The sequence below is a fragment of the Adiantum capillus-veneris genome, chromosome 18, assembly GCF_014529385.1.
Source record: "Adiantum capillus-veneris isolate H3 chromosome 18, ASM1452938v2, whole genome shotgun sequence".
NCBI classification, from domain to species: domain Eukaryota; kingdom Viridiplantae; phylum Streptophyta; class Polypodiopsida; order Polypodiales; family Pteridaceae; genus Adiantum; species Adiantum capillus-veneris.
Genome location: NC_140948.1, coordinates 6,071,131 through 6,215,309, shown reverse-complemented (window position 1 = coordinate 6,215,309; position 144,179 = coordinate 6,071,131). Strand labels below are relative to the sequence as shown.

The window sequence follows — 144,179 nt, the reverse complement described above, 5'->3', positions numbered from 1 at the left end:
CCCAAGGTTCCACTTAGTAAGAGATCCATACTTCTTTTGGCATGTTCCATGGCTCCTTTTGGATCCAAAGGCCCAAAGGGAACTAAGAAACATGTATACAGTACATGTATTGAGCGTGACTATAGAAACTTTGAAGATAGGTCCGCAGAATGGCAAAAATGCAACTTTTTTGCCCCAAAAAAATATAGTGAGGCAAAAGTAGCCATATGTTTTGACGACCAACCCATTGAAGTTAACGGGAAATTTTATCTCATGTCCTACAAAAATCCCCACTCTTGTTTATATGCAATCAACCGTAAGAAATGACTGTTTTGGGCAAAATGTACTGGTCCATCAACTTTGGAGGCTTGTTGTGACCAAGACATGATAAATTTTAAAAATTTCTCATTTTTTCCATATGTAGTAGTCTTTGAACTATAAGCTCATGAAAGGATTTTTCAAAATGAGTGGATCTACTATGGTTTTGGAAAATTTTTCCAAAACCCTGAAAGGACACTTTTATGTCCTGTTCGGTTACTAGACTAGTGCTAAAGGGAGAATTTTAAATAGCATCCTAGCTATGATGGATGAATGCTCCATCTCAATAAACCCTTATTTCATTTCTTAAAAAATCATATGTAAAGACAAACGGTCAGTATATCATGTAGTTAATATCTTTTCCCATATGGTATTGTATGTTTGAGATAGCCTCCTAAGGTGAAGGGAGAAGAGTAGTGTGACCTCTAATGCCAATCCATCATGCTCAAACTGGATGTAATGAGCTGCTCAATCGAGTTTCCAATATAAAATTTTTCTTCTGGGATGGTATGTATATATATACATGTATATATATATATATGTATATGTATGTATATATGTACATATATATAAAACGGCTACGTATATAGGTATAAATGATTGGTATGCAAAATAATGAGAAATTAAGGGAATAAATGAAGTAATTTGTACTTAGCTCGATGGTTGATGATGAAATCCAATCGAAAAGTGCAGTACCCATGCATGGTTGAGGTTTGGTGACCAATTGAGCAATCGATCTGCGAGAAAATTGAATTTTTGCCAGGTGTTTAAACTTTCTTATCCCCGTAATAGTCAGCAATCAACAACAAAAGAGCTATTCATAGGTTTACTTCAATGCAATTGGTGGTCGTTAATAAAGTAATCCGTTGCTATTGGATAAGGCGCCAATTTCAGGTATTGGTCCAAAAGGGTGTGGGTTCAAATCCCGCTCTTGACATTGGGTAGCCCGACCTTAGCTCAGTTGGTAGAGGGGAGGACTGTGTGTATACAGTTGAATCCTTAGGTCGCTAGTCTGAATTCAACAGGTCAGACACTACTTTTGATGGAGAAATTAATTTTTTTTGACCGCTCTTCTTATGGTAATGGTTTGTGGATGAGATCGTCTTTTTGGTGACCATTTTTCCAAGCGATGGGAATTTTTTGTTGGAATTAGGGTTGCAAGAAAACACACACACCTTGGAGAAGATGAAGGAAGCTCAAGGCACACGACAAAGAGTGTATTACTTAGTGTGCTATGAAAAGATAAGGTAGCCCTAGAGTGATGGGCATAAATACAATGCATGAGTTAAAAAACCTCCTAGTGAGGGAAAAAATCCCCCTACGGTCATAAGTGTATTCACACACATCACTACCACATATATACGATAACAAATCCCCCCTAAGAGTGATGCGATGAACGAGAGCTGTCACATAGAGTATAGGGAAGTGCCATGCCCTGAGGACATGATCAATCCACAAAGGGGAGCAAGCCCACAGCTTTGCGAAAAGCTTCAAACTTCACGAGACAATGCCTTAAATTCAGCAATATGTCTCTTATTTGGTCTAGTGATCAGCAAATTTTTCACATAGAGAGTAGTGAGAAGTAGATCACCGTCATGCTTTACATACAATGTGCTTTCTGTTGGACTGTTACAAAAGCCTCGTTTGACCAAATGAGTGTCAGCCTTCTCATACCAAGCACGAGGATATTGCTTCAACCCATACAAAGATTTCTTACATTTGCACACTTTATCTTACTGCCCTTTAATGACAAAACCACGAGGCTGCGTTACATAAAATTCCTCAAATATGTCACCATTCAAGAAAGCAGTAACAATGTCTGACTGATGTACATCCCAACCCAAATGAGCTGCCAATGCACAAAGAAAACGCACAGTAGTTATATGACATCCTGTGAGACCAAGATACACATTGTTTGCGGATGATACAACCTGTAACCTTCGTTTTCAGTACTATAACCAACAAAAATGCCATCCAACTTTCAAGTGCTGTGTTTGTGGCACCAAAGCATAAGCCAAATAACCAAAAACGCAAATGTGCTCAATAGAAGGCTTTCTATCATGCCATGCTTTGTAAGGAGTCATAGAATTCAAAGCTTTCATAGGACACCTGTTTAGTACATAAGTGGCATACATGATAGCCTCAAGCCAAAACAAATGCGGCAAAGCTTGACTTTTGACCATACATCAAGCCATTTCCATGAGAGACCTATTTTCTCTCTCAGCAACACCATTTTGCTAAGGTGTATACAAAACTGTACATTGGTGTTTTATCCCACAAATAGCCAGAAATGCATCAAATTCATAAGATATATACTCCCCTCGATCGGAATGGAGGGTGCCCATAGTACATTTCGAGACATTTTCAGCCATAACCACAAATTGCTTGAACCACATAAACACTTTTGACTTAGCTTTAAGCGGATATACCCATGCATGCCTGGAGTAATCATCAATGAAAGTCACGAAGTACAAGTAATTGCCCAAGGATGGAGTTTGCATGGGCCCACAAACATCACTATGCACAAGCTGCAACTTGCATGTAGGCCTAATTGAACCATCCTTTGAAAACTTTGAACGCTGCCTCTTACCCAAAATACAGCCTTCACAAACATGTTTGGCATGTGCTTCAAGAGGCGGAAAAGAAGCAACCATATCATATTTCTGCAAACACAACAAACTGGTAAAATTCAGATGCGCAAAACGTGTGTGTCAAAGTTTTTCATATGAAATAGCCTTAGAAATCAAAACTGCATTTGCAAAATTCTACCCACACTTCTCATACAAAGTGATCTTATACAACCCATGACATAAAATGCCAGATGCAACAATTTCACCACCAAAACTGAGATCATGTACTGCACATCTGTCATCCACAAATTTAACTATAAGTCCAAGTCTAGCAAGTGCATATATAGACAAAAGATTCTTCTTGATCCAGGTACATACAATGCATCAAGAAGTGTGAAAGAAATTCCATTTGCAGCAATAAGCACAATCTTTCCAACTCCTTGAATCAGATAAGAGGCATTATTGGCACAAGTGACAGTTTGGGCCCATGAGGTACACAAAATTCCTAGACATAGTGCTTCCAGTAGAAGCATTAGGAACAGAAGATTTTCCACTCGCAGAAGAACCATGAGAAGTGGCTACATTGTTGTTACCACCTGATCTTTGAGCAATAATAAACGCCTGTTCAATCGCATGTTGCTTAGCCCTATTTTTTTTGGAAAGTGACTCTTGCAATAGCAATGTGCACAATGCATCAAACTTGATAACTTGTACATATCCCAATCATGGATGCTTGTAGATTATCTACCTTCGATCCTTTCAATCTGTCCCGTGTCAAATATAGGCGAGACTCGGAGGTAACTCTTAAAGAGAAGAACATTCGAGGAACGACCTTTGACACTTCTCGTTTAAGGCTTGTTGCACACTGTTGGAGGCACTTGCTATAACAACGATTTGATAATTTACTACAAAAGTGTGGCCTTGTATGTCGAATAGGCTGAAAGTGGAAATCAACCCATGATGTGAGTGCTCTATTAGAATGAAAATGTAAAGCTTCTTTTTTCAAGGATGGGTCGAAATTTTGATTGCTCACTCCATGTCTCTCTTTATTGGCATTGCATTGTCGGTAAGGCAGGGTTTATGGAGATAAATTTTGCTAGCATGGCCATAGGAATGGAGATTTGCAAAAGAAAAGTGAATGTTATAAACTCTAATATCTAACCAACCCAAATGATTTTCTCATATTAAACTGATCATTTATTGTGGGAGAATAAACGGGAACAAGGGTTAGAATATAGACATGTGCTTACAAATCTATCTCAACACAGGGCCAATGGTATAGGTGTCCAAATGAGAGATCGTCTGTCAAAGAGCAAGGCTAACCAATGGAGCTTAAAATAAGTTAGGGTTAGCTTCATTAAAGACCTCCAAAGGTTAGTGTTAAAAGTTCTTTGACCTTAGGTAAGCTAGGGCTGAGCTTGAGGTGGGAACCCGGTCCAAGCTTGAGGTGCTTGTTGTGCTTGATGACAAGGGTGCTTGAGGTGATTTTCGTGCTTGCTGGCTAAGATGCTTGAGGTGCTTTTCGTGCTTGCCAACTAGGGAGCTTGAGGCTGCTTGTGGGAACACTACCCAAACATGAGGTGCTAGGTCATGCTTGTTGACTAAGGTGCTTGAGGGTAAGGTGTTCTAAAAGTCAAATCCAATACCTACTCAAGAGGGGGCGAGCCCTAAATCTAGGGGGATGAGAGAGAACACACACACACACAAAGCCCAAGCCTCAATAGGCAGCAAGGACACATGTCAAGCCCCTACCCATGTTGCCCTCATGGTGTGCCCCCAAAACCTATTGGTTGGCCTCCCAAGGGGTCCAATGATAAATTATTCAATTTAATTAATTATTTTAGCATTTATCAAGTCCACTTTCTCAAAAGGGGGAAAGGGAGACACTTGTCCCAAGCCTAACCTTGTTGCTTGATATGCTTCTTGTATGTGATTGCCTAGGCCTAGGGAAGGTCCAATGAGCTTAAAGCATGAGCTACAAAGGAGGGTCGACCAAAGCAAGAAGGGGGGCTGCTTGGGGGGTATACTCTCCCACACACACTCTCATTGTGTGAAGTGCAAAGTGCAAGAGCTCCATCTCCTTCTCCAAGCTAGTATAGAAGTTGAGAGCCTACACCAACACTCTTGGCTATGGAATGAAAATCCAACCAAGAGCCATGCTTCAATGCTTAAGCTTTCCATCGTCTCCATCTTCAGTACTATGCTATTATGTATGCTAGCAAGAAGAGTGATGATAAGTAAGGGACTACTTATTTCTCCTATGGAATGTTTCTTCTTCCTCTTCCCTACCCTGATTCTCCGCTAGCTCTCTCCACCTTCGAAGGTGTTTGAGGCCTTGGGACTGAGACTTGGGATAGTTAATGCTTTTTGTAAAGTTTATGTTATGCTCCTGATGCATGAAGCTTTCCATCTTCATTGCACCACCTAGGTCACAAGGAACACAAATATTGTATTGAACCAAGATTCTCTTGATGGGAGAATCTATAATACAAATTCCTATTGGAGGGGGGACTGGCTCTACATAAATCCGGTCCTCAACTGTTGTCATGTTCTCTAAACTCCCTCTCTTGCAAAATTATTTTTCGTGCCAAAGTTAACTAAGTACTATGTTTATGTTGCTACCATCAATTAAGTTCACCCTCGATGCTCTCAAAGTAATCTCACAAAAGTGCTTTCTCTAATTTTCCTAATTCCACTACCCTCAAAGTTCATAGGCCATTTCTATTACATTGGTATCAGAGCATTTGGTTTCTCTTTTCTTGCTTAAGAAGAGAGGTCCTTAAGTAGCCTATTAATGGTTGATTTTGTTAATGATATTAGGGTAAGTGGGACCGGGATCTATAATTGGTTTTGTTGAGCCCACTATATGGGATTGGTGCACACCTCTTGGGAGATTTGGTCTTAAGAATGGGGTCTTTTTAGACTTGCCTAACGGCTTTATCATTATTGAGCCATAAGAATTCCAAAAGGAGCTAGACCCAAGTTCAGTGAAGATGGCCAAGGCAACATACTTGTCAAGAGAACATCTTGAAGAGAATAACACCACGGTTTTCACAGGCAGGTTCAACAGCGAGGAAGGACACCAAGTGGAACTGCAAATGCTACCGAAGGAAATATATGATGTAGCTACCAAGCCAAACACAAAATAAGCCAATAGAAGGTTGAGCCTCAGAGACTTCTACGACCAGGAACCATGCGGCGTAGATTTTCCAAAAGCCTATGAGTTATTGTCTACTATCAAAGAGGATGGATCAGCCCAAATCACCGACCAACAAGGGTAGAATGTCAAAGTAGTGATCACAAAAGAGATTGTGGTAGAGGCACTGAAGTTGCCGACTGAAGGGATGACAATGCGGGCTCGAGATAGAAAGACAGCATGCACATTCACCAGGGAGACAGCATGCACATTCACCAAGGAGACTACTGCTTCAACTTTTGCCAACCTCATCCAAAGGCAAGTGGAAGAACCAACTCGTCTATACCATCAACACTTCCACTTTTTAGCAAAGAGACCGCCATGGTACACCACCCCAAACCATGTAGTTGCGACCACCTTCACTCAAGTGTTGAAGTCGTCAACCAGGTAGTCAATTCATCATGCACAGTATGTGATGACAGCGTTGAAAGGCACCAAGAAAGAAGGTAAAATTACATATCTAGGCGCGCGTGAAGTACTGACGAGAATACCATATCATGCTATTAGCATGCCTGACAATTTGCCTTGAGCCCCAGATCAGAACACATGGATTGTGTCTGCACAACCTTCTCCCAGAACCACATGTTCATCGAAAAGAGTGTATAAGTCAGATGAAGAATCTGCAGAAAGCTCCCATGAAGCTCATAGCAGTGAGAGCTTGGACAATGAGGAGAGGAGGTCCAGAAGTGAAGAGATGAGGAAGAAAGAAGTAGTTTCACATCAAGAAGAACCTCAAGAAAAGAAGGCAAGGTTTGAAAGGGAAAAACGAACGTAAGAATCCACCAAGCTGTAGGTGAGCACCCGAAAAGATGGGTTCCAAGAGAGATAAGGGGACCCAAAACCAAAAACCCTGCAAGGAAAGAAGCAGAGAACCCCATAGACTTTCTTGAATGCATGTATGCAGAGGCAGAAGCCCTAAAGTTAAAAGAAGCTCAAGAAGTTGAAAAAAAGCAAAGGAAAATGCAGCTGAGCAGCAGAGACAAGCGAAGGCTACGGAACAAAGCGAGACACCGCACTACTAGGAGGAGATTTCTTCAAAGCCCACCTCACCCGCTACGGAGCAGGCAGACGATCCAATGCCAAAAGCCCTAGCCCATCAACCACGGCTAAACCCGATGAGGGCGAGGAAGCCAAAGAAAAGGAGCCTGAACAACATGCATCAGCAAGTTTTGAACAACCAAAGACAACAAAACAAACAGAGGACACACCTTCTACGACCACCCAACACGAAATAGCCAAGGCATCCATGAAGCCTCAAGAAGCAAAAGCAGCTGAGGCAACCGCAACGCCTCAAGGAGAAGTAGAACCCCCACCACAACCACAAGCAGCCACCATAGAACCACCCAAGGAGCCACAAACCGAAACGGCTGAAACATCTAGACAACCTACAGAGTCTGAAGAATGGGAGACAAACGATGAAGTCATCATGTAGGTAAATGAATATGCCAAGCAGATGCAGCAGATGACAGAAAAAATGCGAACAACAGCACTTAGCCCCCACAATGCTAAGACTAGGGAGCTGGAATTAGTTATTGATGCTCTACAAGGAGAGTTAGATGACAGGATGAATATCATTTGAGATCTACAGAGACAAATCAAAGAGTTGAAAGATGAAGCAGAACAGCACCAGCTGGCCAAAGAGAAGCAGCAGAAAGAAATGGAGGAGCTGATAGAGCTTCTAACCAAGTTATCCGATGCCTACAAGAATAAAGATCAAAGCTGATAGAGGTAACAAATGAACTCCTAACCACGACTCTGTCTCAGTACAGATGATCCAAGTTCAGCTCAATGTAGCAAATGCATCTTTGCAATACTTGGAGCAAAGGATTAATGATCAGGCAATATTTTTGAGACACATAAGGGAAAATCCCGATGTCGCTTCAATAAAAGATACAGATAAAGTCTATAATACTTTGGAAAAGAAAAACAAGAAACTCGAGCTAGAGCTGAAGCTAGAGCAATCACAGAAGAGAGATCTTGCACTGATGCGGGTACATTGACGAGAAGAACAAATGCTCAAAGAGATAGCTGAACTAAAGAGATTCAATCAGCTGATGCGAGAGGGACAACCAAAGACACAGGAAGAAGCAGGGTTCTCGGAGCAACCAACTATTGACATTCCATCAGTCTCTTTTGCTGAGATGGAAACACAACCGACAACAAAGCTAGGAGGAGAAGAAGATTTTCAGGTACCACCGACTGATGTTGAGCAAGTGCCCATGGTCCAGCTTTCTAAAGTTGAGGAAGATGCACTCAAGGAGCAGGTTGCCTAAGAGACAGATGCCAAATGGAAAGCAGTGATGGATTGGGAGTTGAGAGTTCTCCACTCAGTCAATGTCACTCAAATCACTCCCAACCAAAGCAATGAATAGTGGCATCAACAATCATTGCCATACCCTTTGATCAAAGTAGAGGTATTACAGGTAAAAGAAAGACTATAAAAGGATATGCAGGCAGAAGGAACAGGGGATGCCCACCCCAAGTGGAGAAAGAGCTGTTAAACAAGAATCCGAGATATCTAATTCTGTTCACAAGAGCACCTTCCACACTTCAGAAAGACCCAACTTTCTGTCTTGTACCACGGGTAAGGACATGGCAAGCATTTGAAGCACTGAAAAAGAAGAGACCTACATGGTTGAACTATCCACGATTGCCAGCTCCAGAGCAGGAAACACCAACAGAAGACTACATGGTGAAAACCCTAACGGGCGCCATGAATTTATTCAAAAGCCTTCACGACCTCTCATGTGCCATGCTATACAAGATTTGCAAAATGCTACTCACATGTATTCAAGATTTTCATGAGCCAGAGCAAGCAGGAGCGCCATGGATGTCTTTCCTCGAAGGCAATAAGGGCCTCTATTATAACTTAAGTGGCCAGCCTTCAGAAGAAGTCCTTTACGGCTTCTACTCCCGATGCATGTTTTTTCCCTCTATCAATATGTTGGTGTTTGAGGAAGCATTCTATATAGGTTTCTTCACTTGGCGAATGAAGATATTTGGGCCAATGATTAGCAACCTTACATCCAGATTTGTTGGCTATTCAGTCATTGAGCTTAAAAACAAAGTCACCATGCAGTTCTTGTAGGTTCCTGACAAAGAGAGAAGACTCAGATATAAGAAAGCATTACACGCGCTTAAAGACCACCTCACCAGCCGTCAACTCGAAGACTACTTTAGTCCATGAAGCTGTGTCAAGGGACGACACAGTCAAGGAGGGGGGAATGTTAGCAGCAAGCTAACTCGGATATCATTGTTTGGAGCTTTTATTGTAAAAACACTTATTATTTTGATGAATCGAGAATATTGTAACTCTTAGTTTCCAGATAAACAATGTAATTGATGAGCCAGGGCTACAAGCTTCTAGATTGTATCAACCTGTCTTTAGTCAGAGCTCCCAAATTATTAGTTTTGACCAAAAAAACCTTGGCTAAGGTATAAAAGCCAATTTTTGTAAGTTTATTAGAAGTTTTTGGATAATAGAAACACAATGTGAGCTAACGGCGCTCACTTCTCTCCTTCTTGCGCTTCCTAATCCCTTCTCGGTTGTCACATTGCAGTGCAGTCTGTTGCATTGCAACCGCAGGTAAGAGCTCTATTCATTGAGAAAGAGAAAGGGAGACCGTGCAAGAGGGAGATGATCGCTTATGAACGATCACTTTTGACATTCTTTTGAATAAAGAGATATGCTTATTATCAAGTAGTCTGATCTTGTAATCAAGTGGATTTTTAAAATTATTGTAACCCTTTCCATGAACTGTGAGAGAGAGATATATGACTTACCTGTTCTTGTAATTAAGTAGATTTTTTCTATTCATGTAACCCTTTTCCGTGAATTGTAAGAGAAATATTGGGAAGGCCTACGCACCTGAGCGCCATATTTAGAGGGCCATAGTGGTAATGTTTACTTGGAGCTCACTATGGTGCCCTTTATTGGTAGTTGAGCTTGCCACTTGCAAGTTCCCAGCTCTCACATCGTCATTTACCTTGGCACAACAATATCATCCTTGCTTTATACGCTACGCTCCTCCATTAGATTGTCGCTCTGGATTGTGCCCTAGAGGCAGCATCTCTCTGTTGAGAGAGAGAGAGAGAGAGAGAGAGAGAGAGAGAGAGAGAGAGAGAGAGAGAGAGAGAGAAGTTAAATTGGCAAATAGAAGTTATATGGAGTGTGTGATGAGTGGCTATCACTCATTTGGCGGAGGGAGCTTTTTGCATAAGTTTAGGGAATCCAATACAAACTTGTTAGAGAGCTCTTTTTCAATAATTTTGCCAAACAACCCATTCTCCAAAAAAATATCCCTCTAAAGCTTGCTCTAAAAGCTCCGTCCAAAAGCTCCCTATGTTCCCCTACTCATTGTGCCCTATGACTGTTTTCTATCCCAATTATTGTCTAAAAAGTCCAAACAGCTCTCAGACTTGCAAATAAACATTGTTGTGGTAGTTCTTATTTGCTCATCGAAGAAGAAATCTACAAACACTTCAACATGCATAAATAGAGTTTAGGTCAAGTGCAAAAATCACGATTATTAACAGCAGTGAGTTTTTGACCTAGTTGTTTTCGACCCAGAATGCATCTAAATGCTTAGCAATGATGCCCCAATACCCTGCTTGTACTTAGTTTTTGATTTTAAAGCTTAAATTGCTACTTATGATAAAATTAGGCTGCGGGTCGGCGATGCCAAAAGCTACGGATTACCATGAAATGCTTCTCATGAAATCATCGCCTGGCTGATTACTTTTTCTTTGACCCCCCAAGGTCTTTTCACAGTGATTCAATTATGATGTGTGTGCTTATTTTGTATGCCTTGGGTTTTTTGCTTTTCAAGGAAAAGCGCCCACACTGGGAACCTCTAGGGCTCTAGTACCATAGGCGATACATGTGAGTGAAGTACCAAATCAAGCTGAGATTTCTCTTCCAGCTTAAAATTTTACATTGTGGCACTTTGATTTTTTGCTTGTTCATTTTCAGCATTTAAATTTTGTAACTTTGGGGGGTCATATAACATTGTTACACTCCCCAGGCTCATCACATTAGTAAACTCCCTTTATAATACTTAAGCTAAAGGTCACTAGGGTTAAGCCCACTAGAAAGCCCTAGTACATTTCACACAATGCTGCCTAAATCGGATTAAGAACCTAAGTAACCATTGCTTATTAGGAAGGCATTCCCCATGGTATTAAGAGAAGATTTCTAATACCTAGCTTGGTCAAACTAGCTTAGTCGGACTGCTTGATTTTTAAACCTAGACAAGTGATTATGACAAAACATTACATTGAATTAAATGTTGGATACCAAGCCAATGCGCTGAATAGTACGCTACCAATCACAATCAAAGCAGACAAACATGGATGCAAAAAAGATAAGGGCAATGCTAATGGACAAGAAACACCTGTTTGTGTTGATGGTCGCGCTTGATTTGAAGTGTGAACGAGAGAAAGGTTCCATGAAGGTCCAAATCCTATCAATAGCAACACGTTCCTGTACACACTATGAAACACAAACAATACCTCTAGGAGGCACATCAGTGGGAAAAGAGAACTTTGCTAATCTCTCAACTCTAAAACAGAAACACTCCTATCGTACTAATCTTACCTACCCTCCATCACTCAAGTGATGAGGATCAAAGGTGTTTTATGGCATAGGTTTCTGTTTCACTGTACCAGATGTGACATGTGTAGGTCTGAGTCAATGTTTTGACTTTAATGTGCATACTCGTTTGCTAATTGCTCTTGCTCTTTATTTTGTTTTGTGAGTATAAAGCTTTATATGTACATTCCCTAAGATCGGAGATTAAGAGGTCAGGGAAAAAGGTTGAGAGGGAAACAAGTGAATAATGACTGTCAGCAAACACTCCCCCCCTTCCTTGGGTAGATCATACCGTTTGAAATGAGCTTGTCACCCTTTGAAACCAATTGTTCCAATTGGTAATAGGTGAGGATTTTTGCCAGTAGTTTTCTATTACCCTAGGTGCCTTGTCAAGTTGCAACGGTGGTAAGGTACTCTCCCAGGATCGAACTTGAAGTGGTTCATTAGGTGATTCTTGAACACTGGGAGGTGTGGATTCTTTTGTAGCTTCATGGAGGTCCGCTACTATAGATGGAGGTTGTGTAGAAGCTTTTACCTCTATGGATGTATTACATGAGGAGCTAGACTCTTCATGGGACTCCCCCCTTCCTGAGCTAGGTGGAACAAATCGTTCTTTCTTTGGTACCCAAACTAGCTCGGGAGCGGGTGTGTAGCATTCTGTGATTTTTTTCTTTCCACGATCATTGATTCGTTTTGGAGCTACGGGATTGGGCTCACTTGGGTCAGGTGATAGGTAAGAGCACAATCTACGTTTTGGCACCCAGATTTGATCATTTCCTTGATAGTAGCCTTGGGCTTCCAATAGTCGTTTAGGGATCCATCGCAACATTTTCTTACTTTTCTTGGAGCGAGTGGTACGTTTCTTACAAGGCTTCTGTTTTTTAGCACTAGCTATGGTCACTAAAGAAGCTTTAGGGACCCACTTGTATGTTTTCTCTGTTATATTAGGATGGTTCTTGTGTGTCTCAAGCTTTCTTTCAACTACATCAGTTGAAACTCTAGAGAGTCGGGCTATGGGGACGTATGGTTCAACCTCCTGGACATGCAATGTCTTGGGTTTTATTTCCTTGGGCAATATCTCAGGGACTATGGCTTGAGTGGTAGGGCTAAGAGTTGGTTTTTGCGTTGTAACACCCCCAGTCCCCCAATCAATAGTGCATTTGGTGGCTATCATCCACGTGCGGCCTAGGTTTATATTACCCTCCATAGTTCCAGTAGGCATGACCAAAAAGTCTTGAGCTACCACCCCATTGTCATAACTGACATAAGTGTGCCAGATTCCAAAAACCGTAGTTTTTTTCTTGTTGACACCCTTGACTTGGATAATACTCTCAGATAGAGGTGGCTTCCCTAACTGACACCACACCCCATAGGATAACAGATTGTATTTAGCACCCGTGTCCAATAAGGCGTTATATAGTACTTTTCCATAGGCACTATTTAACTCAATGGGGTATCGTAGAGGTGTGTCAGAGTCCAACCCATCCTCTTCGTGTGCTTCATTTGCATCAGGTTCCGAGCGAGTAGCTCTACCTAATGTTTCCATGAAACGGCTAAACATACTACTACTAGGCTGTGGAGCTTCGGGAGGTGCATGGCCTTCTCTCTCAGTGTTTTGGTTAGGGTATGCTTCCATGATTTCTGAGTCGGAGGAGGAATCACTAGCGGCTATTTTAGGGTCTTGGGTGGTGCTACCTTGTGTCCCCGCTGAGGGTCTAGAGCTTATCGTGGATGGGTAATGGGTGTCCGTATGAACAGAGGCACTCTCAATATGCTCGTGTTCTAGCACCCGCCCAGAGCGTAAGTGCATGTGCTTTTGATACCCTAAGGTGTCAAAAAAGCTGCTCTAGGAGGCCTTGTGACTAGTTTTTAGCGTGTTTTTTGTTTGTTTTTTTGCTAGATTTTTTAGAGCGTGTCGTGGAATGGGCTGTGTGATAGCTCGAAACGAGCGTATCGGTCAGAGGGTCGTGCCGTGCTTTATAGCCCTCCGTTTGGTCACTCTATGCCCTCGGAATCCCTAAAACTGTCAATTTCCAGTAGGGAACTAGGCCCAAACTAGAAAGTCTAAGGGTGCAAGTGGGAAGAGAAAGGAGGAGAGTGGAGGACTTGTCCCACATGCTCTCATTCTCTCTTGAGGGAGTAGGGTATATATATAAGAGTGAGTCTAGTATATATCATAAGACTGAGGACTGAGGCCTGGGCCTGGGCCTGGGCTTGGGAAAACGATCCCGATCTATCTTTTATACAAACCAAACCGTCCGTTTTAAGAGTCACGTTTTTTATTTTCGAAAAATATCGCCACCCACTCGCTCGCGTTTTTAATTTCCAAAACGCAGACAATAGCAGAAATTGAAACTTGACAGCAATTGCAGAAAACGCAAAAAACAGAAATCTCCACACACTCCTTCCTTGCCTTTCCTATGATAGAAATTGCACCACAAGGAAGCGTAAAGTGCTAACCGAGCTTAGTGTAGGGCATATCCCCGGCAACGGCGCCAAAAATGTGCGCTCCTTGCCGCACTGTCGAAGCAAGGGACTTGCCAATACACCGTATGCGAGCCACAAACGGCTCCAAGCACACAACAAGCCTAAACTAGCAAGCTCAAGAAAACAAAGGGTGTGTCACTCACCGCTCTACGCTCGCCTTCGTGGTGGATTCCTCGCCGCGATGAAGAAGAAGCTGCAGTCGTGCCGCGCTCAACCGCTTCGCCGCCGTCGTGCCTTCGTAATGCTCGATCGCACACACACTCTCCCTCTCTCTCTCTCTCTCTCTCACACACACACACAAGGAGGTGAAGAAGAAGAAGAAGATGGAGATGGAGCAAGAGCACTCTTCAATTGCACAAATGAGAGAATGAGTAAAAATTAGGTTTAGTTGGCTTTTATAGGAGCTCACCCCATTCACACTTGGGCGCCCATGCTTAGCCAACTAATCCCTTGAATGTCCAAGTTAAAGTGCGCCTCTCATCGACGATCACTCTACCTTTCCCTATTGGTCCGACAAGCCCGGTATCTGACTCTAAATAATACAACGTTTATAGATCATAGGGTGTCCGTGTGCCGTGAGGGTTAACAGATATTCTCTCAACCTATGCCCACTGACTCTCGATGAGCTAGTGCATCCGGCTCTACTGATAGACAAACATCCCGCTGCGGAAGCCACACAGAGCTAGCTCCAAGCTCTGCAAATAGTCTACAAGAGCTCATGCACTCCTGCAAGTATCGGTCCAATACCTGCGAATCTCCCCTATGCTCTATGCCGAGATCAATCATCGAACAACTAATCAACCCTGCTGCAAATGCTCCCACTGCAGCTGCTATGTCGGGCCTCGAGATCAGCATCTCGTACATGAGGAAACCAAACGTTGATGCAACCCTGGCAACCTCTGCCACCTCCAACTCAGAACTCAACTCATGGAAATCCTGTCCCCTATCATAGAGACCATGGCACTCTGACTCCGAGCTCTGGAGTGACTCCTCGTGCCCACCACATATCACATGTGTACCAAGAGTATCCATCTGTCCTGAATCTGCATCAAGCTCTGGCATAAGCATATCAAGAAATGACTCCACAATAGCCGACATCTCAGCATCCATGTGAGTCATCTTTGTCATCACCTCTGATGACTCATCCTGCTGTGACTCACTAGAGCTATCCCGCTCTACCTGTGCATCCGTAGACGCAACCTGCACAACAAGGTCACTGCTCTGCACTCCATGCAAAGCATCCTGCAATCCACAAGCAAAAGAGACTCGCCTGCTCTCTCGCTCTTTACCTGGCTGCATGATCACAGAGACAGCACCGTCTCTCGCGTGATCCACATGCAATGGGTAACCTGTACCACTCCTGGCACATCTCGCAATCACTAGCGAACCCAAATGCATCACAAAATCTCTCTCTCGTAGCGAAATCTGACATCCACAATCTCTAAGCTGACCAATCGAGATCAAACTCACTGTCAAATCTGGTACATAGCGCACATGTCGTAACAAGTAAGATGCACCACTCGGTAATGACAGTCTCACATCTCCTGCACCTGCTATCGCATGGACCGATCCGTCGGTCAAACGTACACTTCCAAGCATCCCGCTAGAATAGCTACAAAACCATGCACGATGCGGCGTGACATGAAACATAGCATCTGCGTCTCGCAACCACTGCGAAGGGAGTGCACTATCCACATGTATAGCATCTCGTGCATAGCTCGAGGTAAAAGTGACATCCTCGTCACTAGTATACTCCGACACTACATGTGCCTCAACTGTCAAAGCAACTGAGTCCATGGCATCACTACATACATCTCTCAGACTGCCATGTCTCCTACGATGTCGCATACGACGAAAACAACGCCGTCTAACGTGTCCAGAATGACCACAATACCAACATGTCACCTGTCGGCGTGCTCGTGAATGTACATGTCTCACACGAGTCCGTGATGACTCAGATCTATCATACATATCATGTAATCTGCGCCAAAGTTCTCTCGAAGTAGTCTCATACATAACAAGAGCATATACAGATTCCACAAGGTGCAAAGAGAGCGTAGATAGTGCCATCTCCTCTAGCTCCTGCCACTGATCGTCAGACATGTTTGAAGGTCTACCTGCATCACCACTCAATGGTCGATGCAACCCTCGCTGTGTCAATGCATCAAGCATACACTCTCTCCATGCCGCAAAGTCTGACCCATCAAACACGCGCATCTGTGAGAGGTCACAATCTGATCGATCACCTGTCTCTGCCATGAGCACAATGTAGCAAACTAGAAAGCAAAGTCACCTCACCAACAACACCTGGAAACTGTCTACCAATATGGCCAGAAACACAATGTAAAACCTGTGAGACACACTCCAAAATAGAGCTCCCGCAATGTCAATACAAGCCTCGCATGCTCTAGTATCACACTGCAATCTGTGAGCTAATCACCAAGCCCACACTGTGCACTATCGATGCATACACACGCACAAATCTCCCACCTGCAGAGAACACCGCACGCAAATGCTGAGTGCAACCTGCAATCTCTACCTAGATCACATAAATGATACGCATAAAACTCCTGGGAAAATTTCGCCAGAGTTTCGACGCACAATGGCTATCAACACAAAATAACCATTGTCATGCAAGCTCAATACAATGAGCAATCAATGCGCATCAAACTACACTCAACATACATGCATAAGCTCTGCAAAACTATGGCAAACAATGCTCGAGATCACAAGACTCTCCCACCCGAGAGCAAACCACTGTCTCAAGCAAAGAAAGATACACAACTCCTCACTCTTGTGAGAGTGGATACAAAAAACACAAAACTATGTCCAAACTGACAAACTTGTCAAAGTGAGAGTAAACACTCGATCACAAACTATGGCGAGAATCTGGGAAAAATCCGACAGAATTTCCCCTGAAAACTGAGCAAAAAACTCAAGTACAATCTCTACCATAAACCATAACACTACTCAATGCCAATGAGTAGAAATGCCAAAATGGCTCCACATTTTCACATACAATGGCAATCCGCACTCAACGTACATCAACGAAGTGACCGCGCATAAGCAAGCGCCAAAAGATTTGCGATCCGAAAACTTATTCAATGCGAAAACAATGCTCTCAAGAGAGCTCACCGGCACTTGAAAGTGCTCGCCAAAATGCATGTATGATGGGCATCAACCATGCGCCATAACCATATGCAAACCATTCGCAAAGACCATGAATCCAAGCACAAAATCACTGCCAAAGTATCCTGTGAAAACCAGTGAAAGAAGCTCCACCTCCGTGCTCCAAAAACCTGCGTCTCTCAAGAGACCGCTTCGGTGGTGTGTAAACGCCTCCGTACTTCGTTGCCCAAGTCTACCACAAAACCCTCAAACCACAAGCTTAACACAAGCTGCAATTGCATCTTCAGCTCAGAATTTATGCACTCAACTTCAAGCATCTCCCGTGCTTCCAAAAGTGCATCAAACTCACACACAATGCGACAACAGAAAATCTGGAATTTCTGTATACAGTCAGTCTAAGCTGAATATCAGCAAAACGGTGAGGAACTTGCAAAAAGTTTCTTCTGCAAAGTTGTAGACCACGTCGAAACGGATGGGATGGAAGACAGAATTCTCAGATCTGCATTCTACAAGGAGAAAAACGAATCTGAAAACTGTGCTGCTGCGCACACAGTTTTAGGGCAGCACCTTCACTTACACACAATCTTCCACACTCCTTTCTGAGCTTCCACAAGAGCATACATCACTCTCAACTGAGCTCACAAGCTCCCATTGCATTCTCACAGCAAGTCTTCTGCTTTCTTAATCTCTCTACCGTCGAGAGAGAGCGAGCTATCGCCTCGAAGCTCTCAAAGCCGTCGTGCTCTCCGCGGTCACCATAGCTCTGATACCAATTGAAGGGGATCGGGGAGCACCACAGACGGAGAGTGAGCGAGAGAGAGGGAGACACACACACGATGTGGGTGGGGAGACTGTGAAGTGGCAGCTCTCCCTATACAGTATACTCACTATAAGGATAGGGTAACAGTGGGCGGGCGCCCATGACCTGGGCGACCGGTCAAGGCACATAGGCCTTAACCCCAACAAGTGGTACACCATCACTTAAAAATTTTGCAGTACCACTGAGAATGGTACAGAAATCATTTCAACCACTTCTTATTGTTGATAAAACAAGTTTAATTATGGCTCATTACATACTAACATGCATTCTTATATGTTTTTACGGGGAGGTGGATAGTACCACGAGTGGTCTTACCCACTCAAACAAAATTCTGCTTCACCAAGGAAGATTTTCATACCGAATATGGGCTATGCTTGGTTGGCCAGGATCCGAAGCTCCTATGTGATTATGATTTTTCAGATGAGGAGTGGCTTAGTGTATGGCTTTACAAGCGCCACCAAAAGGAGAAGATGCATTTAAAGGGGCTGAGGCCTAAAATGTATGAAGAATGTCTCCTGCTATACTACAAAGTATATCAGGGAGCTCCCCCAAACAACGAGGTAGGCGTGCATTTTGCACATGGATTTAATTAGCAGAAGTGCAAGGCCGCTGCAGATTCTAAAGGTTTAGTTGCATGGGCTGTGTATGTTGAAGGTGTTATCAAAATGTTACACCAACAGAAAACTTTAAATAGGAAATTGGAGAAATGGAGGTCCACAAACGGTCCATGTCTTGGAAGCGAGTGGAAATTTAATGCAGAAAATATGCCTAATTACACTGACAGTACTGGCACAGGCTTTGACTGGCAGACATACTCAGGTGGACATCAATTTTCAGGGCAGGCTTAGGAGGAATTTCTAAAGAAGCGGGCCTTTGGCTCGATGGGAACATTTGGAATGTCAAATGTTTCCTCAACTACATTTTCTGCGTCAACGGCTGATGTAGCAGCTATTTCTAACATGAAGGCTAATGCTGCTGAAAAGTTAAAAGAGAAGCAGCAATGTCTCGAAGCAATAAAAATTGCTTTAGATCAATCAAAGACAAAGAGAGATGACAGGTTGGTTTGATGCGAGGCGCCGCCAAGATCGTAGAGAGACTGAACGAGGATATGGAGGAACTCAAGTTGCATAAGGCTGGGCTTGTACCAAACGAGGAAGCAATGGCAAAGCTGGAGACCTTGATTCAAATCAGAAAGGAGGCTCTCAAAGACATGGGACTTGATATTGAAGTGCACAATCTCGATAACCTAGGTGAAGAGGCAGCACAATTACAGGTATGTAAGCTTGATTGATTCACCTAGTAGTAGTTGATATTACTTAAAAGTGGTTAAACTCTAATTAGGAAAAAATGGTTGGAGACCATTTTATATGGTAAAAGACCACTTAAATGTGTTTATATAACACTCTTAAGTGGTACCACATAAAGTGATGAAGACTCTTGAAAGTAATGCACAAACACTTCTACTGTTTTATAAAGTATGTAGTGCTATTTTTTTACAGGGTCAACATGACACTTTGTTATGGGAAGTAGAGGTGGCGACAGGGCATCTTCGATTTGTGGAAATGATTATTAATTTGTTCAAGTCAAGAATGCCTATCCTTCCTGTCAGGCGGCCTGTTTATTTGGGATCGGACAATAGTTGTGTGCAGTTAGGTGATTGTGTTGCTTGTGGGATGTCTATCATGCAGACTGTTGTTACCGGTGTCTACATGCTCCGGTGTCAACATCCGTATCACCCACTTTGTTTTGTAACTCCCTGTAAGTCTGCCGGCCAGTGTCTATTTCATGGATGTGAGGAACCTTTAAAAGATGCTTTGAAGTTGCTGGCACCTAGAGAGGCAAACATGGATGAGCATGTTGGTACAGGTAATCGATGTTTTTATACCTTATGATATGAATCTGATTGTAGATTCATTTCTTGACACTTTTGTTTCTTTTCTCCATGTAATTGCAGAGAAAGATCCAATGGAAGGCATCTTTGGATCTCCTGTTGATGGAATTGGTAATATTCTGTGGAACATTCTTCTCTTTGAATGTTCGCATAACTTAATATTGAGTATTATTACATTGTCTTTTATGTAGCACACTCCCAAGCTGGGTCATCACGCAAGCCCAATATTGATAGCATGTGTGGTGGGTACGGGGATAAGAATGCATCCCAGAAACAAGCAGGTGAAGACACTCCGGACCAACAAAAGGCAAAAAAAAGTGCTGAAAAAAGAGCAGATGTAGTGGGAGCTCAAGGTGACGCATCCAAGGAGTCAGCCGAGGTGCCTCTGAAGCCAGAACCTGCAATGAACAAGGATGTAGAGGACGCTGAAAAATCATCTAAGAAGCCAATTGAAAAGGATACAACAGTGAACTTGTCTGATGAGGACTCGGATCTTCTTATTTCAGATGTTTGTGCACAGATTTTGGGGCGTAGGAAAAAGAGGAGCAACACTGAAGAGCACGCCACACCAAAGAAAAAAGCTAAGGTTGCATCCAAGCCTCCAGAGCCTACTCCAGGAGGTAAAAAATCCAAGGAGCCTTCATCTGCTCGGAAAAAGACTAACCTCCAAGCACCCAACCTTAAACCTCCCAAACCAAAGTCCCGCAAGAAACTTATGTAGCCCCTATTAACCTTTTGTGCTTTGTAGCCTCTTTGTAATTTTGTCTTTGTACCCTCATTTTGATGATAATGAAACGACGGCTGTATTTTTCGTTCACTAGTTGTTTATTGCTCATTGATTGTCTATTTATTGTACTCATAATGTTCATTGACTGTCTATTTATTGTACTCGTATTGTTCTTTCCGACATCATCATGAGCATCTTCAAGTAGAGCTTATTTTTTCTCCAGTATCTCCTACCAAGTGGATTATTGCCATAGAAGTTCAGGAAATTAATGAAATGGAAATCAATAGCCTGGAAGGTATACTTTTCAAGTGTATTTTGAAAAGATTAATATGTCAATCTGATTGAGGTTTTTAAGGCATGGTACTTGTCTATGGCAGAACTTAGCTGGATTGGAGATGTTCAAGAACCAGATGAGAAGGCTGAAGACATAGCAGCTAAGTAGGATGTAGAGTAGGATGCAGATGTAACACCAGATAAAGTAGAGGAATACCAGGAACCAGCAGTTTGCCCGCAAACTGCCCTGGATGGGGATATCTTGTTTCGAATTTCTGCAAGATCAAAAAGCTCATCATCCTTGATCTCGATGGACTATTCGTGAAACGAGATGTAACCAAACGTGATCCAAAGACTGGAAAACTTAAACACCCTCCACGTCCAGCTTCCAATAGAGTTAAACTAAAAAGAGTGGACGAGAAGTTGTGGATCTACTACCGTAGAGATGTTGAGAAATTTGTTTGGGATTTGAGGCAAATAGCAGATGCAATGATTTGGAGCACTTGTACTGCTGCTAACATTGAGCAAACAAATGTAAACATAGGAGTTATTACTTTAGGGATCTCTTCTCAAACTGGCAATGTGAAAAGTGGTCGTATTTTGAAGAGATTGCTGGAGCTCCAAGAGACCTTGCAGGTGAACTTGTGTCTTTCAAGCCCCTTTACCATGTTTGGAACAAGTTTCCAAAATACGACTCCTCTCGAACATTGCTGGTAGATGACTCCAGATATAAAAATCTACGCAATGTCTGGGACAACTGTATATGTCCACCCACCTTTGATCCTCTTGATGAAGAACAAGACCCTGATTACCTCACGCGCACATTGTTGCCATGGCTGTGCAGATGGGCACTAACCCCCAATACCCTGGAGTATACAAAGGAAAACCCCATCATCAATCCCAAAGATAAACTTTCGAGTCTAGTCTTTGAGCACTTTGTTATAAATGGAGATGAATGAGATTGTACATCCGGAAGTGCCAGAAACGTTATATATTGTACATTCTTGGTGGATATGTAGACGTTTCTGAGTAATTGTTGTAATATACTTTTTGTAATATATAGAAGTTCTGGCACTTTACTGTCTCTGCACTATACATGTCTCTGCACTTCTGAATGTCTCAGAACCACTTTTTAGTGGTGCTAAACCCCTAAAACGTGGTTAAATTTTTATTATGTTATTGCAACAGTTTTTCTGGAACTGCAACACCATTTAATGGTGATGTTTGGGGGGAGTGGTGAAGCATTCTTAACCACTTTTTACTGGTGCTAAACCACTTTAGTACCACTAAAAAGTGGTAAATTTTTATTGAGTTTTTCTGAAACTGCAACACTTTTTAGTGGTGATGTTTGGGGGGGGAGGGGGGAGTGGTGAAGCATTCTCAAAAACCAACATGTCAATTCCATCGTACATTTACACCAATTCCATCTTGTTCAATCTTTCACTAGATGATATAAAATCAGATTTGATTTACAATTCAAAGGGCATGCTATTGTATATTGCCTCATGGTTTTCATTGGAAAGTTCGAACACTTCTCCTATGCCATCGAGCACTACAGGCTCCATAGGGAACTTTATTTCCCTTATCAAGTGGGAATATATGAAAACTATTGTCTTGTTATCCCACAGCTCATACAAGTTTTCTTGTAGGGATTTATACCAATGGCCCGTGACCATATAAGTATGCTTCTCTATCTTGTTGCCCCATGCATCAATTTGCTCGTTAGTTGTTAGGCCCTTAGCTACTACACACTTCAAAATGTAGAAGTCAACAGCCTCCTCATTATTCTCTTCAGAAGTGACAACAAAATTGTCTCCAGGTGTGAGAGCATCGCTTAAGGAGTCATAATGACCTGCATAAGTGGCACCATGGAACTCCTCATCGTCTGAGTCTCCGTATGACTGGGAATCATTAGCAAGTGGCTCCAAAGTGTGATATTGCCACGTCTCCACATGTGATCTGTTCATACACTTTCTCCAATGGCCAAGCCTGCAAGGAAAACAAAAGCATGAAAACCGTTTTGATCGCAATGCACAAGTGTTGTTCTCAAAATACCCATTCACATAGTGCATTGCTCTTGAGCCCTTCAATAGTTTGCAGTCCCATTGATGGGATCGCTGAACATCGCCTAGCTTGACCTCCCAGAACACCCTATTGACCTCCCTCTTTTGCTTGTCATACATAGTAGTTGCTCCAGTACTGAGATGCATTCTCAAAAAAGAGACAACTTCAACTGCACAAGTCAACCGCACGCTATTTTGCTTCAATTGCTCATGAGTTAGAGCCCTTTTAATGACAGCCCCAGCCCCATCATGTTCCCCCTTTCCATGTCCTGAGCAAAAAAACTTCCAATTCATTTCCATGCCAGTAAGGCTTTGCTTTAAATTGTGAATCTGCGCCATCTGACCAAACCCAATGTTTTTTAAATCTTAGCCCTTGATCTCTCAACCATTGAGCATGTAAGAGAAAAGCATGCTGCACAAATAATGTGTCATGTTGTTTATCATCTGAGACCTGCTTAGTGTACCAATGCATTGACTGGATCTCATTTTGCTCCTTGAAGGAGTAGTTCTCTGCAAAGTCAATGACGGAGACAACCACATCATCTGGAAACAAAGAAATGCAGTCCTTGAACTGTTGTGCTTGCCACCTAAATATAAAATTGTGAGTGACATACTTCTTCAAGTGGTCTTGGTACACTCGCAAAAGTTCTCCAGGCAGCATTTTCTTGTGGACAATGTCTTTCACAGTGCTCTTTCTAGCTTCATTGTTTAATCCAGTAGCACCCACTATATTTTCAAAAAAATTCACAAATACTTGCTTACTCTGCTCAACTTCTTCTCTTGGACAGATCTGAATATTACCTACACCGCATGCATTGCATGTTCCCATTAAGCATTGGTAGCTATGGAAACTATGTTCTGCAAGTATAGGGTAGAGTATAGACTCCAACAGTGAAGTGGTACTCATACTTGCATTTTTGTATGCAAGACATCCATGGTTGACAACTTCATCATGATGAAAGCATATAGGGCAGTTGCACATGCAGCAAGAACCATGAAGATCAAAACTTCGAGTCCGCATGTGATTTACTGCCTCTTTAAGGAAAATCATTTGTACATGCACAATACAACAGCAGGTGTAGCGATCCCTCAATTTTCGGACAAAGAACGGTTTCATAGACTCGAAGCAACGTTGTGAAATCTGAATATCTGCAAACTTTGTCTTGAATCTTAAATAAAGCTCCACCTGCAATATACATGTATACAAATGTTAAAAATAAACTTAGCATTCAAAACTGGTTAAATTGTTTCAAAACATTAAAAAGTGATTCTATATCACTAAAAATTGGTGTGCACCACTAAAAACTAGTAATGATACATTCAGTAGTATTGTTTTACCTGTGAAAATAATGCACCACAAATACAAATTAGTGTAGAAACTAGTAACCATACAAAAAGGTAGAATATTAAGAGGTTGTGTGAGGACAACTTAATAGTGGTGAGAAACCGCATTCAGCGTAACTAAAAAGTGGTTTGGCACGACTTAAAAGTGAATTCAAACCACTTGACGGTGATGAACCGCCAATAAAAAATGGTGTGCACTGCTTGAATATGGTGGGCAACGATTAAAAAGTGGTGAGGACATGAAAGTTCTGGGGAAGTTCAGAACTAGCACTTAAAAAGTAGCTGGGGGGGACAAAATACTAGGCGACAGACCAGCATTAGCACTAGATAGTAGTCCAACACAACTTGAAAGTGGAGGAGCTCTTGTGAAAAGTGTTTGATGACCACTTTAGAGTGGTGAGCGACTAGTTCAAAGTGGCCAGTCACCAATTAAAATCTAGCACTTAAAAAGTAGCTGGGAGGGACAAAATAATAGGCGACAGACCAGCATCAAAACTAGATAGTGGTCCAACACAACTTGGAAGTGGAGGAGCTCTTGTGAAAAGTGCTTCATGACCACTTGAGAGTGGTGAGCAACTACTTCAAAGTGGGCAGTCACCACTTGAACGCGGATTCTGGTCACTTGAATGCGGTTTCTGGCCACTTGAAAGCGGGAACTTGCCGCTTGATTGCAGTGACAAGGTTTTAGCTACCACTTGAAAGTGGTGTCTTGCCACTTGGGAGTGGTGCCTCATCACTTGCATGGAGTGATGACTGACGTAGTGACTTAGCACATGAAAGTGGTGTCTCAACACTTGATGACCACTTGAAAATAGTGAGCAACTACTTCAAAGTGGGCAGTCACCACTTGAACGCTAATTCTGGTCACTTGAATAAGGTGTCTGGCCACTTGAAAGCGGGAGCTTGCTGCTTGCTTGCAGTGACCAGGTTTAAGCTATCACTTGAAAGTGGTATCTCACCACTTGATGACCACTTGAGAATGGTGAGAAACTAGTTCAAAGTGGGCAGTCACCACTTGAACGCGGATTCAAGTCATTGGAATGCGGTGTTCAGCCACTTGAAAGTGGTGTCTCACCACTTGGGAGTGGTGTCTCACCACTTGCATGGAGTGATGACTAACGTAGTACTTTGCACATGAAAGTGGTGTCTCACCACTTGATGACCACTTGAGAGTGGCGAGAAACTAGTTCAAAGTGGGCAGTCACCACTTTAACGCATTTTCTTGTCACTTGAATGTGGTGTATGGCCACTTGAAAGCGGGAACTTTCCGCTTGATTGCGGTGATAAGGTTTTAGTTACTACTTGAAAGTGGTGTCACACCACTTGGGAGTGGTGCCTCACCACTTGCATGGAGTGATGGACTGACGTAGTGACTTAGCACATGAAAGTGGCTTCTCACCACTTGAATGCGTTCAGACACCACGTGAAAGTGGTTTTTATACTTGTAAGTGTTGTGTGCACCGCTTCATTGTGGTGTGACAGCACTTGTAAGTGTTTACTAACAAAATGTGCTCAAACTCCACTAATATGGTTTTGGTTACCATCATAAGGTGGTGGGCACCATTCATGCAGCAACAGTAAAAAGTCTATGGCACTACTATAACTGTTGCACCATGACTAAAAGTTGCTACATCACTTGGAAAAAGTGAGCTGCACCACCAAAAACGTTTGCACCTATAACACCCCTACGAGTTTGTAAAACACGTCTATTAGCATTGGGTAAACAAGACTTTTTAGTGGGTGAACACCACTTTGTAGGGTTTACGGTGAAGCGTTGGTGTATTTCTAGTAAAAATTGTTTCTTAAACATTAAAACCTGCTACAAAACATTAAAAACTGGTTCAAACACACTAAAAAGTGGTGTGGAAACACAAGTAAAAGTGCTTCAAAAACATTTAGAACTATTGATCAAATTTTAGAAGTGGTTCAGATACAATTAGAGACCAGTATAGTAATGTTTCACCACTTTTTAATGTTGTAGCAGCACTAGAAAGTAGTGCAAAACACCAAAACAAGTTGTAGCACTAATAAAAAGAAGTATAGAAACATAATGTTGTGGCAGTAATGAGTTGTAGCACCAATAAAAAGTGGTATAGAAACATAATGTTGTGCAAGAATATGAGTTGTAGCACCAATAAAAAGTGCTAAAAAAATATATCAATTACCTGAGGCTCCTCAAGAAGGTGGATTGGATGCTTTAAATATGAACATCTAGCTAGTCTCTTACTGCAAACATCTTTCTTGTTGGGGGACACCCTCGTCTCATCCATCCAAAATTGAAAGACTATGCCTTTAACAGTTTGAGTGATGCGAGTTCTCCGTGCATCATCTCTATGACACACAGATGCAGGGAACGAACCATCGGATTCACTTGACACTATTAAGTGATGTTTGGTTGAATATAAGTTTCTTTTGTGGATCCCCATAAGCTTGGCAGCTTGCGGTATGCTCATGTCAGTGTTTTGCTCCTTGCTTCCACCATTCACCAACATCATCATTGCTGATTTCTTCACAAAAAACTCGTCTAAAGATCTTGGGATCTTCACATGATTCAAAGTGTTGCGGATGTTTCTCAGCATAATTGCTTCCAACTCGTTGGATTTACTCTGCATAGTAAGGAAGCAAGGATGTTGAAGAAGTTCATCAAAGATTTCCTTCCTACCACTTGCATCCATTCCCACGGTTAATGTATCAAAGTGTTGTACCATAGATTGACATATCCTTCGTTTCTTTCTTTCATCCATCTCCCCTGTATTGCTTTCCTATCATAGCAAAAACACAACCTCCAAAGTGTGTCAAAATCATTGTGACATGATGGGAATGGACAGCCATGATATATCCATCGCTGAATAATTCAACAAGGTAGTCTTCTACAATTTCTTGCAGGCAGCGAAGATCACTGTTGGCCCATCACATGCCCACTCTCCAATGCGCGCAAATCTCTCGCACTACTCTCTGAAATGGAAGCCATGGGATGGCCGATTGCATGTGTCTTTCGATCCTTCACAGGTCCTATAGGACGCATATGTGCCCCTTGTATCGGCATCTTCTTGCTTGAGCATGCAAGGACTCACCTGCCGCTCTTCTAGGCCTGTCCTTTTCACGACCGCACCACATTCTATGAGTGAGTGTCCCTTTCACAGAAGGGGCTCCAAGCGACGATAGTCAGTACCAAGCAAAGAGGAGCACCAAACACAGCTCTCACGCCCCTATTCGCTTGGTATTGACCTCAAAATAGAACTGCACAAAAGTATAATAGCATACCTTTGTACTATGTATAGTGATTTGCATCAACAATATAGTGATTTGCATCAACAAAGCGAGGCAGAACATGACTAAAAAAGAGGAATGTGAGCACTAGAGAGCCAAAAGAGAATACCAAAGCACAAGCGTGCAGGCGGGACTTTGTTACTCGTTCTTTTCCTATTTTCTCACTGCGTAGCACCGGTGGGTAGAGTTAAAATGCTAGGCGGGATGCGAGCACTAGAGAGGCATAAGAGGATGCAAAAAGAGGCAGAAGACCACTTGTCCTTTTACGATTTTCTCACTGCGTGAATGCTTAGCTGGGGCGGGGGTAGAGTTAAAATGTTCGGCAAGGGTAACTACCTCCTAAACTAAGGATCATGCGCCTCTTTCATGAGCATCATTACTAATTTGATGGTGGTTGGTTGATATTACTGCATGATAATCTAAGCCCGTTTATTGCTCCCAAATTGGTTGTCCTTGTGAGCACAACCCATGTGTTTTTTTCAAGTTACCATTTGGTGTCATAAACCAATCACCATTGCAGTCTCCATCTCCATCTCCAAATAGGAGAAACAGATCGCCTTTGCCTTTGCCTTTCCTGTGATCTTCCTCCTCTCGCGATCTTGCACTCAGCGACCTCCAAATCTTTGAGTCTGTTACTACCGCCTCGCTATTGCCCTTGCCTTTACCTTTTTGCAATCTTGCTCTCAGCCATCTCTCACAATCTTGCTCTCAACGACCTCCAAAGCTTTGAGGCTATTACCTGCCGCATCACCATCCACATTGGTGCCATTGAATATTGAAAAGACAAATTCTCTCTCTCTCTCTCTCTCTCTCTCTCTCTCTCTCTCTCTCTCTCTCTCTCTCTCTCTCTCTCTCTCTCTCTCTCTCTCCACCCCCCCTCCCCTCTCCCCCAGGTCGCTCTCATTTGCCTGTGTGTTTCACCTCTGTGCACACCAAGGCTACTGCGTCACGGGGTTAGGTCACAAGGGGAACAACACTTCAAGGGCCGAGAGTAGTTGTTACAATTATACTAGAAGGCTCGCAATGCCAAAATTAGCATAGTTACAAATTGTACCATTTAGTTGAGATTCTCCATGCATAGTTGTGAGGTTCAAGGCATAGTTGGAATAATAACTCCTTGTGTGACCATGCAAGGCTATGGTTGTACATTTAATGCTCTGTTTGGGCATAGTGAGTGAGTGGGCTTAGATATCTATTAATGATAACATTTAATGCTATCTTTGACCCATTTGTGCCGAATGGACATAGGTACAACATGAATTCTAATGACATTATCACTTGGGTCAAAATCACACAAATAGGGGTCTTGGGGGATTCCTTGGGCCCTTATTTGCCTAATTCTGACTCTCATAACATGATGTGTGTTGAAAGGACATGGATACCATGTGAATTGTACTGACATAATCACATGGGTCAAAAGCAAGCGAATAGGGGCCATGGGGGATTCTTCGGGCCCCTATTCGTCTGGTTCCAACTCTCATCACGTGACCTATCATGACCTCAACACACGGGTTAGAACCAAGCGAATAGAGACCTTGAGAGATTCTCTAGGCTCACTATCTGCTTAGTTCACACACCAAAGACCGTTCAATATATAATAGTAGTTTTGGCTTGCTTTTTCTTTTAGACATGGAGAACATAGTCCTAGAGACAGATGATGTAGAGGAGGATACATGTGAAGAAAAATTGTACACGTTCTTATACAGCGTTCGTGCTCATCACCGCGCACCAAAGCTATCAAGAATGTTTAATGCAGAGTTTTCTATCCACTAGATCATTGATTTCTCAATTGAATACCTACAAACGCACTTACAACAATATGAAGCATTCGTTTGTGAAAATTCCTTGACAATTGATGGCATGAGATATGTGCATCCAACCGATCTTGACCCTGAGAAGCGTGCGGCAGGGAGACTGAAACGTTGTCTAGAAAAGTGTCCTTTCGATGCACTGCTTGTTCAAGACAAATGTCTTAGGCACTCTAAAAAAAGTGTCTCTTAGTGGAATTCAACCACGGGTTTGTATGTTACTTGTACTTGTTGATGGATGGTGAGTCAAAGAATTCCCAATCATCAAATTTTGGTAATTGCCCATTGGCGCCAAAGGAAGAGGTAGAGGATATGGAGGTACATTTTGACCCAAAAGAAGAGCGGGTAGAGGCATTAAAGGAAACATTTGATGCAGGCTTAACTCTTGCTTCTCTTGCGAATGCAGCATTAGGAAGCAAGCAAGAACGCCCAAATGAGGAAGGGTCATTGCCTCTGAATTGCGCTCCCAGCTTTTCTATGGCGGGAAACGTTTAGTACATTTTGCTCACGGATATCATGTATGAGCTGCATATAAGGGAGGATTACTGCCTAGCTGCAATTGCAATTTTTTGTGAGACAGACATGGGATTTGTGAATGATGATGGAGTGGACCAACATCTCCTTGATGACACAAATGTCCATGACACACAATTCACTTCAAGGGGGCAATTGATCAAGGATCATTCAGCAAAGCAAAGTTTGGAGAAGTCAAATTGCCAACATTTAAGCAATTTTGATTGACCACAAGCCAACTTGGCTTGGAAAACATGGGTATCCCTGTGGCACCTAGAGCCCAGGTTGTGGGGAAGGTCCATGTTGAAAATGAACAAGAATCAAATGGTAATTTTAAGGCATTCATATGGTTTTGAAGATGGCCCAGTGATGCAATATTGAGATCGATCTGCTTGTTGACAGGTGCTTGTGTATGACGATAGTTTCCTTAGAAGAGGAGGAGGCTCACAGCAAGGGCTTGTCACTGGAGTACAAGGCAAGGATGCGGCGTTGGGCGTTTCAACCACAAAAAGGTTTGTAAAAACAACTCAAGCACTTGACTCTATTTTACGCATCTCACTTATGACCCGTGAATGCTTTAATATTTTTTTGTAGATCATAATATACCACAAGGAATACTCCAAGGACAATACAAAGTTCCCACTGTTTGCAATGAAAGTTATTACAAGATTGTGCCGTGGATATCCCTTGCCACTAAGCTCAAAAAGGCTAATTTTGATAGAGAAACAATTTGCTCTATGCGTCTTTGGCATCGGGTATGGGTGACAAGCACTCACAGCCCACCATTTCATGTCCTACATAACTTAGGCTCTAGCTGCAAAGGGTTGAAGACTCGGAGAGCTTGGATCCATACAACAAAAGGCTATTTTTGAGGGAAAGAAGGATGCTTGATGCCCGCGAGGATGCTGGCATCAATAGAGGAAAGAGTTTGTCTAAGGGGCTTGCACGTTGAAGAGGTACACAGTGAGAAAGAAGGAGGTGCGACAAAGAGGATAAAAACGACGGGCGAGTCAGGCCCATCTTCTCCCACTTTGGACTCGTGATTGTCGTCATCTCGCATGGAGTTTCCTCGCATTTCAATTTCCCCAAGCCTTTGATTTTTTTATTTGCGAATGTGTTGTAAAGAACGTGTAATTTTGAGCTCTTAATAAGACTCTCCTTCTACATTGTTCTACGAATAAGTCATCTATAAGTCCATTGGTGTAACTCTAAGAGGTTATTGGATTTATCCTTTCTTCCCTCATGTCTGGTGTGCTTCAAGTAACCTGTTCTTTCCATGTAGTGGATCTTTTCCATGCCTTGTGTGGACTATATTGACAATGAGCCGTATGTCTCAGCAATATATGGACCATGGTTGAGCAGTATGCGGTGCATCAAAATAAAACAAAATGGTGAGTACAGTAGAGTTTTAAATGTTGTTTGCATATGGAGCATACTAACTCACCATGTAATGAGTGATATGTTTTCCACCCCACCGTGCTAGGTATGCCTTCTTCCAATCCAGCAAGGGTGCTTGAAATGATGTGAGCTTACTTTTGTTCCAAGAATGCTGCTCAACATAGTGGAAAATTTTATCAAGTGATTTCCACACGTTTGCCTTGTGATTTTGGACTGCCCCACCACCATCATTGTCTTTAACCACTCTGTGGTGTAACTGTTTCCATTTGTTGAACATGTTTCTCTTCTCCTCTCTATCAGAGTCTTTGAAGCTAAACCCAGGAAACCTTATGGCCTTCATGTCGCCTATCGATGCTTTCCTAGGTACCTTGTAACAACTTTGAGACATCTTCAATTTTGGCATTGCCTCCATACAAATCAATGTCTGAGAGCACTCCCTCTAATTCTTTGATGACTCTTTTCGACTCACTGTCTAGCTTTAAGGTCCATGCAAAATCTATGTACGAATGAACCACCTTTTCAATTATTTTGCAAAGTGCATGAAATGTACAGACATGAACTCTACTCAGAGGAATATCACGCACTGGCCTAAAAGATTTATCTTGAAGATGTCTGTTGGGAGCTCCACTTCATTGCACACTCTCAAGAGATTGTACATCATCCATGCAGTATAAGCATGGATTTTCCATAGGTGCACCATGTGTTATGTTGTACATTCACTTAAGATTCTTTAAGTCACTTGCCATGTGCCATTTGACGGTATAGTCACCAAATCCTTCCACTGAAAGCACACCTCTGTTTCTTTGCTGATGATAGAAGGAATTTGGGTTTGACTAAAAACCCAATCGAGGATTTTAAAATCTTCCTTATCAACCTACAATGAAAAATGGACACATAAAATCAAGAACCAAATAAGCAATATTTTTGTTATTATAGAGTGAACTAAGGATCATAGCCAGAATGTTGTTTTCGGATTGCAAGCTGAAGTATCATGGGTCCTATTTGGTTATTGATGGATTTATAGCTCTATTCATGAGGGTAATGGTGACTCTCTCCAGCTTCCTGCTCTTCTGGATCTCGCACTCCTCGAGCTTCAATGCAAGCTTGAGAACCCCATTGCACTCCTCTTGACTCGTATCAAAGAAGTAAACTACATACCTTTGCAATGCTTCAAGATCAACAAAGAGATTGTTATGCCCATTATCATATACCTCTCTACCCCCCTTGCCTAAGAATGTTGCTTCAATATGGAATGATGACCCAAGTTTCTCAAACACCTCATCATTTACGTATCGACGTGCAGCCTTTACATGTGATGTCTTTGGCAGAAATGATCCTCTTTGTAATTTATTTTGAGACTTTTTTGATGATGCATTGAAGCATGCCATGTATCCCATCTGCAATATGCCACTCTCATCAAGTATTGCTTGCACTTCCATTGATTCTAGCTGGTTCTCCTTCATGAAGGAAGTAAGGATTTCAATTTATGGGTGTAGCCCAATAGCCCATCCTTGCCATCGCGTGTGAAATGTGAAAGGTTAGTGATATTAGCAAAGGGAGGTGGGGCATTTGTTGTAGGATCCTTTGGGTAAGTAGACCCATCGGTCCACAAATCCAAATGATGTTCCTTGTTTGTCCTTCTAAGTTATTTCTCTCGTTAAGATAAAAAAGACTCCCTCCTACGTTTCTGCAATGGTGCGTACTCTTGCAATACATCAACGTGAAGATGATGTGTGTTCTATCTTTGGGTAAGTGTTGAAGATGAAGCGATTGAGGATTTTAAGTTCAAATTGATGTTTTCATCAGAAAAAGAAGCGTTCTCCATTCCTAGAGTTGATAGAGAGACAGACATACACTCAAAAATAACAAAATACCTCAAGGTTTGGAAGGAAATTTTTTAGTCCCATGTTTAGAGTTGAAAGAGTTCTTGTAGCTTAAGTTTTGGGAGGGAACCCTTTTAAGTTAGCATTTCAAATCATTACTCATATGGTTAGTTGGATTCGTGACAAGAGAACGAAGGATAAGAAGATAAAGAAAGCGGCTACCTAACAAAGAATGTTATTTTGGATTTTTGTTGGCGTGAAAAAGCATCACGTAAAATGTATTGTTTAACACTTTAATTTTCTCTCTCTAAGCTGCCGTGGAACTTCTTATAGGGCCCAAAAGTGAGTCCAAGTTTCTCATAATGATTCATATAGGCATAGTGTCTGACACATCATGGCAGGTCTCATTGCAAATGCATCGCCCACGTTCACAAGGTCTAGTCTCGTTACAATCATAAAAAGATTCGTTGATTATAGGGTCGTTGAATAAATACAAAGATATAGAGACGGTTCATTGCTTTCCATGAGATCGTGTGAATCACCGCCTAAATACAGATCCACTTTTAATACTAAAAAAAGAGAGATAATTCAAGATTATTAGCTGGCAAAGATTGAGTTGACTGCCGCTTGATCGTGCTTCCAGCTACCTGCCTGCGAGCGTTCAGACTTGGATAGCACCCCACTCATGTCTCTTGCTATAGGCACCCAATTGGATGCGAGGCTTGTTGCAATTGATGGTGTGGCCTGCAAGTGATGTAGTGGCACTGATTCAGCCACAACAAGCGGTTGCAATCACATGCAGACAATCAAACCAGTAGGGGGGGGAAGGTGTGTGGATAAAGCAGTGCCACAATTCAACTTTGAGCTACCCATTAAACTCGAATTGGAAGTGTGTCCATGGTTGTGATTGACACCAAGATTTGGGGTAGGGTTACCATTCTGTGCAGAGCCTTTTGATACGGCAAAATCTGATTGTAGGCGCTCTAGAAAAATCTTCATAGTCCTCACCCATGCCCTCCATGCCAGAGCTTGTCGATATGAGCTATGGTGAGGAGAGGCCACCCATGTGTAGAAGCTTCAAGAAATGCAAGCTCATAATAAAAGAACAATGTCATCTAGTAAGCGAAATGCAATCTCCGATTGAGCTCGGCGGTGATCGCTAGGATGATACGGAGCATTTAATATCTCATTCAAAATATGTAGGCTACCATTCCCCTGCAAATGCGTTCACTATGAAGAAAGATGTGTCATTGTCTTCTGTCTTCTTCGTCAAGTGAGCGATCCTCTATTGATCCAATCAAAGATGAAAAATCACCACCTAAAGGCCTTTTCGAGATCTTGTGAATGTTCAGCTCTGATACCAGTTGTTAGGTAAGACGGGTGCTTCCCGTATAGACGTGTGTGTGTGTGTGTGTGTGTGTGTGTGTGTGTGTGTGTGTGTGTGTGTGTGTGTGTGTGTGTGTGTGAGAGAGAGAGAGAGAGAGAGAGAGAGAGAAGAAGAAGAAGAAGAAGAAGAAGAGGCCACAAAGTGTACAAATGCAAAAAGAGAGATTATCATTAGGTTTTGGACATCATATATACTTACACAATGTGTTCACACATTCTTGACCACCCAAGTTGGGATGACCCCAACATCACCATAAATTTAAGAACTTCAATCTTCGAAGCTTCAAGGCAAGGGATAGAGAGTATTCTCGATACTCTTTGGTGAAGGGTGACTAAATAGTGAAGTACTTCAGAAAAGGGTAGTCAAAAAGGAAAATTCTTTCTCTCACACAAAATTTAAAAGGAGTTGTATCCTCGCACAACACTTTGTAACACATACCTTGGTTATTATCTAAGAGGTAATCGTGCACTTATAAGACATTGTCTTGGAGACTGTCCTCAAGGCACAATGGAGGAGAAGGGTATTGCCAAATTTAACGGCAAGGGCTTTCATACTGGCAAACCAACGCGTAGGATATAGTTGATGAACAAAACCTTATGGGAGTAATAAAACCAATGTCGGCCAACCAATTAAGAAGGTTCACAAACTAGGACAATGGTCACAATAACGTAGAAAAAGAGGAGCAGACACTAAGCATCATAATTACCTCACTTCATGACAATTACATTCACTTCATTGATGAATGCAAAATTGCATGAGAAACATGGGTTCTCCTTGAGAAAAATTTTGTGCTAGAGCTAAAAGGAGCAAAGTTAGCCTTACACGAAAACTTTACAGACTTACCATGGGTATACGGGAGGGCATAGCTAGCATAGTCAACAAGCTTAAGAGCATGATCACCCAACTTACGTACATCAATTATGAAGTTCTCAAAGATGACAAAGTGACCCTCATTTTGAGTGCACATCCACCTTCATATGACCACTTAGTCACCATCCTTGAGGAGAAAGATCCAGCACTAGCACTTCAAGAGGTCATCAATTCTCTTCAAGCCAAGGAAAAAAAACAAAAGGGCTCATTGACATCATCAAAAATAGCATTACCCTCTAGGGGAGGAAAACCATCACCACCATCATTAGATTTTGCATCGTCATCTAATGTCAAGAAATGCTATGATTGTGAGAGAATGGGTCATGTAGCAAGGGATTGCTACATCAACAACTCTTGCAGCAAGTGTGGGAAGACCTTCTTCCAAATGCTATCCGAAGAATCAAAGCAACAACAATGATAATAGAAACACCAAAGGCAAGCAAACAATAAGAGGAGCAGCACATGTAGCAAAAGAAGAACAAGCCAAAAAAAAATGACATACAAAACTATGGCGTTTATGAAGCATACATTTTCTGAAGATTCATACCTTCTCCATTTTAAGGGGAGGTTTTGCCATCCTGTGTGGATATTGCATTGTATCTTCACTTTGTTAGTTTTATCCAAACCCCAAAGGGAGGATTGTAAGATTCATTTGCTATGTCATAAAGCCACCATGGAGCATGTCCCTAGTCTTTTGGGCATTCTAAGTGGCATATGGCATGTATAGCATTGCCAAAAGAGGCCTTGGTCATAGGCCACCCCATGTGGAGGATTTCTAGATCATAGTGTCACATGTAGGAGTCATATCAGCATGAATTAAATCCCCTATATATACAAATTTGAGTTTGCTTTTAGAATAGGTTGTTCCAAGTTGTCATGCATGAGGTAAGCATTGCTACCTCCTTTGTGCTATTTAAGGACCACCCCCATTTTGTACTCATTTTTACCAAGCAATCCTTGCCCAACACATAGACATGACATTCATGTGCGAGCAAACATGTGCAAGTGAAAACAATCTTAAACCAAAAAAAAACATGTATTGCCCAGAAGCAAAGAAAAAAAAGCAAGCATCTGTCTCATTGCAAGAGCCCATTGCAGTGTCCCACTTCTGGGATATGAGAACTCAAGCCTGGCATGAAATGAACAACCTATGCTGACGTGAAGTTCATTGATAAAAAATCATCCATTAAATATCAAGGACGCGAAGAAGAAGAAGAAAGCCCATTCCTTGACAAATATTATTACCTGAATAACCTTATCACATAGAAGTCAAAGACCAAGGACAATGAAACCTAACACCCTTTATGGTAATTCTTTTACTATTCAGTCAAAAGAGAAGGGAGTGCTACACAAAAGCCTTGCGTATCCGTGGGAGCCATTCCATCATTTATGACATCCACAAGTGCTTGTACCAATGCAAATGGATTTTTACTCCTAAGCAAGATCAAAATTGCATTAAGAGGATCAAATAGTTTTTTTTAATATGTGTGAGCCACGATGTGACACTCAAAACTTCCCGCCTCCATCTTACGGAATCGAATAACTCATAACCAAAAGAAATCAAAGAAACTTGTCCTTCCCTGAGAGTACTCTCCTGCATTAACACACTATATGCTAGCAAGGTCTGCACAAGGAAACTCTTTTTAGACTCAGGGTCCTTAAAAAACTCACTTTATTTAAACTATCGAGACAACTTTACAAGGCACTCTACAATGTTTGTGTTGCCGTTGTTCTATGATACAATGAGAGAGGCTCTTTTGGCCAGAATAACTTTCCGCCTCCTTCCCAGCCATTGGCTGAGCCACAATGGATCAATAGAGATAATGGTGTAACCAGCCCTGGCATACAGCAACCTTGCTGCTTTGTCATCCTCGTATGCTTGAAGCACCAAGTACTCAAAGCCCCATTCCATTGCAGTCAAGTCACATGCTTGAAGCAAGACAGTGGCAACCTTCTGTCTCCTGCAATAAAGAAACTGACCTAAGATGGTAATCATGATCCGTTTTTTTCATCTTAATGACTGCAGAAGGCAAATATGAGAGAAAAAAATTAATTACTAAATGATCTTGTACACATTTTCAAGAAAACATAGTCAGGAAGTGGCTGACCAGCCTTTGAGAAGTTTCTATTTGATGAATCATGGAAGAACAGTAAATAAGGTCACATACTTAAAAAGCAAGGTTGTCAGTCACAAAACAAGCTTTTACTAATATCGGGTTATCTTGCAAATCTGGTACCTCCAGTCACCACCACTCAATAAAAATTACATCACCACCACCACATATGCCGCACATTCTTAGCATACTAGTTTAGGTGTCCTTAGATGCATCATGCAAGGTTGGCTGCCCCTAGGGTACTGCGGGTACTAACTTATGCTTGAGAAGTGACCCTTAAGGTCACTTATATATAGAATTTAAGTTGGGTCGGGCAATGCCAATAAAAAACCCACGATTCTAACTAATGGGCTAAATGTCAGTTTACATGAAAAGAATCAAGCCTAAAAGCTACTGGTCCAAAAGCATGCGCCCAAAGGGCTGTCAGTTCAGCACTGCCACGTCATTAGCTGCCAACGCAAAACATAGAAATTTTGTATTGTTGCCACGTCATCAGCCTTTGCGCCAATTTTTGTGTGTGTGGGTGGGTTCTGCTTTATTTTAAGGGTTTATTGTCACAAAGTGATGACGTGGCATGACCACCCAAGTAAAAAGGCTTACATGGACAAGCAATACGGACATACGACGTGGCTGCTGACATGGATAGGCAGTATGGACAGGTGACGTGGCAGACAGTACTGACAAAGTACGTGGCTGCTGACGTGGATAGGCACACTTTCCCATGCAATCTCACTCTCTCTTGCTCTCTCACCCTCCCTCATCTCCTAGCACCCCCCCTTCTTGCTGGAGTCTATAAAAGTGCAGCCTTTCCACCTCTTCACAGGTTGCCAGTGCAAACCACCAACCCCCCCCCCCCCCCCCCCCCCCCGCCAATGTGAGCATACTCTACACGTTGGAGCCCTCCATTGAATCTTGAGAGCAGCCCCTTACGACATATGTGGTAGCCTCATGCTCCCATTGTCTAGAACAAGGGCTGTCACAGTCATAGCCACTTTTTGAAGAAGATCCGTCACGAGAAGTTGCAGCAGGCACTCTCTCCGTAGAGTGCGGTGGCTGGCAACCCTCTGTTTTCAGCCCCTAATCACCTCGATTAGGGCTGTTATCAGCGGAGCACTCATAGAGTTTCACTCCTCCCTACGTCTACACAAGGTTTGTTGCGATTCCATCGCGAAGAAGGTCTCTGTTTCGGCGTAGGAGCGCGCACAAGTAAGAATTTCTGGTTATGTGCACAAAATTACAGCAAGCATATGTACGTGCATTTTGCTTGTTTCTCTCTCGAGTTTGATGCATGAATGATTGCGCATGAAGGGCAACACAGCGGAAGATAGACCCTCCATTGAGAGAGAGCTTCCGACAAGCTGTGTGGAAGATAGACTCTCCTTGTGAGAGCTCCCAACAAGACTTGCAAAAAAGGGGAAGTCCTCTTAGGAGAAAGAGAGTGGGAACACTCTCTCAGTCAGTAGTCAGATCAAAACACAGAAGAATAGAGGACGGGCGATGCCCCATTCCTGTGCTCTTTATGGGGGGGGGACCAGCCCATCTTCTGGTCCCCAATGATGTGTCAAACTACTCTCTCTCCCTCACCAAATTCTCTTGAGTATATGAATTGCACTTTGAAAGTTAGTTTACGCTTCCATATTTTTGTGACAAGGCCACCGGCGGAGGAAGTTCTAGCAGCGCCCGGAAGGGATGTAGCCATTACACCTGTCATTGGCAAACTTCGTTTGCATTGTCAGGGGTATTTAGGGCACGAGGACTTTTACATCATGCCTTTGGAAGGATGTGATATCCTCCTAGGAATCCCTTGGTACCACAAGAACAACGCCGTCGTCGACTATCGGGCCAAGAAAGCGACTTGGACCAATGAGAAGGGCACGAAAATTGTACTTGATGTAAAATTGAAGGGCGAGTTCGTCCCTATTGTATCGGCTTCGGCCATTTCAAAATTAATGAAATCCAATCTTTTTGTTTACTCGATTTATTTGAAAGAATTGATTCGTTCCAAATCTCGGACCATGATCAATCGGCAACGTATTTAGTAATCACATCTAGATCCATTCCGGACCTCACGGATGCCCAATTAACTAATCCTTATTGCAATCATGTCTATAGAGATTTATGAGACCGAAATGCTGCAGTCATTTTGTCTTTCAGTTCTTGCACTCAAACAAGTTAAGTACAAATCAATCATTTTCAATTTCGGGAATTCCTATCATAAAGTCATACAGCAGAATATTGTCAGCCCATTAGTATCCTTGAAACTCAAAGGCGACATCAGTGACTCTATTCAAAATTGGGGTAATCCGTTGACAAAGGAGCGGAGTGACTCCCCTCTTGTGCAAACGCGCTGTACTAGATTCACCCATGCTAAAATCGGGGTTCTATCGGAGTAGACTATGCTAAATCGAATGCTTCAAGGTAAAGTTCCAAAATCTGAGGAGTATCTGCTAGGTCCTCCTCTTCCATCCACTTCGCATCCAATGCCGGATAGTTCTTGAACTTAACCAAGAACCGCATAATCACTTTACCTTTAATCTTTTTGTCCTTGTGTGCCACTATTTGTTCTTGAACGAGTATCTCCTCGCTTTCCTCCACTTCGGGGTTGCTCATCAAGCTCCCCATCATCGAGCACATCACCTTTAAAAGGCTTCAATAGACTCACGTGAAAAGCATTGTGAATCTTCCAAGTATCGGGCAGCTTCAGTCTAAAGGAGACATCATTGATCTTTTCTTTTATCTGGAAAGGGCCATAGTATCTCATGCTAAGCTTTGGAAAAAGCCGCTCCTTTCCCTTTTTCTTCCTTTAAGCGTGCCTTCTCAAAACGTAAGAGCACCCAATCGTCTTCCTTTAATTTCAAATCGCGACGGTGTCGATCTGCTGCCTTCTTGTGTCTTTCCTGAGATTTCGCTAAAGCCTCCTAGACCTTGGCAAATGCAGTGTCCAAGTCCTGTATGGGTCGGCTTCAAAAAATTTATCTTTCGTGCTAAGGAAGGGTGGAACCTTCGGAGCACCTTCAATGATCTCAAATGGCGTCTTCCTCGTCGAAGAGTGGATCGTGTGTAATAGGACAGAACCACGTGCCAACTGAAAAGAACAAACTGAGACAGACGTTTAGCACTTCAAACAACTGAACGAAAAGAAAGAGAGAATCCACACGAGGCGCCGAGTGGCGGAGTTTCACTCCCAGACTGCACCCTTTTCGGTATTTCTTTATATTGCTTCAACACAGTAGGACTTTGTGGCTCTGCTCTGCTCTGCATCTTGCGCGGGTAGAATGCCAGAGAGTGAGCCCACAGCACGTATCAAAGGTCCTTGGCCATCGAAAAGCAGTTTACATGAAAAGAATCAAATCTAAAAGCTATTGGTCCAAAAGCCAACGCCCGGAGGGCTGTCTGTTCAACATTGCCACGCCATTAGCTGCCAACGCAAAACGTAGAAATTCTGTATTGTTACCACGTCATCAGCCTTTACGCCAATTTTTGTGTGTGTGGGTGGGTTCTGCTTTATTTTAAGGGTTTAGTGTCACAAAGTGATGATGTGGCATGACCACCCAAGTAAAAAGGCTTACATGGACAAGCAGTACGGACATACGACGTGGCTGCTAACATGGATAGGCAGTACGGACAGGTGACGTGGCAGACAGTACGGACGTCCACAAATGGCGCTGACAGGCAACCCGTAAAACGGGCTCACAGGCTGATGACGTGGCACTATACAGAATTTTGCAGAAAGCACTGATGCTTTTTGGGGCCAACTTTTAAGGACCATTTGCTTTTGGGACTCCTTGCTTTTGAGTTTAATTGCTTTTAGGGCTCTGCTTTTGGCATCTGTTAAAAGAATAAAAGGACCCTTAAGGCTTAGGGGCCTCACTTCTAAGAGCATCTGGACGCAGAGTTTGAGAGCAAAGGTCCCCTACGAGAGTTGTACTTTGCTCAAGATTTAATAATAAAGAAATATCGAAAGGGACACCGGGTTTTGGGGCCAATATCTTTGGGCACGAAACTACGCCGGGCCGTGTCGTCTCGAATTGAACTATGATTTAAGTTGTAAAGTATTTTCAGTGGATCTCTCTCTCGTGTCACGACAGATTCTAGACTTGGTGCCCAAGTCTGTTACAGTGGTATCAGAGCACGGTTGATTTCTCTTCTACCGGGAAATCCGATCCTTCTTCTCGCGGCACATATGGATTCTGAAAAGAATCAAACGACTCCATCTGCCATCTCCGAAGCGGGAGGCAGTACGAAAAATTCAAGCAGATTAGCAAAGAACAACTACGGGCCACCTCGGCCGTCACAGTATGAACTCATGGAGATGCAACTTCAACAGCAGGTTGACGAGTGCGCAAAGCAAATGCTTCAGTTTGCCAAATTTTTGATCTAGCACCCGATGGATGAAGTGCATATTCATTGGCAAAAAGCCATTGAGTCACCAATAAAACCAGCAATCAAGAAACCTCCTGTCCCACGGATGTTTACTGAAAATGAACTCGAGGGCATTGTTGAAAAGCGAGTCAACCAACTATTTGGGTCAAAGGAGAAGCAATTGAAGAAACATAACAAGAGAATTGACTTTCTGGTTACTTGGGCCGAAAATCCTCTTTTGAGAAAGCAAGAAAACAGAAGAAGCATGTACGGTTCGAAGCATTGTCCAGTTCGTCCTCATCTTCTTCTGACAACTCGGATAGCTCATCCTTTTCTGACTCGAGTGATGACGACAAAAAGGGCAAGAAACGACGAGCGGATTATATGTTTTATTCAAAAAGGAAGCACTTTTACAGAGCCAATCAATATGATTTTCACGACGACAAGGGCAAGAAATTCAAAGAGGGTGGACAAGCAATAAAGTTTGAAACCTTTTCAGGGTTTCGAGATGCTCCTAAGGCTTTAGCCTTTATCCAACAGTTTGACATAGCATTTTCTGGAGGCCGCTATGTAGAGCACTCCAAGATCAGACGGGCAGCATCCTTTTTGAAAGGCAATGCACGGACATGGTGGTCCACTCTTTTGCTAAGGAAACAAGCACCGACAAAGTGGTTGAAATTCAAGAAACTTTTTATTTCTTCATGGCTCACTCAAGAGTATGAACGAGATGTGAGAACCGACTCGAACCGTGACACTTTGGATGATTACTGTGAAAGATTTTGTAATACTTTCCTTCCGACCTCTTCTTTCAAGAAGATCAGTTTTGAGGAACACATTGAGAGGTTTTGTTGTCGACTCCCCAAAGAAATTCGAGAATACTGTCTTGAGAAGAAGTCAGAGTCCATTCAACAATTGATGGGACATGCTAAGCGGAGATTCGCTATGCATTCAAGTAACTTGACTGACCCACCAAATGAACCTTCGACAAATCAGAACAGAAACAAACGACAGATAGATACACGAACGAGACTGACAAAAGAACAGAAAGATACACGATCTCGACTGATAGAAGACCAAAAAGATGAATATTTCAAAGCAGGAAAGTGTTTTGAATGTGGAGAACGAGGACATATCGTTGCACGGTGCCCCAACAAGGCACAAAAATGAGAATGACTGACACAATGGAAATACAGCAGGACGAGGAGATACTCGTTCCAGAACAGATTTTAGATAGAACCTTATGGATGAATTAGCATTATTTTTGCTGTATGAATTTATGAAATAAGAATTTTTTGGAAGATCTTTAATTTTTGGATGAAACCAATGTTGTATGGAAAAACCTATTATTTGTGAGCATATAACACGATTATGAATGAGATGATGATGATGGCTTTGGAGCGGTGATAGCTCTCGGATGAACTTGAATTGAAAAAGAGCGAGAAGATACTCGTTTAAGGACAAATACTAACTTTCCAAGACAGGAAAGAGAAAGGTAAAGTGAACGCTGGATCTTAGATAAGAACCGTCCGGCATTGAATGCGAAATGAATGGAGGAGGACCTAGCACATACTCCTCAGATTTGGAACTTTACCTCGACGCTTTTGGTCTAGTTGTGGCCAAGGGTTCCCACAGATCAGCGGGTTGAATCTAATGCAACGGGGCAGATCCAGTGAAACGCGGCGGGTGGTGACGTGACATGCCGTACAGACCTCCGATATTTGCACCGCAAAAAGCGCTGCCAGGCTGTACGGAATTCAGTTTTTGCGTGGGCTAAATTCTATGCAAGGTCAAAAAGCTTTTGGGAAAAAATTGCTTTATTTTTGCAAGGCTTTTCAGTGGAAGCTTTTGGGACTCTGCTTTTGGGCATCCCTTCTTGTAACCTTTAAATCGGTGGGCAAGGTCTCACAACTCAGAGCATCTGGACGCAGAGTCTGAGAGTGAGAACCCTCCCACTCTCTTGTACTTTGAACACAGATTAATACAAAAATAAATACCAAAAGGGGCGCCGGTCTTTGGCGCCAATATCTCTAGGCACGGAACTCCGCTGGGCCGTGTCGAATCAATTGTGAATTGTGAACTGTTTTGAAGTGAATCTCTGCTGTGTCGCGATAGAATCTTGACTTGGGAGTGTCCAAGTTTGTTACAAAACGCTCCGCAGACCACTTGCCTGCGTCGTTCAGAGGGTTTCTAGCATATTACTACACACTCCCCAGACCACCGGTCTGCATCATTCAGAGGTTCCACATAAAAAATGAACACTCCTCTCAGAAAGCCCGAGCCAAAGATATTAAGAAAACAGCATCAAAGACCAAGCATTCTCAAATCGGCACCAAAATAAGTTCATAATATATAAAATCCATTTCAAACAAATTTTAGAAGTATCTAAATACAATTTAAACTTAAAAACATTCTCGGTACGTATTTAAAGGCCCTTCACCATCCAAAAGCAAATTTCCAAACCATATTTTCAAACAAATTTTAGAAGTATCTAAATACAGTTTAAACTTAAAAACATTCTCGGTACGTATTTGAAGGCCCTTCACCATCCAAAAGCAATTTACATGAAAAGCATCAAGTCTAAAAGCTACTAGTTCAAAAGCATGCGTCCAAAATGATGTCTGTACAGCACTGCCTGTCACCAACTTGGGCACCCCAAGTCTAGAACCTATCACGACACGAGAAAGAATCACTTAAAACACTTCACAAATTTAATATCACAGTTCACTTTGGTCGACACGGCCCGGCGTAGTTTCGTGCCAAGAGAGATTGGCCCCAAAGATTGGAGCCCCTTTCGGTATTTCTTTTATATTAATCTTTGAGCAAAGTACAATTCCCAAAGAGTCCTCTGCTCTCAGACTCTGCGTCCAAATGCTCTGAGGAGTCAAGCCCTTAGGGCTCTTTTATTCTTACAAGGGATGCCAAAAGCAGAGCCCAAAAACAATAAACTCAAAAGCAGAGGGTTCCAACAGCAATAATCCCCAAAAACTGGCTCAAAAGCATCAACGCTTTTTGCAGAATTCCATACAATTCTGCCACGTTAGCAGCACGTTTTACAAGGGTCCGTACTACCACATTAGTAGCCTGTCATCGCAATTTTCATACATCTATCACAAATTGATGACATGAAAGTTCTGCCCGAACACACACGAGGACAGCAATACGGACCCCAATGATTCGCGCTCACAAATGACGTGGCATGCTACGGTAGAACAGTACGGAATTCCGCTTTTTGCGCTGACAGTACGAAATTTCCATCAAGTGCGCTGACTGCTTTTTGCAGTTTTTGGACCAATTTGCTTTCCAGAATACAATGCTTTTGAGTTTAACTGCTTTTGGGCTCTGCTTTTGGCATCCCTTGTAAGAATAAAAGGACCCTTAGGGGCCTCACTTCTCAGAGCATCTGGACGCAAAGTCTGAGAGCGGAGGTCCCCAACGCGAGTTGTACTTTGCTCAAAGATTAATACAAAAAGAAATGCCGAAAGTGTCACAAACTAATGACGTGGCAGTGCCCGGAACCCTGCTGACGTGGCTCGCTCCCAGAAATTGCATCGACAAGATGACGTGGCATTGTACGGACTGCCCGGATATTGCACCGACTAGCTGATGACGTGGTAGCTGTACGGACGATCGCAATTCGCGCTGACATGCTAACGTGGCAGCTGTACTGATTTTCCATAAATTGCGCTCGCTGTTTTTAGCAGCTTTTGGAAGTCAATTGCTTTTGGGAACTTTGCTTTTGAGTTTGAAGCTTTTGGGGCTCTGCTTTTAGCATCCCTTGTAAGCTTTATAATGAACCAAGGGGGGCTCACTCGGCATAGCATCTGGACGCAGAGTCTAAGAGCAAGCACCCGCGGTAGTTGTACTTTGCTCAAAGAAATACCGAAAGGGGCGCCAGTCTTTGGGGCCAATACCTCTAGGCACAGAACTACGCCGGGCCGTGTTAATTTTGTGAATTGTTTTGAAGTGAATCTCTGTTGTGTCACAGAAGAATCTTGACTTGGGGTGTACAAGTTTGTTACAATGGTATCAGAGCACAGAAAAATTCTTCTTCTACAGAGGATACGATCGTTTTTACAGCGCACACAGCTTTTAGAAAGAATCTTCGTGGCCCGACCCTAGATTTATTAGCCACTCCCACCCTTCATACATCGGGCATCGAGTGCACTCCCGTCTTCATCGCTCTGTCTTACAGGGCATAAAGTCATAAAGAATCCCAGATTACACATGGGTTCTCGTGAAGAATCTGACAGAGATGACACCTCTCAGTGGGAAGGCAAAGAAAAGTTGAAAATCTGGCACAGGAACTGAAGAAAAGAATGAAGATTTGGGCAAATCTTTCTCGGACAAGTTTGCCAGAAAGGAGTACAAACGTCAACTACAGATTGGCATATGTGATTAAGTACTCCAGGGACCTGAGATTGGCGAAACACCTAAAGCAAGAAAACAAAAGAATTTAAAGCAGGTGGACAATCGATTAAATTTGAATCCTTTTCTGGGTTTCGAGATGCTCGAACATGGTGGTCCACTCTTCTTTTGAGGAAGGAAGCTCCAGATACATGGTTGAAATTCACAAGTGTCACAAACAGGAGCGCATAACAATATAAAATACATTCGGATAAATAGGATTTATCACTTATTACTGAAGCCAGAGGATATAGAGAGAAATAAATAGAGAGAGAGATAGAGAGTGAGAAGATCGACACAATACTGGGGACCAAAAGATGGGCTGGTCCCCCCCCCGTAATAGTATCTTTATTACTGAGGAGAAGTCTATACAAGCACTTGAACTGAACGTATTACCACGTTCGTTCTAGAATAAGACTTGATGGTTCCTGGAAGCCTCAGCTTCCGATTCCTAGGGCAAAACCGTATTCCAAGGAACTTCCGTTCCTTATTCCAATTCCTCGAGAATCAAGGTTCTCGCCTCTGGATCTCACCTTCCAGACTCAGGGCATGGCATCCCTGCAACTCTCTTTCCAGAGTCCTCTTCCCGCAGAACAACTCTGCTTTCCCGGACACGAAGTCCTTACTTGGGAATCCCAACTTCCGGATCACAACTTGAGAGACTACCTCTCTCTGATCCGTGGATCTACTTCCCAAACTCAGGTACGAAACCCTTGGGCTGATCTAGCTCTAGTTCCTCAGAGCGCTTTTCTCCTGCAGAGGCTCATGCCTTCCTCTGCTCCTACTCCCTCACGAAGAGGAAGTACACCTGCAATCAAATACATCAAAGATCAGAACATGAAAATCGTTACCTTCAAAGTCTCGACACTCGAAACGCAACTCGATTCTCGAAAAGCAATTCCTTGGAAGAGATCTCTCCATAGAAAATCCTCTCTTCCAATCCTACACACAAAAGAGGTGTGTTCTCGGGTTCCTTCTCGTAAATCAGCCCCGTCTACGACGTTTATGGGCTGAAAACAGAGAAAAACAGCAACTTGTCGCGATGGAAACACGCTTCGTAGGCACTTCTTCGCGAGGGAGCTCGCGCACTGGGTCTTGGCGACATCTAGTACACTTGGGGCAGCCATGGGCATCACCGGCAACGTCTTCTTTACGGTTGAAATCTGCAGTAGCATCTCCTCCTTGCAAAGATTGGTCCTCTTCTCTGAGTGAGGGCATGTGATGCTTTTATAGCTCCTAGCCACGGGCACGAATAGCTGCTCGCGTCAAGATCGCGGCCGTTTTTTTTTTTTTTTTTTCTGTTCTGCCAGAAAAAGAGAGAGAGAAAACGCTGGCTGATCTGTTGCCTTATTTATTAGATGGCTGCCCACTTATTAAGTGGGCGGCCGGCGTATTTTAAAAATAGTCTGAACCTGCCCAAAAACTCAATAAAACCTTATAAGTTAAAAACAATGCTTTCACAGCACTTCCCAGGCGTCCCTGGATGCAATCACATGCACAGTTGCAATGCAGACATAAGACTTCCTCGCGGGAAAGCATCTGCTTTCCCGAAAAGCAATCCCGCTTTCTCAAAAAGCATCTGTTTTTCCTCAAAGTTTCCTCTGAACCCATCTTCATTCAAGTGCTTTCTTTTTCCTTGTGCACAATTCTAACACAGTTCGGAATTTCCTCCCGACTATGGATATTCCCTTTCCGATGCACCCGTCACCCACCTTGTGACGCATCAGGAATACCCATCACCTAATCCTTTCCTACCGAACTTACGGTACAATCTCCTTCACGATGCTCTATGTCACCCATCCTATGACGCATCAGAGATGTCCGTTCCCGGATGGTCGGATACTTCTTTCCGATGCTCCCTGTCACCCATCCGATGTGACGCATCAGAAGTACCCGTTTCTGGTGGCCTTACAGATATTCCCGTTCTCAGTGTTCCCGTCATTACTTTAAATGACGCACTAGGAATACTCTGTACTCGGATGTCTCCGGTGAGAAAAACCCTCTCACTTAAAATTCCAATAATTCATTTAGAATTATTTTTTCCTTGGTGTTCCAAGCGAGAAAACCCTCACTTATAAATCCAATAATTCATTTAGAATTATTTTTCTGTAAGATAAAGCCAATTTAGCAACAACAAGGCTCTTTATTTTCTTCTTGGCTGACTCGGGAGTATGAACAAGATATACAAACCGCTTGGAATCATCTTCGGATGACCAAGGGAAATTCTTTGGACGCTTATTACGAGAGATTTTGGAACTCTTTTCTACCAACCTCTTCATTTATGAAGGTCTCTTTTAAAGAGCAGATTGAGCGGTTTTGTTGCAGACTCCCTTCAGAGATCCGAGACTACTGCCTGGAACAAAAGTCGAATTCTATTCAAGAATTGATGGGTCATGCAAAACGGGGTTTTGCAATACATTCGGGAAATTTGACTTACCCCACTAATGAGATCTTGACTCAGAGAACCCAACAGACCTCTCACAATGAAAGTAGAAAGAGAAAGAATTCCAAGGACAAAGAAAAGAAAGATGCACGTCCCCGACTAACTCTTAGAGAAAGGGCTATCTATCTCAAAGAGGGAAAGTGTTTCGGTTGCGGGGAGTTTAGACACATCTCCGCAAAGTGCCCCAAAAAGGCACAGCAAGAACGGACTGAAGACAGGCCAAAGAGTTCTAGAGCAACAGAGGGACGTGGCAGAAAAGGCAAATGAAAGCAAAACTGGTACCACATTGCGTAGGGCTCGAACCGAATTAGATGAACGAAAGTACAAAACTTTGCCGCACTTAGGGCAAAGTGAAAGATCAGGAAGCCCTCATTTTTCTTTGATGGAGGAGACAAGGCCAACTTTCTTGAATTGGCGGCTCGACTTGGAATTACGCTCGACAAGCTGAGGCCACAGGCGGAGACAGTTCTAGCGGCACCCAGACGGGATGTTGCTGTCACAAAGTGATGACGTGGCGGACAGCAGAAACCCTAATTTCTGCCAGAAACCCTAAAATTCCTGCAAACCCTAATTTCTGCCAAAAACCCTAATTTCTGGAAATCGCGGAGGCGGAATATTAAAAATAAAAAAAAATAATTGAGCGACGCAAATCTCAGCTTTTCGCTTTGATTTGGGAGAAAGAAGGAGAAAAAGAGAACTTGCTTTTTACTGGCTCTCATTGAGAGAGAGAGAATCTGCTTTTGCTTTCAAGCTTTTGGGGCTCTGCTTTTGGGCATCCCTTGTAACCTTAAAATTAGTGGTGAGGGCCTCACTTCTCAGAGAGCATCTGGACGCAGAGTCTGAGAGTGAAACCCTAACCGCTCTCTTGTACTTTGATGATTGATTAATACAAAAAGAAATACCGAAAGGGGCGCCAGTCTTTGGGGCCAATATCTCTAGGCACGGAGCTCCGCCGGGCCAGTGCAAATCTATTGTGATCTGTGAATTGTTTTGAAGTGGTTATTTGGTGCTGTCGCGGTTGATTCTTGACTTGGAGTGTCCAAGTCTGTTACAGTGGTATGAGAGCACGACTGATTTCTCTTCTACGGGAAATCCGATCCCCGAATTTTTTTTTCCGCGGCACCTATGGCTTCATGCAAGGATCAGTCGACTCCCTCTGCATCTGGAGATGCGGGCTGGGATCACAACGAAGATTCAGACAGAGAGTATGGCCCACCTCGGGCTACTCAGGCGGAGCAGCAAGAGATGGAGCGTCGTCAATTGATCGGCGATGCAACAAAGATGATGCTCAATTTTGCCAAGGACCCACAGATGGCAAAATATATGAACCAAACCTCTTTGGAAGAGGTACAAATGGAGTGGCAGAGAACCACAACACCACTCCCGAAACCCGCTCTCAAGAAACCTTCTGCCTCCAAGAAATATACGGAGAAGGAACTGGAGAACGTGGTTGATACTCGGATTGCTCAGCTTTTTGACGCGCAAAAGAAAGCCAAAAAGCACGGCAAAAAGCAGAAGAAAAGCACTGACTTCCCGGGATATTTGGGTCGTCGGTTGACATTTGACAAGGCAAAGAAACGGAAGAAGCGTGTTCGATTTGAAGGAGTACCCAGTTCTTCTTCTTCTTCTTCTGACAGTTCTTCTAGCTCTTCAGATTCGAGCGAAGAAGACAGAAAAGGTAAAAAGCGAAGCAAGAAACAAAGCTTCGGAAAGGGCAAGAAGAAGGCTACATCTCGCCCAGTGAGTGACAGTTCTACTGAGGACTCGTCTACAGACAGCTCAAATTCTGATGATGGAAACTTTTATGCGAACAAGAAGAATTTTTACAAAGCTAACCAGTATGACTTTCTCGAAGATAAAAGCAAGAAAGTCCGAGAGTTTAAGGAAGGTGGCCACTCGATCAAGTTTGATACTTTCTCAGGATACTCAGATGCTTCGAAGGCTTTGTCTTTTATACAGCAGTTTGACATCGCTTTCGCGGGGGGACGCTATTCAAAGCACTCCAAGATTCGGAGAGCTACCTCTTACCTTAAGGGGAATGCTCGTACTTGGTGGTCCAGGCTTCTTTTAAACAACACTGCGCCAGTTACATGGCTGAAATTTAAGAGGCTTTTTATTTCTTCTTGGTTGACGCAAGAGTATGAACGAGATATACGAGCTGCTTGGAACCATCTTCGGATGACCAAGAAAGATACAATCAATGCTTATTATGAAAGATTCTGGAGCTCCTTTCTACCCGCCTCTTCATTCAAGAAGATCTCGTTCAAAGAACAGATTGAGCGGTTTACCTTGGGTCTACCTACAGAGATCCGAGATCACTGCTGGGAACAGAAGTCAACTTCTATTCAGGAGTTGATGAGTCATGCGAAGCGGGGCTTTTCCATTCATTCTGGCAGTTTGACCTACCCCACAGATGAGGCCATGACACAACGAGCCGAACAGACTTCTGGGAATGAAAGTAGAAAGAAAAAGAGCAACCCAGAGAAAAATGATGCACGACCCAAGCTTACTCATGAGGAGAGAGGTCGCTTCATCAGAGAGGGGAAGTGCTTTGGATGCGGGGAACATGGACATATCTCTGCGAAGTGCCCTAAAAACGCACAGAAAGAACAGAATGATAAAGACGACGACAAGCCTAAGAGTTTGAGAGCAGCTGAGGAATGTGGCAGAAAAGGCAGATAGAAAAGCAGAACTGGTACCACATGGCGTGGGACTTGCACCGAATCAAATGAATGAAAGTACAAACTTTGCCGCTTTTTTTGGGGCAAAGTGAAGGATCAGGAAGCTCTTTTGAAGGAGCCAAGGCCAACTTCTTTTCACTTGGAATTGGCGGCTCGATTTGGAATTACGCCCGTTCGACTGGCACCCGGATGGGATGTTGCCATTACACTGAGCATTGGCAAACTTCGTTTGCAATGACAAGGGTGTTCAGGGCACGCGAGTGACATTCTACTCGGGATCCCTTGGTACCACAAGAACTACGCCGTGGTTGACTACCGGGCCGAGAAAGCGACTTTCATAAATGAAGGGCTTAGAGATTGTACTTGATGAACTTCAGTTTCTTACTCATTCTTTTGGGAGAGAACTGAACACTGGATAAAGGTTGAATATGTTTTGACCTGATCAAAAGAACGCCAAGATTTTTCTCCACACTCATGCCGATTGCTTTTCAGAGGGCCTGAAGATCAAACCATTGATCTGATACCTGGAAGCACGCCACCGAATCGGCCACCTTACCGTGTGAGCCGAGTACAGAATGAAAAGATTATGAACCCAATGAAAGACCTCTTGGAAAAGGGTCTTGTCCAACCTAGTACTTCACCGTATTGCTCTCCAGTGTTGTTGGTTTTGAAGAAAGACGGATCTTGGAGAATGTGCATCGATTATAGCACTCTCAACGAAATCACCATCAAGAACAGATTTCCAATTCCTAGGATCGATGATATACTTGAAAGGTTACAGGGATCCTCGTGCTTTAGCAGGATTGACTTGAAGAGTGGATATCATCAAATCAGGATAGCGCCAGGAGATGTCTACAAGACAGCTTTTCGAACGACTTTTGGGTTATTTGAGTTTTTGGTGATGCCTTTTGGCTTAACCAATGCTCCTGCGACATTTAACCGGATGATGGACAGGATATTTCGAGAGTACAGGCTATTTGTTGGCACTTTCTTTGACGACATCATTGTTTTCTCCAAGAATGAGGCAAAACACAGAGATCATCTGCTTCAAGTCTTTCAGGCATTACGAGATCACACGTTAGTGATTAATGCAAAGAAAAGTGAATTTTTCCTACTAGAGATACACTTTTTGGGACACATTGTGTCAGCAGCAGGAGTGCAAATGGAATCGGCCAAGATAGAGACTATCCGTGATTGGCCCGATTTGAGGAATGTCCATGAAGTTAGAAGCTTCTTGGGACTGTTTTGTACTACGGGCGGTTCATACGAAAGTTTGCAGAGGTTGCTTCCCCTTTGCATACCTTGACACAGAAAGGAGTACCTTTTTCGAGGGGACCCACAGAGGTGACTGCCTTTCGGACATTGAAAGAGAAATTGACTACGGGACCTGTTTTGACTTTGCCGGACTTGCAAAAGTCATTTGAAGTGTATTGTGATGCTTGTGGTCGTAGTCTGGGTGCGGTCTTGATGCAAGAAGGCCATGTCATAGCTTACGAGAGCCGTTTGTTCTCTAGGCCGGAGATGACAGCACAGATCTATGAGAAAGAGCTTTTGGCGGTTATCCATGCTCTTACTCAATGGCGGCATTACCTACTCGGAGCGGATTTTACTGTCTTTACAGACCATCAGAGTTTGCGCTACTTCTTGTCACAGAAGCAGCTTTCGGAAAAGCAGATGCGATGGGCAAACATCTTGTCACAGTTTCACTTCCAGATTGTCCATGTGCAGGGACAAAAGTATGTGGTGGCAGATGCTTTGTCTCGGAAACCGTTGGTTCTGGCTGTTTCCGCGATACATCATATGAGCCTCGAGGATATGGTCGATCAGTATGCCACAGATACAGATTTTGCAAATATTTTCACACGGATACGGGATGGGGAGACAGTAGCTGGATACTCCCTTCGGGAAGGCTACTTGATGAAAAAGACTATGTTGTGCGTTACACGGCCGTTGAGGGAAAAGGTTATGACTCAATGCCACTGTCCACCTTTTACGGGTCACCGCTGCATTGCTACCACCATGAAAGGGGTAAAGAGATACTTCTTTGGGCCAAGACTCAAAAAGGATGTGGAAGAGTTTGTGCGCAGTTGCTTGGTATGCCAGAAGGTGAAGATTGACATGCATAAGGCACAGGGATTGTTACAGCCTTTACCCATACCCACCCACCCCTGGGAAGGTATTGCAATGGATTTCATTTTTGATCTCCCGAGAACACAGAATGATCACGATGATTTTCCGATTACATGGCACGTTTGAGACGATTGTCTCCGACAGAGACCCCAGATTTATGAGTTTGTTTTGGAAGGCAATTTGGGAGAACATTGGTACGCAGTTGCAATTCTCGTCATCGTTCCACTTGCAGACTGACGGGCAATTTGAGATTGCCAATTCAGTGATTTTAGATTTATTGAAGTCTTGTATCTCGGATCAGAAGACTCAATGGGAAAAGAACTTACCTTTGGTGGAATTTGCCTACAATAACACGATACACTCTTCGACGCGGAAGACGCCATGCGTGATTGTTGAAAGTGCTGCGAAGGTTCCATCCTTCCTGAGCACGAAATATTAGAAATTTGAAGCGGATGAATATTTGCGAGGTTTGGATACGGCTTTTGCCAAGGTTCGCGAGACTTTGCAGGAGTCTCAAGAACGACAGAAAAAGGCAGCGGATCGCCATCGTCGCGACTTGAAATTGAAGGAGGATGATTGGGTGCTCTTACTTTTGAGAAGGCACGCCTACGAAAGAAAAAGGGAAAGGAGAGGCTTTTTCCAAAGCTTAGTATGTGATACTACGGACCTTTCCAGATTACTGAAAAGATAAATGATGTCTCCTTCCGATTGAAACTGCCAGATACTTGGAGGATTCATAATGCATTGCATGTGAGTCTCTTGAACCCTGTTAAGGGTGATGTGCCTGATGATGGGGAGCTTGATGAGCAACCCGAAGTGGAAGAAAACGAGGAGATCCTTGTTCCTCAGCAGATTTTGGCACATAATGATACGAAGAAAGGTAAAGTCCGAAGGCGGTTCTTGGTTTAGTTCAAGAACTTTCCTGCATTTGATGCGAAGTGGATGGAGGAGGAGGACCTAGCAGATACTCCTCGGATTGTGAAACTTTACCTCGATGTTTTGGTTTAGCATAGTCTACTCCAAACGGAACCCAGAAACTCAGCTTGGCCGAAGATATGGTGCAGTGGGATGCACAAGAGGGGAGTCACTCCACTCCTTTGTCAACAGATGCCTTGATTTTGATACTAAAGTCACTGATGTCTCTTTGAGCTTCAGGGATACTGAGAGCTGACAGTATTCTGTTGGATGACTTTATGAAATGGAATTCCTGATTATGATACTGATTTGTTCTTGACTTCTTGTGAGTGCACGAACTGATAGACAAAATGACTGCAGCATTTTGGTCTGATTGATCTCGAATAGACATGGTTGCAATAGGGGTTAGTCAATCGGACATCGATGAGGTCCCGATTGGACCTAGATGTGATTGCTAGCTACATTGCCGATAAATCATGGTCTAAGATCCGAATGAATGTTGAATGTCATGTGATGTCCTGTGATGTCCTGTGATGTCCTGTGATATCGTGTGATGTGATTGTCGATTTTGTACATGTGCTAGATGTGTGTTCCTAGTACGTAGGTACTAACAGTCAGTGTCTGCTGAGACGGTTTATGGCTTTTGTCGGTTTTGCAAGCGTAATCGCGGTCCATTACAATGCTTTCAAGAGGGGGCTATGTCACAAAGTGATGACGTGGCGGACAGCAAAAACCCTAATTTCTGCCAGAAACCCTAAAATTCCTGCAAACCCTAATTTCTGGAAATCGCAGAGGCGGAATATTTTTTTTAAAAAAAATAATTGAGCGATGCAAATCTCAGCTTTTCGCTTTGATTTGGGAGAAAGAAGGAGAAAAAGAGAACTTGCTTTTTACTGACTCTCATTGAGAGAGAGAGAGAGAGAATCTGCTTTTGCTTTCAAGCTTTTGGGGCTCTGCTTTTGGGCATCCCTTGTAACCTTTAAATTAGTGGTGAGGGCCTCACTTCTCAGAGAGCATCTGGACGCAGAGTCTGAGAGTGAAACCCTAACCGCTCTCTTGTACTTTGATGATTGATTAATACAAAAAGAAATACCGAAAGGGGCGTCAGTCTTTGGGGCCAATATCTCTAGGCACGGAACTCCGCCGGGTCAGTGCAAATCTATTGTGATCTGTGAATTGTTTTGAAGTGGTTATTTGGTGCTGTCGCGGTCGATTCTTGACTTGGAGTGTCCATGTCTGTTACAGTTGCCATTACACCCATCATTGGCAAACTTCGTTTGCAATGTCAGGGGTATTTAGGGCACGAGGACTTCTACATAATGCCCTTAGAAAGGTTGGGACGTCCTCCTCGAAAACCCTTGGTACCACAAGAACAACGCCGTGGTTGACTATCGGGCTGAGAAAGTGACTTTGACAAATGAAGGGCAAACAGATTGTACTTGATGAAATTCAGTTTCCTTACTGGATTTTCTGGAGAGAACTGAATGATGATTGAAGGTCGAATATGTTTTGACCTCCAAAAAGAACGCCAAGATTTTCTCCACACTTATGACGATTGCTTTTCTGAGGGCCTGCAAGACGAGTTGCCACCATCTTGTCCTGAGGATCATACTATTGATCTAATACCTGGAAGCACACCACCGAACCGGCCACCTTATCGTGTGAGCCGAGCCCAGAATGAAGAGATTATGAACCAAGTGAAAAAGGGTCTTATCCAGCCGAGTACTTCACCCTACTGCTCTCCGGTGTTGTTGGTTTTAAAGAAAGACGGATCTTGGAGAATGTGCATTGATTATAGAGCTCTCAATAAAATCACCATCAAGAACAAGATTTCCGATTTTGAGGATCGATGATATTCTTGACAAATTACAAGGATCTTCTTGTTTCAGCAGGATCGATTTGAAAAGTGGATATCATCAGATCCAAATCGCCTCGGGAGATGTCTACAAGACAGCTTTTTGGACGAGCTTCGGTTTATATGAATTTTTGCTGATGTCTTTTGGCCTTACCAATGCTCTAGCGACTTTTAACCGAATGATGGGTAGAATTTTTAGAGAGTATGGATCTTTTGTTGGCACTTTCTTTGATGACATTATAGTCTTCTCCAAGGATGAGGCAGAACATAGACATCATTTGCTACGGGTCTCTCAGGCATTGCGAGATCACAAGTTGGTGATCAATGCCAAGAAGAGTGAATTTTTCTTATCGGAGATACACTTTTTGGGCCACATCGTCTCATCAGCAGGAGCACAGATGGACCTCGCCAAGATTGAGACTATATGTGATTGGCCCGAATTGAAGAATGTCCATAAAGTTAGAAGCTTCTTGGGCTTATGTTCGTACTACCGGCAGTTCATTAGAAAATTTGCAAAGGTTGCTTCCCCTTTGCATATCTTGACACAGAAAGGAGTCCCTTTCTCGTGGGGACCCACAGAGGTGACTGCCTTTCAGACTTTGAAAGAGAAATTGACTACGGCACCAGTTTTGACTTTGCCAGATTTGCGAAAGTCATTCGAAGTATATTGTGATGCGTGTGCTCGTAGTCCGTGTGCGATCTTAATGCAAGAAGGCCATGTCATTGCCCATGAGAGCCAATTGCTTTCAAGGCCGGAATTGACAGCACAAATTTATGAGAAAGAGCTTTTGGCGGTTATCCATGTTCTTACTCAGTGGCGACATTACCTACTCGGAGCCAATTTTACGGTCTTCACTGATCATCAGAGTTTACGCTACTTCTTGTCACAGAAGCAGCTTTCGGAAAAGCAAATGCGGTGGGCTAACATCTTGTCACAGTTTCACTTCCAAATTGTCCATGTGCACGGACAGAAGAACTTGGTGGCAGATGTTTTGTCCCGGAAGCCGTTAGTCTTGGCTATTTCTGCGATTCATCATAGAACCTTCGAGGACATGGTCGATCAATACGCCACAGATCCAGATTTTATTTCAGATGTATTCAGTCGAATACAGAATGGGGAGGTAGTAGCGGGATATTCCATACAGGATGGCTACTTGATGAAGAAAACGATGTCGTGCGTTACACAGCCGTTGAGGGAAAAGGTTCTAACCGAATGCCACTGTCCACCATTTACGGGCCACCGTGGCATTGACACAACCTTGAAAGGTGTGGAGCGATACTTCTTTTGGCCGAGACTCAAGAAGGACGTGGACAATTTAGTACGCAGTTGCTTGGTATGCCAAAAGGTCAAGTTTGACAGGCATAAAGCACAGGGATTGTTACAGCCTTTACCTATTCCCACCTGCCCCTTGGAAAGTATTGCTATGGATTTCATTTTTGATCTCTCGAAGACACAGAGTGAGCACGATGGTATCTGGTGTCACAAACTGGTGACATGGCATGGCTCTGAACATGGGGCAACAGAGCGCACACACACACACCCCGGCTGCCAAGCCCGTGGAAACGGGGTAGTGACGTGGCAAATTTTCAGAATTCACCTGAACATGCTGACGTGGCACACCATACGGACTTCCGTGATTTGTTGTGAGGATTCTAGGTACTAATCCTTTATTAAGTAATTATACTCAGTACTAAGACTTAAGAAACTGAACTGAACTCAAAGAAAGACTCAGAAGACTCTGTGTTTGATTAATTGAAAGTGTGATACAAGGGCTCCTTATATAGGAGACGAAGAGACATAATGAACAGACATGTCTCTTGGTGAAGAGACATGACTTTAGTCGTAAAGACACATCCTTTCGGCGAAGAGCTGCAACCATTGGGCGAAGAGTCGCACCCGTAGAGCGAAGGGTGTGACCAGTCGTCGAAGGAGTGTGGCTTTTGGCGAAGAGGCACGTCTCTTGGGCAAAGGGGTGTGACCATCCAAGCGCAGGGGTCCTCCTTGGCATGGCATTTCGCGTATCTGCAACTAGGAGTAGATGTAATACTGCAACATAGTCACAATCGTGGCATTCCCTCTCTCTTTAAATGAAACCCAGGTTAGGTGTAGAAAATCCGAGAGAAGGAAATGTATTGTTGTTGTGCTTCTGCATCCAAAGCTCTTTCTATTAAGTCCCATGTCATGGCACTGTTATTGACCATGACTATTTTGCCAAACTGAAAACTGATCATATCTACAACTTGATAAGTGCCTTTGTCAAAGTCATTTATAACTTCAAGATTTGTCCAATAAAAGATTGAATCTGTATCTGCTTCGAGTGAAATTATTGGTAAACTGACTTGAGTTTTCTGTTGAGTGATGACCATTGGTTGGAAATTTGTAAGGTATTCCATTGGTTTGTCTGGAACAGTATAATCCTCCTGAAGGGATGTCGTAGTCTGAGGCTGAATAGTGCTTGAAGGTATATCCATCTATAAAGGTGTATCCAACGATTCAGTTCCAGCGAAAGTCGTGCTGCAAGAGTCTGCATCTGTTTTATCCTTTGCATCGTTGAAGGCAAGGAATGGAGTCTTCAACTTTGAAGAATTATCATTCACCATAGCATCTCATATCTATTTAGAAACAAAGACTGTATTCTTCAAGGGCGGTGACGAGGCTAGTTTTTCTGCCAGGATCACGGCAAAAGAAGGGGTTATGGCTCTTCCGTTGTCACACAAGAACTGGAATCTTCTAAATCTTCAGCTTTCTCAGCGGGTATTAAGGCTTCCAATTGAGAAGGGGAAGGTTGAGGGAGTTGTCGCCTCTTAGACCTCTGAAGGATCCTCTTGCACAGGGAAAGGATCAGTAAATCTTCAACTTTACCACCATCTGTCACCAGCGTGTGACTACTATCTATCCTTTTTGTTGATTTCTTTCTTATTATCTATTTACTCACACTTTTTGGAAACACCCCTCGGGAAATCTAACTACCCTGCATTGCATAGCTAGTGTGGAACTGTCCAGAGGGAGTCCAGGCCTGAGGGCAAGAGAGCACTAAGGTTGGACAAAGACTATGGTTAGCCAAAGTGGGGTCATTGACTAGCCAAAGTGGAATCCTTTGCTACAGAGGCTACATTTCAATTATGGGTGTGGCCACAGTGTACAAAGAGGGTCGGATGACCTAGAAAGATACAATGGCAGCATCTCCTAAAATTTAGGGAACTGCTATTTTGGGACCTGAAAATGTGTTGACGTCATTACCTCCGGAATGACAAAGGGAACATTTTCTTACTCTGCCGTGAAGTCAACTGGGCAACCGGTTGGGATATTTTTAGACGGCAACCCCGAAACGGGAAAATGCTTATAAATGTGCCAAGTGGCACATTCTGGTGCAGTTTCTAATGCAAGAGAGAGCAGTTTCTAATGCAAGAGAGAGTTGGCGCTGAATTTTAAGCTGGGAGAGGCTCATTTGCAGCTTTTGTCACAGGTTAAGAGCTATGGAGTGCTTGCTTTCCCTCTTATGCACAGTGCGGTGCCAGGAGTGATGCCCTGCACGCTACGCACTGCCCTCTCTCCCCCTTTTGGCAGTATGTTATGCCCCTCTAGTGGGCTCTTCATTTGACCAATGTACAGTTGTGTGGGTTCATGCGCGATTGCCGAGGCAAGAGCCTCTTGCACAGGTATTGGATCAGCTAGCGGCTAATCCCCCCGCAGGTACAGGTGAATTCGGAGAGGTTTCACGCCAGAAATCTCGTCCGATTCAAAGGGCAAGTAGCCCTACAGGTGCGGGAGCTCGAGGACTTGCTACGGATGCGACCGGCACACGAAATGGAGCCCGAAACAGTAAATTACAGCCTGCTGTGTATTTTTGCAGGTTTAGGGTTTTGGCCCTAAACGGACCCTAATACCCCCAGGAGGTTCGGGGACGCAAGGGGACCGCTGTACAGGCGATCTGGCGCATTTTCAGGGCTGAAAACAGAGAATTCAGCGTGCTGCAGATTCTCGCCAGGTTTTGCAAAGTGCCCGTATGCGTCGGGAAAGTCATTTAATGCGTGGGAATACTGACCGTGAAGGGTTCTAGTACAGTTATGCTGCCGAAATCGGGCTGGAACAGTGGAAATTCAGCCGAGTTTGTGCGGGGCAGCTTGTAGGGAACCACAGCGTTTATTCCCTCTTTTGAACAATAAAGAAATACCGACAGGGGCGCCTAAGTTAGGGGCCAATTTGGTGTCCGTCTACTCATACAGGTGCAATCTAGCAGCCTGTATCCCTCTCCCCTTTGTTGTGTCTTGAAAGTACACGTAAAATAGACGACTAATAATGGGTGAAAGCTAAATCAAGGTTTGAAGTAAAGTCTACCGCCCTTTTTGGATTGTACAGGCCGGTTTCATGGTTCCATCGACGGGATTAAGTCACTTTTTCCCATAGAAGTGAGCCTTGGTCAGTTTTGGGCTTGAAGACACAGGGGATCACAGACCAGACACAGGGAATTGCAATTATGGCTGACAGACCAGATGATGTGACTGAAGAGATTTCCTCTTCATAGGGTCAACAGGCACATGAAGTGGGTGAGTCCTCAAGACCACCACAGACGGATGATGATATATTCAGGACCCAGTTGGCTACTGCTGTGGCTATGTTCACACAAGTAATGCAGAACCCGAGGTTTTTAGCCTTTCTGCAACCTCCTGTTCCGTCTCAGCAAGTTGGGTCACTGGATCATATTCAAAAGCCTGTTAAGGCTCGAGCACAGGTGATTCATACCGCACAGTCAATGGAAACACCTGTACACTTGACGGAGAACATGCAGTCTCCACAACCTATGCCTAAGGTGCAAGAATAGGTGGCTGAGATGCCAGTCTTTCAAGCTGTACCAGTTCAGCCCGCCACCTTTCAGCAGCCTATAGCTGGTTCTAATGGGCAGGGAAGCAACCTACAGGCTATGCAACAGGTCTTCCCACCACCTTCAGTACACCCTGGCTATTTTGGAGGTGGATCGGTATTCCAGAGCATGGCTGGTCATGCACCTAGAAATCAATTTTACACGCCAAGAACAGTGTTTGGGGGTGCTCAAGCGATGATGCCTAACCCCATGTACAGTGTCATGGGTATGCAACCAGGGTTTCAGAGCACTCAGGGCCAATTTGGGATGCCACAGGCAAATTTTGGTATGGCTGGAATTACAAATCAGCAGCCAAATATGGCATTTCCAGGTCAACTTAATAGTGGCCAAGGAACACAAATGAACCCTAATAGTGTTCCCATGTTTCAGTCACTTCCATATGACAATTTAACGCCGCTGGAGAGGCCAACTCCGTACAAAGAAGGTGGCAAAGGTGTGACATTCACGACCTTTACAGGGTTTGATGACAAGAAGAAGGCTCTTTCATTCCTCCAACAGTTTGACAAGGCCTATGCAGGGGAAAACTTTACAGAGGCTTCAAAGGTCCGCAAGGCAGCCACTTTCTTGACAGGGAATGCGGGACAATGGTGGACAACTTTATTGCTTCAAGGGCAAGCTCCGTCCACATGGATTTACTTTAAGCAGATTTTTGCAGCAGCATGGTTATCTGATGACTTTGAAGCAGATGTCATGACAGAATGGCACCAGCTTAATGCTGCCACTTGCAGAAATCTGGATGATTACAATCGGAAGTTTTGGAAAGCTCTACTTCCAGTAACTTCCTATAGGTTTGTGCCATTGACAGAGCAGATTGAAAAATATTGTTGTGGCCTACCGAAAGGATTGAGAAAGTACTGCACGAAGACAAAAGTCACTACTTTGACGCAGCTCATCGAGGTAGCAAACACTGGCAATGGTTTGCTCAAGGGAGAAGATTGTGAATTTAACATTGGCGTCAAGGCAGGATCAGGCAAGAAAAATTCAGCCAAGAAGCACGTTCCCAATGAGGCTCCTAAAGGGACTCAGGAGTCAGCCAACGCAGGGAAAGACAAAGCTACGGCTGAATCAGAAAAAGGACCAGCAAAGAAATGGAAAAGACGTTTTCCTCGCAAGTCAGAAGAGCAAAAGAAGGTCCTGAGGACAAAGAACAAATGCTTTATATGTGAGCAGCCTGGCCACATTGCTTACAATTGTCCTACAAAGAAAAGGCCAACTGATTTTGATGACAAGGAAGACAAGAAAGGAAAGAAGCCCATGGCTGGTCTAGTGCCAGATATGGTGGGCGATAAGCCAAATTCAGATGCAAGTGAGCTTTGCAGAGCATGGGGAAAGGTCAGGGATCAAACAGTGCTTATCTTCTTTGATCCAGGTGCCAAAGCCAACTTCATTTTCCCAGAATTGGCTTCAAAGTTGGGAATCAGACCTGAAGAGATGGGGTATACAACAGAGGCAGGTTTGGCATGTCCTGGCCATACAGAGGCTGTGACGCCCATCATTGGAAAGTTGCGTCTACATATCCAGTCCTATGTAGATACTGAAGAATTTTACATCATGCCACTGGACGGATGTGATGTGTTGCTATGTATTCCTTGGTTGTTTCGTGTACAAGGAATCATGGATGCCTACCACAAAAAGATCACTGTACAGAGCAGGGGAAAGACTCACATTCTGGATGTAAAGCTTAAAAGGGGAGTCTATTCCCACTGTATCAGCTTCTGCTATTACTTCTGTAATGAAAAAGCATCTTTCTGCGTACTTGGTTTTTGCACGTGAAGTGTCAGATTGTGATGAATCAAATTTATCTGTGCTAGATAAAGAAAGGTCAATGTTTTTACAACAATATAGTGACTGTTTTTCCGATTCATTACCGTCTCAATTACCGCCAAGGAGACCCGAGGACCATGCGATAGATTTGGTGCCAGGCAGTAGCCCACCAAATAAGCCTCCGTACAGGGTTAGTGCGGCTCAGCAGAAAGAGATAATGGGCCAAGTACAGCAGCTGTTAGAAAAGGGGCTGATTCAGCCCAGTTCATCTCCATTCTGTTCTCCAATGTTGTTGGTGCAGAAAAAGGATGGCTCATGGCGTATGTGCATCGACTACCGTGCACTGAACAAGAATACCATCAAGATTAGGTTCCCTATACCTAGAATTGATGATATTATGGACAAATTAGAAGGAGCAGCTATGTTTAGCAAGATAGATCTAAAGAGTGGGTACCATCAGATCCGCATTAGATAAGAGGATGTGCACAAGACTGCTTTTAGAACAACGTTTGGCCTTTACGAATTTTTAGTGATGCCCTTTGGTCTCACAAATGCTCCTGCTACGTTCAATAGGATGATGGACAAAATTTTCCGTCCACACCAACAGTTTGTTGGTACATTCTTTGATGACATGATAGTCTACTCAAAGAATGAAGGGGAGCATAGGCATCACTTGGCCATTGTGTTCAAAGAGCTACGCAGTCATAGGTTGCTCATCAATGCAAAGAAAAGTGAGTTTTTTCTGGAAGAGATTCACTTTCTGGGACACATTGTCTCAAAGGATGGTGTCAGAATGGATCCTGCAAAAGTTGAAGCGATCAAGTCATGGCTAAATTTGAAGACGGTGCATGATGTCTGAAGCTTTTTGGGACTATGCTCCTATTACAGAAGGTTTATCCGAAATTTCGTTGAGAGTGCTTCACCTTTACATGCTCTTGAAAAGAAGGCAGTCACCTTTAGATGGACACAAAAAGAGATTTCAGCTTTTAATCTCTTAAAGAAAAAGATGACTTCGGATCCAGTCATTGTGTTGTCAGATCTTAGGAAGTCATTTGTGGTCCAGTGTGACGCCTGTGGTAGTAGCATTGGTGCAGTGCTAATGCAGGATGGCAGGGTAGTAGCATATGAGAGCAGAATTTTGCAAGGGCTAGAGATGACCATGCAGGTCTATGAGAAAGAGTTACTGGCTGTGATTCATGCGCTCTTAAGTTGGAAACACTACATGCTAGGTGCAGATTTCGTTGTCCAAACGGATCATCAGACCTTGCGATACTTCTTGACTCAAACAAAGTTATCTGAGAAGCATATGCGATGGGCAAATATCTTGTCCATGTTCCATTTTCAGATTGTGCATGTGGAAGGCAAGAAGAACGTTGTGGCTGATGCCTTGTCAAGGAAGCCACAAATTTCAGCTGTGTCAATTCCTTATCATCATGAACTTGATGATATGAGAGAACAGTATGCAAATGATGAAGATTTTGCAAGGGTCTTCGAGCAACTAATGAATGGACAACGTCATGAACACTATCTTCTTAAAGACGGGTTCATGATGATGCATGGCAGATTGTGTGTCACAAAGCCATTGCAACGCAAAGTTATGGAAGAGAGTCATGTCCCACCGATAGCAGGGCATCGTGGTATCGTGACATAAAGGCATTAAAAATAAAGCAAAACACACTCAAAAGACTTTGCACATCAAAATATGATGATGTGGCACCTGTACGAACGTCCCGGAATTCGCGGCGGATTTTTAGGGAAATCCCGAAATTTTAGGAAAGTGATTTTTTGGAGTCAGCTTTTCATATTTGATGCTTTTAGGCTGTGGGCCTTTAGCGTGCAGATTGCAGAGCAGGTGCTCCCCGGCTATTGTACTTTGTGAATCAGCAGTAAAATAAAGAAATACCGAAAGGGGCGCCAAGGTTTGGGGCCAATACTCTCTGGGGTGGAATTCCGCCACTCCGTGTCGCGTGTCATCTCTCTTTCTCTCTCAGTTCAGTTGTTATTGAAGTGCTAAAAGTCTGTTCAATCTGTTCTTTTCTATTGGCACGTGGTGCCCGCCTTGTGACAGCTACCATTTTGTCATTGGAAAGTTAGTGACTCAAAGCAATGGCACAGTGCGAAGCTACCACTATGTCATTGGGACAGGGTTCACACGCAGGCAATACATGAGTCAACAAGGTGTTGAATACACCAGGGTTGACAATGAGCATGTATGTGTCGTATATGTGTCGACAGGTGTTGAATACATCACTGTTGACAGTAAGCATGTACGACATAGATGCAAACGAGGACGTTTGAGATTTCAAGAGGGGGGTATGTCACCAGCGTGTGACTACTATCTATCCTTTTTGTTGATTTCTTTCTTATTATCTATTTACTCACACTTTTTGGAAACACCCCTCGGGAAATCTAACTACCCTGCATTGCATAGCTAGTGTGGAACTGTCCAGAGGGAGTCCAGGCCTGAGGGCAAGAGAGCACTAAGGTTGGACAAAGACTATGGTTAGCCAAAGTGGGGTCATTGACTAGCCAAAGTGGAATCCTTTGCTACAGAGGCTACATTTCAATTATGGGTGTGGCCACAGTGTACAAAGAGGGTCGGATGACCTAGAAAGATACAATGGCAGCATCTCCTAAAATTTAGGGAACTGCTATTTTGGGACCTGAAAATGTGTTGACGTCATTACCTCCGGAATGACAAAGGGAACATTTTCTTACTCTGCCGTGAAGTCAACTGGGCAACCGGTTGGGATATTTTTAGACGGCAATCCCGAAACGGGAAAATGCTTATAAATGTGCCAAGTGGCACATTCTGGTGCAGTTTCTAATGCAAGAGAGAGCAGTTTCTAATGCAAGAGAGAGTTGGCGCTGAATTTTAAGCTGGGAGAGGCTCATTTGCAGCTTTTGTCACAGGTTAAGAGCTATGGAGTGCTTGCTTTCCCTCTTATGCACAGTGCGGTGCCAGGAGTGATGCCCTGCACGCTACGCACTGCCCTCTCTCTCCCCTTTGGCAGTATGTTATGCCCCTCTAGTGGGCTCTTCATTTGACCAATGTATAGTTGTGTGGGTTCATGCGCGATTGCCGAGGCAAGAGCCTCTTGCACAGGTACTGGATTAGCTAGCGGCTAATCCCCCCGCAGGTACAGGTGAATTCGGAGAGGTTTCACGCCAGAAATCTCGTCCGATTCAAAGGGCAAGTAGCCCTACAGGTGCGGGAGCTCGAGGACTTGCTACGGATGCGACCGGCACGCGAAATGGAGCCCGAAACAGTAAATTACAGCCTGCTGTGTATTTTTGCAGGTTTAGGGTTTTGGCCCTAAACGGACCCTAATACCCCCAGGAGGTTCGGGGACGCAAGGGGACCGCTGTACAGGCGATCTGGCGCATTTTCAGGGCTGAAAACAGAGAATTCAGCGTGCTGCAGATTCTCGCCAGGTTTTGCAAAGTGCCCGTATGCGTCGGGAAAGTCATTTAATGCGTGGGAATACTGATCGTGAAGGGTTCTAGTACAGTTATGCTGCCGAAATCGGGCTGGAACAGTGGAAATTCAGCCGAGTTTGTGCGGGGCAGCTTGTAGGGAACCACAGCGTTTATTCCCTCTTTTGAACAATAAAGAAATACCGACAGGGGCGCCTAAGTTAGGGGCCAATCTGGTGTTCGTCTACTCATACAGGTGCAATCTAGCAGCCTGTATCCCTCTCCCCTTTGTTGTGTCTTGAAAGTACACGTAAAATAGACGACTAATAATGGGTGAAAGCTAAATCAAGGTTTGAAGTAAAGTCTACCGCCCTTTTTGGATTGTACAGGCCGGTTTCACCATCAGATAAGAAAAACTTAAATGTAGGGCATGGCTCACGAGGGGGAACTTGTCCAGCGTCGCAACATTCACGTCCGAGTACTTGACTAGGGTCGGATATATGTGCCACTAAGCCAGCCCATCTTGATAATGTTGATGATCCTTTGGAAGCTTCATATTGTTGCTTTTGTTGCTGATGATTCCGATAAGAAGTTGGTTGCTTAGAACTATAGCATTTCCAAGAATATTCATGCTGAGGCTTTTGCTGCTCGCATGACGGCACTTTGTGTGTGGTTGTCTCTGAGAAACCATGCTTTGGGTGATGAAATTTGAGTTTCGAAGCCTTTGGTTTGAGTGGTTTTTCCTGGTCGACCACTAAAGGTTCAAAAGAAGATGGCGGAGAAGTAGTAGTATGACTCCGTGAAGAAGTTTGTGTCTGCATCTACTCCAAGCAAGTGTGAAGTGATGCGAGGCTCATGGAAAGTGCTGTCATCTGCTCTTTAAGAACTGCTATCGGGTCCTTAGGTGGAATAGAGTTCTTGCCATCTTGTGATTAGGCCATGCCGATTGCTTCAAGGGAATAATTGACCTGTGGCGTGACGATGTGTCACATACAACCTGTATTTGTGCTATATGAGGTTGGCCTCTGGAGCAAGTAATGGGTGTTATGGAACCGGTTCTGAAAGAGGGCTCTCTGCTGCAGGTGCCAATGCACGAACAAGTGCGGGTACTTGTTCTGAGAGAGGTTCCGGTTTCGAGAGAGGTTCTGGTTTTGTTTCCAGGAATATCTGGAATGACAATCACGTCGGGTGCCGGGGAATTTTCCGAGAGAACAATGGCCGGAATCTCGTCTATGTACGAGAGATGCGGTAGAGGCATATCGAAGACTTTGTCGGCCATGAGAAAAAAATGTCCCGCGCACGCAAAGCGCACACAAAGCCCTCGCTGGGAGGAGAGGCTGGAGGAGCAACATTCGAAAAATGGGATCGATGGCTGTTCCTCACTTTTTTTTTTGTACATAAGTTGAATCGGGAGAATTAACTTGCTTTCACATTAGAGGTTTAATTTTTTTCTTTTGGGGCTGAGTTCACATTGGGTAAGTTTAGAGGTGGTCACTTAAAAGGTGTGTCCACATGGGCTTTAAAAAATTGGGGCTGGCTGGCCAATTTAAATGAAAACCTTTGGGCTGAGTTTTTTTTAAGTATTACGCTACTGGAGTTTACGCAAAAGGCTTGCGCTGCTTAAAAGGCTGGCACTGCTGGTTTTAGACGTTGCACGCTGCTCAGGTTTTATGTATAATAAAGGGCATCGAAGAGGCATGCCAGTGAAAGGTCACAAGGGGTAGCTAGCAAAAGGGAAAGGGCAGCCAGCGAAAAGGTGTAAAGGCAGCCAGCGAAGGGGTGTTTTTTCAGCCCAGAGATTCAGAAATTGCAGCCAGCGCCTGCAGAAGTCAGCCCAGCGTTTGCAAAGTTCAGGCTAGCGTTTTCATAATTCAACCCTTCGGGTTGTGTGGGGAAGGGTGCCGCAAAGGGGCACATCACCTTGGGAAAAGGTGCGAGAAAGGGAGAGGTGTGATGCTTGGCAAAGGATGCAACACGAGGAGTCTCCAACGAAGGGGTGCAATTCAGCCAGCTTTTCTATAATTTCGCCAAAGGGTGCTCACACGAAGGGGCACTCAACTGAAGTGGTACACATTGGTGCTTGAAAGGGCACACGCTTTCGCATTAACCCATGCATCACCACGAGCATGACCGGTACGGGTACATACGGCCATGTTGCTGTCTTTGGTGTGTTGTAGTATGTATTATATGAGAACAGAAGTAAATTAAGTTACCTCATGTCGAGATGTGTGCGTAGGCCACCATTCTTCGGATTCCATACAACACCGGGAGAGGGGTAGAGTGTAGCGTCAAGGGTGAGAGACTCACAACCGTAGAATCCCGGGGAAAAAATTTTCTCTAATACCACTGTGAGGATTCTAGGTAATAGTCCTTTGCTAAGTACTTAAACTCAGGATTAAAACTTAAGAAACTGAACTGAACTCAAAGAAAGACTCAGAAGACTCTGTGTTTGATTGATTGAAAGTGTGATACAAGGGCTCCTTATATAGGGGAGAAAGAGACATAATGAAAAGACACGTCTCTTGGTGAAGAGACATGACTTTAGACATAAAGACACATCCTTTCGGCGAAGAGCTGCAACCATTGGGCGAAGAGTCGCACCCGTAGAACGAAGGGTGTGACCAGTCGTCGAAGGAGTGTGGCTTTTGGCGAAGAGGCACGTCTCTTGGGCGAAGGGGTGTGACCATCCAAGCGCAGGGGTCCTCCTTGGCATGGCACTTCGCGTATCTGCAACTAGGAGTAGATGTAATACTGCAGCATAGTCACAATCGTGACATTTGCAACGCTTTTTGCACTGAGCTGGCGACGTAGCAGTGCAAACGGAAAAGAAGGCTGAATTTGTGTGGGCTGAATTTGGCAGCTTTTGGTTCAGTTGCTTTATTTTAAAAGAGTTTTTATAAAAGAGAGTGCTTTTGGGGCTCTGCTTTTGGGCATCCCTTGTAATCTATAAATTAGTGGGCAAGGCCCTCACAACTTAGAGCATCTGGACGCAGAGTCTGAGAGTGAGAACCTCCCACTCTCTTGTACTTTGAACACAGATTAATACAAAAAGAAATACCGAAAGAGGCGCCAGTCTTTGGGGCCAATATCTCTAGGCACTGAACTCCGCCAAGCCGTGTTGAATCAATTGTGAACTATGAACTGATTTGAAGTGAATCTCTGCTGTGTCACGGTAGAATCTTGACTTCGAGTGTCCAAGTTTGTTACAGTGGTATCAAAGCGCGGCAGATTTCTCTTCTACCGGGAAATTCGATCCTTTTCTCGCGGCACTTATGGATTCCAACAAAAAGCAATCGACTTTTTCTGCATCTGCGAATGTGGGAGGAGATCACGAAGAAGATTCTCATGAGCAATCAGAGGAAGAGTACGGCCCACCTCGGCCTACTCAGGCTGAGATTGAAGAGATGGAACATCGACAATTGGTTGACGATGCAACAAAGATGATGATTAACATTGCGAAGGATCCAATATTTGCAAAATTTTTGACTCGGCAATTCTTCGAAGAAGTGCACACCCAATGGCAGAAGGCCACAGAGCCACCCATCAAACCGGCACTCAAGAAACCTCTTTCTCCGAGGATGTTTACAGAGCAAGAATTAGATGAGGTGGTTTAGACACAGATCAGCCGGCTTTTGGACGCAAACAATTAAAGCCAAAAAGCACCACAAAAAGCATAAGAAAGGAACTGACTTCCCGGGTTATTTGGGTTGTCAATCTACTTTTGCATCGGTAAGAAAGCAAAAGAATTGTGTACGATTTGAAGGACTACCCAGTTCTTCTTCTTCTTCTTCTTTTGTCAGTTCTTCTAACTCTTCTGATTCGAGCGAAGAAGACAAAAAAGGCAAAAAGCGCGGCAAATCACGGAAGTCCGTACGGTGTGCCACGTCAGCATGTTCAGCGTGAATTCCGAAAATATGCCACATGTGACTGTCGCGTTTCCACGGGCCTACCAGCCGGGGGGTGTGTGGGTGCTCTGTTGGCCCATGTCTAGAGCCATGCCACGTCACCAACTTGTGACACACACCCCCCGGTTGGCTAGCCCGAGGAAACGTGACAGTGACATGTGGCAGATTTTCGGAATTCACGTTGAACATGCTGACATGGCACACCGTACGGACTTCCGTGATTTGCCGCGCTTTTTGCGTTGAGCTGCTGACGTGGCAGTGCGTACGGAAAAGAAGGCTGAATTTGCATGGGCTGAATTTGGCAGCTTTTGAAGCTTTTGGTTCAATTGCTTTATTTTAAAAGAGTTTTTAAAGAGAATGCTTTTGGGGCTCTGCTTTTGGGCATCCCTTGTAATCTATAAATTAGTGGGCACGGCCCTCACAACTCAGAGCATCTAGACGCAAAGTCTGAGAGTGAGAAACTCCCACTCTCTTGTACTTTGAACATAGATTAATACAAAAAGAAATACCGAAAGGGGCGCCAGTCTTTGGGGCCAATATCTCTAGCCACGGAACTCCGCCGAGCCGTGTTGAATCAATTGTGAACTGTGAACTTTTTTGAAGTGAATCTCTGTTGTGCCACAGTAGAATCTTGACTTCGAGTGTCCAAGTTTGTTACATATGGACTGTTATTGACAGATTTAGCAAGCAAGCTCATTTCATTCTAGTGAAGAAAACAATCAAGCCGGATCATTTAGCGAGACTGTTCATTGCCCAGATATTTAGATTACATGGCATGCCTGAGACAATAGTCTCTGACAGAGATCCCCGATTCAGGAGTTTTTTTTTGGAAGGCTATTTGGGAGAACATTGGCACACGGTTGCAGTTCTCGTCATCTTTCCACCCGCAGAGAGATCGGCAATCTGAGATTGCAAACTCAGTCGTACTGGATTTATTGAAGTCTTACATTTTTTATCAAAAGACTCAATGGGAAAAGTTTTTGCCCTTGGTGGAATTTGCCTACAATAACACGATCCACTCTTCGACGGGGAAGGCGCCATTTGAGATTATTGAAGGTGCTACAAAGATTCCACACTTCCTAAGCATGAAAGATAAGATTTTTTAAGCCGACCACTACACGAGGGACTTGACACTGCTTTTGCCAAGGTTCGGGAGGCTTTAGCGAAATCTCAAGAAAGACACAAGAAGGCAGCAGATCGACACCGTCGCGATTTGAAATTAACGTTTTGAGAAGGCACGCCTGAGAAAGAAAAAGGGAAAGGAGCGGCTTTTTCCAAAGCTTAACATGAGATACTATGGACCTTTCCAGATAAAAGAAAAGATAAATGACGTCTCCTTTAGACTGAAGCTGCTCGATACTTGGAGAATTCACAATGCTTTTCATGTGAGTCTCTTGAAGCCTTTTAAAAGCGATGTGCCCAATGATGGGGAGCCAAATGAGCAACCGAAAGTAGAGGAAAGCGAGGAAATACTCATACCAGAACAGATATTGGCACATAAAGATAGACAGATTAAAGGTAAAGTGATTAGGCGGTTCTTGGTTAAATTCAAGAACTATCCCGCATTGGATGCGAAGTGGATGGAGGAGGAAGACCTAGCAGACACTCCTCAAATTGTGGAACTTTACCTTGAAGCATTCGGTTTAGCATAGTCTACTCCGATAGAACCCCGACTCAGCATGGGTGAATCTAGTGCAGCGGGCATGCACAAGAGGGAAGTCACTCCGCTCCTTTGTCAACAGATCGCCCCGATTTTTGATATAGAGTCACTGATGTCCCTTTGGCTTTCAAGGATACTGTTGGGTTGACAATATTCTACTGTATGACTTTATGAACTGGAATTCCCGAAAATGAAAATGATATTGATTGATTTGTACTTGACTTGTTTGAGTGCAGGAACTGAAAGACGAAATGACTGCAGCATTTCGGTCTCATGAATCTCTATAGACATGATTGCAATATAGATTAGTTAATCGGGCATCTGTGAGGTCCCAACTCGATCTAGATGCAATTACTAAATACGTTGCCGATTAATCATGGTCTGAGATTTGGAATGAATTTGAATGTGATTTGTCATGTGATGTCCTGTGATGTCAAGTGATGTCTTGTGATGTCCAGTGATGTAATTGTCGATTGGTACATGTGCTAGATGTGTTGTGCCTAGTGCGTCGGTACTAACAGTCAGTGTCTACTAAGACAGTTATGGCCTCTGGCTGTTTTGCAGGTGGAATCAAGGGCGATTACAATTCTTTCAAGAGGGGGGTATGTCACAAACTGATGACGTAGCAATGTCCGAAACCCTGCTGACGTGGCTGGCTCCCGGAAATTGCACCGACAGGCTAACGTGGTATTGTACGAACTGCCCGGATATTGCGCTCACTGGCTGATGACGTGGCAATTGTACGGACGGCCACAACTCGCACTGACATGCTGACAAGGCAGTTGTACGGATTTTCCGTAAATTGCGATGGCTGTTTTTAGCAGCTTTTGGAAGTCAATTGCTTTTAGGAACTTTGCTTTGAAGTTTGAAGCTTTTGGGGCTCTTCTTTTAGCATTCCTTGTAACGTTTATAATGAACTCACTCGGCAGAGCATCTGGACACAAAGTCTGAGAGCGAGCACCCGCACTTTGCTCAAAGATTAATATAAAAAGGAATACCGAAAGGGGCGCCAATCTTTGGGGCCAATACCTCTAGGCACGGAACTACGCCGGGTCACATCAATTTTGGGAATTGTTTTGAAGTGAATCTCTGTTGTGTCGCGGTAGAATCTTGACTTGGGGTGTCCAAGTTTATTACAGAAAGGGGCGCCAGTCTTTGAGGCCAATCTCTCTTGGCATGGAACTACGTCGGGCCGTGTCGAATCAATTAAATTGTGAAGTGTGTTAAGTAAATCTCTCTCATGTCGCGACAGATTTTAGACTTGGGGTGTCCAAATTTGTTACACTGGTATCAGAGCACGGCTGATTTCTCTTCTATCGGGAAATCCGATCTTTCTTCTCGCGGCACCTATGGATTCCGAAAAGAATCAAACGACTCTATCTACCACCCCTGAAGCGAGAGGCAGTACAAGAAATTCAAGCGGATTAGCAAAGAATGAGTACGGGCCACCTAGGCCCTAGCAGTACGAACTCGTGGAAATGCAACATCAACAGCAGGTTGACGAGTGCGCAAAGCAAATGCTTCAGTTTGCCAAGGATCCTCAGTATGCAAAATTCTTGACCCAGCACGCGATGGATGAAGTGCATACTCAGTGGCAGAAAGCCATTGAGACACCAATCAATTCGGCAATCAAGAAAACTCCTACTCCAAGGATGTTCACCAAAGAAGAACTCCATGATGTTGTCGAGACCCGAATCAATCAGCTTCTAGACACGAAGTGTTGGAATTAGGGTTGCAGAGAAACACACACAGCTTGGAGAAGACGAAGGAAGCTCAAGGCACACAATAGAGAGTGTATTCCTTAGTGTGCAATGGAAAGATAGATAGCCCTAGAGTGATGGGCGTATATATAATGCACGGGGGAAAAAACCTCCTAAAGAGGGAAAAAATGCCCCGGCGGTCCTAGTGTGTTCACACACATCACTACCACATGTATATGGTAACGAAGGAAGCTCAAGGCACACAATAGAGAGTGTATTCCTTAGTGTGCAATGGAAAGATAGATAGCCCTAGAGTGATGGGCGTATATATAATGCACGGGGGAAAAAACCTCCTAAAGAGGGAAAAAATGCCCCGGCGGTCCTAGTGTGTTCACACACATCACTACCACATGTATATGGTAACAAATCCCCCCTGGAGTGATGCGGTGAACGAGAGCTGGCACATGAGTAAAGGGAAGTGCCATGCCCTGAGGACAGGATCAGTCCACAAAGGGGAGTAAGCCCAAAGCTTTGCGGAAAGCTTCAAGCTTCTCACGAGACAATGCCTTTGTGAAAAGATCTGCAAGGTTGTCCTGTGTTGGCACATAAGCCAAGCTGATCTCTCCTGCTGAGAGCCTCTCCCTGACATAGTGGTAATGCACCTCAATGTGCTTTGTGCGAGCATGAAAAACTGGGTTCCTCGCAACTGCCAATGCGCTCTGACTGTCAGTGTAGATAGTGTTGGCAGTGTCCTGTCCAACACCCAAGTCAGCCATAAGGCGTCTGAGCCATACACACTCAACCGTAGCTGTGAAGACTGCCCTGTACTCAGCCTCACAACTCGAAGTGGCCACAGTAGGTTGCTTCTTGCTCAACCATGATATACATGAACTGCCAAGCATGAAACAAAAACCACTTGTGGACACTCGCGTGTCAAAACAACCAGCCCAATCTGAGTCCGAAAAAGCATGTAAGTCTGGTGGCAATGATCCCCCCTTGGGATAAAACAAGCCAAGATGTAAAGTGCCACTAAGGTAGCGGAAATCCTCTTGACAGCCTGCCAATGCTTAGACCCTGGGCTATGCATAAATCTGCTGACCTGCGAGACTGCAAACTGAATATCTGGCCTCGTGTTGCATACATAAATGAGGCAGCCAACAGCAGTTTGGTAAAGAGTGACATCAGCAGGATCGCCAGCATCATGTAGACTCAACTTCAAACCTGTTTCCATGGGAGTGGCAATAGGTTTGCAATCCTCAAGTCCAAACTTACATAGCAATGTCTCTATGTAACTTTTCTGACACAAGGCAATACCACCATCACACTGCTTAAACTGTATACCCAAGTAATGATGCAACAGCCCCAAATCTTTCATCTTGAAAGTAGCATTCAAATCAGCCTTAAATTCAGCAATATGTCTCTCATTTGGTCCAGTGATCAGCAAATCATCAACATAAAGAACCACAATGAGAAATACATCATCCTCACGCTTTACATACAATGTGCTTTCTGTTGGACTGTTACGAAAGCCTCGTTTAACCAAATGAGTGTCAGCTTTCTCATACCAAGCACGAGGAGATTGCTTCAACCCATACAAAGCCTTCTTACATTTGCACACTTTGTCCTCTTGTCCTTTTATGACAAAACCGCGAGGCTGCGTTACATAAACTTCCTCAAATATGTCACCATTCAAGAAAGCAGTAACAATGTCTGATTGATGTACATCCCAACCAAAATGAGCTGCCAATGCACATAGAAAACGCACAGTAGTCATACGACAAGTGGGAGCAAAAGTCTCTTCATAATCTATGCCTTTTTGTTGTGCATAACCCTTTGCAACAAGTCGAGCCTTATGGCGATCGATCTCACCATCCGGCTTGCGTTTTAACTTGTAAACCCACTTCGTACCAATGGCCTTTTTGCCAGGAGGCAAATCACATAAATTCCATGTGTCATTCTCTATAAGTGCATCATATTCTGATTTCATGGCAGCAATCCAATTTTCTGAATTCTGTGCTTCATCAAAAGACAGAGGCTCCTCAACATCATGTAAACTAGACACAGCCAAAGCATAACAATCTGATGCATAAGATGCATGGCGAGAGCCTGAACGAGTACGACTAGATAAAGGTGCATCCAATTTACTGTCACGCAAAGTGTGCACCAGCCATTTTGGCATACCTCTAGCCTGCTCATTTTCAGCCCTTTCCTCATCAAGTACATCATGTACATCTGCATCAGTAATAGGCTGTTCTAAAACATTTTCAGAAACCCCCATAGGCTGTACATTTGCCTCATTGGAACTTACATTCGTATTTCCACCACTGAAAAGAGGCAACAAAGTGTCATAAATGTCCTGTGAGCTTACATTACTGTCTCTAGTACATGACAGCAAGGGTTGAACAGAATCTTCCACAAACACTACATCCCGTGAAACCAAAATACGTTTTGTTTGCGGATGATACAACCTGTAACCTTTGCTTTCAGCACTATAACCAACAAAAATACATTTGACAGCCTTATCATCCAATTTTCTGCGCTGCACTTGTGGCACCAAAGCATATGCCAAACAGCCAAAAACACGCATGTGCTCAATAGAAGGTTTTCTATCATGCCATGCTTCATATGGAGTAATAGACTGCAAAGCTTTCGTAGGACACCTGTTAAGTACATAAGTGGCACACATGATGGCCTCAAGCCAAAAAGAATGCGGCAAAGCTTGACTTTTGACCATACATCGTGCCATTTCTGTTAGTGACCTGTTTTTCCTCTCAGCAACACCATTTTGCTGAGGTGTATAAGGCACTGTACATTGGTGTTTTATCCCACGACTAGCCAGAAATGCATTAAATTCATGAGACATATACTCCCCCCCTCGATCGGAACGGAGGGTGCCCATAGTACATTTTGAGACATTTTCAGCCATAGCCAAAAATTGTTTGAAGCACATAAAAACTTCGGACTTTGCTTTAAGCGGAAATACCCATGCATGCCTGGAGTAATCATCAATGAAAGTCACGAAGTACAGGTAATTGCCCAAGGACGGAGTTTGCATGGGCCCACAAACATCACTATGCACAAGCTGCAACCTGCATGTGGCCCTAACTGAACCATCCTTTGGAAACTTAGAACGCTGCATTTTACCCAGAATACAGCCTTCACAAACATGTTTGATAGGTGCTTCAAGAGGCGGCAAAGAAGCAACCATATCAGATTTCTGCAAACGCAGCAAACTGGCAAAATTCAGATGACCAAAACGTGCATGCCAAAGTTTTGCATCTGAAATAGCCCTTGAATCTGCAACAGCATTTGCAAAATTTTGTCCACACTTGTCATACAAAGTGAGCTTATACAGCCCACGGCACAAAAGCCCAGATGCAACAATTTCATCACCAAAACTGAGATCATGAACTGTACATCTGTCATCCACAAATTTGACTACAAGTCCAAGTCTAGCAAGTGCGGATACAGACAATAGATTCTTCTTGATCCCAGGTACATAAAGTGCATCAACAAGTGTGAAGGAACTGCCATTAGCAGCAGTGAGCACAATCTTTCCAACTCCCTGAACTGGATAAGAGGCGTTGTTGGCACAAGTGACTGAATTCCCATGAGGGACAGACTCGAGAGAGGTAAACAATTCACGATGTGAGGTAATGTGCTTTGTAGCACCACTGTCGAAATACCACACATGTGAATCTGCAGCAACTGACAAGCATGCATCATGGACAGCAGGATTGTAAGTGCACTCTGCGCTAAAAGCCCATTCTGCATCAACATCAGCATCAAAATCTCCTTTCACAGAAGACTCAACAATGGCTGCATTTGTAGTGGAACCAGCATTTGCAGTGGAACCACCCTCTTTCTTCTTAGCCTCTTTGGCCTTCAACTTAGGACACGACTTGATCAAGTGATCATTGGCTTTACAATAATGGCAACGCATCTTCTTTTTGCCCTTATCACCAGAATTTCCAGACGAAGTGCTGCCAGCAGAAGCATTAGGAACAGAATTTTTGCCACTCGCAGCAGAACCATAAGAAGTGGCTGCATTACTGTTACCACCCTTTCTTTGAGAAGCAATAAAAGCCTGTTCAACTGCACGCTGCCTAGTCCTGTTTTTTCTAGAAAGTGACTCTTGCAACAGCAATGTGCATAATGCATCAAACTTGAAAACTTCAGGATTTCCTTGGGTCATCAGTCTCCAAGTACTAGCAAAAGTCTGGTAGGAATCTAGTAAGGCATCAAGAACAGTCTGCACAAGGGAACTGTCAGAAATGACTTCACCTGCAGAAATGAGTTGCTCATTGATATCCTTGACACTAGCAAGGAAAGTGTCCATATCATCTTCCTCATGCATAATCTTCGACTCTAGCTCTTTACGCAGCAAAGCAATTTTAGCCTCATTGCGGCTTGCATAAAGACCTGCTAGAATATCCCAAGCCTGTTTTGCAGATTTTGCTGAACGGATGTGAGGAATAATGGTGCGCTTCACAGACAACGCAATCAATGCATGAGCCTGCGCATCCTTAACATCCCAACGAGCTTGTTCTGGTGTAGGCAAAACAACTCTAACAGCTGCAATCCTTGCAGCAAGACCTGCAACATCCTCAATATCGCCTACATCTTCAGAACCAGGACGTACATCAATGCCCTGCACAATGTTCCAGACACCTTTTGACACAAGAACGTGTTGCATCATATAAGCCCACATAGGGTAGTTGTCCCCATCCAACCTGTCCTCAGCAGCAAACATCTTGAACACATCTGTGTTGTTGTTGTCAGCCATGGTAAATGCTGCACCTGATGTGAAAACTGCCCGAAAATAGGAGAAATGCAGCGGGAACAACTTGTGCTATATAGCACAAACCGTAGAAGACTATAAGGCACCTGTTATGCAGAAAACGGCACTGACAGAAAATCTGCACAAAATGACGAAATAGCCTGTGCAGTACTGCCCGTGGTGGAAACGGAGGCCGAAATGAGCCCAAATCAAAATTCTGAGCAGACCAAGCTCGTTGAGCTCTCCCAAAATATTTGTCGACCTGCGAACGCTTGCCAAAGCTCACTGAAATCGGAGAAAGTGAGCAGGCGTGTGCTGGAGCAGCTGGCGACTAAGCCCGGGAGGACGTGACCTGCTCTGATACCAATTGTTGGAATTAGGGTTGCAGAGAAACACACACAGCTTGGAGAAGACGAAGGAAGCTCAAGGCACACAATAGAGAGTGTATTCCTTAGTGTGCAATGGAAAGATAGATAGCCCTAGAGTGATGGGCGTATATATAATGCACGGGGGAAAAAACCTCCTAAAGAGGGAAAAAATGCCCCGGCGGTCCTAGTGTGTTCACACACATCACTACCACATGTATATGGTAACACGAAGAAGCCATCGAAGATGCAATTGAAGAAGCGCACCAAGGGGACTGACTACCCCAGTTACTTGGGCCGTCAATCTTCTTTTGCAACTGCACGAAAACAGAAGAAGTGTGTGCGTTTCGAAGGACTACCGAGTTCTTCTTCCTCTTCTTCCGAAAATTCTTCTAGCTCTTCCTCTTCCAACTCGAGCGAGGAGGACAGAAAGGGCAAGAAGCGAAGCAAGAAACAAAGTTTTGGAAAGAAAAAGGAAAAGGCAAAGAAGATCAGATTCCGACCAGTTTCTGACAGTTCTACGAAGGATTCATTCTACGACGATCACATGTTTTATGCAAAAAAGAAACACTTTTACAGAGCCAACCACTATGATTTCCTCGAAGACAAGAACAAAAAGACAAAGGAATTTAAGGGTGGGGTGGACAGTCAATGAAATTTGAATCTTTTTCCAGATTCCGAGATGCTCCAAAGGCTTTGGCTTTCATTCAGCAATTTGATATAGCCTTCTCTAGAGGACATTACTCAGAGCACTCCAAGATCACGAGGGCAGCATCGTTTTTGAAGGGAAATGCACCAACATGGTGGTCCACTCTTCTTCCGAGGAAAGAAGCCCCGACCAAGTGGTTGGAGTTCAAACAGCTCTTTATTTCTTCTTGGTTGACCCAGGAGTACGAACGAGATGTGAGAACCGCTTGGAACCATCTTCGGATGACCAAGGGTCACACTTTGGACACATATTGTGAAAGGTTTTGGGATTCTTTTCTACCGACCTCTTCGTTTAAGAAGGTCACTTTCAAAGAACAGATTGAGTGGTTTTGCTGCAGACTCCCTACAGAGATCCGAGATTACTGCCTTGAGCAAAAGTTCGAGTCCATACAACAACCGATGGGACATGCTAAGCGAGGAATCTCGATACATTCGGCTAACTTGACCTATCCCATTGATGAAGTTTTGACTCAGAGGACCAAACATGCCTCGACAAACGACAATAGAGAGGAGAATAACTCCCAGGAAAAAAAGGATGCACGACCCCAATGGACTACGGAACAGAGAGCCGACTATCTCAAAGAGGGTAAGTGTTTTGGTTGCGGGGAACAAGGGCACATCTCCTGTCACAAAATGATGACATGGCAAGATTGTACGAACATATGGCTTGGCAACATGGTGACGTGGTAGGCTGTACGATGTGATGACGTGGCAGAACTGTACGGACACCCAAATTTCGCATTGACATGATGACGTGGCAGACTGTACGGATTTCTGCGTTTTGTGCTGACTGTGGACGTGACAGTTGTACGGATTTCCGTAAATCACGTTGGTGCTTTTTGCTGGCAGATTTTGGGAACAGTTGCGTTTTGGAACAAATTGCTTTTGGGATCATCGCTTTAAGAACCAATTGCTTTTGAGTTTAACTGCTTTTGGGGCTCTGCTTTTGGCAACCCTTGGTAAGAATAAAAGAGCCCTAAGGGCCTCACTTCTCAGGGCATCTGGACGCAGAGTCTGAGAGCAGAGGACCCTTCGGGAGTTGTACTTTGCTCAAAGATTAATATAAAAGAAATACCGATAGGGACACCAGTCTTTGGGGCCAATCTCTTTGGGCACGAAACTACGCCGGGCTATGTCGACCAAATTGAATTGTGATTTTAAAGTTGTGAAGTACTTTAAGTGATTCTCTCTCGTGTCGCGACAGATTCTAGACTTAGGGTGCCCAAGTTTGTTACAGTGGTATTAGAGCATCAGGCGTGTGCTTTTCTCAACGCATACAAGTCCTATCACTTTTGGAAACTGTTATTGAAAAATCTTCGAGTCCCGACCCGGGACATATTAGGCACTCCCACCCTTCGTACATAGCGCATCGAGCGCGCTCCCGTCTGCATCGCTCTGTATTGCAGGGCATAAAGCCATAAAAAATCCCACATTACAAATGGATTCCGAAAAGAATCAGTCGACCTCTTCTGCCACCGCTAAGACGAGAGGAGGCAATACGGAAAATTTAAGCGACTTAGTAGAGAACAAGTACGGGCCACCTCGGTCCACACACTATGAACTCTTGGAGATGCAATGTCAATAGCAGGTTGACGAGTGCACAAAGCAGATGCTTCAGTTTGCTGAGGATCCCCAATTTGCAAAAGTTTTGACCTAGCAGTCGATGGCTGAAGTGCATGCTCAGTGGCAGAAAGCCATCGAGACACCAATCAAACCGGCAATCAAGAAGCCTCCTACTCCAAGAATGTTTATTGAAGAAGAACTCCATGATGCCGTCCAAGCCAAAATCAATCAGCTTCTGGACACGAAGAAGCCGTCGGAAAAGCAACTGAGGAAACGTAACAAGGCAACTAATTTCCCTGGTTACTTGGTTCAAAAATCCACTTTTGAAAACGCCAAAAAGGAGAAGAAGCATGTACACTTTGAAGGATTTCCCAGTTCGTCCTCATCTTCTTTTGATAGCTCGGACAGCTCATCTTCTTTTGACTCGAGTGATGAGGACACAAAGGGGAAGAAACGACGGAAAGATCGTATGTTTTACACAAAAAGAAAGCACTTTTACAGAGACAATCAATATGATTTCCTCGACGACAAGTGCAAAAACCCCAAAGAATTCAAAGAGAGAGGACGGGCAGTAATGTTTGAGCACTTTTCAGGGTTTCGAGATGCTCCCAAGGCTTTAGCCTTTGTCCAATAGTTTGACATAGCATTTTCTGGAGGCCGCTATACAGAGCACTCCAAGATCAGACGGGCCGCATCCTTTCTGAAAGGTAATGCATGGACATGGTGGTCCACTCTGTTATCAAGGAAACAAACGCCGACAAAGTGGTTCAAATTTAAGAAACTCTTTCTTTTTTTATGGCTCACACAAGAATACGAACGAGACGTAATTATTGACTGAAATCACGTTCGGATGATCAAGACAGAATCTTTAGATTCTTGCTGTGAAAGATTTTGGGAAACTTTTCTACCTATTTCATCCTTTAAGAAGATCAGTTTTAAGGAGCAGATTGAGCGGTTTTGTTGTGGACTTCCCAAAGAAATTCAAGACTACCGTCTTGAAAGAAAGTCCGAGTCTATACAACACTTGATGGGACATGCAAAGCGGGGATTTGCTATACATTCGGGTAGCTTGACTTACCCATCAGATGAACCTTCAACAAGTCATAGCAGAGACAATCGACAAAGAGATAGACGACCTTCACTGACAAAAGACCAAAGAGATGAATATTTCAAAGCAGGAAAGTGTTTTGAATGTGGAGAACAAGGACATATAGCTACACTGTGCCCCAGAAAGGCACAAGAATCAAGATGACTGGCAAATTGAAAGGACGGCAAGACGAGACGATACTCGTTCCAGGACAGATTTTAGATAGAAGATTATCCATTAACTAACACTATTTTGCTTTATAAACTATTGAAATAAGACTTTTTGGAAGATGATTTTAAATTTTGAATAAAACAATATTTTATGAAACAATCTGTTAATTCCAGACAAAGAGCAGAATTAAGAATGAGACGATGATTTTGGAGCAGTGACAACTCCCAAATGAACCTGATAATTGAATCACAACCGATTCAATGGAACTGTAGTGCGCGCATCAAGAGTTCCTGCTGTAAGGTGCAACGGATGTGAATGTTGAACTTTGCTCAAGATGAGTGCTCCGAACTGTGCTCAAGGGTTCCTTTTTCTTACGGAAGGGAGAGCCTTCCGTTCCTTTAGTGAGAGAGTGCAAGTGGTCACAAACAAAGTGGAAAACACTGTGAATGAAGGTGCTGAGACTGAGAGATTGAGAGAAGAATACGACACCAGAATGTTGTCAAACCCTCCTCCAAGGGCCCCACTCTCTATGGCGCAAGAGATCCATGGTATTGATTGCACAATCCTCGTACAATAGTCTAAATGCAATGGACTTGCCGACGATGTCGACGACGATGATGACGACGGGCTGAAAATTGAAAACGCTAAGGGCTGAAATCTGCAAATCTTGTATCTGTTGAATTCTGACTCTATGTTGGTGACGGCAGCGATGACGACGATGCGCTGAAAACGCAGAGCTGAAATTTGCGAATAGCGGGCTGACTCTGCAAACGCAGGCTGATCTGACCGTGCGGCGAGGATCTGCTGCGGGAAGGTGAGATCTGCGAGGTTTGGGGGCTGCGGTGCGGAGTCTGTTTAGGGCTGATCTGCTGTTCCAAAAACGCTAGGGCTGATGAGGTGGTATCTGCTGCAAAACCGCTAGGGAATCTGCTAACGCCAGGCTGATCTGCAATCTGCAAAACGCTGGGGCTGATCTGCAGTTGCTCAAAACGCTAGGCTGTTCTTGATGGCTGAAAACGCTAGGTTGTTCCGCCAAGGGTCTTGCTGAGAAGGTGCCCTGCCAGACATTGGGTCTCTACTGCCTCTTCTGTCAGAAAGTGCTAGCACTAGCTTTCTTATATATTGACTTACCAGAATTGCCCTGCCCAACTTCCCAACAAAGTCACTTATTAATAATAAGTGAAAAATGGCTAAAATAGAGAAAATGGGTTCTGTGCACTGTAACATGCTCCTGATGGGTACTACCTGTAATCTGATGAGCATGCTGTGTGCAACCTAAAGAAATGCAACTACTCTGAGTGTTTGGACATGCACGACCTGCGAACAGACTCATAAAGGTGCCAGAACACTTCCTAAGCTAATTAAACCCTTGTCCAAAAATACAGGAAACCATCGCGAATGAAACACTCGAACAATGCGTGCTTACTAATGATGCGAACACACAATACTTCCCGAGAGGGTGCTTTGGACCTTGACTCGAGAGCCAAGATCCGTTTTGCGTGATTGATCGAATCTGCAATGAGGTTAGCTTCACTAGAAAAAGCATCAACTAAACCATCATCCTTGGGAACAATCACATCTTTATCATGCAAATCATAATCCTTGTGAATAATCAAATCTTTATCATGCAAATCATGTGTGTCGTGCTTTGGAGAAGAAAAGACTGAGAGAGTCTCCTCCTCCTGATTCTTTTCAATCTTCGCTTGCACATTAGAAATGAGAGATTAAAAATGAACGAATTCCTCCCCATGAATGACAATGGGAGAGTCACTTTTGGCATTGAAAGTGAAATTATTGACTGCCCAATCAATGAGAGGGTTATGCTCACGAAACCATCGAATGCCTAAAAGCATATCACATCCTGAAAGAGGAGATACTACAAATTTTCTGCAGAAGGACCCTTGTTGAACAATGAACAACACATCAAGGCACTCTTGTGTAATGAGAGAGTCCATACCGGGAGCGAAGCCCAACACCTCGAAAGGAGATGTCTTGCTAACCTCCAAGCGGGCTCTTTTGACAAGAGAGTCACTAATCACATCATGCATACTGCCTGGATCAAACAATATGACAAAACGCTGACCCTTCACATGATCATAACACTTAATGAGAGACTCATCAATGGAAGGATCATGAGAAACTTGGGTCACACTAGTGTTCTCATTTATGGCATTAACAGAGGATGTGGGTTTTGCGGGTTCTTTAGATTCGTTAAATGCAATCTTAGGACATGTTCTTTTTATGTGACCCTTGACATGACAATGATAACATCGACCTTCCTTAGAATAAATGCTTTGTTCTTCTGACGTGATGTATCCTCCTAAAATTTCTTGTGCTTCCTTTTCATCTGGAGTGAGCTTAGGTTTAGCAATTGTGTTAGCTTTACCCTTAGATTCGTGTTCTTTTCTGAGAGACTAGAGGAAGATTGGTTAGAAGAGTTACCATTCTTACCGTTCTGAGGGTTCTGAGTAGTCTGAGAGGTACTTTGAGACAACTTGTTCTCCTTAGGCTTTCCTTATTGTGCTTCATCTCCTGTGCAAGAGCAATCGATATCGCCTTACTGAGATCCATGGGATCGAAGACTTCGACATCAAACCTGATATAGTCGTCTAACCCGAAAATGAAAGCCTCTTTGCGCTTCGCACCCGATTTGCGTAATAGCAAGCTGCAAAACACGGTTAGAAAAAGACATGACTGGAGTACCATTTTGCTTAAGATTGCGCCAATCTTCTTTTAATCACGCTAGGTACTGAGGTGGCATAAACAGCGCCTTGAGCTTGTCTTGGAAGTCGGCCCAATTGAAAGAGAGGGACATGCCTACCTCGGATTCCTCTAGATGCGCGGCCAATTGCTCCTCTTGTCAAGCTTGATACCAATTAATGGCATCACCGCAAGATACATGGCTGCCGTCCAAACTTTGCTATTCCCCGTCTTCCTAGTTGTCACAAAATAAGCAGAATGAATAGCATTGGCATCCATCTTACCATCATACTTACTGAATGTCAACTTCTCTGTGACGGGGTTGTTGAAGACCGAATCTCGGCTTGCGCCACTTGATGAACCACCAACATCTTTGACCGGTTCGGGTTTCGAGGTGAGTACCTGTAGGACAAACTCTTGCATGAGTTTGTCTCTCTGCGCCTCACGCTCTAACTCCAAGGCCGCTCGTCTATTTTCGGCCGCTAAGCACGCTTGCTCGCGCTCACACTCCAAGGCTACTCTTCTGTTTTCGGCCGCCAAGCGCACTTGCTCGCGCTCACGCTCCAAGGGCTAACCGTCTTTCTTCCTGCTCGCGATCCAATTCGGCCTTTCTTTCTTCGGCCACCAAGCGCACTTGCTCGCGCTCACGCTCTAAGGCTGCCGTTCTTTCTTTGCATTCACGATCCAATTATGCCTTTCTTTCTTCGCGCTCGCGCTCCAAGGCGGCGCTTTGCGCTTCGTGTTGTATCATCATGTCCATCATCATCTTGACCAAAGCCTCCATAGGATTTGGTGCAATCCTTGGCGTAGATGGGGAAGGGGGAGGATCGAAAATACCTCCTGGTGGGGAAAATTCTTCTTCATCACCTCCATGCGAAGTATCCATTCTGCTTCGGGTGATGACCATACACTGAAGTCTTGGGTTCTTAAGTTCACAAGGAACTTGGCTTCTTGCAGTTCTTGACTCCTTAAGTTCTTGAGTTCTTGAGGTTCGTGAGGTTCTTGAGTTCTTGAGGTTCTTGAGGTTCTTCTTTAGCTTGCAATCTGTGTTAGAGAAGGCTCTTCTCTTACCCGAGCTCTACTCTTCCCTGCAGGCGCACCCTTGGCGGCCTTGCGCTCACACCAAGGTTGCTTTTTCCCACCTCACGTTGATTGGCCGGCCGCTAAGTGCACGGTCCGCTCTCAATGAGTGAAAAGAGGAACGAGGGGAGACTGGACAAGCCCTTCTTTCTTGGAATTCCTGTCACTCTTCAAAAACACAATTAGGAATCGACACACCCAAGAGGACTTGGGTTACGTGCGACCATAACAAGCAAAAAAAATTATGTGGTTCTTTCCTTGAGTGATACAGAACACTGTCAAAGCTCTGATACCAATGTAAGGTGCACCGGATGTGAATGTTGAACTTTGCTCAAGATGAGTGCTCCGAATTGTGCTCAAGGGTTCCTTTTTCTTACGGAAGGGAGAGTCTTCCGTTCCTTTAGTGAGAGAGTGCAAGTGGTCACAAACAAAGTGGAAAACACATTGAATGAAGGTGTTGAGACTAAGAGATAAAGAGAGAGAAGAATACCACACCAGAATGTTGTCAAACCCTCCTCCAAGGGCCCCACTCTCTATGGCGAGAGAGGTCTATGCTATTGATTGCACAATCCTCGTACAATGGTCTAAATGCAATGGACTTGCCGATGATGTCGACGACGATGATGACGACGACGAGACGGGCTGAAAACTAAAACGCTAAGGGCTGAAATCTGCAAATCTTGTATCTGCTGAATTCTGACTCTATGTTGATGATGACGACGCAACAGCGATGCGCAGAAAATGCAGATGCTGAAATTTGCGAATAGCGGGCTGAATCTGCAAACGCAGGCTGATCTGACCGTGTGGCGAGGATCTGCTGCGGGAAGGTGAGATCTGCGAGGTTTGGGGGCTGCGGTGCGGAGTTTGACTGTTGGATACTGAAAACGCTGATGCAAATAGGGGATTTGTCGCCAAGAAATTGCAAACACTAGGGCTGATCTGCTATTCCAAAACCGCTGGGGCTGATGAGGTGGTATCTGATGAGGGCTGATAACTAGCGCTAGCTTTCTTATATATTGACTTACCAGAATTGCCCTACCCAGTTTCCCAACAAAGTCACTTATTAATAATAAGTGAAAAATGGCTAAAATAGGGAAAATGGGTTCTGTGCACTGTAAAATGCTCATGATGGGTACTGGCTGTAATCTGATGATCATGATGTGTGCAACCAGAGGAAATGAGTGTCTGGACATGCACGGCCTCCGAACAGACTCGAAAGGTGCCAGAACCCTTCCTAAGCTAATTGAACCCTTGTCATGAAGTAGCTTGTCCACATGCACATAGGGTTAGATGTGCGCGTGACACCTACGGGATGAGATGGCCACACAGTTGGAAGTCAATGATTGGACCACTGTGTTCACTATGAACTTAGTGATGGATTGGGATCCCCGGAAATAATTCTCGCACATGACAATGCTTGAGGCAAAGGACTACTTGCACACGACAGTGCTTGAGTCGAAAATCTCTATAGACACGATCGCAATGAGGGATTAGTTACTCTGACATCGGTGAGGTCCGGAATGGATCTAGATGTGGTTACTAAATACGTTGATGGAAGTCATGGTCTGAGATTTGGAATGAATGTTTCTGTGATTGATTGTCATATGATGTCCTGTGATGTCATGTGCAGTGATGTGAGTGTCGTCTTTGTACAAGTACTAGAGGTATCGTGTCTAGTGCGTCACTACTTAAGAGTCAATGTCTACTAAATTGGTTTATGGCCTCTGTCTGTTTTGCAGGTGTAATCGAGGGCAATTACAATTCTTTCAAGAGGGGGGTATGTCACAAAATGATGACGTGGTAGGACTGCCCGGATAGTAGTACGGACAGATGGCGTGGCAACATGGTGACGTTGCATGCTGTACTGCGTGATGACATGGCAAAATTGTACAAACATCCAGATTTCGCACTGGCATGATGACGTGGCATACCGTACAGATTTTTGCGTTTTGTGCTGACGTGGCAGTTGTACGGGTTTCTGTAAATCACGCTGGTGCTTTTTGCTGGCAGATTTTGGAAACAATTGCTTTTTGGAACAAGTTGCTTTTGGGATCATTGCTTTAAGAACCAATTGCTTTTGAGTTTAACTGCTTTTGGGGCTCTGCTTTTAGCAACCCTTTGTAAGAAAAAAAGAGCCCGAAGGCCTCACTTCTCAAGGCATCTGGACGCAAAGTCTGAGAGCAAAGGACCCTTCCGGAGTTGTACTTTGCTCAAAGATTAATAAAGCAGAGATATCGAAAGGGACGCCAGCCTTTGGGGCCAATCTCTCTGGGCACGGAACTATGCCGGGCCGTGTCAACCGAATTGAACTGTGACTTTAAATTTGTGAAGTATTTTCAGTGATTCTCTCTCATGTCGCGACAGATTCTAGACTTCGGGTGCCCAAGTTTGTTACATCTCTGCAAAGTGCCCCAAAAAGGCACAACGAGGACAAACTGAAGAAAGACCTGAGTGTAACAAACTCGGACACCCCAAGTCAAGATTCTACCGCGAAACAGTAGAGATTTACTTCAAAACACTTCACAAATCAACAAAGAGTCGACACGGCCCGGCATAGTTCTGTGCCAAGAGATACTTTCCCCAAAGACTAGCGCCCCTTTCGGTATTTCTTTTATATTAATCTTTGAGCAAAGTACAACCGGCCCGGAAGAAAACAGACAAGCCGATTAAGTAGATTGACATTAGAACCTGCCAGAGCTCGCTGTTGCTAACGCGCCTCCCCTTCGCCTACACTTCTCGCCCTCCCTCCCTGTTGCGTGTGGCCTGCTGTGCGCTGTCACTGCTACGGGCTGCCCCCACCTCCTGTTTTTTCGCTATTGCCGCCACTCCCTTTCGCTCGCTACCCCCAACCCCCGCACAATTGTCCCCCCCCCCCCCCCCCGGCTGCATGCCTCACAGCCCTTAGTCAAGATCCCCTCTCCCCCCCCCTTCCTCGGTTACTCTCGAAGGATTCGCCTTGCTGCGCATTCGTGGTTCAGTGGGCTATCTTCAGCAAGGCTGGGCCTGGCCCTCATCCCTACCGCTCTTTTGTTAGCAGCAGACACAAATGGAGGCTCAAGCTCCGCCACAGAGGAACTCTGATGAAGTACCCTCGCCCGACTCCGCTGAGCCCATCATTCGACTTGCTCACACCGACAAAGCAAGCAAGCCTAGCCGCAGAGGTGGAACGCCTTCAGGCGACTTCCGGCATCTGCAAGATTCTTGGCACCAAACCCAGCAGAGAAGTACGTGATCTTCTCCAAGCCCGCCTTCTCGCAGAGGTGGGCAAGATCTTGGATGTTCAGTTCCTCGGACACAGCTACTATCAGATAGAGTTTGAGACTTCCAAGATGGCGTCCAAGGTCATCGCGATGAGCCCCTTGGCCATCCGAGCAATTCGAGCCCACTTTTGACAGTGGAGACATGGTTTTGATCCAGTTACAGATGTTCTGGTAGAGGAGACAGACCTCCCCATCTCCGTCTGTTTTCCTTGTTTGAGGAGGAAGTACCTATCACTTTTGTCTAGGATAGGCTCGAAGATTGGGACTCTCCTGGAGACACCTCGCATGACAGCCTCAGTAGCTGCCAAGGCGGCCGGCATCCCCTAAGTACGTGTTTTGGTTCGGGACACCCACACCCTCTCGAAGGTCATGCTACTACCTCGGGTGAGTCGGGGTTGGTTCCACCAGAGCGTTGAGTATTCAGGTTTGACCCCCTTCAGCAGGACCAGCTTAAGGAGGCCCCGTCCACTTCAGTTTCTCCACCTCCACCCCCTCCTCCCTCAGCCGCAGCCACTCCGCCTCCCCCGTCTCCTCCCCCTCCCCCACCTCCACCTTCGCCTCTCGTCCCTCCTCTCTCCCCGGTAAGGCACACAGCCTCATCTCCGGACCCCTCCACCTCTCCTCCTCGGGCGTTGGGGACTGGCCACGCGTCTGCAGCGAGGCGATCTCTTGGTAGTGCTTTCGCCACGAGCCGTGTGGCTCGAGAGGGACGGTCCCACTTGAGGCCACCTTTCTTGGTGCAGACTTCTCCTTTTGCAGCAGTCCCTCAAAATTTATCTAGCTTTGATATTCGCAGACGCTAGGACTTCTTCGACTACAGTTTCACTCGGTTTCTGGGTGACTCTTCTCCTAACCTGGAGGCGGCTTGCTTTCGAGTCCATGTCCTCTTTCTAGCAACTAGAGGCATTGAGGCTTTGGACACAGCGGTGGGTTTCTCCTTCCCATTGTGCGGTAGGGATCTCACAGAGTGGACCCAGCACGCTGTTCTTGACAGGCTCCACACTTAGGCTACTGAGTTCTCACACACCACACAGGGGACTTAGGGGTGACACATCTGGTGTAGACACTTTGGCCTCTGGCCAAGTTCAGGGTAACACCACCAGATGCAGTAGATGCAGTAGGTTGCAGGCACATTGTGGTGCATTTGTTTGCTGACACCCAGAGCCCTCCTTGTTATGTATTTGTACATGAGGATTCTTGGACAGAGGATGTAGCCCTTCGAGCTGCACGGTCGGCTTGGGCCTGGGCAAGACAGTCACTTCTTTCGCGCTTGTCTAGAGTTGTTCAGATGCAGATTACTCTGTCACAAATCGTTGACGTGGTTGCTAGTACACACAAATGTCATGATGTAGCTTGTCCACGGACACATAGGGTTGGATGTGTCACGTGACATTCACGCAGTAGTCTTCACCTTGTATCGACTAAATACAGCTTCTCATCATTGTACGGGTCTTCTTGTTCTGGTAGTCATGGGGGGTTGATCGCCACTTGCGGTGCAGCAAAGGTCAAGCACGCGCGAGAAACAGTGCCTCGTTAGGTCAGTGACAGTAGCATTAGGGTTTGCCTCTCTCTCTCTCTCTCTCTCTCTCTCTCTCTCTCTCTCTCTCTCTCTCTCTCTCTCTCTCTCTCTCTCTCTCTCTCTCTCTCCATGCAGCACCACAAGTAACACCATATAATTGTGAGTGTGTGTGTACATATAAGTACATAAGTACATGAAATACATATATACAGTTTCACTAAGTGAGGTAGATTGGATTCCCATTTCCCTCTTCTGTAGCAGATCTTGAGTTCAACACCCCTTGAATAGATTTTCAAGGCCCTTGGGATTGTTCCTACGCAGTTAAAGCTTGTCGTCTTCTTCTTCTTCTTCTTTTTCTTCTTCTTCTCTCTCCATCTCACTATTACATAGATGCACATTGCACCCAAACCATAGCCCATTAAATCTCAATATTTTCTTTCATTGCAAAGCCTCTTGGCTTAGTCCACACCTAGTGAATTTCAATCTTCCTGAATACTTGACCATACCTGTATGTAGTATCGACAGCCATTCCACTGATATACAAATACTCATCAACACCAGGAAGACAGTTCAGAACATGTCGGTCAGCCATGGCTGCGGCATCCACCACACCAACCACCTTTGTCTCTTCACCTTGAAGGTAGTCTGGCACTGCGACTAAGCAAGCAAACCTGCCATCAACATCTAAGGATGGAAGTTGGAACATTAAAATGTGCATGAAATCACTGCTTTGGGCTTCAGAAAAGTAAAAAGGAGTAGGCTCACCTTTTTGGGCCAGCATGTCTTATCTTGTGCAAAAGACTACTCAAGACTTCACCCTGGGTACAATACTCATTTGTTTAGCCAAACTCACTACGCTGCAAATCCTACAACACTGACTGTCGGGACTTTGCCATATTACAATTAAATGATCAGTTAACCTATTTCATGGACTCGGTTCAGGTTTGTGTTACAAACTGGCAGATGTAGAAGATAATCTCACCTTAAAGACGGAAAAGAAGAAATCATCAAAGAAAGGAAAGGGGGCGTGAAAAGCTTCAGCCTGCACTTGGGAGAACTTCTTGAGCATGTCGAGGTCATCGTGATTGGCGCGAAGTGCAGTCCAGCCATGTGCGTTGAAAAGAACTCCAGGCTTTGGGTGGTCATTTTCAAGGGTTTTCACCTCGTCAGGCGGTAAAGCTCTCTGTTCTAGACCCAAGTTAGGGGATGCAGAGCAGCTAAAGGTGATTAGCTTGGCTTTTCCACCATTGCGACTGCGACACCGCAGTGATGGGTTCACAAAAAGCTTATTGGAGCTGGATGAGTAAAACTGCTGCAGTGGAAAACTGCTCGTGATGCGCAAAGTAGACATGTCGCCTCGACGACAGCTGCATATCACTCGAAGCTCATTTGTTCCTTGCCATCACCCAAAGATATATATTGTGCCACTGCCACGTGGACCTTGTGCATCCTCGTTATGATCAGACAATATTTTTATTTTATTTTATTTACTGCCTAAGACGATTTTCTATTTTCTTGAGCCTGGAGTGAGCCACTTGGCACATCAATAGCCCTTGATCAAAACTACCCTTGATCAAATCTGATGCGTCAGGCTTGTGCCAGCTTTTTTAATTTATCATGCAGAGATGACGCTTTATTTATCATGCAGCGGCAACGCAATTCAGCAGTACTTTGAAGTAGGTGCTTTTCCTCTGTTGAAAACCTCGCAATGTAGTAGCATATAATTGCATCTTTAATTCTGTGGTTAAGAATGAAAAATTGTAGATAGTTGGTGGCATTGTGGATGGCAGGTTTAACCTCACTTGCCATCTTGAACATCACAGGCTTTTGAGTGTTTCGAAGGTTGGAGTGCTATGACTAAAATGATCCTTATGCTTTTGTACGAGTGTTTCCAAGGCTAGAGTGCTATGACTAAAATGATCCTTTTGCTTTTGTGCAGCACCTACACGTGTAGGTAATGTCACAAATAAGCACTAGGAACATGATAGATATGTCGTACCTGGATACTTGGGTAGCTCCATCTTCAATATATTGCTCCACGGCATGTGCAGATGCTTAATTATGTCCTAGCTTTTGTGTAGAAGGCATGTAGCTTGGATCTTGCAAAACACATGAAAGGATTGTGGATGTTTCAACTGGGGTACATGTGTTAGAAATTTAGAGGACATGGACAATTTGTTGCTTGCCACATTTGCAGGAGATTCATGTGGGGGAATACTTCCTGGAAGGGATTAGGTTTGGTGCTCTCCCATCTTTGAAAAATTGTGCTTCGATAGTCTGGAGTACCACTGAAGAGAGAGAAGTGTCGCGACACCTAGACAATTTCTAGTGGAGGGAAAAGACTTACTGATGGGATGCCCAACCCTATAGGACGTGGGTGTGACAAGTGGCCTTTTAAAAAACGTCGAAGTAACGAAGCCAACTTGGAGGGGCTTACGGGTGCTAAGGCAGAGTTTTGTCATCTTTTCCATGGAGCTTGAAGATGCAATTGCATCCTTAGCGCACTCTCTCGAGCATCTGCAGATTTGGCATTGTGACAAGATTTAGAGGTGAATGTCACTGTTGGGCAGCTTCTAAGGCTCATGCATCTCACCATTGGCCATTGTCCAGTGGTCGTGGAGGTCAAGTTTGGGTTGGAGGCCCTTCCGAGCTTGACAAGCTTGAAAGTTTGTGATGTGTCCGAGATGTGTGCTTGAAGTGCGCTTGAGGAATTGCGGTTGCTAGAGGATTTAGAAGTAGATTGTTGTTCAATGCTGCATACCAGCACTTGTACTCTCACTAGTTTGGTTCGCTTGGAAGATCTCGGTACATGTATGCCAAATGTGGTAGACCAGGAAAACATGGGATATTCTCAAGACATCGCTCCACATGGAATCACCTATGCTTTCGTCTTTAAGACATGTTGCACTATGCAAGAAGCTGATATGGGCAAAAAAATTCACGAGAATATTGTTAGTCAGGGACTGCTGACAAAAGGAGTTGTGATTAGCATTACCTGGGTCAACATCCTGTACAAGAAGCCGTGGACAGTTTTCAGCTAATGCGAATTGAGTGCATCGCTCTAGATGCAATCATCTATGCTTACATCTCGAAGGCATGTGGCAATTCAAAAGACGTTGAGATGGGCAATAGAATTCACGATGATAGTGTTAGTCAGGGGCTGTTGAGAAAACAATATCCTTGGCACTCCCTTGGTTGACATGTATGCCAAACGTGGCAGGCCTAGGAAGGCTGGGGTTTTCGGAATGTCGTCTCTTGAAATGCATTGATTATGGGATATGCATAACAGGGACAGGGCCACGAAGCTCTAGCTCGTTGTTTTTAGGATGTGAAGTAAGGGCACTTTTCCTCTTGAAGACATATGGCACAATGCAAGATGCTAATATGGGCAACGAGATTCATGATCATATTGTTAGTCAGGGGCTTCTGAAAAAATAAGTTGTGCTTGGTATTACCTTGGTCGACATGTATGGCAAATGTGGCAAGGCCAAGAAGCTCTGAATTGTTTTGAAAACTACACATCTAGGTAATGTCACAAATAAGCAACAGGAACAAGGTAGATATGTCATCCCTGGATATTTGGGCAACTCCATCTTCAATATATTGCATGCAAATGCTTAATTATGTCGCAGCGTTTGTGTAGAAGCCATGTAGCTTGGAGCTTGCAAAACGAATGAAAGGATTGCAGATGTTTCAATTGGAGGGAAAAGGTGTTAGAAATTCACAGGACATGGACAATTGCAGCTGGCCACATTTGTAGGAGCTTCATGTGGAGGAATACTTTCTGGAAGGGATTAGGCTTGTTGCTCTCCCAGCTCTGGAAAAAATTGGGCTTCGATAGTCTGGAGTACTATTGGAGAGAGAGAGAGAGAGAGAGAGAGAGAGAGAGAGAGAGAGAGAGAGAGAGAGAGAGAGAGAGAGAGAGAGAGAGAGAGAGAGAGAGAGGTGTCGCGACAACCACAAGAAGTTTTGGACAAATGCTTACAATAATTCCCACATTGTGACTTACTTCAACATCATGAGCTTCTGTGAGGGAGGCACCACATACCAAGCTAGGTACGATTGGGGGCAGAAGCACATGATGTTATGCATTGTATGAAAAACATTGAAAAAGACTCCGTTTTCCTATATGAGAATATTTCTAAATCTTCTTGTGAGCTAGACAATTGTTGGTGGAGGGAAAAGACTTATTGATGGGATGCCCAGCCCTGCAAGGCATGGATTTGGCAAGTGACCTTTTTAAAACGTCGAACTAATGAAGCCAACCTTGAGTGGCTTACGGGTGCTAAGGCTAAGTTTTGTCATCTTTTCCATGGAGCCTGGAGATGCAATTGCATCCTCAGTGCACTTTCTTGAGCATTTACAGATTTGGTGCTAAGACAAGATTTAAAGAGTGAATGTCTCTGTTGGGCAGTTGCAAGCCTCACGCGTCTCACCATCGATCATTGTCCAGGGGTCGTGGAGGTCAAGTTTGGGTTGCAAGCCCTTTTGAGCTTGATGAGCTTGAAAGTTTGTGATGTGTCTGAGATGTGTGCTCCGAGTGGGCTTGAGGAATTGAGGCTGCTAGAGGATTTAGAAGTAGATTGTTACTCAATGCTGCATCCCAACACTTGTACTCATTGGTTTGGTTTGCTTGGCAGATCTCAATACGTGTATGCCAAATGTGGCAGGCTAGGAAGCCCTAGGCTGTTCTCAACATATGTGAAACAACGACATCGCTCCACATGAAAATTCTTTCATTTTTAAGGCATGTTGCATTGCACAAGAAGCTGATATGGGCAACAAAATTCACGAGGATATTGTTAGTCAGGGCCTGCTGACAAAAGGACTTGTGCTTGGCATTACCTTGGTGAACATTTTGAACTAGAAGCTGTGGACTGTTTTCAACGAATGCGAAGTGAGGGCATCTCTCTAGATGCAATAACCTATGCTTTCCTCTTGAAGGCATGTGGCGCTGCCTTGGTTGACATGTATGTCCAGATCAATAGCCTGGTATCAATAGGAAAAAACCAAAAATAGCTAGCTTTTCCTTGCGCAGCTTTTCATGCTTTGATTGTCACTTTTCTTCTTGTCTACAGTTTGGCCAAAGACAGCATAACAAAGTATCCGTGCTCGAGAATCAGCTCAGCGTGCAATTATAAGGTACTACTATTGCAAGCTTGTAGACCTCGTTATATAGAAGTAGATTGTAAGACTTGGTCTTCCTCTGCAGGAGTTTGATGGGGATCATATTCCTGGTGATTTTGAGAGAGATTCTTCTATCCTGAGAGCGAAAGGTAGTCCATACCTTGACTCTTGGTATGATTAATTATAACTAGTCTTGCTTCGTGTGCCTTTGCCGTACATAATCTGATAGATTTTGGAGCACAGCTGGTTACTTGGTTAGTTGGTTGTGATTGCAGTAGCCTTGGGTTTTGTTGTGGTGAAACGAGAAAATGAGTAGAACCAATTGATAGGCACCAATAATAGCTCAGCTTGGAACTTGATGAGCATTGTGTGTGTCCCATAGTGCTCCATATACGACAAAGGGCTACTAAAGAGGATAATTGAATCGAGCAAAAGGGTTGGCAACTTAACCTACTTTGGTAGTTGTTTGCAGATTGCACCATTCAACCTAGTAATATCGACCATTTAGTCTCTAAACCGTGGAACCATCTTTGAGACACCCATCTTATTCTCAATCAAGCGTAGTCAATTTTCCTTTATTTCATGATATAGGTTGATTGCCAAACTATGAGAAAAGAAATGCATGTCTATTTGATATATAGATACGAGGATCGAAATTGAGCATGCATTAGTGAGGAAAAAACATGTGGCTAAACTAAACTTAAGGAAGCTTTAACAAACTCAAAAATACAGAAAGCATAAACAAAATTTAAAAATTGAACAACACTACCTACCTGATAATCGTGTACGAATGTCATCCAATTGTGCAAGCCGAAGGACAATGTTTGAGTCAAGCTACAAAAAAGCAATGTGAATAGTTAAACATCTCGTATTGCATGAAACATCACAAACTAAAACTGCAAAGTATGCCGTGCACGTCCGGCAGAGGTGCCATACAAAAGTATGGTGGAGAACTGGCACTGTGGTCTCTACGAAAATTATAAGAAACGAAATTCATGCCCTGCCCCGTAGCGTTCATGTGTTGCACAAAGCAAATGCATAGTCATGGGGTGTTGGATACAAATAACGAACCTTGTAGTGTTGTCGACCTAGAGTCGTGCTGTGCAATTAAACTTCCAACGTTGTGAATGTATATCCTTACTGCCTGACACAAAACATGCATTAAGACAAATACAATAGATGTGGCATATTGATTAAGCTTAAAGATAAGCATATCTAATTTTATATTCTATGTAGAAGGTCTGCTTCATAAAGAGTTATGGGTGTTTTTCGATGGATTTTCCCTTGTTAAATTTGCACTCTCTCTCCCTGCTCGATCGTCAACTCTTTCTCATGCCTTATGTTGTAGTCAGTTCCGCAGTGCATCCACTCCTTGTAGACCAAATAGGGCTTCTCCTCAATTATGCAATTATGTGGACCTGGTGAACTTTGTACTTGTTTACTTCAGTGCTAGATGCTTGATATCAATCTGCATATGTCCTGTTATATTCTATAGATGTTCTATACCAACACCCACCAAGCAAGTCTAGTTTTTTACCAAAGTAATTTAGAAGAGAACAAAAAAGCGTACAACAGTCTCCTCAAGTATCAGACAATATTGCTTCCATTTTGAGATCAAGAATACTTATAGCTCTTGTAGTTAAACTAGCCCCTTTTATCGGACTATTGGTATGGCCTAGTGTTGGCAAGTCTTATTGAGGTTAAAAATACAAGTGAGGAAGAGACACTAGGCTCAAAGAAAATGCATTTGGTGTTTTATCAATGTTTCCTTCTTACTCCCACATTCATAGGAATGTGTTGTCTACTGCATAGCTTTGTTTATAGATCCACAATATTTTTGTTACGAGACTGAGCACCCTCCTATTCTATGTGGTTAACTGCAATTGGCATAGCTAGCATAATGGGTAATTATGTGCTGTCTATTTGATTTTACTAATAGTGAGTTGATGATGATTTGTAGATTGGAAGCTCTAGTGAGAACTCACCCGTATGGGACATGTAATAAGTGATGTGCTCCACTCAAGTACTAAATTGGACTAGATGTAAAAGAGGGGCCTCCAAATTTGACACCCAAAACTCAAATAATAAATTTAATAACAAACTCCACAAGAAGGGGGTGCCATGGAGATTGGGGCTATGATTTTAGGCCTTTCTTGTGTAGGTGCTTTCAATTTTCTCTTTCCTCTCTCTTAACCTATGTCTTGGGCTATGGAATTTCTCTGTGTCACCTTTTGTGTAAGTGGGTGTAAGAGTTCGTCTCCTATGCTTCTTTGTGTACTATTATGTACTGTAGTTATGTCAACATGTCCATCTCTTCCTTTCCTTGTCAACGTCTTTCCCTTGCTCCCAACAATTTTCATCTCAACTCCTAGTAGCCTCTTTCTAGTTTGAATTATAGATCAACAATACTATGGGATGGCTTTCAGGTAGTGGTCACAAAATTTTGAAAGAATAAGGTGTTGCAAGTATGGTCACATCCATGTCTCTCATGTTTTTTGTGTATTCATGTATAATCCCTTGTTGTTTAGAATTCATGTATGTTCACCATCTCAATTAAAGTGCAATTGTGATTTGAAAATAATATAGATGACTCAAAACAATGGACTAAAGTATGATTTCACAAGTCAAGCATCTTCAAATTTTGTCCATCTATCTCTTATATTATGACTCATGAGCTTTAATATTCTTGACAACATTACATTTATGATCTTTGCGAAAAGCTTCTAAATCTTCATGAGAGAGTTTATTTTTACCTTTGTAAACTCCTTTCTCCTTGGTCTTGTTGTTGTTGTTGTTGCTAGAATTGCCTTGGGAAGAATTTTGAGCATTGTTCTTCCCTCTAGGTTCATTTTGGTCTCTAGTTTCCATGGGCTTAAAATTCCTTTTAGCCCCTTGTTGAAAATTGATTTGTGAAGCAATCATAGTATGGTGAATCACTTCAGTGATAGTCCTAGGCCTTTGAGAGTCGACATACTCGGCCATATCTTCAGGTAGTCCTGCACAAAATTGTTTCTTTTGTTTGGCAAAGTCTATCTTTTGGTAGACTGTAGCTTTGAGATGTAAATCCCAAAACTTGTCCACATACTTGTGGATAGACTCATTAGGAGATAGCTTCAAACGTTGCCATTCAATAAGTACTTTGTCTTTGGCATCCCTTGCAAGAAACTACTTCATTATGGAAACTCATAGAGTTTTCCGTGTCTTTGGAGCTTTGCCATTACCTCGTAAACTAGTCCACCATTGAGACTGGTAGACTTTTGGAAATGCATAGCTACATGGCATAGCTTAGAAGACTCCATGAAGCCTCCTCTCCAAAGGCCGCACCATATTGTTGGATGAAGGCCAAAACTTTGTTCGTAGCACCAAAGGTGCCATCATAGGTGAGAAAACAGATGCTCTTTTCTCCCTTCTTGAACTTCTTAAGCTTGTAGGACCTTTTCTAAGCAACATAGGATTTACGATGTCCTCTCCTCTTGTACTCTCTAGGAGAAAAAACTCTACTTTCATCGGAAGAGGAGGAAGATGATGAAGATGGAAGGGGATGACCTCTTTCTGGCCTTTTTCTTCTTTTGATTCCTCTCTTCCTTCTCAGAATGATGACGAGGACTATATGACGATCTTTTCCTCTTGGGAGGAGTTGGGGATCATCGAGACCACCGTCGCCTTCACAGAGCCACATCTTCCAAAAAACTTGGAGATTCACTTCTTTTTCTTTCATAGGATTCTTCCTCCTCTCTCACTGGAGAGAGTCTTCTTTTGAAAGTCTCTACAAGAGGCCATGGTTATCACCCATTGTGATAAATCCTAAGAAACATGGTAAATTGAAAGTTTGTGTGGATTTATAGGAAGCAAAATGCAACTACTATATCATATTCCTTTTCGTTACCATTTACTGATACATTTTTGGATTCTTTTGTTGGACATGAAATGTATAATTTCATGGATGGGTTCTCATGTCATAACCAAATAAAGATGACAATTGAAGCTGAGCATAAAACTAATTTCATAACAAGGTGGGGGGCATTTGTGTATATAGTCATAAGCTTTGGCTTGAAAAAGAGTGTTCCTTGATGATTTTCAGTTTCTTTAGCAAGAAGATAGAGAACATTTAGAATGTCTCAAATTTTTTTAAGAGAGATGCAAGAATGTCAAAATGTCTCTAAATCCTTACAAAGTAGCCATTTTTGTAAAAAGGTGAACTCTTTTAGGGTTTATAATTTCAAAGGAGGGGTTATCCATTGATCCAAAGAAGGTTGAAGCCGTTGAGAAAGTCCTAGTTCTTGAGAATTTGAAGCAATTGACTAGATTCATGGGCCAAGTGAAGTGGCATCGCAGACATCTAAGGTATCTATCTGATGTTGGTGCATCATTAAGTCACTTAATAAAAAGATGTTCCATTCGTTCAGGGTCTATCACAAGAGAGATAATTTTAGATTTTGAAGAAAATATTGGTGGTTGCACCTATTCTCATGTTTGTGGATGCTTTGATATTGTAATAGGAGAAATTATGATGCAACAAACAATTAAGGGGTGGTTTAGACCAATCTATTATGCAAGTAGGTTAATGAACTCAGCAGAAGGAAACTATGGTGTCACTGAGAAAGAAGCCTTAGAATGATATATACCCTAAACAAGTCCATGCACTTTTTGTTGGAAAATAAGATAATTTTCCATGTTGAGCATTAGGCACTATTGTATCTGATTCAAAGAACTCATTTACATGGAAGACTAGCAAGGTGGATTCTATTGTTGCAAGAATTTGACTTTGTTATTGTCCACACACCTTGGAAGGAGCATGCAATAGCTGAATTTTTTAGTATATTGGAGTTAGGAGAGCCTCCAATGAGAATTCATGATCAATTTCTTGATGTTAATCTTTTTGCAGTTGAAGGGCTGATCTATGATTCATGGTATGATAAAATGTTGACATTTTTAAGTGATCCGATGCAAAAGTCATTTACCATAGATTAGAGAAGGAATTTTCAATTGAAAAGCAAGTCATTCTTTGTGATAGTATGAGCACTTTGACACTTCTCATGAAAGATCACAAGAAAAAAGTTCTTCCAAGTAGGGCTTTGGTGGACCATTGTACTGAAGGGTGCTCACACTTATGCTAAGAAATTTTTGATGTATTAGAGAGAAGGTAAGCCTTCCAATTTTGTTAGGATTCTTTTAAAGCCAATATTTCCGTTAGAATTTTTTCAAAAATGGGGTCTAGACTTTGTAGGTCCAATCAAACCAAAGGCAAAGAATACTAAAAACAAGTATATTCTTGTTGCTATTGAGTATTGTACTAGTGGGTGGAAGTTGTTGATTTAAAGGATAATGCAACAAATTTGATAGCCAATTTTTTGTATAAAAATATGATGACCAAATTTGGATGTCCAGTAGAGCTTGTGAGTGATCAAGGAGCTCATTTCTTGAATCACGTGATTAAGGAATTGACTCAGACTCATACGTTTTTTCACAAAAAGTCAACCACTTACCATCCTCAGGCTTAATGGACAAGTAGAAACCTCTGATAAATTTCTAATTAGGATATTGAAGAAGATACTTTTAGAGAATAGGACTGGCTGGGACACAAAGTTGGATTCAGCATTGTCATCATTCAAAACAACCTATAAGATAACCGTAGGGATGACACCATTCATACTTGTTTATGAAAAAGATGTATTCCATTCATATTTTATAGAGTGTGTTCAGAGGACGAGTTGACATCAACAGAGGATACAGAGTTGGACTAGGAGTTTTTATTAAAAACTCAATGGTCACATAAACCTGTGTCAAGGGAGCACTAATTGCAATTTTTAGAGAGATGATTTTCAAAAATTCAAAATTTAGAGAGGTATTGTTAAAAAGGGGCTTAAAAGAATTAGATGAATTTGAATTAAAAAGGGAACACAAAAATAAATTGTGGGTAATGTGCACACGCACGACACAAAGTAAGTGTGTGTCAACTTTAAAGGCTTAGGGATGAAAATGGAGTTAATAAAGTCTCTTTCTAAAAAGTAAAATCTAGAAGTGAGGGCATTTACTCAACCCTCAAGACCATGCATTCTAATTATGGCGCACCATGCATGGATTTGAAAGAGTCAAAGAAGGAGGGAATAAATCAGTATGTTCGTAATCAAGCTTAAAATGCTTTGCACTCTCAAGTCGCTTAGCTTGAACCACAAGTGCTAGGGGGGATATGCATTGACCACAAAGATGAACATCATCAGTACTACTAGTAGTAAGTGCAATGGTACAAATTAGCCGTTTTGAAGTGGGTGATAGTTGATGGGTGATAGTTGAAAGTGTAGATATTGGCAGAAATCCAATTAAAAAAGGCAATTGAGATAGCTAAATCCTAGCATGATCTTGACCTTTCTCGAGAAGAAAATCAGGTATGGCTTAAGTTAATAGGCTTGTGGGAGTTTGTTAACCTGCCATGGGACACTTGGAGTCATAACCCTAGCACTAATGCTCAGTTGGAATACAAAAAACTACAAAGGGGTGGAAAATCAACAAGCAAAAAAATTTTGAAGCTCTAGTTGTAGCAGGTTTCAAACTTTTGACTAAGTTCTTACAAAGTGGAGGGAGTCAAAAATGCTAAGATGAAGAAAGAATTTGGGTCCCCAACAACTTAATGGTATTTCTATCAACTAAGAGGTGTAGACATGTTTAGGAGGGCACAATTGACAGGGTACATGTAGAGGATGTGCATCCTCATCAAATTTGATAACGTTGGAGAGGGGGAATGGGAAACATGCCCAACACACAAAAAAATTCCCCTATATAGCTCAGGGTATTCACAACACCCCTTTCCTTCTCGAATTCACCTTCAAAAAACACAACTCACACTAGCTAGGTATTCCCTGCACACTCCACAAACTCACACACCCTATGTAGCAGTGCACTCAAGCCCATTCATCCCGCAATACTGATTCCACAACACTTTACACACACAATAATTCTCTCTCATCCTTTTTGCAACACAAATCACCGCCGGTTCAGCGTATGCCCACACACGAGCCTGACACCGTGGATTGCACAAGAGCAGTCAAAAAAAGAAGGGGGGAGAATGACACCATATGAGAGAATGATGGCTTTTCTTGCTCAAAAGATGTTTTCAAAGCTTGTGCGGCCGATACCATGGCCTTCTCTCTCATTGCTCAACTCCACTGAGCTCCCAACTATTAAAAAGCTTCTTTTCCTCTTGCCTCTCTTCTCCCATAGAGAAAAAAAAATCCCTTCAAAAGCCTCACAAAACGTTTTTTTTTTGGTTCCCTCTTATGGAGGGTCTCTTGATTTTAGAAGTCCACATTTGATTGGCCCCACCAAGGCACTTGGAAAATTTTGAAGAGGAAGTGTCCCTCTCTCTCTTTCAACACATGAGCACCACTCTACTTGGGGGGGGGGGGTTTACACCATGGGCACGGGAAAGGGCCCCACCAATTAGGCCACATCATCACCTAAATCACGCTCGTCATCTCCACCAAAATCCACCACTATCACCTAGACGCGCGTGTTTGTAGCATTGTTAGTGCCGCCTGTGCAGGGCCACCCAGACGCGCGTGCACGCAGCACTGTTAGCGTCCCCTGCGTAGGGCCGCCATAGCCGCGTGAGAGGGAGTTCCCCTCTCTCCCTTCTTGTGATCAACATAGACCTTACGTTCCTATATATTGTATTATAGTTTCTCCCATCAAGAGAGACTTGGTACAATACAATCTTTGTGTTCCTTATGACCTAGGTGATGCAATGAATATGGAAAGCTTCATGCATCACGAGCATAACATAAACTGTGTGGAAAGCATTAACTATCCCAAGCCTCAGTCCCAAGGCCTCAAAAACCTTCGAAGGTGGAGAGAGCTAGCGGGGAATGAGGGTAGGGAACTGGAAGAAGAAAAATTCCATAGGAGAAAGAATTAGCTCCTCACTTATCATAACTCTTCTTGCTAGCAAACATAATAGCATAGTAATGAAGATGGAGAAGATGGCAAGCTTAAGCATTGAAGCATGGCTCTTGGTTAGATTTGCATCCCATAAGCAAGAGTGTTGGTGTAGGCTCTCAACCTCTCTACTTGCTTGGAGAAGGAGATGGAGCTCTTGTACTTTGCACTTCACACAATGAGAGTGTGTGTGAGTGTGTGTGGGAGAGTATACCCCCCAGTCATGCCCCTAGCTTCCTTGGTCAACCTCCCCTTGTAGCTCATGCTTAAAGCTAATTGGACCCCTCCAGGCTACTTGAAGCTCATTGGACCCCTCTAGGCCTAGCCAATCAGAAGCAGGAGGCATTACAAGCAACAAGGGTAGTCTTGGGACAAGTGTCCCCCTTTCCCCTTTGAGAGAGAGGACTTGATAAATGCTAAAATAATTAATTAAATTAACTAATTTATCATTGGACCCCTTGGGAGGCCAACCAATAGGCTTTAGGCACACCATGAGGGCAACATGAGGAGGAGGTTGACATGTGTCCTTGTTGCCTCCTTGGTCTACATTTGCCTTGAGTGAGGGTGTGTGTGTTCTCTCTCATGCTCCCAACTTGTAGGGCTCGCCCCCTCCTTGTAGGGATCCTTGTTGACTTTTTGACACCTCAAGCCCCTCAACCTTCGGCCCAGTTCCCAACACAAGCTTGGCCCTTAAGCCCCTTAAGCTTGGGGCGAGTTCCCACTTCAAGTACAACCCTAGCATCTCAAGCATGACAAGCACCTCAAGAATCTCAGTCATCAAGCACCTCAAGCATCTTAGTCATCAAGCAGCTCAAGCACCTTTGTCATCAAGCACGACAAATACCTCAATCACTTAAGCTTGGGCCGGGTTTCCAACTCAAGCTCAGCCCTAGCTTCCTAAGGTCAAAGGACTTTTACACTAACCTTTGGAGCTCTTTAATGAAGCTAAACTCGAAGGTCTTTAAGCTCCATTAGTTAACTTGCTCTTTGACATATCATCCCTCATTTGGGCCCCTTTTACCATTGGTCCTGTGTTGAGATAGACCTGAAAGGACATACCTATATTCTTACCCTTGTTCTCATTTATTCTCCCACATTAAATGATCAGTTTAATATGAGAAAATAATTTGGGTTGGTTAGATATTAGTTTTTATGACATAACTCGCTGATCCAAATCCAATAGACAAAGCGTCTCTTCCTGTCAACTTCACATGTTGAGCTCTATCTTCTAGAACCTGGTCAAGGCCCAGAAACAACTAGATGGCACATCTACCAAGGCGATTGAGTTGCCCCACAACTGGCCCTTGACAAACTTTGAACTTGACAGTAACTTGCTCGATCGGGCTCCGATTGAGGATCCGAAAAGATTGGTATGCTCCACATCTTGAGCTCCTCACGTCTATCCACTCATACTAGTTTTGGCCACATGTCCCCCACTTGCCTTGTCCGTAGGGGATCTATAAAACATTGTATCTTTGAATTGCCCAATCTTTCACCCTATAGATCTGTTTGAGGAGCCATCTAGACGAGCTTCTAGAGCACTTCAAACACTATATTCTAGAGCATAATCACAAAACTTGGAAAACCTGGACCTCTTAACTTGTTTAGCCCCGTGTCGGGCCCGTTGGCCTAGGGACCACCTCAAACATACATTCCCATTGCCACTAACCTTGCCTGCGACTCCACTCTGCCTTTTCACCCCTGCCTGCAATTGCTAGCATACATACCCATGTGTGTGCCCATTCCTAGCACCAACCAGCTTTGGCTGCACCATCATTGTCCAACCCCCTTGTTGAACATTCATGTTCATACCAAAAGCATATGTACAAAACGCAAGAAACGCCACACCAAACTGGAAACCAAACGTACTTGCAAACCACAACCATATGTGCAAAAGCTTCAACCTCTCCACACTTTATCTTCCTCAAGGGGGTTTCCCACCCCCCTTGGCTACAATTTGATACTTATCAAGCACTAAGCCCCTGTCAAAGTACAACTTAAGCCGCAGCCGATTCACCCTGTGCCTAAGAAGCTTTTCGTTTTTCCTTACTAGTTGGTAGGTCCCATTAGGAAAATCCCTTTGCACCTTATATGGACCTGTCCATTTCTTCTTAAATTTCCTTTGAAAAGTGAAATTGAAGCAACTCTCATATTTCATCACCAAATCTCCTTCTGGTATCTTCTTATCAGTTAGACTTTGATTGACCTTTGCAACCTGTTTCTCTCGCTTCTTCCCATAATAGTCTACTGTTGCCTCTCTATCCATCCATAAAGCTTCAAGACTAAAAAATCTATCTTGTAAAACCTCTTGGAGGGTGGCATTGATGCACCACATACCCTTCAAAACACCTAACTGTGCATGCACTAGTAGCACTACCTCCTTACCCCATAAACTAACTCAAATGGAGTGAAGTTTGTAGCCACCTTGTAGGATGTCCTGTATGCCCACAAGCACTTTTCTAGATTTATTTCCCACTTTGCCTCCAACTTATACACATAATTTGTCAACATTTTGATCATTTGCCCATTGGCACTCTCCACTAAACTATTGCATTGGGGATGATAGCGCAAAGAAACTCAATGTTGAATGCCTAGCTTCTCGACTAATGCACACATTAGTCTGCTTCTAAACCCTTGGATCTATTAGAAACGAGCACCCATGGTACTCCAAAACGGAAACAAATGTGATCAAAGACAAACTCAGTCACAACATGTGCATTTACCTCCTTAACTACCTTGGCCTCAACCCACCTGGTGAGGTAGTCAATGGCCACCACAAGATATTACTTTCTGCTTGCCGACTTAGGAAGTGGATCGATGGCATCCAATCCCCACTCCTCAAAAGCACTCTGGGCTACAATAGCTCCTTGCGACTTTGGTATTAGCCTCCTTTCCCCCATGGCTTGAAATTTGTGGCAGGTTTTACACCAATAATGTATATCTCATACTATCGAAGGCCACCAAAAACTTGCTCTTAACACCCAAAATAGCATGTGATCCTAACCTTGATGTCCACTTTCTTCATGGCATTTCTCCAACACCATGCCTATTTCTTCCTTGTAAAGTACCCTCCTTAGAACTCTGTCTCTACCATAAGTCGTTAGGTCTTTGCCCACCAAAGTAAACATGCGAGCCTTTTGAACCACCGTTCTTTTTTGTAGCTGGGAGAGGAACCTTCAGACACTAGCTTGTGCTCAAGAAATTGTCCACCTCCTTTAAAGTTTACCTACATGTATAAGTGGTTGGTGTCACATACAAACTTGCAACATGTACATGTACCTTGCTGCTAGCTAAATGGTCCGCTTGTTGATTTTTTTCTCTTATGACATGCTTTCACTGGACCTCTTCAAAAAACTTCAACAACTTCTTAATGGAAAAAAACTAATGTTTAAGGGAATCCCTCTTTAGATGCCATTGGCCTAAAAGATGCTTGATAATAAGCAAAGCATCACCTTTGACTACCAGCCTGGATATGTCAAACTCCATGCACTGCTTCAGACCCAAATAAAGAGTAAGGTACTCTGCCTCATTGTTGGTGTGGACATCTTCAAGATCGTATGCCTTTGAAAAGATTACTTTGTTGTTGGGTCCTTTATCACCACACCACCTCCTGCCTTTTCCACCACTCTTTGATGGGCTCCATCAAACCACATAGTAAAAGAACCTTCCAAATCCAGCTCCTTCTTAGCTTCATCTTGTACCACCCTTGGATAAAGCGTAAAATCAACCCCCTTATTGACCAAAAAATCTGCTAAGTGGGACCGACTAGTACGATCAATTTATAACTTGAACTCAAACTCCTGTAGCTCCAGCACCCACTTCATAATATGCTTCCTTGACTTTAGATGCAACACCACCTCAGGTAGTAAATTGTTAGACGTAACACATAGAACTTATGCACAATAAGATGCACTTTGAACTTCTTGCAAGCAAAAGCCAAATCCATCACCCATCTTTCCACTTCGGTATAGGTCATTTCCCCGGGACTTATTACCCTGCTTTCGAGGTAGATAGGCTTATACCTCATTCCTACCTTTTGCAACAACATAACACCAATAGCTATAGTACCAACCATCATAGCAGTATAGAAATTATCCTTGTGATTTGGAGGACACATTGTTGGTAACTGACACAAAATCTCTTTTACCCTGTCAAAATCCTCATGTGCTTCTTCAGTCCAATGGTGCTGGGCCATCTTTTGCAAAGGGTACACATATTCTGACAACATCCAGAAAAATAATGACAAGTACTTTAGCTTATGCACGAAGGAGGCCAAATCTTGGGCACTTGACGGAGGCTCCATTAACATTAGAGCCTTCACTTTCTCTGGATCAGCTTCTATCCCATTTTGGGAAACCACATGACCTAACAAATAAGCTGGAGGTTGTGCCAACTTGCACTTCTTAGGGTTCAATTGGCCACTTGCTTCATCAAGCCTCTGTAAATACAACTGCAACTTTGATAGGTGCTCTGACCTAGAGCTTTAGCAACCAATATCATCCATAAACACCCTAATCAACCTCCCCAAATATGGACCAAATACCCTGTTCATCCAACCTTGGAATGTAGCATAGACATTTACTAAACTAAACCGCATTCTACAATAGGTAAAACATCCCCAAGGAGAGATAAAAGTGGTCTTGAGCTGGTCCTCAAGCGCAATTCCTATTTGAAAGTACCCTAAAAACCCATCCATGATCAAATACCTCTCATGACCTGCAACCTGGTTTAAGATCTCATCTTGAAATGGCAAAGGGTAGTGGTTCCTCTAGCATCCGCATTCAATGGTTTGTAGTCGACACACACCCTCCATTTCCCATTCTTTTTAGTAGTGATAACCATAGGTGAAACCCACTCCGACTCCTTCACGAGATATATGATTCCTGCATCTCACAACTTATTTATCTCCTGCCATAACACCTCCTTTTAAATCTCACCAAATCTTCTCAAGTTTTGTGCTTTTGGCTTGTACTCCTTCCTAAGTATGATTTAATGCTCTACTCCCTTTACTTCCCGCAGATCCTTCTACTCCGTCACAAACAGATAAGGATAAGAAGCACAAAGCTCGACACAACCTTCTCTTTCCTACCTAGTTAGGTCTTTGCTCAACATATCCACCACCTTCTCTGCACCTATACCATGCACATGAGGCTGCATATCTTTCACTCTAGGGGGATCCTCTATAGTGACATCAAACAAATCAACATCAATCTTCAACATATCATCATCACTATCCTCTTCCCTTGTAGTATAGGTGTGACCCTCATCATAAGCTATCTTAGTCTCATACTCATAGATTGTTGTCGAATCCCCTTCATCTCTTGCTGCCATAGGATGGCACTGGCCTCCTTTAGTCTTCAGGCCTAGCACTACTTGCCTTCCCTTTTCTTTATCAGACAAGGTAAACACCTTGATCTTCCAATCCTGCTTGGCCCCTGTTTCTATAGCCACAACCTCCCCAAGATGATAGGGTAAGCATTTTCACCTGCCTTTCTCACAAAAAGTCAATCAGACACTCTATTCCCATTACCTTCACCCTTACGTCTTGAGCCACACCTAAACACCTTGCCTTGGCATTATTGGCCATCCTCATGCGTACATTTGACTTGACCATTGCTTTAACACGTCTCCTTCATAGCTCCTTATGTCATATTACAAACTTGGAGTCCTCCATCTATGTATGCATGCACCTGCATTTTCTTTTCAATGAGTGCCTCCACAAGAGGAAGAACATCCGTAGGACTTTCCACCCTCAAGGCCATATTTTGCACTGGATGCACATTCCCTTTGGCGTGTGGTAGCCTCATGCTAACGCTTGTAGACCATTGTCGTCTTAGCTTTGGATTCAGTGCCAACAACTATCCAAAAGTGATATTAGCTTTTTGACTTTGAGCGTCCCTTACCAGATCATACTCTGGATGGTCTTGCCCAAGCTGAAAGTCTACCTACTTGATCTTACAATGCCACCTCCTCTTGCTTGAAAGGCATAGGGGACTGGAACATGCTTATCTCCACCCAACATTCTCTATATAGGCCCTTGGCCTACTAAACATAGAGACCCCCTAGACGCATGTTCGTCCTAGCCCTTGGCCCTGCCCGGTCCTACCCTTGGCATGACATTACTCCCCTCTTGGAGAAGCGTTTTCGTCCTCAGAAACAAGAGTAATGATACACTAATGTTTTCCACAGTGGCATCCTTCATGGATCTAGCTGTTTGCTTGACTGGCACACAATTTAGAAAGGAGGTCTAATGAAACCAAGAGTAACATCTTGATTTTCTACATTGTTGTCTCCTCGTTGTCCCTTTGAAACCATCTTTTGTTACCAGTTCCTATCCAATCATTTAGAACGCACATGAGCATGCTAAATGAGTTATCATAACAAAGATGTACCCCAAAAGAGTACCTCTTTTCACTTTCCATGAAAGTAACTTACTGACATAACTCATTAGCCAAGTTTAAGTCCTTGACTTGTTGTCAAATTTCATTAGTAAACAACCTAACTAGAACTAGTGTTCAAGGTTGAGAACCTGACTTATATATGAAGAGACTATACCTAGTCGCAAACATGCTTTAACTTATGGTAAGCAAACTCCAAGTAGAGCATTTAAGAGTAGAGCACTAAATGCTTACTAATTGGATTGCTTGGTGCTAACGTACGCACTTTGCATATCCTTTAGCACAAGATTACACTTTGTAATTTGCCTATCCGCTTGGATAACGGACAATATTGAAGTGTTTTTCCCCACGGTTTGCAGGCAGTCTTCCCAGATGACTGGTAAACGGGTATCACAATATCGTACAACATTGCTGAGGAATCAACAATGTCTTGAATAACCATCATGGTTAACCTTGAAAGATCCACAAGTACCCAAACCGAGCCATGACCTCTATTGGTGATTGGTAGACCCAAAAGTAATCTCATAGAGATACTGCACATAGAGTGCAAAATGCTTCATAAGCAACTAATGTGATGAATATGCATGCCGCTCCAAATCAACCTTTGCTAAACACTAGGCCCATAAGACCAAGTGTGCATGGATTTAGCAAAAAACAGAACCGAACCTGTATATCCATGATCATCCTTGCCAATACTTATAGCGAATGTGATGCTCCTAGCACACAATAAAGAGGACTGTAAATAGTTCTGAAAAGAAACCAAATACTTTTTGTTGCAATTGTTGGAATTATGGTTGCAGAGAAACGCACACAACTTGGAGAAGACGAAGGAAGCTCAAGGAACACAATAGAGAGTGTGCTACTTAGTGTGCAATGGAAAGATAGATAGCCCTAGAGTGATGGGCGTATATACAATGCTCGGGGGAAAAAACCTCCTAAAGAGGGAAAAAATGCCGCGGCGGTCCTAGTGTGTTCACACACATCACTACCACATGTATATGGTAACAAATCCCCCTTGGAGTGATGCGGTGAATGAGAGATGGCACATGAGTAAAGGGAAGCTCCATGCCCTGAGGACATGATCAGTCCACAAAGGGGAGTAAGCCCAAAGCTTTGTGGAAAGCTTCTCACTTCTCACGAGACAATCCCTTTGTGAAAAGATCTGCAGGGTTGTCCTGTGTTGGCACATAAGCCAAGCTGATCTCTCTTGCTGAGAGCCTCTCCCTGACATAGTGGTAATGCACCTCAATGTGCTTTGTGCAAGCATGAAAAACTAGGTTCTTCGCAACTGCCAATGCGCTCTGTCTGTCAGTGTAGATAATGTTGGAAGTGTCCTGTCCAACACCCAAATCATCCATAAGGTGTATGAGCCATACACACTCAACCGTAGCTGTGAAGACTGCCCTGTACTCAGCCTCACAACTCGAAGTGGCCACAGTAGGTTGCTTCTTGATCAACCATGATATACATGAACTGCCAAGCATGAAACAAAAACCACTTGTGGACACTCACGTGTCAAAACAACCAACCCAATCTGTATCTGAAAAGCATGTAAGTCTGGCGAGCCAAGATGTAAAGTGCCACTAAAGTCTCTATGTAACTTTTCTGACACAAGGCAATACCACCATCACACTGCTTAAACTGTATACCCGAGTAATGATGCAACAGCCCCAAATCTTTCATCTTGAAAGTAGCATTCAAATCAGCCTTAAATTCAGGAATATGTCTCTCATTTGGTCCAGTGATCAACAAATCATCGACATAAAGAACCACAATGAGAAGTACATCACCCTCGCGCTTTACATACAATGTGCTTTCTGTTGGAATGATACGAAAGCCTCGTTTAACCAAATGAGTGTTAGCTTTCTCATACCAAGCACGAAGAGATTGCTTCAACCCATACAAAGCCTTTTTATATCTGCACACTTTTTCCTCTTGTCCTTTTATGACAAAACCGCGAGGCTGCGTTACATAAACTTCCTCAAATATGTCACCATTCAAGAAAGCAGTAAGAATGTCTGATGGATGTACATCCCAACCAAAATGAGCGGCCAATTCACATAGAAAACGCACAGTAGTCATACGACAAGTGGGAGCAAAAGTCTCTTCATAATCTATGCCTTTTTGTTGTGCATAACCCTTTGGAACAAGTCGAGCCTTATGGCGATCAATCTCACCATCCGGCTTGTCTTTCAACTTGTAAACCCCCTTTGTACCAATGGCCTTTTTGCTTGGAGGAAAATCACATAAAGTCTATGTGTCATTTTCTATAGGTGCATCATATTCTGATTGCATGGCAGCCATCCAATTTTCTGAATTATGTGCTTCATCAAAAGACAGAGGCTCCTCAACATCATGTAAGCTAGACACAGCCAAAGCATAACAATCTGATGCATAGGATGCATGGCAAGAGCCTGAATGAGTACAACTAGACAAAGGTGCATCCAATTTACTGTCTTGCAAAGTGTGCACCAGCCATTTTGGCATACATCTAGCCTGCTCATTTTCAGCCCTTTCCTCATCAAGTACATCATGTACATCTGCATCAGTAATAGGCTGATCTATAACATTTTCAAAAACCCTCATAGACTGTACATTTGCCTCATTGGAACTTACATTTGTATTTCCACCACTGAAAAGAGGCAACAAAGTGTCATAAATGTCTTGTGAGCTTACATTACTGTCTCTAGTACATGATAGCAAGGGCTGAACAGAATCTTCCACAAACACTACATCCCGTGAAACCAAAATACGTTTTGTTTGCGGATGATACAACTTGTAACCTTTGCTTTCAGCACTATAACCAACAAGAATACATTTGACAGCCTTATCATCCAATTTTTTGCGCTGTGTTTGTGGCACCAAAGCATATGCCAAACAGCCAAAAACACGCATGTGCTCAATAGAAGGACTTCTATCATGCCCTGCTTCATATGGAGTAATAGTTTGCAAAGCTTTTGTAGGAAACCTGTTTAGTACATAAGTGGCACACATGATGGCCTCAAGCCAAAAAGAATGCGGCAAAGCTTGACTTTTGACCATACATCGTGCCATTTTTGTAAGTGACCTGTTTTTCCTCTCAGCAAGCTGAGGTATATAAGGCACTGTACATTGGTGTTTTATCCCACGACTAGACAGAAATGCATTAAATTCATGAGACATATACTCCCCCCCTCGATCGGAACGGAGGGTGCCCATAGTACATTTCGAGACATTTTCAGCCATAGCCAGAAATTGTTTGAAGCACATAAAAACTTTGAACTTCGCTTTAAGTGAAAATACCCATGCATGCCTGGAGTAATCATCAATGAAAGTCACGAAGTATAGGTAATTACCCAAGGACGGAGTTTGCATGGGCCCACAAACATCACTATGCACAAGCTGCAACCTGCATGTGGCTCGAATTGAACCATCCTTTGGAAACTTAGAACGCTGCATCCTACCTAAAATACAGCCTTCACAAACATGTTTGACAGGTGTTTCAAGAGGCGGCAAAGAAGCAACCATATCAAATTTCTGCAAACGTAGCAAACTAGCAAAATTCAGATGACCAAAACGTGCATGCCAAAGTTTTGCATCTGAAATAGCCCTTGAATCTGCAACAACATTTGCAAAATTTTGTCCACACTTGTCATACAAAGTGAGCTTATAGAGCCCACGACACAAAAGACCAGATGCAACAATTTCATCACCAAAACTGAGATCATGAACTGTACATCTGTCATCCACAAATTTGACTACAAGTCAAGTGCGGATACAGACAAGAGATTCTTCTTGATCCCAGGTACATAAAGTGCATCAACGAACTGCCATTATGAGGCACTTGTTATGCAAAAAACGGCACTGACAGAAATTCTGCACAAAATGACGAAATAGCATGTGTAGTATTGCTTGTAGTGGAAACGGAGGCCGAAATGAGCCTGAATAAAAAATCTGAGCAGACTGAGCTCTACGAGCGTTCCCAAAAAATTTTGTCAACCTACGAACGCTTGCCAAACCTCACTATAATCAGAGAAAGTGAGCAGGCGTGTGCTGGAGCAGCTGGCAACGAAGCCCCGGAGGACGCAACCTGCTCTGATACCAATTGTTGGAATTAGGGTTGCAGAGAAACGCACACAGCTTGGAGACGACGAAGGAAGCTTAAGGACACAATAGAGAGTGTGTTACTTAGTGTGCAATGAAAAGATAGATAGCCCTAGAGTGATGGGCGTATATACAATGCTCGGGGGAAAAAAACTCCTAAAGAGGGAAAAATGCCCCGGCGGTCCTAGTGTGTTCACACACATCACTACCACATGTATATGGTAACAACAACCATTTGCAAGCCTTGCTAAAACGTTTGACCGATAATAGAAGGTGAAACATTAATCACTTCTAAGTACAAATAAAACGTTTTCATTAACAAATTATAGCCTTGCTATATTCATAAACAACCATTCAGTAATGTTGTTTAGCAGCAGTTGTATGTTTAACAAGTCATTCTAAGTATTCAAAAAATTTTGGCCACTAAAATTGTTCCTAATACGACATGCTGAAAACGGTTTAGAAAATGGATTCAAGGGACTTTGTCATGACACAGAATTGAAATAGTGGGTGCCAGTGTTAGTCCCAGAGACTCATATTCTCCACATATGGAATATGTCTCATGTAAGGGTGTCTAAAAAAAGAACATCCTTCACGTACGAGATGTACTGTGTGTGGAGGTTACTGCAAACACTCTACGATAAGAGTGAGAGGGACCCTCATTAGCCTTGCGCCACACTGGCTAAATCGAACTCCTTGAGTTCCTAGACCATGTTCTATCCCATGCGACAACATGTGCCAAATCAAACCCTACAAGTGGGTCTATAATTGCGTAATGCAGAAATTTGTTTTGGACACTACAACCCAAATTTCCTAGCTCTTACGTGACCTTGTCATTTCTCTTGAGAGCAAAAATGGATGACAACATAGTTTATGCATCCTTCATGGAAAAGTAATCACACTTAGCTGCAACTCTTGCATTTTCTCCGTCATGTCTTAAACCGTGCATACCCAATGCTGTGGAATAGCCGCCATAGCCCTATTCCCTTGATTTTCCTCCTGGGCTACCTCTCGAGGACTTTGTGATTGAACATACACCATCATTTTGTAGCCCACTATACTATGTTCTATCTTCTTTTGAATCTCCTTTCTTTTTGATTGTGCAATCGCTATTGCCCCATTGTAGTTTTTCGGGCTTTCATAGTCCACTTTCTCTCACAGACATGCCATAAACTTATCGAGCTTGAAATACTCACCATTGGCAAATTGCATAGCCGCTTCTAGCTCTACCCAACATGATTCAAAACGATCCAAAAACAGATTAAACTCCTCACTTACATCCTGTTTTAGAGCCTTCAGCTTCGCATCCATCTCAACCGGGGATGCTTCCCTGCAAAAACCTCACTCGTAGAGCCGGCCATTCCTGTCTCAACTCCCCTTCCAAACCTTCAAACAAGAGATTAGCTTTATTGTGCATCACCAACGGGAAAGTCTGCATTTTATTGTCTTCATTCGGCATCCGTAGAGACAACATGTACAACACAAAATCTACAAGCCATTCATGTGGTTTCTCTTCACCTGTGAAAATCGGAATGTAGCTTCGTGTTACCATGCCTTTCAATGCAAAAGAAACACTTCTTTATGTGAACGGAGGAGCAATCAGTGCACCTCCTCCGTGGGGGACACTCAAAGATGGAGAGAGGCACACACAAAATTTCCCCTATATAGCTCAAGGTATCCACAACGCCCCTTTCCTCTCAAATTCACCTTCAAAAAACATAATTCACACCAGCCAGGTATTGCATGCACACTCTTCCACAAACTCCCACACCCTATGTAGCACCGCACTCAATCCCACTCATCCCACAATACTCATTCCACAACCCTTTACACACACAACACTTCTCTCTCACCCTCTTTGCAACACAAAACACCATTGGTTTGGCGTATGCCCACACATGCACCCTACATTGCAGATTGCATAAGAGCAGTCAAAAAAAGAAGGGGGGAATCACAACAGATGCAACAATGATGGCTTTTCTTGCTCAAAAACTGTCTACAAATCTCGTGCAACCAATACCATGGCCTTCTCTCTCCTCGCTCAGTTCCATCAAGCTCCCGACGACTATTAAAAAGCTTCTCTTCCTCTTGCCTCTCTTCCCCCACAGAGTCCAAACAAAAGCCCCACAAAAACGTTTTTTTTTTGTCCCCTCTCATGGAGGGTCTCTTTGATTTTGGAATTTCACATTTGATTGGCCCACCAAGGCACCTCCACTTGGAAATTTTGAAAGGGCGGTGTCCCTCTCTCTCTTTTAACACATGAGCACCACTCTATTGAAGGGGGGAGCAACAACGTACTGCCATTGTTCTCTTGCACTCTTTGCCTTCAAAAAGGGTTTTGCCTCAGGGGCACGAGAAAGGGCCCCACCAAGCATGCCATGTCATCCCTTGCATAATGCTCGGCCATCCCCCGACCCCGCCAAAGTCTGCCATCGCCACCTAGACGTGCATGCTAGCGTCCATCAGTGTGGTTTACTCCACCTACTGCTGCAAAGGGCCACCATAGCCACGTGAGAGGGAGCTCCCCTCTCTCCCTCCTTGTGATCAACATGGACCTCACGTTTCTATATATATATACATTGCTTCAGTGAGTGCCAACTTTGCATATGGGCAACAACGCCTGCCACATGGCGGCCACAGGGCCACTCCTCAAAAACACTTTGAATTTTATTTGAAAAAACTCAAAAATCCCCTCTTTTTTCCCCAACCCTTCAAATCTCAGAAACTTGGTGCGCGATGAATCAATCCTCGAGCTGTAAAGTCCATGTGAGGGACCACTCTATTGACGTCAACCCGAATGGAGATTGCTGCCTTCTAGCTTCTCCAAGACCGCAAGCCCAAGCTGCCAAAATTGGTAAAAACTATCTGTCACCACTCCTCGGGTAATTGCACCCCAACTTTGCCCTAGCATAACTTGCTGACTAGAATCCAATTGACAAACCGTCTCTTCTTGTCAACTTCACATGTTGAGCTCTATCTTCTAAAACCTGGTCGAGGCCCAAAAACCACCAAATGGCACATCTATCGAGGCAGCCAAAACTTGAACTTGACCAAAACTTGCTCGATCGGGCTCTGATTGAGGATCCAAAAAGATTGGTATGCTCCACAACTTGAACTCCTCGTGTTTATACGCTCATACTAGCTTTGGTCACCGATCGCCCACTTGCCTTGTCCGTCGGGGATTTATAAAGAATTCCATCTTTGAATTTCCCTATCTTTCACTGTATAGATTTGTTTGAGGAGCCATCTGTACTAGCTTCTAGAGCACTTTGTTAAGGCGGTTACGCCGCTAGCGGAAGCTAAATAGCGAGAACTCAACCAACAACAGAATTTGTCAGACGAGGACGAATCTTGACCCGTAGGCGCATGGAAACAACTAGGTGGGTGTCAAATCACCTACTCGACCTTCTAATGACAATCACTACTAAGGAAATCAAATCTAAGTTCTAAAATACGCAAGTGACTGAAATCCGTACTATGAACGAATGCTATACGAAACAGGATCTAGAATCATTGAATCGATCTCAAACTCAAGGGGAAGTCTATACACTAGGTAAGAACAACACCCTAAAGACTTGAACTGCAAAATCAACCTATAACCACTCCGTGCGGTAAACGCGTATGAAGACAGGCCGAAAAATACAGGTGATCAAAACTTGACCCCGATGGTACCAATGTGTAGCTCTACTCGTTGTGGTTCTATAGATATGCTGCACGCTCCATTCCGACACACGAGTTGGAAGAAAACTCACACCGAAGCTCGTAGGAACTCACCACACATAGAAGCCGATAGCGCGCACTCTTGGTATCTGTGCGTAGCTCTCGCCGTTGCTAACACAATGGCGGTGTCGCTTCTCCAATGGCGGCTCCGTAGCTCGCGTAGCAAGTAGATAAGACTCTCTCTCTCTTTCACTCTCTCTCAGACACAGTCATGGCGCTCAAAAACTCACCTTGATTAATAATCTGAATCCCCTTAGGTTACAAAAACTTTGGCTTATATACCTCAGCCTTGGAGGTGAGAACATCTCTAACTAATAACATCAGCAAGTGAAATTACTTCGGAATTACAAGCTGGAAACTCAATTGAGTCCCGTTACTTAATGAATGGCTCAAATCAAAATTAATGTCGGAAAGACATTTATTACAATCAATGGTTACAAAATGATGAGTGTGAGCAAAAATGTGGGTGTGATCCTCTGCTGGCTCAACACTCCCCCCCTCCGCGTTCATGTCGTCCCTGACATGACTTTTATGATTGGTCAATAAAGTCCTGTCGTCTTGAGAGCATCTGCAAATGTGATTCCTATCGTAGGTTGCCGATGGTCAAGGTTGGGCCGAATATTTTACTTTCGTGGGTGAAAAAGCCGGTGTAGAAAGCTTCTTCGAATGTTTGCATGTGGAAGCTAGGCAAAAACATAATCCTCTGGTATAGGAGGTGCAACACTTTTGGAGAAGGCTGCAATGAAAGATCATATATCATATCAGTCACTGTGTCGGCCGTCGATAGTAGACTCGAGGTCGTGGCTTTATCTGGCGCGAACACTTCAATGCAAGCTAAGAGAGTCCTGCAGATTTTCTTGAGCATCTGACACGAAAGGTCAGGAGAGCCAGTAAAGAGCTTGATGGTGCCCGTTAGGGTTTTCACCATGTAGGCTTTACCTATTCTCTCTCCTGCCTTTGGTCCTGGCATCCTGGGATAATTAAGCCAATTTGGCTTCTTTTCTGCAATCTTGCCATGCTCTTTCTAGTTTCTGACTCTTGGCACCGGGCAGAAGGTTGCATTCTCCCGAATCTCCTTTGGTGCCTCCACCAAGTAGATGAGGTAGGCTGGGTATTTGTTCAGCCAACCTTTCCTCCATCTAGGCTGCGAATCTACAATCTTCTTTGATTGTTCCTCTTTTGTGATGTCGCCTTCGAAAAGAGCGACATACTGCTCCTCCTCTATTCTCTTTTTCGTTTTTATCACTTCAAACTTCATCAAAGGGAAAGGCAGGCTGGGTTGCATCCACTCTTCATGGAGCACTTTTGTGTCTAGTCCCTGAAGTCTAATGGAGATTAGGAGTCTCCTCTCCCATTCCATTTCCGCCTTGGCACTCTCTTCTGCTGACTTTTCTATTTGGTCATGGAGCCTTTGTTCTTCTGCTTCAGAGATTCCTGAAGGTGAGGCCACCTCTTGAACTGGGGCTGGATCTGCAATTGTGGTTGCCTCTCCAGTTTCTGGTAGCTCTATGGCTGCTCCACCTGATTCTTCTTGTGGTGTCTCTGTCTCTCTTCTTTGTTGCTCTTGTAGATCTTGGAGCTGTTTGTGGAGGGTCTCATTCTCTGTTCTTAGTGTTTGATTTTCTAAAGTGAGCTTTTACTAGCATTAGGAATTGATTTTTTCCTCTTATTCTAAGCATCGGATTGGTTTTAACCCCCTTTGTTTTTCTCTTTGCTCTATAGCGTTTCTGGCGTTGTTTAGTTTGGTTCGGAAAATCATAAAATCGGACATCCGTTATAGCTTCTTCGTTTCCGCTTGAATTGTCCGTTGACTCGTTGTCTGCTTCATTTCCCCACTCAGGATGATCGGGAATGTCGTGAAACACCTCCTCTTCATCTTCCTTTTTCAGTGTATCGTTCTTTTCAGTTTCTTTTTCGAGTACAGTTCTCAACATGAAGTACGGAACCACGTCGTACCCGTCCTTGTCGCAAAATTTTGTTGTGGGACCATCCGGAATTGCACAAACATCTAGGGTTGCTAGAATGTGTGTCCATTCTAATGGTTCAAGTGTGTCCTCTGGAAAGGGTTCTCCTATATAAGTTTCGTCTTCGATGGCCCTTTCTAAAACATATTCTTCTCGTTTCAGACTTCCACATTTCGAAGCTCCACACATCCATAACTCCTTGGGTTTACCTAACCAAGATGGAAATTCGGATCCCGCCAAAGTAGCTGAATCAAACTCCTCCACCGGTGTTCGGTTCACATCTTTGTAGCTATGGTCTTTCAGGTTCACACGTGTAGTGGTCTCCATATTTCTCAGGTATATGTGATCGTAGCCCCAATCTTGGACCATTTTCAACTGTCTCATGAATGGTCTTCCCAATATGATATCATAGTTATTCTCCTTGCCAAAATCGACAATAGCAAAAGTATGTTCGTATTCAATGCCGCAAGAAGTCACTACGACTTTCTCTAATAACCCCATAGGTTTCTCCATGTGTCCATCTGCTAATTGGAGTTTCAACCTAGTCTTCCTTATTGCTGGTTTCCCCCATTTTTTCCAGATTTCTTTTGTAGCAATGGCTACCCCAGCTCCGCTGTCTAGTATTGCCATCGTCTTCACTCCTTGGAATTGAACTGGTAAGTTGTATTCCCCTCTTCACCTTCGCAATACTCTCCGACCTTGTTTAAGGGTACAGGCTTAGCGTTCTTTTGTGGTTTACTTAGCTCTTGTATACCCTCTTGCAGTCTCGATGTTGGGTCTTTTATCCCAAATTTCTCCAAGCATTTTTCTACAGTGGTCCACATATGTGGTCTTAGCCTCAAAAGCTCGGCTAGAGTGATAGTGCATGTCACTGGTGTTGACAAGATCTCTATCAATCCTTGCGAGTCCATGACTTTTTCTGATGAGATTCTTCGTGAGGGAAGTGCTCTAATCTCGGATTTTGCTTCATACTCTCCTAAGTATGAAGGTAAGGTATTCAGTGAATGAGGTTTGCTCTCCATTGTTCTAACAGAGCCCCCATCTCCCCAGTAAGATTGCAGATCCAAGTCCACTTGAGATCCTGCCTCAAATTCCACTATGGGAGGATTCCTGATGTCCTTTTCCCAATTTGTCTGATTAGCTTGGCAACTTAGCTCGTTTGCAAAGTTTGCCTCTCTCACTTGTTTCCAAAATTCATTGTAATCCTCATCTCTTCCGTAAGACCTCTGTATGACTGGATGAAAACTCTCTATCTCCTGATCGGTTGTGTTCAACACTATGCGGTCATCCTTGTGTGTATTTTCAGGCTTTTGTGCACTGGGAGTCTTTTCAGCTACCCGTGAAACAATAGTCTCTTCCTGATTCTCAAAGGTTGGTGCATATCTAATGCCTACTGGTCTTGCTCCTGGTAAAGGTGGTTGTTGTCCCAATACCGGTTGCGGTCTTTCTATCCCCATAGGTCCTGGTACATTTCCCGTTGGGTATCGAGGTACTGGATGTACTTGAGGTGGTGCTAATTGAGCAGGAGGTGCATACTGACGCTCCCTTACATACCCTTTGTTGTAATAGCACTCCTCTATTGGATGGTTTGTCCATTTTTGTTCAAAAGCACACCATTTCAGTGTTTTTGGCAATGGTTTTTGGTATGGTGCCATCCTTTTTAGAGCATCTTCTATCATTTGCTCTACATTTGGCATGGTTGTTGTTTGAACATTCTTTTTAGTGGTAGTCTCGCTCGCTACGGAGGAGGAGCTACTGGATGCAAAATCTGTATCCGCTGACACCTCTCCATAAACCGTACAGTTATCCACTAAGTACAATGCCTCTCTCGTTACTTGCTCGAAACTTGTACAAGCTTTCAAATGCAAGTCCTTCTTGAGAGTGTCGTTTCTCAGTCCCTCAATAAAGAGAACAGATAGTTTGTCATCTTGTGGTCGTTCACGTACTGGACATCTCTCAATGTATTGTTTGAAGCGAAGTGAAGCTTCCTTCACTTTTTCGTGTTCTCTCTGTTTAAAAGCATATATTTGTGAGACCGTATTGTGCTTAATCCCTCGTTTTGAGAATTCCTCAGCAAACTCTCTTAGAAAATGGTCAATGTCATGGAATCCCCCTATGTTCAGTGGTTGAAACCATGTCAATGCCGTACCTTCTAGAGTAAGACCAAATCCCTCGTATTGGGTATGGAAATCTGTTATCTGCTCAGCTCTTAAGACTTGCTTAAAGAGTGACACATGGGCATACGGATCTCCTGAACCACCATACTTCTTTGGCATACACTTCGCTACTTGAGATGGTCGCATACGTCTATGGTCTTCTACCAATCTCATTGCTCCTGTGTCCCGGCTAAAGCTTTCTCTAGCATCATGGACTTCATGGGTTATCCTTGTCGGTTCCCCTGCCCTGAATCTACTACTAGGAGGTAAATGTGATGGTTCCGCTTCGAACCTTGGACCTGGAGTGGTATATGTGGGGATTGGAACTGCACTACCTCCATTCGTATCCATTGACTCTCTGGAATGTAATGATCCCATTGGTCCGGGCTTCGAGTACTGAGGTTGACTGAAAGAGTCAGCAGCCTGAGTTCTTTGTCCTCCTGTCGTCATTGGGTTTTGCACTCTATTTGTTGGTGCTGGTCTTTGTGAGCTATAAGTAACATAATACTGATGTAGTGGTCCCCCAAAGTATGTATATCCTTCTAATTCTTTCTTGCCCATTGTTGAGTATTGCCTCCCATACTTGTCGTAAGCGGCAATTTTCACTTCCGATCCCTCTGTGTAGGTAAAGACATAAAGTCTTTTTTGGTCTGTCAACTCTCCGGTGTAGGGTTCTTCACATCTATAATAGAGATCTTGCTCCCCATTATTATATTTGTATAGCCCCGCATAGATGTTATCAGTGTTGATCCTTGTAGTTTCATTCTCTCTTCTTAACCTCGCATCAGGGAAGTTCATTATTGGTGCCTTCTCCTCCAGTTCTTCATCTACTTTGGCTTTGGTGCCCATCAATCCCCACTTGTCCACAATGTTAGGGTTTAGGACTACCAAGTACATGGTACCCTCGTCATCTAGATATCTATCTCCGCTATAGCTCACAGGCACTAAGTCCTTGAACTCACTAGGTCTCTCCTCTATCTTTACACAATAGCGGTCCATTCCATCTTTGTAGATCTTGGCACCTTGCTCATTGTCGTACTGGTATTTTATGAACAATAGCTTCATTGTGGCGGAAGGGCTTGATGATCCTGCTGCCATATTTTCTCTGTTGTTCAGGTTCAAGTGTTCCAAGTGTTCGGTGAAAATCTCGTAAGATCTCTCCGAAGAAGTATGAGAGACACTTCCTTCAAAGATCGGCTCTAATGGTTGCACCCAACTTTGGTTTACACTTCCCTCGGTTGATATGACACTTGCTGGTTCCCCTTGTTTTGGTTGGTTATTCTGGAGGTTCCTGCCCGATCTCAAATTCATCAATTCTCCTCAAGGACTTTAACTTCTCCGTCTCGGCAATTTGTTTTCCTCAAGTTTTTGTGGTCAGAATTGATCCAAACTGATTGATACTTGGTCAATTGTTTAATCTTGTCAGTTGGACAACTTCTGTTTCATCAAGTGAGAATTTTGTTGCAGTTATGCTGAAAAAGACATTATACGCGTATGATGTCTTTTTTTCACAGATTTGGACTATTTTGGTTATGCTCACTCTCAGTAGCCCCCTTATGCTCTGTCCACTCACAAAATTCAGTTTGAACTCTGTTTAAGCAAGTTATGGCTGATTTAGGCTTTTCTTGGCAATTTTCCGCTTTTGACTTGTTTTGGGTCAATTGTGATCCAAATGGGATGAAACTTGAAATATAACCTCTAGACAGCTATTACAATGGATCTGTGTTAGCAAAGTATCAAAATATGTCCAAAATTAGGTCAAAGACATCATACGCGTATGATGTCTTTTTCATCAATTTGGGTCAAGACTTGATATTTAAGCTTTCTACAGTGCTTGTAACAATCTTGTCAGGTCAGATATCAAAAATAAGCAGTGGATGTGCCAAAAGACATTATACGCGTATGATGTCTTTTGTCCCAGATTTTGACTATTCTTGGTTTTAAGCCTTCTCCAATGTTTACAATTGAGTTTCAAGTGTTTTTGTCAGGTTTGAATGTAAAAACAAGATCTGAATCCAAAATTTCCTATTCTTTGCGTTTCTTGGGCTCTGACTTGTCTTTTTGGGTTTCTTTGAGTGTTAATGCTCTTGTTTTAAGTTGAAATTAGGGTATAACCCCCCTTTTGAAAACTCTGGTAAAGTCAAAATTTCTGTTTTGGTCTCTGTTTGGTCATTTAGACATCATACGCGTATGATGTCTAAAGTTGCAGATTTCCAGTTTTTTGGCACAGAATCCTTCCTAAAGCTTCCTCTAGTGCTCAGCAATTAGTGATCTAACATGCAATCAACCATATCAAGCAAATACTCCGATGATTACTAGCTCCAGATCAGGATCAAATGAAGTCCTACCTAAGCTATTCCTAATCATAAAATGGGTTTAGTAGTTGTGATTTTAAAGAGATCCACTGCCACTCACGGACTAGCAAATTCTTCTTCTATCACCAACTACTCAACACCAACAAAACAACAAACAAATCTAAGCTAATCTAAAAATACTGTCAACACGGAAGACCCAAGAATACCCCACTTCCTAGTATCTGTCGAGATCTTCGGAGTCCACCACTCCTAGATCTTTTCTAACTAAAGTATACAAAGTAGTTTATACGACTCACCTCGTAGGATTAGTCTAAGGTCACCTACTTAGGGTCTCGTCCCCGGCAGCGGCGCCAAATGTTAAGGTGGTTACGCCGCTAGCGGAAGCTAAATAGCGAGAACTCAACCAACAACAGAATTTGTCAGACGAGGACGAAGCTTGGCCCGCAGGCGCATGGAAACAACTAGGTGGGTGTCAAATCACCTACTCGACCTTCTAATGACAATCACTACTAAGGAAATCAAATCTAAGTTCTAAAATACGCAAGTGACTGAAATCCATACTATGAACGACTGCTATACGAAAGAGGATCTAGAATCATTGAATCGATCTCAAACTCAAGGGGAAGTCTATACACTAGGTAAGAACAACACCCTAAAGACTTGAACTGCAAAATCAACCTATAACCACTCCGTGCGGTAAACGCGTATGAAGACAGGCCGAAAAATACAGGTGATCAAAACTTGACCCCGATGGTACCAATGTGTAGCTCTACTCGTTGTGGTTCTATAGATAGGCTGCACGCTCCATTCTGACACACGAGTTGGAAGAAAACTCACACCGAAGCTCGTAGGAACTTACCACACATAGAAGCCGATAGCGCGCACTCTTGGTATCTGTGCGTAGCTCTCGCCGTTGCTAACACAATGGCGGTGTCGCTTCTCCAATGGCGGCTCCGTAGCTCGCGTAGCAAGTAGATAAGACTCTCTCTCTCTCTCTCACTCTCTCTCAGACACAGTCATGGCGCTCGAAAACTCACCTTGATTAATAATCTGAATCCCCTTAGGTTACAAAAACTTTGGCTTATATACCTCAGCCTTGGAGGTGAGAACATCTCTAACTAATTACATCAGCAAGTGAAATTACTTCGGAATTACAAGCTGGAAACTCAATTGAGTCCCGTTACTTAATGAATGGCTCAAATCAAAATTAATGTCGGAAAGACATTTATTACAATCAATGGTTACAAAATGATGAGTGTGAGCAAAAATGTGGGTGTGATCCTCTGCTGGCTCAACATTCCCCCCCTCCGCGTTCATGTCGTCCCTGACATGACTTTTATGATTGGTCAATAAAGTCCTGTCGTCTTGAGAGCATCTGCAAATGTGATTCGTATCGTAGGTTGCCGATGGTCAAGGTTGGGCCGAATATTTTACTTTCGTGGGTGAAAAAGCCGGTGTAGAAAGCTTCTTCGAATGTTTGCATGTGGAAGCTAGGCAAAAACATAATCCTCTGGTATAGGAGGTGCAACACTTTTGGAGAAGGCTGCAATGAAAGATCATACATCATATCAGTCACTGTGTCGGCCGTCGATAGTAGACTCGAGGTCATGGCTTTATCTGGCGCGAACACTTCAATGCAAGCTAAGAGAGTCCTGCAGATTTTCTTGAGCATCTGACACGAAAGGTCAGGAGAGCCAATAAAGAGCTTGATGGTGCCCGTTAGGGTTTTCACCATGTAGGCTTTACCTATTCTCTCTCCTGCCTTTGGTCCTGGCATCCTGGGATAATTAAGCCAATTTGGCTTCTTTTCTGCAATCTTGCCATGCTCTTTCCAGTTTCTGACACTTGGCACCGGGCAGAAGGTTGCATTCTCCCGAATCTCCTTTGGTGCCTCCACCAAGTAGATGAGGTAGGCTGGGTATTTGTTCAGCCACCCTTTCCTCCATCTAGGCTGCGAATCTACAATCTTCTTTGATTGTTCCTCTTTTGTGATGTCACCTTCGTAAAGAACGACATACTGCTCCTCCTCTATTCTCTTTTTCGTTTTTATCACTTCAAACTTCATCAAAGGGAAAGGCAGGCTGGGTTGCATCCACTCTTCATGGAGCACTTTTGTGTCTAGTCCCTGAAGTCTAATGGAGATTAGGAGTCTCCTCTCCCATTCCATTTCCGCCTTGGCACTCTCCTCTGCTGACTTTTCTATTTGGTCATGGAGCCTTTGTTCTTCTTCTTCAGAGATTCCTGAAGTTGAGGCCACCTCTTGAACTGGGGCTGGATCTTCAATTGTGGTTGCCTCTCCAGTTTCTGGTAGCTCTATGGCTGCTCCACCTGATTCTTCTTGTGGTGTCTCTGTCTCTCTTCTTTGTTGCTCTTGTAGATCTTGGAGCTGTTTGCGGAGGGTCTCATTCTCTGTTCTTAGATTTGATTTCCTTAGTAGTGATTGTCATTAGAAGGTCGAGTAGGTGATTTGACACCCACCTAGTTGTTTCCATGCGCCTGCGGGTCAAGCTCCGTCCTCGTCTAACAAATTCTGTTGTTGGTTGAGTTCTCGCTATTTAGCTTCCGCTAGAGGCGTAACCGCCTTAACATTTGGCGCGTTGCCGGGGACGAGAGCCCTAATTAGGTGAACTTAGACTAATCCTATGAGGTGAGTCGTATAAACTACTTTGTATACTTTAGTTAGAAAAGATCTAGGAGTGGTGGACTCCGAAGATCTCGACAGATACTAGGAAGTGGGGTATTCCTGGGTCTTCCGTGTTGACAAAATTTTTAGATTAGCTTAGATTTGTTTGTTGTTTTGTTGGTGTTGAGTAGTTGTTGATAGAAGAAGAATTTGCTAGTCTGTGAGTGGCAGTGGATCTCTTTAAAATCACAACTACCAAACCCATTTTATGATTAGGAATAGCTTAGGTAGGACTTCATTTGATCCTGATCTGGAGCTAGTAATCATCGGAGTATTTGCTTGATATGGTTGATTGCATGTTAGATCACTAAACCGTCGAGTTAGTAGTGAAACTTGCAATAAACAAAAGTCAGAGAAATTTTCTGTGTATCTGGGAGTTGCTTAGCACTAGAGGAAGCTTTAGGAAGGATTCTGTGCCAAAAAACTGGAAATCTGCAACTTTAGACATCATACGCGTATGATGTCTAAATGACCAAACAGAGACCAAAACAGAAATTTTGACTTTACCAGAGTGTTCAAAAGGGGGGTTATACCCTAATTTCAACTTAAAACAAGAGCATTGACACTCAAAGAAACCCAAAAAGACAAGTCGGAGCCCAAGAAACGCAAAGAATAGGAAATTTTGGATTCAGATCTTGTTTTTACATTCAAACCTGACAAAAACACTTGAAACTCAATTGTAAACATTGGAGAAGGCTTAAAACCAAGAATAGTCAAAATCTGGGACAAAAGACATCATACGCGTATAATGTCTTTTGGCACATCCACTGCTTATTTTTGATATCTGACCTGACAAGATTGTTACAAGCACTGTAGAAAGCTTAAATATCAAGTCTTGACCCAAATTGATGAAAAAGACATCATACGCGTATGATGTCTTTGACCTAATTTTGGACATATTTTGATACTTTGCTAACACAGATCCATTGTAATAGCTGTCTAGAGGTTATATTTCAAGTTTCATCCCATTTGGATCACAATTGACCCAAAACAAGTCAAAAGCGGAAAATTGCCAAGAAAAGCCTAAATCAGCCATAACTTGCTTAAACAGAGTTCAAACTGAATTTTGTGAGTGGACAGAGCATAAGGGGACTACTGAGAGTGAGCATAACCAAAATAGTCCAAATCTGTGAAAAAAAGACATCATACGCGTATGATGTCTTTTTCAGCATAACTGCAACAAAATTCTCACTTGATGAAACAGAAGTTGTCCAACTGACAAGATTAAACAATTGACCAAGTATCAATCAGTTTGGATCAATTCTGACCACAAAAACTTGAGGAAAACAAATTGCCGAGACGGAGAAGTTAAAGTCCTTGAGGGGAATTGATGAATTTGAGATCGGGCAGGAACCTCCAGAATAACCAACCAAAACAAGGGGAACCAGCAAGTGTCATATCAACCGAGGGAAGTGTAAACCAAAGTTGGGTGCAACCATTAGAGCCGATCTTTGAAGGAAGTGTCTCTCATACTTCTTCGGAGAGATCTTACGAGATTTTCACCGAACACTTGGAACACTTGAGCCTGAACAACAGAGAAAATATGGCAGCAGGATCATCAAGCCCTTCCGCCACAATGAAGCTATTGTTCATAAAAGACCAGTACGACAATGAGCAAGGTGCCAGGATCTACAAAGATGGAATGGACCGCTATTGTGTAAAGATAGAGGAGAGACCTAGTGAGTTCAAGGACTTAGTGCCTGTGAGCTATAGCGGAGATAGATATCTAGATGACGAGGGTACCATGTACTTGGTAGTCCTAAACCCTAACATTATGGACAAGTGGGGATTGATGGGCACCAAAGCCAAAGTAGATGAAGAACTGGAGGAGAAGGCACCAATAATGAACTTCCCTTATGCGAGGTTAAGAAGAGAGAATGAAACTACAAGGATCAACAGTGATAACATCTATGTGGGGCTATACAAATATAATAATGGGGAGCAAGATCTCTATTATAGATGTGAAGAACCCTACACCGGAGAGTTGACAGACCAAAAAAGACTTTATGTCTTTACCTACACAGAGGGATCGGAAGTGAAAATTTCCGCTTACGACAAGTATGGGAGGCTATACTCAACAATGGGCAAGAAAGAATTAGAAGGATATACATACTTTGGGGGACCACTACATCAGTATTATGTTACTTCTAGCTCACAAAGACCAGCACCAACAAATGGAGTGCAAAACCCAATGACGACAGGAGGACAAAGAACTCAGGCTGCTGACTCTTTCAGTCAACCTCAGTACTCGAAGCCCGGACCAATGGGATCATTACATTCCAGAGAGTCAATGGATAGGAATCGAGGTAGTGCAGTTCCAATCCCCACATATACCACTCCAGGTCCAAGGTTCGAAGCGGAACCATCACATTTACCTCCTAGTAGTAGATTCAGGGCAGGGAAACCGACAAGGATAACCTATGAAGTCCATGATGCTAGAGAAAGCTTTAGCCGGGACACAGGAGCAATGAGATTGGTAGCAGACCATAAACGTATGAGACCATCTCAAGTAGCGAAATGTATGCCAAAGAAGTATGGTGGTTCAGGAGATCCGTATGCCCATGTGTCACTCTTTAAGCAAGTCTTAAGAGCTGAGCAGATAATAGATTTCCATACACAATACGAGGGATTTGGTCTTACTCTAGAAGGTACGGCATTGACATGGTTTCAACCACTGAACATAGGGGGATTCCATGACATTGACCATTTGCTAAGAGAGTTTGCTGAGGAATTCTCAAAACGAGGGATTAAGCACAATACGGTCTCACAAATATATGCTTTTAAACAGAGAGAACACGAAAAAGTGAAGGAAGCTTCACTTCGCTTCAAACAATACATTGAGAGATGTCCAGTACGTGAACGACCACAAGATGACAGACTATCTGTTCTCTTTATTGAGGGACTGAGAAACGACACTCTCAAGAAGGACTTGCACTTGAAAGATTGTACAAGTTTCGAGCAAGTAACGAGAGAGGCATTGTACTTAGTGGATAACTGTACGGTTTATGGAGAGGTGTCAACGGATACAGATTTTGCATCCAGTAGCTCCTCCTCCGTAGCGAGTGAGACTACCACTAAAAAGAATGTTCAAACAACAACCATGCCAAATGTAGAGCAAATGATAGAAGATGCTCTAAAAAGGATGGCACCATACCAAAAACCATTGCCAAAAACACTGAAATGGTGTGCTATTGAACAAAAATGCACAAACCATCCAACAGAGGAGTGCTATTACAACAAAGGGTATGTAAGGGAGCGTCAGTATGCACCTCCTGCTCAATTAGCACCACCTCAAGTACATCCAGTACCTCGATACCCAAAGGAAAATGTACAAGGACCTATGGGGATAGAAAGGCCACAACCAGTATTGGGACAACAACCACCTTTACCAGGAGCAAGACTAGTGGGCATTAGATATGCACCAACCTTTGAGAATCAGGAAGAACAAGCCTTAGTGCCTGTTCAAGCCTATTATGAAGAATCTGGTGCACACATGTCTCCACTTGTGTATTACCCACCAGAAGAACCCAAACAACCAGAATCATGGGGCATGATTGGGAATGTTGGAACACCAACAGTTACAAATGCTTCTGATGAAGAGAGATACAATTTGGACGTAAGAACATTGATGTTCATAGCTCATGGAGGGTTAACAGGACAAAGACCATCCTATCCACAAAGGACGAATCAAGTGGGACTAAGACCAACACTAGGACCCTGTTACAAGTGTGGAGGTGACCATCTGATGAATGTTTGTCCACATACGGAAATCATTAGAATTAACGCTTATTGCACTGAGTGTGGGGTTACTCACTTCATTGAGGATTGTTCAAAGAATCCAAACAAAGTGCAAAAGACGACATTGAATATGCTAGAAACTATTCCTACCAGCAGTGGGTCTGAAAATGAAACTCTGATACCAACGCAAGTTGTTACTAGAGCTCAAGCTAAGAAAACCACTAGAGAACCTGAGAATGGAAAGTTAGCGACTGAAGTGGTTAGTCAAGGACAGCGGTGTCAGAGAAACACATGGAAAGCTAGAAAAGCACGCATGAAGTTTAGAAAGGAACGTGAAGACGCTATTCTAGCTGAGGAACTAAAGCAAACGAAAGAAAGATTAGAAAAACTTGAGAGTCAAAACGGAAAACGAGAGATGAGACCGGAAAGAACGAAACAAAAGAGTATCAAAGAAACAACGAGCTTAAGCTCAGGGGGATCAGTGCTAGTTTACAAAGTACACGAACCATTGGACGCACTGATGAGAGCTTACGAAGCTAGGTTAAAGAACAACCAAACACAAGAACAAAGGTGGATGACATACCCAAACGCGGAATTGGAAAAGCAGAGACTTGAAATGTGCCAGAGAATGATCGAGACTGCACAAGCCTTTTTAGAACCACCAAAAGAAACAATGAATTGTGGAACGGAAAACCCAATTCAGGAAGAGACTATTGTTTCACGGGTAGCTGAAAAGACTCCTAGTGCACAAAAGCCTGAAAATACACACAAGGATGACCGCATAGTGTTGAACACAACCGATCAGGAGATAGAGAGTTTTCATCCAGTCATACAGAGGTCTTACGGAAGAGATGAGGATTACAATGAATTTTGGAAACAATTGAGAGAGGCAAACTTTGCAAACGAGCTAAGTTGCCAAGCTAATCAGACAAATTGGGAAAAGGACATCAGGAATCCTCCCATAGTGGAATTTGAGGCAGGATCTCAAGTGGACTTGGATCTGCAATCTTACTGGGGAGATGGGGGCTCTGTTAGAACAATGGAGAGCAAACCTCATTCACTGAATACCTTACCTTCATACTTAGGAGAGTATGAAGCAAAATCCGAGATTAGAGCACTTCCCTCACGAAGAATCTCATCAGAAAAAGTCATGGACTCGCAAGGATTGATAGAGATCTTGTCAACACCAGTGACATGCACTATCACTCTAGCCGAGCTTTTGAGGCTAAGACCACATATGTGGACCACTGTAGGAAAATGCTTGGAGAAATTTGGGATAAAAGACCCAACATCGAGACTGCAAGAGGGTATACAAGAGCTGAGTAAACCACAAAAGAACGCTAAGCCTGTACCCTTAAACAAGGTTGGAGAGTATTGCGAAGGTGAAGAGGGGAATACAACCTTACCAGTTGAATTCCAAGGAGTAAACACGATGGCAATACTAGACAGCGGAGCTGGGGTAGCCATTGCTACAAAAGAAATCTGGAAAAAATGGGGGAAACCAGCAATAAGAAAGACTAGGTTGAAACTCCAATTAGCAGATGGACACATGGAGAAACCTATGGGGTTATTAGAGAAAGTCGTAGTGACTTCTTGCGGCATTGAATACGAACATACTTTTGCTATTGTCGATTTTGGCAAGGAGAATAACTATGATATCATATTGGGAAGACCATTCATGAGACAATTGAAAATGGTCCAAGATTGGGGCTACGATCACATATACCTGAGAAATAGGAAACCACTACACGTGTGAAGCTGAAAGACCATAGCTACAAAGATGTGAACCGAACACCGGTAGAGGAGTTTGATTCAGCTACTTTGGCGGGATCCAAATTTCCAGCTTGGTTAGGTAAGCCCAAGGAGTTATGGATGTGTGGAGCTTCGAAATGTGGAAGTCTGAAACGAGAAGAATGTGTTTTAGAAAGGGCTATCGAAGACGAAACTTATATAGGAGAACCCTTTCCAGAGGACACGCTTGAACCATTAGAATGGACACACATTCTAGCAACCCTAGATGTTTGTGCAATTCCGGATGGTCCCACAACGAAATTTTGCGACAAGGACGGGTACGACGTGGTTCCGTACTTCATGTTGAGAACTGTACTCGAAAAAGAAACTGAAAAGAACGATACACTGGAAAAGGAAGATGAAGAAGAGGTGTTTCACGACATTCCCGATCATCCTGAGTGGGGAAATGAAGCAGACAACGAGTCAACGGACAATTCAAGCGGAAACGAAGAAACTATAACGGATGTCCGATTTTATGATTTTCCGAACCAAACTAAACAACGCCAGAAACACTATAGAACAAAGAAAAAAACAAAGGGGATTAGAACCAATCCGATGCCTAGAATAAGAGGAAAAAATCAATTCCTAATGCTAGTAAAGGCGGAAGATTGTGTTAAGGACAAGGTTTCTGGAAGAATGAGAGGCAATGATCAAAAGAGCTTACGAAAAAATAAAAGAGGCTCAAGAAATCGAGTTCAAAGGAATGGAACGAAAACTGAAACTGAAAAATTAGAAAAGAACAAGCGCAACAGAGAACACACGGAGTCCAAGCTAGAACGTAGAAACAAGTACAGAGAGCTCAAGAAAACTCTGAAAGAAGTTTGGACGACAGAATTTGAGAGTGGAGAGGACGAAAACGCCAAAATCAAGGAAAACATGGATGTTCCCTCTCACTATAGGAAATTCACAATAGAGGATAGGAAGGTGGTATTAACCCAACCTATTCGAGAGAGAAAGGAGAACGAATCTTATGACGGACCGGAGGATGCAAAAAAAGTTGATTTATCAGCTCCAGGTGAGCCACCTATACCGGTGTACATAGCCACAGATTTGTCTCCAGGCGAGGAAGAGAGACTTTTGAGTCTTCTCAGAGAGTATAGGGATGTGTTTGCATGGTCTTATAAGGACTTAAAGGGAGTTGACCCATCGATATGCCAACACACAATCCCACTGAAACAAGACGCAAAGCCTAGCAGACAGAGACCATACACATATAATGATACATTTGCTAAGCGAATCAAAGAAGAGATAGATAAGCTAATGGAAGCTGAATTCATATACGAGATTGAACACACCGATTGGGTATCCCCAATTGTGGTGGTACCCAAGAAGAACGGAAAACTCTGAGTGTGTGTCAACTTAAAGAAAGTGAATGCTGCAACAATCAGGGACAATTATCCCTTGCCGATAACTGATCATGTTCTAGAGCGTGTATCAAGGAAAACAGCATACTCCTTTCTTGATGGTTTTTCAGGATATAACCAGCTAGCCATAGCACTGGAAGATCAACATAAAACAGCTTTTGCAACGGAGTGGGGAATTTATGCTTATCGGGTTATGCCTTTTGGTCTAACCAATGCTCCCGCAACCTTCCAGAGGCTGATGACGCATGCTTTCAAAGAATACTTAAGGTTGTTTCTAGAAATATACATGGATGATTTATATGTACATTCTCTTCTGAGAGATGAGCATCTAGAACACCTAAGAAAAGTATTTGAGAAATGTAGGACATATCGCATTTGTCTCAATCCTGAGAAATGTGTGTTTATGGTCCGACAGGGCAGAATTCTGGGACATATTGTCTCACAAAACGGAATATCCACGGATTTAGAGAAGATAAAATTTATAGTGGATATGCCTAGACCAACCAATGCGAAACAAGTATAGAGCTTTATGGGACATTGCGGATATTATAGACGATTCATTTACATGTACGCTATAATAGGCCAACCACTTTACAGGCTAATAGTGAACTTTGAATGGACAGAGGAGTGTGAGGAATCGTTCAAGAAATTGAAAGAGACACTCATTACTGCTCCAGTTTTGAAATCACCAGATTGGGAGAAGATATTCCATGTGCATATAGATGCTTCGGCATATGCAATAGGATGCATTCTGGCTCAACCAGAAGAAGGAAACATGGATTTTCCTATCTGTTACGCCAATCGACAGCTCAACAATGCAGAGAAGAATTATACCACAACAGAGCGAAAAGGATTAGGAATGATATATGCTGTGAAGAAATTTCGGCATTATCTTCTAGCCAACAAGTTTGTGTTTTTTACGGATCACCAAGCCTTGCTCTACCTAGTGAATAAACCATGCAATACCGGGAGAATAGTGAGATGGTTCATTATCTTACTGGAATTCGACTTCACGGTAGTAGTAAAGAAAGGAAAAAAACACCTTAGAGCTGATCATCTTTCGCGATTGACGAATGGAGAAGACCCTATAGGAGTAGATGATGACATGCCAGACGCGTACTTGTTCAACATAGAAATGATACCGAAGTGGTCTCAAAATGTCGTTAACCTATTAACCTATGGAGGAGAGTTCGATAGAAGAGAATACAACTAGAAACATATTGCTATTCAGCAATCCAAGAATCTTCAATTGGTTGCAGGAAGGTTGTATCAATTGGGAAATGATCATGTTTTACGACTATGCATCGATCCTGAGGAATATAATATATATCTGCGCGAAGCACATGTTCAGGAATGTGCATTTCATTGTTCAAGAAGGAACACATATAGGAATTTGTTACAATTGGGAGTCTATTGGCCATGAATGAAAGAAAGCGTACATGAATATGTCACTGTATGTATTGTATGTTCATCAAAACCGCCAGCAGAGTATTCGACATTATATCAGATAATGATCGCTCCAGAATGGAGTCAGTATATTGTTGAATATCTCACAAATAGAACTTTCCCAGAAGGAACGTCAAAAGCTCGTCAGAAATCTGTAGAGACAGAAGCTAGAGATTACGCTTTAATAGGAGATCAACTCTATAAGAGAGGTAAAGACAACCAGCTTAGGATTTGCGCATCAGAGTCTGAGTATGTGATAATCCTAGAGCAAGCTCATGGAGGAGTAGGTGGAGGCCATTTCTCAGGTGATAAGACATCAAAACTTGTCTTAGCCGCAGAATATGGTGGCCAACATTACATATGGACGCTGAGGAATACGTTAAACGGTGCGATGACTGTCAGCGGACCAAAGTACCACTTAAAAGAGATGATATGCCGCTTAGACCAATGATGGGGGCAAGAGCTTTTGCAAAATGGGGGATTGATTATGTCGGACCCATTTCACCTCCTGCATATAAGACTCATGCACAATACATCATTGTGGCTACAGACTATCTAACAAAGTGGGTCGAAGCAAAGGCAACTCAAAAAGCAGATGCCAGGACCACGGCACAGTTTCTATATGAATACGTCTTTGTACGATATGGATTGCCAATAGAAATTGTGAGTGATCGAGGCACACGTTTTATAAATGAAGTGATAGAGATCCTTCTAGATGAATTCATGGTAATCCATAGGAAATCAGCCCCGTATCATCCACAAGCAAACGGACAAGCTGAAGCAACAAACAAAACCATATGCACGGTCCTCACGAAGATTGTATCTGAGTCGAGAATTGAATGGGACCAGAAGTTGCATTCAACATTATGGGCATATAGGGTAGCATATAAAACATCAATAGGAACGACCCCATATAACATGGTTTTTGGGCTAAATGCTATCTTACCAATAGAATTCTTGATTTCAACCTTAAGGGTGGCTAAGGATCTAGAGTGGACAGGACACGACCTTTCTGATAGAATAGATGACCTGGAAAAGCTAGACGAGCTTCGCCTAAAAGCAGTAGCTTCTATCTACGCTCAAAAAAGGCGACAAAAAGAATTTTTTGATAAGCATGTGCGGACTAAAGAGTTTAAGGTTGGGGACTATGTCCTAGTTTACACTCTGAAACAGCATGCTAAGAAGCTTAAAAAGCGAGGGATGGGACCTCTGGTGATTAAAGATCTATCACCAAGTGGAGCCGTCAAGCTTGCTACAATAGACGGAGAAGAAATGCCCAATTGGATTAGTGGATGCAGAGTGAAAAAGTATCTTTTGCCACTAACCCAAGACATGCTTCTCAAAATACATCAAGAAAAGCTGCGTGTCCAGAAAAAGAAAATGATTTTGGAGGAAGCGCAAGACGAGACGAAAGAAAGAATGGAGAAAAGAAGACTACTGCGTCAGAAACAGCGCAATGAAGGAGCAATACGAATAAACGCAGTCAGTATAACAGAAATGGATAATGACAAAGAAGAACCCATCATTGAATGCAAAGTAGGAACCAACCAAATCAAAGCCAGAGCACTATTGGATTCAGGAGCTCAAGCTAACCTACTTTCACTCAGTTTGTATAGACAATTGACAAATGACACTAAACTACAAACTGCCAAGCAAGAGTTAAAGAGTTACTCTGAGAATTCAATCAAAACTGTCGGATACACAATTTTACATATACAGATTAACCAGAATGTGTATCCGTATATGTTTTACGTGGTTGAAGACCAAGCTACACAACAACCATTATTGCTAGGACAACCATGGCAGAAGCAATACAATGCAATGATTGATTGGAGTTCTAAATCCAGTGCTTATCAAATACGAAGGTGAAAGTCAATCAGTTAAGTTCACCAAAGGAGAAGAGCCAACTCTAAAGGACGAATCCAAAGACAAAGGTAAACAACAACCAGAGAAAAAGAAGAAGCAATGGCAACCAAAAGTTTTTATACAACCGGATTACTCTTCGACGAGGAATTCTCAACAGTGGATAAGGAAGACAAGCAATAATATAACGGCTCAACCTTGGGAAAAAACGGAGTCAACGTTGGTATGGAGACCAAAAAAGGTTGTGCCAGAGAACACAAAGGTGGAAAACAGAGTCTTCAATACCAGACAACAGAGTGATTCCACACAATCAAGGACAGTGAAACAGATCTGGATTCCAAAGAAGTTCATGACGGCACAAAGCTATAGCAAGCAAATTTGGATCCCAAAGAATTGTAAACAGGAACTCCCTTCAGTACAATCCACGGAAACTCCTAGGTATTTCAAGGCGAGGAAATCAACACAAAGAACAAAGCAGGTTTGGGTCGCAAAGAGTTTGTGGCAAGCACAAGCAAAGCGGAAGCAGATTTGGATTGTGAAAAAGAACAACAAGGTAAAGAAGAATCCATCTATTGATTCTACTACCGAAGTGCCAAAACCAACCCAAAACCCGACCACCAATCCTTCAATAAAAAAAAGAGCAGCTTTATTGGAAAGACTGTTGTATCATCGCTCTACAATTGCATGGGGAACTTATGACCAAAACAACTACAATGCTTCGCCCACAGACACTTCATAGTCGTCCGGGAGGACTCAGACTAGGAGGGGGGGAAGTATACAGGTATACAGGAGCTACAAAGCAGCTACAAGCGACAAACACAAAGAAAAACCAAAAATTATATTACAAGGGCAGTGTCTTACATGATTTTGCAATTTTTATGTTTGATTGCGGATATTGATAATATTTATGCCCTTATATACCTTGTTTTGCAACAAGAAGAGATCAAATGATGAATTTGGGTCTCTAGACGTGTAAATATCATTAAATAAGAGTGTGTTTGGAGCAAAAAAAGTGGAAAAAAGTGGTAATCCAAGTCCAGAAATCACAAATAAGTGTATATTCATATACACAGGGTTACCAGCTATTTATCGTGTATGTTTGGAAATTTTTGGCTTCAATTTGCTATTTTCCTTTATTTTTTATGATTTTCTTAATAAAAGTAAAAGAAAAATAAAAAAGCAGGTGAAATGAGATCGGAAAAAAGAAAAGAATAGACGGTGATGGTCCTAATGACAAGGGCAACCCATGGTAAAAATTGGGTACAATTCTGAAAAAAGTTGCGGAAAGCCCGAAATGACAGAATTTTGGCAAAGTGGACAGATTTCTCAAAAACAGGTCAAACGGAGTCCAAATTGAGAAATTTCAAATCCTAAAGTGCATTTCACGACGAGATAGGAGCACATGTCAAATTTGGTAACAAGTGATCCGGGAAGTCCGAAGTTAAGTATTTTTCACTTCACTTTCAAGCCCATTTCCACTATTACCTTCTTGGAGAGAGCAAAGAGCACACAGGAGCATCCGACCTTCTACCGCCTTCTACGACTGCTACGAGAGCTCAGAGGACACCAGACATGAGAGGTAGACTCGTTGCCATAAGCTTTTGATGCTTATCGTTAACTTTTGTCGCGAAAACTGACCAAAACCAAGAAACAAGAGCAGACGGGGAATGGGAAAGAACGCTAGGTAGGGGCACAACCGCTTAACCAAACCTTGCAAGAACTTAGAGGTGAGTTACCCTAGCATAGAAGATGGGTTTCTAACACTCAAAGCTCGAGAAAGAACGACTTGAAAAACGCTAGGTCAACAGAGCCTGCAAGAGGCAAACAGGAAAAAGTTGTCGAAACGACACGAAACTTCACAGGAAGTTCAACCACATCAAGGACAATGCAACCATGGAGTATCTCCAGGTTTGGACCACCAAAAGTAGGTCGGAACAACCGATTCGGCTGCGGACACACAAAGCGTCATTTTGGCATAACGGCTAAAATTGACGACCGAATGAAATGAAACTTCACAAGCAGCTTCAAATATACATGGATGACTTATGTTTGCAAGCAAAACCCAAAAGAAAGCTGATTCACTTACCGATGGTGAAAAAGACGCTTTCGGGCAACCAAATGGAGAAAGATGGAGAACGGGGAGCCAAAGTCAAGTTCAACCAAATAGGTGGCTTCACAACATATCCAATGAGCTGGAAATGCAACTCTTGAGAAGAAAAGTTGAAGAAATTCAACTCCAAGGCAAAAAGACGACTTCGGAGACTGAAATGCCTATAAGGGGGCTTTTTAGATTAACTGATGACTTTTTAAGTTGAAAACTAGTTAGCAGGGCTTAGGGCACTAGCACAAAGCATTCTTTGCACAAAAAGACCAACATTTCAAGAAAAGACATCATACGCGTACGATGTCTCACAGCATGATTTTCACATCCATTTCAACATTTGAGTGCATAGCCTCATTCCACATGTCAATCACATCCTATGAACCAAGTATCATGAGAATTGGAGTTAGAAAACTTAAGAAAACCAAAAAGACGCAAAGTAGGCCATAAAATTGATTTTTGGTCCTAATTTTGTCAAAATAACTCCAAACTCATTGAAACTTTGTAGGATTGTTGATTAACACATCTATAAGCTATCTGGAACCAAAAAGCACCATTTTGACACAAAAGACATCATACGCGTATAATGTCTATTTGCACTTACAGAGCCAAAACTGCTCATTTGACATCATACATCCATTATATATATCTAATACATGCTACATATGAAGTTTGGAACCATTTGGTCAAGTGGATCACCCCATTAGCCCAATTGAGGGAAAATCCTTCATCCAAAGCCTATTTTAGCCCAAATTCAACATACTCAAGTCCAAATCAAGATTTGACTAGGGACAGTCCTTCACTAGTACATGGGGAGTCCACAGAACCAATCCCATGAAAAATTGATGAAAAAGACATCATACGCGTATGATGTCTCCAGAGCCATTTTTAGCCCAAAATCTATCCAAACTTCATAAATCCACTGAATAAGCCTATCTAAAGCCAAATCCAAGCTTATAGAGAAATTTGGTCCAAAAATACACTAAAAGACATCATACGCGTATGATGTCTCACTATGTGATTTTGGCACCTCAGGGCTTCAACCACCAAACAGAAGTGATCTACATGCCATTTGAAGGTGAACCACCAAGTTTTATCCAATTTGGATCATAAAATCCAATTCCCTTTCAAAATTTTGCCAAGAGCCTGAATTGGACTAAACTGGCCAAAACTTGACCAAATGGGATCCAAACTCAAATCCAAGCATATGATACTCATGTATACAGTATCAGCTACAAGCACAACCAATATGAAGTCATTTTGACACAAAAGACATCATACGCGTATGATGTCTCCAGCATGATTTTGAGCCCAGTTTGCATATTTTTTCACCTACCCTGCATCCTTAGGCCCTGAATAGCTCATGTTTCAATTTTCAAGTCATTTGAATAGTTAAAAGCTTCATTTCGGCTTTCAGTACTAAAAAGACGCTAACTTTTGAAATTGGAGTTACAGGATCCATGGATTCCGCCAAGTCATCAGCAACAAAGAGAAAAAGACCGACAATCAAAGATGCTCTTGCAGAAGCAGAACCCTTTGACATTCCAGCAGAAACCCTCAAGCCAACCAAAACTTGGGTGGAGGAAGCAGTATTGGAGAAAGAGGGAATAAAGATCTACCAGGGGACTTTCAGAGATCCTCAAGGGCAAGCGGTGGATATACCGATGATCCCACAAGAATTGGTGGATTATAGCAGGTCAGAGAACATCAGCAGGTACCTGGAAAGGGCAGACTTGCACAGATTCTTCACCTCGAGACCATCAGGTGTAGATACAAGAAGAGTGTATGAGTTGGCAACCTCCATTCAGAAGGATGGGAAAGCCACATTGACAGCAATAGATGGAGAGAAAGTAGAGGTACAGATCACTCCACAGCTCATTGCAGATGCATTGAAGCTGCACAGCAAAGGGAGCTCTGTCAGGGAAAGAAGGGAGGCTATAGAGGTTTATGGGTCCAAGAAACAGAATGCAACCTATGGAGATATGGCAGACCAAAGAGCGGCAACCCTTTGCCGACTGTACAACCAGTTTCTCCATATTTGCAGTAAAAGACCGCAAAAGTATACGACACCACCCCATGCCATTGCAACTACCATCACATGGGCATTGAAGAGCAATATGCCAAAAGAGGTGAATTACGCTCAACACATCCACGAGCAAGTAATTGCCATGCACAACGAGAAGCCAAAGTATATAGGAGGAGCCGAAGTTCTGACAAGAATAGCTTATGAAGCTATTGGAGCCAGAGATCAATGGCCAAAGGTTCCCTCCCAAAATGAGTGGCTTAGAGAAGTCGATGAGGAGGAAGAACAACCTGAAGTATCCAAGAGGGCGTCCACAAGAGCACGCAGGAAACTAGAAATAGTTTCAGAACCTGCAGAGGATGTGGATGAGCCGCTTATGAAGAAAGCAAAGAAGAAGGTTGCTCCCAAGCAAACCAAAAGTCAGAAAGCGGCAAGAATGGAAAGACTGGTGGAGCAGTTTAGAGCGGAAAGAGCTCTAAAGGGGGACTTTGAAGAAAAGTGGGTTCCAGACCCCACTAAAGTCGGAAATAGCTCAGCCAGGCCACATGTTGATCAATATGATCAATATATTAGAGCTTATGAGGAGTCAGAGGCTATACTGGAGCAACAACCTGTCGAGCCATACACTGAAGAGGAAGTACAGCTTTTAAAAGCTGAGCTGAAAAAGGACAACAAGGGGAAGAAGAAAGTAGATGAGTCTACTGAACCTCAAGAGAAAGACGGGCAAGCAAACAAAGGGAAAGCCAAGATGACTGAGGACAATCAGCCCTCCTTTACTGATGTACCAAGCCCGAAGAAGACGAAAATCATTGTGGAAGAGACCACAGTAGAGATGGACACGGCTGGTATAGAAAAGCCGGAGGCCGGGACCAAGGAAAAGGAGATAGATCCAATTCAGCAAAAGAAGAACGATTATGAGGATCTGGTAGCGATAGGGTACACTGAAGAAGAGGCCCTTGAGGCAGTTTATGGGATCACCCTACAAAAACAAGATGATCGAAGAGGGACAGAGGAAAAAATAAAGAGTACAAAAGAGAGTGAAGAGAAACTGGACGAGCAAAACGTACTAGAAGAGCCGAAGCCAGTCGAGGTGGTGGCAGAAAAAGCTTTAGAGTTGACAGATGAAGATGAAAAGGACATGCACATGGTGCATGAACTGCTCAGCAAGATCAAAGAAAGATCCAAGGCAAAGGAAGTGGAGATTGAGACAGCCAAACAAAGGGAAGCCGAGTTGCAGAGGAAATTAGAAAATGCTATGACTGAATCTGAAAGTCATAAAGCATCACTCTACGACGCGGAAAACGAGAGAGACGGCTTGATACTCCAGCTAGCCGAGGCTTCAAGAGAAGTAACAAGTGCACAGGAAGCAAGGGAGCGGATGGAAGACGACTTGGAGGCGGCTAAAGATGAGCTCATTGAGCTAAGAGAAAGAGTCAACTCCAAGAAAGAACAATCACTAGACTCAGGACTACCCCTAGAGCTAGCAGAGCAGGAACCGAACAAGAGGGAGCTCTTGTACCAGCTCTGGAAGACCAGGTCCGAAGCTTACAAAGAGAGCTAAGATTAGATCAAGTGCCAAGGTTGCACATTGCGGAGGGATCATTGGCAGCAGAGGAGAGGCCCACTTTAGAAAATCAAACACTAAGACCACAGAATGAGACCCTCCACAAACAGCTCCAAGATCTACAAGAGCAACAAAGAAGAGAGACAGAGACACCACAAGAAGAATCAGGTGGAGCAGCCATAGAGCTACCAGAAACTGGAGAGGCAACCACAATTGAAGATCCAGCCCCAGTTCAAGAGGTGGCCTCAACTTCAGGAATCTCTGAAGGAGAAGAACAAAGGCTCCATGACCAAATAGAAAAGTCAACAAAGGAGAGTGCCAAGGCGGAAATGGAATGGGAGAGGAGACTCCTAATCTCCATTAGACTTCAGGGACTAGACACAAAAGTGCTCCATGAAGAGTGGATGCAACCCAGCCTGCCTTTCCCTTTGATGAAGTTTGAAGTGATAAAAACGAAAAAGAGAATAGAGGAGGAGCAGTATGTCGCTCTTTACGAAGGCGACATCACACAAGAGGAACAATCAAAGAAGATTGTAGATTCGCAGCCTAGATGGAGGAAAGGTTGGCTGAACAAATACCCAGCCTACCTCATCTACTTGGTGGAGGCACCAAAGGAGATTCGAGAGAATGCAACCTTCTGCTCGGTGCCAAGAGTCAGAAGCTGGAAAGAGCATGGCAGGATTGCAGAAAAGAAGCGAAATTGGCTTAATTACCCCAGGATGCCAGGACCAAAGGCAGGAGAGAGAATAGGTAAAGCCTACATGGTGAAAACCCTAACGGGCACCATCAAGCTCTTTACTGGCTCTCCTGACCTTTCGTGTCAGATGCTCAAGAAAATTTGCAGGACTCTCTTAGCTTGCATTGAAGTGTTCGAGCCAGATAAAGCCACGACCTCGAGTCTACTATCGACGGCCGACACAGTGACTGATATGATGTATGATCTTTCATTGCAGCCTTCTCCAAAAGTGTTGCACCTCCTATACAAGAGG

General features: G+C 43.4%; 1 protein-coding gene across 1 annotated transcript; it reads right to left on the bottom strand.

Moving 5' to 3' along the window:
• Positions 1 to 37,111: 37,111 nt before the first annotated feature.
• LOC147435182 (Acyl-CoA N-acyltransferases (NAT) superfamily protein) lies at positions 37,112 to 92,329 on the bottom strand. The gene is made up of 4 exons (XM_086488293.1): positions 91,905 to 92,329; positions 91,688 to 91,740; positions 91,429 to 91,593; positions 37,112 to 37,417 (listed from the first exon to the last, which is right to left on the bottom strand). Exons 1-4 carry the CDS (start codon positions 92,271 to 92,273, stop codon positions 37,189 to 37,191), a joined length of 816 nt encoding a protein of 271 aa, XP_086344419.1. The 5' UTR covers positions 92,274 to 92,329; the 3' UTR covers positions 37,112 to 37,188.
• Between the last annotated feature and the right edge of the window lie 51,850 nt (positions 92,330 to 144,179).

What these genes read in the sequence shown, in the direction of transcription:
- LOC147435182 (XM_086488293.1), bottom strand. Translation starts at nt 92,273, where the DNA reads ATGTCTACTTTGCGCATCACGAGCAGTTTTCCACTGCAGCAGTTTTAC. An exon ending in AGACATGCTGGCCCAAAAAG is followed by an intron (nt 91,594 to 91,687) that starts GTGAGCCTACTC and finishes TGTTGATGGCAG; the next exon opens with GTTTGCTTGCTTAGTCGCAG. An exon ending in GCTGTCGATACTACATACAG is followed by an intron (nt 37,418 to 91,428) that starts GTATGGTCAAGT and finishes TCTTTATTGCAG; the next exon opens with GAGACAGAAGGTTGCCACTG.